Source organism: Haliotis rufescens, unplaced genomic scaffold, assembly GCF_023055435.1.
Source record: "Haliotis rufescens isolate VD_foot unplaced genomic scaffold, xgHalRufe1.0.p SCAF_52, whole genome shotgun sequence".
Taxonomy (NCBI): Eukaryota; Metazoa; Mollusca; class Gastropoda; order Lepetellida; family Haliotidae; genus Haliotis; species Haliotis rufescens.
In genome coordinates this window covers 2,919,656-3,063,834 of record NW_025964246.1, presented here as the reverse complement: position 1 = coordinate 3,063,834, position 144,179 = coordinate 2,919,656, and the positions used below count along the sequence as shown (strand labels likewise).

The window sequence follows — 144,179 nt, the reverse complement described above, 5'->3', positions numbered from 1 at the left end:
ATAAAATATATAGCCCTTATATATAAGCTCGCACGGCCATGCATTCTACGTGAAAATCTGATTTACTAGTACCAACTGTGTACTTTGATAACACTCAAAGAGTTCTTAAATTGGATGCAAAGGCAATTAAGTGGTATGCCGGATGCCTAGATGAGGTGGGTTGGCACCTTCTATCATTTGGAACACCTGCAACTCATTCTTTCACTTGACCATGAATTCGGGAGGTAAGACCATAACAATGAGAGGTGGCGCGTCTCAACTGGAACTGAAACATTAAAAGATTAACTCCTATTTGGACGTAGCTCATATCAACTGGAGATAAAATATTAGAGACCAACTCATCTGTGGCGTGGCTCAACTGGAGCTAAATGACCAACTTGTCAGAATAGGAAATGGTGCGTCTCAACCGACGCTAAAAGACAAACTCATTATGGAAGTTGGCTGGACTCAGTTGGAGCTAAAACATAATACACCAAATAGATCATTATAAAAGGAAGTGGTGCTTCTAAGCTAGAGCTGAAACAAAGGGAGCCATTAATCATGGGACGCGGCGCGTCACAACGAGATCTAAAACATTAACAAACTAACTCCTTATTAGTTGGGTAGGAAGAAGGGGGTATTGTGCACCCCCCGGAAATCAATTTCTAATTGGTGTTTCTAAACTGGAAAAATGTCATAGAAAACGATTTGCTATGTTAAAAAGTTGTCAAAATGTCCCACGTACCATTTTTATGCAAATTAGTCGCCATTACTGGAAAATGTATGTTTCGTCATATCTCAGCCCATAGTGCAGATAGCTCAATACTTAAGGTGTCTAAACCCATGTTTTGAGGGTCCAAGAGCATTATAAAACTATTGTTGAAGTGATCAGATGTGCCTAAGACATGTGAGTATGCTAAGTATTGCCGCCCTTAGCGAAAAATCTATTTTTCGCCATATCTCAGCCCATATTAATGATAACAGCAGACATTAAGTGTCCGGACCTATGTTCAAAGGGTCAAAGAACACAATAAAACTACTCGCGGGGTGATCTAATATGTCCTTTGCATGTTTCTATGCAACATAACAGCATGTGTACTGCATCTTTGGTGTTGTTTCAGCTTTGCTTTGCATTCCACATTAATGTCGGTGGTGGTAGAAATACATGTACTACTACATGTAGAGGTGGTAGTAGAGGTGGTAGAAATTCTAGATTAGCATGTGTGGTGGTATTTTTCAGGTCTTATAATAAACAGTGGTAGTAGAGGTAGTAGACATTACAGATTGCAGATTAACAGTGGTGGTGGCAGTGTAGACATTTAGCAACCATGTCTAAAAGAAAACGTGAAAAGATCGCAGATCCTGGACCTTCCAAACACGCTCCACCTGCATGCATCCTTCATGTGCCATCTTTATCTGATCATGGTCGATTCACACCATTCAGTAATGTTAAAGGAACTGTTGCTGAAAAACTCTGGCAAATTCATACAATCCGGGAGAGACGTCTCCGCCAACCACATGGGTCCCCGTATCGTATGCAAGCAGTGTGCGACCACATCCCTGCATCTCTGCCAGATGACCTGCAAAGTGTTGGATATCATCGACAGTGTTATCAGCGGTTTACTGGCAACCTCCATCTTCTGGGAGATCAAACAGAATCGCAAGCATCAACCTCGCAACAACATCATTCCCCTCGTAGAAGGTCTTCCACTGGACCTATCTTCCCCCCAGAGTGCATATTCTGTGACAAACTAGAGGTCAAAGATGGTGACCGTAAAACTGAACGAGCTGAGCTGTTCTCGTCCTGGAAGAACAAAGAAAATGCATGGCGGCAAATCGAATCACGAGCTGAGAAAATGGGTCTAGATCAACTTCATCGACTGGTGAAAAACAAGGATCTCTTTGCTGGTGAGGCCAAACACCATCCATCGTGCTTGAGATCTTTCCGAACAGCATTTGCTAAATATGAACGTGGGATTCGCAGGGCTGAAGGGCCAAAGGATACGGAGCATGCCCGTGTGTCAGCTGCACATGAAAAGGCACTCGACTTCGTACTGGAGAACATTCAAATGCATGTTGTCCAACAGAATGAGGTCCTACTGCTGTCTTCCTTGCGCCTATTATATGCCGAAGAATTGAAACGCAATGGCTATGAGAACCAGAACTATCGTTCTGAGAAGTTGCTGAAACGGCTTCAAAATAACCCGATCAAAAATCAGGTCAACTTCACGAAGGTCCCGGACAACACAAAGGATGCCTTTTCATTCTGGCTTGTGCATAGTTCGGTTATCACTGTTGCCGATGCTCTTGCTCAAGCTTACGTCCTTGGAAGTGCAGACAAGTACCGGGACGTCGCTCTCCGTCTTCGTCGTAACATTCTGCAGGCTTTCGAAGATTCAAAAGACCAACTGCGGCCGCCAACATCCGACAATATGGAACTCAGTTGCGAAAATGTCCTGCCTCCAGACCTCGTCCGATTCCTTAACATGGTTTTGGCCGGCAAAGAACAAGTGGAAACGCAGGAGAAGTTGAATCGTATAGTGTTCTCCATCGGGCAAGACTTATGCCGTGCTGTATCAGAGGGACAGTGGAAATTACCAAAACACGTGCTTCTCTGTGTGACTGTCAGGCACTTGTTCAGAAGCAAGCAGCTCACCACGATATTGCATCGGCTTGGCCACTCTGAGAGCTATGACTTTGGCTTGGAGTTGGAAACTGCACTGGCCAAGGCGACGGATGCAGCCTCAACCCATCTGACACCCCAGATTGTGACAGGAGAAGGAAACGTTGTATTCCATTCAGAGTGGGACAATTTGAACAAGACCACAACAAATGTGCATGGCAGCAACATTGTAAACAGTGCTGGGGGAATCATGGTGCAGGAGGTCAAGCCTGGATTTGAGAGCACTAGGGTCCGAACTTTGCCTATTATCGGCAAGTCACAGCAGCGAAGCCTGAAGGTAGACACGCCAGAAACTCTCCCACCGCTGCACTTCACTTGCATTGGCCCAAAGTTTCCCGAAGGCTCATCATACACACCCCCTGCAGGGAATGACGCAGTCTATGCTGCTCAGATGAAAGAGTACAAGTTATGGCTGTTCAGCAGGTACATCGGAAGCAGTGGCAAGCAGCCTGTACCAGGACTAGGGGGCTTCACCTCTGCAACCGGTGCCCCACCACCAAGAAAATCAACAGTGGACTACTTCACACCCATCCATCAACCTATAACGGATAACTGCGTCGTCCACGAGCTACTGAAGCGGTCGGAGGCAGCCACGGCTGAAGTGGGTCAGACGTGGGTCCTGAATACATTCGATCTAGGTGTCTGCATGAAAGCCCTACCCATCATCTGGCGATGGCCAGATGAATTCGCTAGTCACGTTGTCACGATTGGGCCATTCCACACGTCTATGAATTACATCGGTATGCTCACCGGCCACAAAATGGCTGGCTCAGGATATACAGAGATTCTATTTGAGGCACAGCTGGTCACAAGTGGATCCCTCAAGGGTGTTCTCAGTGGGAAGGCCTATGCCAAGTCTATTTTTTGTCTCAAAAGTGTGTGTGAAGCAATGGAGAGGCTGTTGATTGAACAATTTGCAGAGGAGGAGAACATCACCTTCAGTGACCCGGTTGCTCTTCTGAACATGACTCAGTCTTGCAATCGACAGAGCCTCAACGAAGCCCTCAATGACCCTCACACTGGAACATTTCTTGACAGGTATCACGCATATGAGGAAAAGGTTCTCAATGGCCACCTGGGGAAGACGGCAGCTTTCTGGATGTCATTTATCAGACACTTCATGCTCCTCCACTCCGTGAAGACTAACAACATCCAGCTGTTTCACAAGTGTAATGGAGAGATGGCGGCACTCTTCTTTGCATTCGATGGGCAAAACTATTCCAGGTTTGTAGAACTTTGATATGAATCTCCATAACCTTATGTTCTTATCTAATGATTGCTGATATCTTGAATACTTTTATCGACAGATATCTAACCTGGCTGGAGGTCTACCTAACAAACATTGAGAAGACGCATCCGGGGGCCAAGGACCTGCTCACGAAAGGCGCTATCGCTGTGGCCCGCTCAATGATACCAGGAGCACTCAGTGCCGTCGATAAGACAATGGAAGAAACATTCATGCGTTTTGCAAAATCCCCAGGTAAACCATTAATGTCATCCAGTAACATCTATGCATCGATCATGAAATGTAGAAAGAACCTGTACATACACTTTATGTTGTCAATGCAACATTTGATGGATGCTTTCAGGTGGCTTCGCAGGACTGTACAGTCAGTTTGGAGCATATCAGAGATGGTGCCGCACAACCTCAGCGCGGGCCCAGTTCTATGAAAGAACCCTCGAGATGGTCAACCTCATCGACGATCCAGAACGCCCAAAGGCAGGAAGACATCGTGAGTTGGAAAAAGCTGAGGTCAAGAAGGGTGAGGAAGCTGTTCAGCGCGTCCTTGCTGCGGTCAGTAACTTCACAAATCCGTTCACCATCGTTGAAAAGGACAGGATCTACTCATTGGCTTCCGGTGCTCCTGTTCCCGCTGATGTTGAAGTAGACGTGCGCCAGGCAGAAGCTGTGGGAAAGGCCGCCAAAGCTGACTTCATCAAACGCCTGCAGAGCGGAGAGCCTACAAGTTTCTTCGACCCTATCAAGAGGAAGAAACTGAAGACAATGGAAGCTGGCAACAAGATGATCACCATCACCTCCTCACACGGAAAGGTAATAAATTCGAAGCCTGTGTCCTATTCAATACTTTATTCATTGTCTTTCAAAGGCTGCGTCAAACTGTTTTACTAGGTAAACCTTTACTTTCAGGTCATCCAGTATCAGGAGCAAAGCAACCTGGCATTCCTACTCCTCGTCAAGTCTCAGAGTCTAGATAAACCACTGCACTTGGCAGAGCTCATGAAGTACTGTCTTATGGCTGTGCCTCCTAGCCTTGGGTCACCAGATGGCTTTTTCTCTAAGACCAACAAAGCCACCCTCTTGCACTACCTTCTGGAAGGCGCCATCCCAGAAGATCTGCCCTACCCCAAGGACGCTCTGTTCATACAGGATGGCATGGCACTGCTCCATACCATTACCAACCTTCCCCCAACCTGTGGTGAGATATGCCTACAAATCCTCGATCAGATGGTAGCCAAGAAGCACTTTTTGTTCTCGACTGACAGTTATCATCCCGGATCTATCAAAGCCCAAGAGAGGCTGAGGCGCGGCAGCTCAGAAAAGATCATTCTAGCTGGACCAGCGACCAGAAAGCCATACGACTTCAAGAGCTTCCTTGCAAACGACGACAACAAGAAGCAACTATGTCAGCTCTTGTTGCGCGTATGGAGTGATAAACAGGCCGCTTCTAGACTGGAGAGAACAAAGATGGCAGTCCTCATTGTGGAAGGTAGAGCCCATCAACTTGTTATAACGGATGGCGAGGTAAGATGGTATTCAATTACTAGTCTACTTCCGTAATATTTTGTAAACGTCAAGTCAATTTAAGTGTTCCTATCAAAATAATTAAATACAGTGCCTCTTTGTTCCAGGTGGAGGTGCGGGACCTCCCCTCAATCTACAGCAACCAGGAAGAGACCGATACAAGGGTGGTATTGTACCTTCATCATGCCGCTGCACTAGGATACAAAGACGCTGTGGTCAGAACCCCAGATACAGACATCTTTGTGATTCTACTGCATCATGCCCATTCAATCAAGTTGACTGTGTACCTGGACACAGGATCGGGGAAGCACAGACAGCTTGTCAACGTATCGGACCTTGCTGAGTCTCTAGGAGAAGACTACTGTGCAACTCTCCTTGCCTACTATGTCTTCAGTGGAGAGGATTGCACAAGTTCCTTTAAAGGCAAGGGAAAGGTTGGGCCACTGAAAAAGCTGGAAAAGAATCCTAGGTTCCACAAGGCCTTCAGGCAACTGGGTGACGACTGGAAAGTCAAGCCTCAGGTGATGAAGCAGCTAGAGCAGTTCACATGTCTGATGTACGGACAGTGTCGTGAGTCTTCTGTGAACGCCGTCCGTGTCAAGCTGCTCCGCAAAATGGTGGGAGAGGACAAGAAACTCACTTCCAAGTCTAAGGTCGACCTAGCTCGCCTTCCCCCATGCCAATCTGCTTTGGAGCCACACATTCAGCGTGTGAACCATTGGGTTGCTTTGTACAAGCGAGCTGACCAACCTTTTGTGGAGAAACCCAAGCCTTACGAGGAGCAGCAGGGGTGGATGAGAACTGACCAAGGAGTCCTGGAACCAATGTGGTCAAATGGTCCTGTCCTACCAACCTCGCTGGTTGATCTCCTGGATGCTGGTGATCGGGAAGGAGATGAACATGTTGTTGATGAAGATGACGATGAAAATGATGAGTTTGACAGTTTAGATGAAAGTGATGATGAGTGATGAGTAAAGAATTTGACTGTAACTTACAGAATTGTATGGCCCAGTCCTAGCTGTTCTGTTGCATACTTAGCATGCTTGGACATGCTAGCATACATTCTACATGTACTAGGACACTTATAGTGTTATTGTGTTATAGTGTTATTGTGTTCTTGAACCATCAGAAAATAAATTTGTTTTAAAATATATATACATGTATTTATGTTTTTATATTCCTTGACCTTCAGAACATAGGTCCATACGCTCTATGTCTGCAGTTATCATTGATATTGGCCAAGATATGGCGAAAAATAGAGTTTTCACTAATGGCTGCAATAATTTGCATAATAACACATGTGATCATTTCAAGAATAGTTTTATAACGCTCTTAGACCCTCAAAACATGGGTTTAGACACCTTAAGTATTGAGCTATCTGCACTATGGGCTGAGATATGACGAAATATGCATTTTCCAGTAATGGCGACTAATTTGCATAAAAATGGTACGTGGGACATTTTGACAACTTTTTAACATAGCAAATCGTTTTCTATGACATTTTTCCAGTTTAGAAACACCAATTAGAAATTGATTTCCGGGGGGTGCACAATACCCCCTTCTTCCTACCCAACTATATGGAAGTGGCGCGTCTCACCTGGAGCTTAAACGTTACACACTAACTGATTCGGTACATCAGGTACTGTGAATAATGTGATAGTTGCAGTCGCAACAGATAGAGTTCTTGACAATTTTGCTAAGTCTCAGAACGCAGAGTATCAATCTAAACCCAGTGTTTCCGCCATGAATGGTCAATCACAAATGGAATCTGTACTTGGAATATTCACAGCTTGAGATCAAAAGCTGAATAATGGCTGATTTTATTTCATTTTGTAAAGCTTTTGATATAATTTGTCTCTTGGAAACTATGGCTGATGAGGCTATATCTATGTTAAACAAAACTTTCTGTAATTACAACATTTTCGAATGTAAAGCTAAGCGATCTGTTTACCGTGGTCGGTTCTCAAGTGGCATTTCCGTTTGTATTAAAAATCATTTGTCACAATATTTGGAACGAGTTGACTCCCTTTGGGACGACGCTCTGGTTTTCAGTATGAAGGATAAATTATCTCCCTTCCCAACGTTCCTGGTGTTTGTTTACATCCACGCTGAGGGTTCTCCTGTATATGCTAATGAGAAGGACAGTGGTGTAGACAAGTTAGAACGCCAGTTAATACATGTTATCCACTGGACAAAATATCATCCATTCCAAAAAATCCAAAACTTGGAAATACCACCATTCCAATTGGAAATATGACCATTCCAATATTTGGAAAGGTCATATTTCCAAGCTTGGATTTGTTTGGATTTGTTTGGATTTGTTTGGAAATGTTTGGAAATGTTTGGATACAACATGTCATAATCATATCTGTTAAAAGTTGTTCAACTTTTGACTTTATGTGAGATTAGTAATGACATGAAAGTAAATAATTAAGAGTATTTTGGCACAATGTACCACGAAAAGACCAAATCATGAGCAAATCTAACTAAAAGAAATTCTGTCATTTAAAGTGGCTACTCTTTATATTTAATTTCTTATCTTCCTTGTCTATAATCATATGACATTGACTTTGAACTTTGAACAATTAAACAAATATTTTGTTTTCCCATACCGCCTTACGGTTGTCGTAGAACAAAGACCGTTTCGAGAATATAGAGGGCCTCATTATTATAATTTGAACTAATATACATATGTACATAATAGTACTAGGTATAAATGAATTTTGATAAGTGTTCGTACAAGAATATGAACTTCGAATTATCTCGGAATTATGCGCAACACATAGGGCTGAAAATTTTATAATTGTTCTGGAACTATCTGACGGTAATTCAAAACAGGGAACAAGATTTCGTCAGATGAATCATCTAGCCAGGAATGCAACGATTTAAATGCTGACAAAATGAATAAACATATCTGGAACAGAGTAGACTGTTCATGTGGACAATTATATGCTACGTCTATTGCCAATGAAGTTTATCACCCCATGTTATAGCATTTGTTTCATATAAAAGATAGAAACCAAATAAATGGGACAATTAGTTGTTATGAATTAGCTTTACCTCTGTGACATATCACACAACTAAATGTGAATATGTTTATCAAATAATCAATTACAGTAATTAACCTAGTGTCCTTATTTATACACAATTTAATTACGTATTGGGGTACAATATATAATACACATATACACAGAATGATTTCTTATTTTGTCAATTTAATCATAACCCAAATCATACAAATCAAAGTGTGAAAGTAGTGACTAACTTTATGATCAAGGGTATAAATACTCAATTGTATCTATTAATCCTAATTGTATTACAATAAACCCTGTGTATATACTGAGCATATTTAGATACATCCGGATCTACGACCGCAGCCATATAATCAATCAAGGAAAGTATATTAGATTGAATTACAAATGTGCTATCACTTAAACAACATTTTCCGTTATCCACGTAAGCCTAAACCTGGGAGAAATAAAGTTCTGTTCTGTTCTGAAGACGACGTCATGATTAGTTGGCGCCAGTCTAGACTGTCCAATCAACGTGAATATACAAACCGTGATGTTACTTGTCCAGTTGATGACACCTGTCAAACTCAAAGTGCCCCTGGTCCTCCACCCACCATGTGTAATACTTTAGCGTACTTGATTGTTTAATTTGAAGTTATATCACTGTTAGGCTGAGTGATGAGAGAATACGTTTTGTTGTTTTTGTTAACGATCGTTTCCATTTTCAACTTGGTAACCTTATAAGTGACTAACTTTTTTATCATGATGAAATGAAACATATTAAAATAATCAGAGGGACTGACGATCGTATTTTTCGCATAAATGTCATGCTCGCATTAATTTCATGATTTACTGAAGATAGATTTGAACATTTCTGAGCAACGATCATGTTTGGGTAAGGGAAGTAATCTTGTCTCCGCTTGCAATTGGATTCAGTTCCGAGATCGCAGCTTGACTGTTCGGTACGGCCGAAAGGCGGCATCCATGTTGTTCACGCTCCGCTGATCACGGGGCCTCATTTGTCTGTATTCTGCTTATGAGCCGGGATGCGCATGAAACACGGGTGTCAAAACGATTATATTTACCAATTATACGTATGGTCAATTAGCCAGTCCAAGAGACAATACCCTGGTTCTACCACCTTTAGATGTAATTACGTCGCATGCCCCTGGTTCACGGTTCGTCTGATCTCCTGTCATAAAACCACGATGTTTATTTGCCTGGAGCCTCCGACAGCGCCGACTTCCTGTCTACATGGACGTACATAGCAATAAATGGTTTGACATTTGTTTGACGGAATCATTCAATAATTATTGACACGGTGATGTAATTAAAATTTGTCACTATTCACAACTCCTATTTTTATTTTTCTATTGTTCAGCTGTATTTTCGACCAGTTCTATATGTATAAAAAATCTTCTCTTGTATTAATAAACCAAACCTAAAAACATTATATAAGAACAATTGTGTTTTTAAACCGTAAGTTTTCTATTAAAACAACTATGCAAGTAAGATTTCAGCCGTAATATTACTTTAGTCACTCCACAGATTACACATCTTATATGCTGCAAACGCAGCGAATGTAATGCTACTACGTCACAGCTGCCTCGGTAATTAAGGGCTGGAATGTTTTTGTGAAGGCAGTTAGAGCAGACGAATTTTCCCCCTCGCTGTATAAAGGCGGTCGCAAACCATATATGTGTATTTTTACTGTTTTTGGCTTGATTTGATTGTCATTTGGTGAAAACAAATGTTCAATTGTGAAAACAAACCCTTTTCCCCTGAAAGTTAAAAGACAGCTGACTTTGTTTTTGTCTGAAATATCAACGTTTGGAGTCGTTTATATATTCGGAAATCCATATTATGGTTAATATTTATAATATAATATGGACAATGGTAAAATTCATTATCACAGTTTAAGTGCTATTCACAAATGTATGTAAATCTACTTCGCGATGAATGAAGCATGGCAATAAATGTATGCATCTGATTCTTCATTTGTTCTGTATTCTTTGACGAGAATGAGTTTCGTTAATGATGATCACTCTCACAGATTTTTTGATAAGAGGATAGGACTTTAACTGGAGAATAGTTATGAAAAATATATATATAAGTATAGGCGGTCTGTGCACATGTGGTGAAACTGATACCTCATTGATTTGCTAATCGGGACTTGGAAATCATAGTCTGTCATTAAATTGATTTTAAAATATATGGTTTTGACTGTAGTACGTCCTGACACCATAATATTATGTTGTAAACAACTTATCTTATCTTATGTTAAGTAAAACAATTATTGATAACTTCCTGAATTCCAACTGTTCAATGAACAGAATTATTCACAGCTCTGGCGTGAGACAACAATAAATTAGATGTTACCAAAGATTGTCTATTTTATGATCTTAGGCACATGTCGGCGCACTTACATGTGAGCCGTCTAGACGACTGTCTGTTTTGTAATTAAATGGCAGCTGCCATCCAGCCGAATACTTAATCTTGAGACCTATTAGTTGTCTCATAATTAACCAAAACATAAGCCCAAGAAACCAAACTCTAGCTTGCAAACACCCCTTACTCACCCCAATATCCCAAAGAATAACTAACTACCTCAATGAACACCAAATTCAAAATCTTAAACAAAACTGCAAAAAATCAAATATCTTCACCCCTAAACTCAAAATACCCAAAATAGACACAACGCTAGCTAACCAAATAAATAAACCAACCGACCCAAACATAGCTAAAGCCACCACACTTGCATACATACGCGAAAATTGGCCAAATGGGTGTCACATATACACTGACGGATCTTCAGACCCGATCTCCAACCACACAGGCTTCGGAGTCCATACCACACAACCAGTTATATCCACACAATCTTACCGACTCCCTAACAACCAATCTATATTCACGGCCGAACTTATGGGCATGGCCTCAGCCCTGCATAACCAACAATCTAAAAACAACAATAAAATCCTAATTCTCACCGACTCCCTTAGTTGACTACAAGCCCTCCAAAACAAAAATACCAAAAAACGACCTAAATTAATAAACCAAATGCTTAAAAGCTCCAACGACCTAACAAAAGCAGGCACGTAGGAATTTACGGCAACGAAAGCGCCGATAAAGCAGCTAAATTATCTCATAAAATACCAGAAATAAGCCTAAACCTACCCATCTCAAAATCAGAAATTAAAAGTGTAAACAAACAAAAAATAACCACAAACTGGATATGAATCATAAAGAAACTCATTATAGTAAGAAGTTGCGCGTCTCAAATGGAACTCAAACATTAAACGACCAACGAATAATAATAAAAGGATTTGGCGCATCTCAACTGGATCTGAAACATTAGGGAGCATCACATTAAACTAGGAGGTGGCGCATTTCAGCTGGAGGCTAAAATATTAGAGAACAACGCATTGCGTATGGAGATATCTAAACTAGAACTAAAACATGAGAGAACATCACATAATAACAGATGTCACAAATGGAGCTGAAACATTCGACCAACTAATTATATGAAGTAGCGCATCACAACAGGAGCTGGAACGTTTGAGACCAAGTCATTATATGAAGTGGAGTGTCTCAACCGTACCTACAACTCTAGAGACCAACTCATTATATGAAGTGGCGCATCACAACTGGACCTGAAACATCAGAGACCAACTCCTTATAGAAGTGACGGGTCTCAACGGGATCTGAAACATTAAGACCAACTCCTTATAGACGTGGCGGGTCTCAATGGGATCTGAAACATTGAAGACCAACTCCTTATGGACGTTGCGGGTCTCAATGGGATCTGAAACATTGAAGACCAACTCCTTATGGACGTGGCGGGTCTCAACGGGATCTGAAACATTGAATACCAACTCCTTATAGACGTGGCGGGTCTCAACGGGATCTGAAACATTGAAGACCAACTCCTTATGGACGTGGCGGGTCTCAACGGGATCTGAAACATTAAAGACTAACTCCTTATAGACGTGGCGGGTCTCAACGGGATCTGAAACATTAAGACCAACTCCTTATGGACGTGGCGGGTCTCAACGGGATCTGAAACCTTAAAGTCCAACTCCTTATAGACGTGGCGGGTCTCAACGGGATCTGAAACATTGAAGACCAACTCCTTATAGACGTGGCTGGTCTCAACGGGATCTGAAACATTGAAGACCAACTCCTTATGGACGTGACGGGTCTCAACGGGATCTGAAACATTAAGACCAACTCCTTATAGACGTGGCGCGTCTCAACGGGATCTGAAACATTAAAGACCAACTCCTTATAGACGTGGCAGGTCTCAACGGGATCTGAAACATTAAAGACCAACCCCTTATAGAAGTTGCGCGTCTCAACAGGATCTGAAACATCACATACTAACTTGTTATAGAAATGGCGCATCTCAACCAGAAGCTTAGAGCTTTTTAATAACTCTTAATATAAGTGTAAAAGGGACCAGACTTCCAGACGACCTCAGCTGACACTACAACTGCCTTTCTACGGTAACTGGGGTATCATTGGGTGTGGACAGCACCCGCAACTCATTCCTACACTTCACCATGAATGCGGAAGGTTATACTTTCCCCACTACTCGGAACATTCTGACCAGCAAAATACACCCCTATATCTACTGACCACATTCTTCACAGGGAAAGTCCAGCATAGCATGGCTTTCTCAGAATGGAGCCCACATGACCACGGACAGTTGCAATGTGTAACCCATGTCCAGGCACCTTGGTCGTCTGAGCATAACTTACAATTGTAGAAGGACATGTTTAAATCCAGTCAAAGTCACCATGACAACAGAAACTATATGGAGTTAAAGTAGCGCCGAATTTAAACCATAATATTGAAAAAATGATTCTGTCAGGAAAAATAATCTGCTTCGTCTAAGTGACGCGTCTCAAACTGGATATGAATCATAAAGAAACTCATTATAGTAAGAAGTTGCGCGTCTCAAATGGAACTCAAACATTAAACGACCAACGAATAATAATAAAAGGATTTGGCGCATCTCAACTGGATCTGAAACATTAGAGAGCATCACATTAAACTAGGAGGTGGCGCATTTCAGCTGGAGGCTAAAATATTAGAGAACAACGCATTGCGTATGGAGATATCTAAACTAGAACTAAAACATGAGAGAACATCACATAATAACAGATGTCACAAATGGAGCTGAAACATTCGACCAACTAATTATATGAAGTAGCGCATCACAACAGGAGCTGGAACGTTTGAGACCAATTCAAGTCATTATATGAAGTAGCGCATCACAACAGGAGCTGAAACATCAGAGACCAACTCAGCATATTAAGTGGCGCGTCACAACTGGTGATGAAAACTTAGAGACCAACTCATTATAATTGAAAATAATGCGTCTTAGCATAGACTCATATGATTATAAGAAGAAATGGGGCGCTTCAAGGGGTACCGACACATTAACAAAACCAACTCATAACTTGTTCATATTCACATATGAACATTTTCCTACTTTTCCCTTGAAAGTTTATTTTTTTTATTTCTGAACTTATTGTTCAACCCAATCACCAGTCAAGAATTTGGATCTGATAGTTGAGGTATTTAAGACAGACAGTACAAAATAATCCATAGTCCTCGCCATCCAGTTATCTTCACCAATTCGCTTACAACAGAAATAATGAATATAATTGTATTCCTTCAAAAATGTCTGTTTATTTCTTTAACAGACAGTTGCCAAGTTTGCCGTCTATTAATGATATGAGTGACGTGTGCATCCTTATTATTTCTAAGAACGTGCGAGAGATAAAACATATTTTAGGTTAGAAATTATCTTGCATACAGTGCTTTGTTTCTAACCTGCACACTTTAAAAAAAACCACACAGCTGTCTAAAGAGGGTACGCAATATAAAATACACGCCATCATAATTTGTGGCGGGTTTTTTCCCAATGCAAAGACATTACCGTGAGCACGTAACACCATACCATGTCAAGAAATCCGTACTGAAGTACGAAAATTATTTATGTAATTACACTGTCTGGTTATAAAATTGTTCATTGTAAATGTCGACATATGTTTGTAACCTTTTTCATTAATTGTATTCAAAATTAAATTCACTTTTGTTTACATTACTTTCGACGAAATCGTTTCTGAAGTGATCGGTAGATCGCAAAGCTGTTTGTTATTGTGTTTGTTTGTTGTTTAACGCCGCACTCATCAAAATTCCAACTATATGAAAGCGGTCTGCAAAAAATCGAGTCTGGAACAGACAATCCAGTGATTGACATCATGAGCATCGATCCACGCAATTGCGATACAATGACATGCATCACCAAAGTCAGCGAGCCTGACCACCCGATCCCGTTAGTCACCTTTTACGACAAGCATAGTCAATTTTAACAAGCATAATCACCTTTTACGACAAGCATAGTCATCTATTACGACAAGCATTGTCGCCTCTTACGCCAAGCATAGTCGCCTTTTACTGCAAGCATGGGTTGCTGAACACCTATTATACCCCGGGTCTTCACGGGTAGATCGCACAAATGACCGTTATTTACAGCAACCATGCTCAGATTACCGCTAATGACCCCTTGAAACGAAGTTTGTTTGACAGAGAATGGATATCTCTATATCATAAATGTCATACTTTGACTCGTTCAAAGTCATAGTTGTTGTAGTTTGACTATTATATGTCAACATAAAGTTTTCTCGATCAGAAGGGCGGGAGCCTCGACGGTGACTGGTCAAATTATTCCATACGTTAAAATAACCGGCAAGAGCCATCAACCTATGAAAGTTCTTCACGTATGATTATTATTTTAAATGTATATAGTAAAGCTGCAACTGAAATGAAACGATATTAGAATATATTATTCCTGATAAAATAAAAGTTTCAGATACAATTCTGCCGATCATTGCATCAAAATTCTTTGAAGTTTTATTATTGGGTATTTTTTAACCGAATCCCCGATAGAAAAAGTGTGCACAGCTGATTGCTGTTTCCGTTTTAGTTTACGAGAAAATACATGTAGTAATCTTAATCTTTGCAAATAAAACAATGACTAGCAGAACTAGAAATACAATTTAAACGGTAAATAATATTGTCTAGTGATGTTTTATCTCAAATTTCAAATTTGTATTGACCATGTTTGTTATTAACCGATCGTTAACCTGCATGAATTCGCTGAGGGGATATGCTGTTATGTTTTTCTGTGCCTAATACTCGAATATCTTTTTCCTTAATACTGAATCACGTAGAGGGGGTACGCATAAAGCTTGCATGTGCACTTCACTCAAGAAATCTTTTATTGAATTTGATTGGAGATGAATTGATATGAATGATACATGTACTCGCCCAGTAGGACGAGCGTTTGTTTACTTCTTTCTCGCCCTGCACATGCTACCACACGTCAATACGAGCGGACGTGTGGTATTTCCGAGCCCTGCCAACTCATTTCAATAATAATAAAACTGAAAACGATAACGTCTGTATCTGCATCGTGTGAGAGATCTAGATGGATCTCAACTCATTTTAACCAGAGATGACGCGTCTCATGGGACTAATACATTTAAAAAACTCGTTATTGTAGGAAGTGGAATGTTATGTCACAACTGAAGCTAAAACATTTGAGATGAACTAATCATGATTTCAAGCATCTGAGCTGGAGCTAAAACATTAAAAGACGCACTCATTATCATTCATTTATTCACATTATGTCATGGTATAATCGGCCGTAGCAAGTACTAACACTGACAGCAACAGCCTGGCGTCCACATTAGCACAAAATCCAAAGACTCACCAACAGCTTTAAACCTCCACCACTAAAGTCTCCGACCCAACCACAATCCAACAGTTCTGCTCCCATTCTTCTTCGAATAAATAAAAGGGAACACCCTTACCATATTCAATAGAAATTTTAGCAGAGTCGATTGTGCTATTCCGACTGCATATGAAAATGTGTTTATGAATCACTCCAGAATAGTAAAGATACCAGGTGTTCGCGAAAAGGTGAGCGTATACTGCACCACCGGTGGCGCCCGTCACAAACTGTTACACAAGTAAAGGCAATTAAGTTAATTGTTGACCTGCAAAACACGAGAACATCCTCCATACAGCCATGCAGTGATTAATATCTTATAGCATCAAATTTCAAAATTTCAAAATTTATATTCCAAATTGTACATCTACATGGACATAAATCCCTTTATACTAAACGTATTATTAAATGGCACAATTTCTTTAACTCGACTCATTTAGCCAAAATATGTTCAAGAATTCACAGAGCCATGTCAGATCTAAACTGCAACTAAACACCATAATGATCAATGTACAAACTGCAAAACAAACGGGTCTTGACAACTGATCTTTGTATCATGATCACAAACAAACGTCTGTTCGAGCTCTACATCAAAATATAAAAACAATCTAGCTTTACTCTTCAGACCATTTAATACATCGGCAGTATTCTCGGCAATTTCAAATTTCATCAAAATATACAGCAAACATTTTATTAATCTTTGACAAAACAAAACTCCAAACAAACCAATTGATAAAACAACATTTCTCCATTTCGGATCGGGATCGAAATTATCTCTACATATTGTAATATTCGTTCATATGGAACAAATAAAGAATATCTTTTATCGTTGAATCGACAGGCCCCCGTGGTCTAGTGGTAGAGCGTTTGCCAGGAGTGCGGAAAGTCGGGGGTTCGATCACCGGCCGCGTAATACCAAACTACGTTAAAAGATGGTACTTAAAATTTACAATGCCTGGCGCTCGGCATTAAGGGCCTTTAACAAGGCTCGGAGTCAGTATACTTTGGCTGACTGGGGGTATTCATGTTAAACTGCGACATGGTATCTCAGTGCGCTAGCACTATAAAATCGGCATTTGTCCGGACAAACACGCAGGTTCGCCATACACACAGACATACACACGTGCGTGAACGTCGCTATATGAGTGTAAATAATATTGAACGCGACGTTTAAACCCCATTTCACCTCACATATCTATGACTCCATCCAACTCGATTATACAACCAACTTATCTAGGTCACCACGCCTACACAACAACAACACTGCCATCATCAGCCTCCTTACCCCGCCTCCCAACCCAACGTTTTTTTCGCAACGGCAGCAATGATTTACCTCCTTTTTGTTTATTTATAGGTCTATTATATTAATACCAGCTTAACTGATACATTTCATTTTATACTGTCTCTATTCTACAAGTCATAGTGTTAATGTAACACATTGTTTTTACAGCTAGTATTAGTCTTTGTTTACTTTGGTTTGCTTCTGAGAGAATGAGACCGAGAGAGAGATCTATTTATTATTTACGTGTCACGATATATTATAAATGCACAAATTCATGGTATAAATTCATGGTGGTGAATAAAATAGTGCCACGGTATTATATAAATAGAACCGTACAATCACTGTATAAAGAAAAAACAAGATTTATGGCTGCGTGTTAAGGTGTTATAATGTTCATACAGACTTATGACATGAAAGAAAGGTTTTTCTTATACATGAATAGCAATGTTCTTGATAATATTTATACTAAACTATCATTCTGTATAATGTATTTTTACTTTTCACACTCGTAAAGTTTGTTAAACTTCGGTACCATATGATTTGCATGTGATAAAAGTTTATATCTTTAGTCAGAACAAAAAGGACATGAAATAGAAAAAAAGTGCTTCAACAGTGCGAACATTACATATACTAAAACGATGTGTAGTGTGCAAATTATATCATGTAAAAGGTTTGGTTGGGTGGTTGGTTGGTTGGTTGTTTTACGCCGCACTCAGCAATGCTCCAGCTATATGACGGCGGTCTCTAAATAACCCTTATCGCATCACCCGTACTACGTATACATTCGTTGCATACTAGCAACTGGTACACTATTATTCTTACTAAAACTCACTCAGAAACACCTTAATCATCAATTCCTCGGTCAAACTAAATTATATGATTCTGTCTAGATAGCGCCACTAAAAGTTCGCAATAACAACTTTATCGTCAGTTTTAATAAGTCAATGAGATTATCTTTAGTTGCTAGAATAGGTATAAATACGGACGACAGACAGTCACAAATCATTATGTGGCTGTCTGATAAACTGACTGTTTATTCACTCAGGTAAGAAACCTTGCTATCTTGTACTATGTTAAATCTTAACTATATGCCATTACCCTTGGCAATACCTGCAAGTTTAATTGGTAACTGAAAATGTCATACTTGTGTGTATGTCTTAGATATTCCCATGCACTACTTCTGTGTATAGATTATGCCAATTATGTTAATTTACCATTTGGAATATGTATTGCGGTTTAACTGAATGTATCTTTTGTGAATGCCCACTCGGGTATTGTTGAGTGTGTCGGTTATACTATATTCAATCATATGTAAACTGTTGTATTACGTGTGTACCTTGGAATATGTATCGTGACTAATGTTGTACATGTATATATCATTTGTAATGATTCCATATCATGTTCATCTAATGTTCTTCACATATATGTACCTCTATAACTGATTGTAAATCTTCTCTAATAATTGATTGTAAACATTCTATTGTTGACTGAGTATATATATGAATTATGTGTCTGTCTAATAAACTGACTGTTTATTCAATCAATCAATCTTTATTTCAAGTACTGAAAAGGCCATAGGCCTATAGTACATATAAACATGCAGGAGCAATGGGTGCAACAGGAATTACATATATCGTAACTAAATATCACATCTATAATGCAGAGGATCTGATGTTCATTGCATGGTATATATACACTGCAAGATATTTTGTGACTGTTTCATTTCCAGATGCTGCATGACAAATACGGAACGACGATGTTGAACTAATAGTGGCTGTAACTCTCTTGTATATCCATAAAACTAACAACTTTTTTCTCAAGATGTACACAGGCCCGTTGGAGTAGTACCACACACACACACACACACACACACACCGAATTATTCTTTTCAACAAATTCTCACAAGGAGACCATTGTCCAACGCCTCCACACATTGGCCAACATCTGCATACATACAGAATATTTGATGCTTAATGGGATTTACAAAAAGTAGTTTCTAAGTACATGCTGTTGCTTACATTTAATAATATGCTTTAACTTCATTGACGACATTGGACATAATTAAGTTCACCAACCGATTGTTTAATTACATATTGCTGCACTTACCGTGTCGTTTCTCCAGAGTGAAAACATACGGCGGGGCAGGAAGGTCTTCATAATGCACATGACATTCCCCCCAAAAAACAGCGTTCACCGTAGCGTGTGAATAATATAGACATGAGAAATTGCCCATTGTAATCTCGATTTTAAATGAATTCTACACGGCTTGTTGAAATTAATTTAACATGCGCCGGTACACACGATAAAGTTAGTGTCGTCTGCTTCGATCCATTGAGTCGCGTGCAACGGAAGTGTTTCCCGATTGGCTAAACTCGTAACCATACCATCACGTGACTATTCTGGTCAACACCTGCATGAAATATACATCACTTCTAACCTGATTTGACATTTGTTTATATAAATAATCTTAACCGACAAAGCCATTGGCGGTGGGGTTTGTCCAGCGAGGTTAAAGCGTTGACTCGTCCCACCAGTTCACCACAAGGATACACCATGTAGAGCCAATTTTGACGCCTTTCTCCGTATGGCTTGGATTTTGTTAGTTCCAAATTTCGAACATGCTTTTTAAAAAAATAAAGGGTAATTGTTAGCGGTATTCATCATAACAATATGGAGATATAATACAGTGGATAGTCGAGCATGAGTTGCCAAGCGCCTTAACAAATTAATGCAGTTTAATCATTGTGACGATTGTGAATAAAAAATATTAGTGAATTATGAACAATATGTATAAAGTGCCACACGAGCAAAAAAGATATTAACTGAGGGTCAAAAGAAAGAATACCGAGTTTGTTTTTTATGTAATGGAAAATTGAAACAACTATTGCTAAATTTGAACTTGCAGCAACATGACTCCTAACAAGTTTGTAATGTTACAAATGTATCCCGAAAAGAGCAAATTTATTGGTTTTCAAAATAAGATTTCTTTGATACCCATCAACAGTTGTGTATCATGTGAATAAATTATTTTAATTTTTTAAAGTTCTAAATCAAATCATATTTTAAAAAATAAAACCATGTTGGGGTATTGTGTGAGTGCTGACAAAGAACCAGAATAATTTTTGGAGGTATGATATCACTAACTTGAGATATTTTTAATTGAAAATCAAAGATATGATAAAATCCACAGGGATGTACAGTTTCCTTTGTTCCTCGGTATATATTTGGAATGCAACACAGCGGTGTAGCAACTACGTGGCACAGCAAGCGCTCACACTTTGAAACCGTAATACTGTACCCGATTCGAAAACATCGAAAAGTACCAGCCCTCTCATCATAATAGAAGGTAAACGCTATTTTTCAGGGCATTATCATTTGCAGAAGCCCGAGGTTTTCTATTAACTGCCCGACGAAGGAGGGCAGTTGAAAAGACCGAGGGCTTCTGCAAATGATAATGCCCTGAAAAAAGAGCGTTACCGTTATTATAGCTAAAATGGATGGAATTTGTTATCAAATAAAAAGAAACAACAACATCGGTTTTGAAACACTTACTGCAATCAACACGAATCTCACTGACCACATTTTACAAATATAGAAACGTCATAGAACAAACCAGATGACGTCACTATAATTCGTGACGTCATTTTCTCTACCCTATGACGTCACCTAACAACGGGCTTGATAATGGCCCATCGTCAAGCAATATATATAGAATACTAAACGAGCTCCCGTGTAATACCAATTTTATGAAACGAGTGAATAGTTGTGGTATCTGACGAGCGAAAGCGAGTCAGATACCACAACTATTCACGAGTTTCATAAAATTGGTTTTACACGGGAGCGAGTTTAGTATTTTATTTATTACTTGCAATTTATAACGTTTTTTTAATTATACTGTTGAGTATGAATTGGCTGACACCTACATGATCCACGACATAGTCAAATTGAGTTTAACAGAATAATACTTCAAACACGTCAAAAGTTGAAACGTATGAATTTCATACCATGCAACGGGTCTACCTTTAGAATTCACAAAGTTATCGTAGGGCTAAGACTTTCGCATCTCACATACTTTAACTTAGACCAACGACTGTCGTTGCGCTACAATACGATCGCCTTGTGGAACGGGCCTTGCACCTCAAAGTTTTCAATAACGTCACAATACCCGATGACGTAATTTGTGGAATTTTGATGCAAGATCCATCGGCGAAACAATGCCATGTGACGTCAGCCTAGCAACAAGGTTGCTGGGGTCATCGAGTGTGCATAAGCTCCTCTCAGTGATCTATCAACTCCACACGCAATGTCGTTGAATAAGCCAAGAGATGTTGAGAGCTTTCAATATTTGTTCGTGAAACGTGTTCCGAGAGTACATAAGCACGCGTTTTGGTATTACACAATGTGTAATAAAGCTATATGTTTATTAAACGGGTGATCTCTTCACGGGCAAGTAATAAGAGGGCATTATCAAGTTACAGTGGCCCGCTCATTTCTGATAACGTGCGGGCGGTTTAATGATAATTCTATCCATTTTAGCTATAATAGCGGGCACGGGTGGCCCAGTCGTCTAAGGCGCCGCGATTCGCTGTGCAGAGTTGCGTCCCTTGGGCCCGCCAGAAACCTATGATTGCGGGTTCGAATCCCGGTTCGCCCCGATTATGTTTCTAGGTTTATCAGCACCATACTCGTGCTCGTGGGTTTCACCGAAGTGGTAAACGTCTGAGACCTGCATCATTAAGCTGACACGCCACGATGTAACTGGAATACTGTTAAAAGCGGCGTTAAACCCAACTCACTCACTCATCATAATGTTCTCGCTATCAGCTGTGTGACCGTTATGCAACACGGCGAGATGCACGAGCATCCCCTTTTCCCCGTAAGCAGATTACGTAAACTTGAAAAGTAGCACATTTTCTTATCAAATGTGGATACATGTCCAAGGATATCGAGCAGTTGCCACATGTAAGGTACATTCTGAATAATTGTTATCGTTATCAAAAGGTAAGGTGAAATGGGGCTTAACGTCGCGTCCAAGATTATTGCACTTATATAGCAACGTGCATGCACGTGTGTGTTTGTGTGGCTGCTTGTACTAGTCCGGGCTGATGTCGATTTATAGTGCCAGCACACTAAGATGCAATGCCGCCGTTTAACATGAATACCCCACTCAGACACAGTATACCGACTCCGAGCCGACCAGTCCTTGTTTTAGCCCCTTAATGACGAGCGCCAGACAGGGTAACAACAAGTACCATCTTTTAACGTCTTTTGGTATGACGCGGCTGGAAGTCGAACCCCGGACCTTCCGCTCTCCGGGCGGACGCTCTACCATTAGACCACGGAGGCGGTATCATTATCAAAACATTGATTAGACACATAATTACCACGTGTTACTGCAGTACTGATACTTTTTAACTCAATTCCTACAAATAATATTAAAAGGCTTCGTATTGCAGAGGGGCGGTCGGGTAGCCTAGTGGTTAAAGCGTTCGCTCGTCACGCCGAAGACCCGGGTTCGAATCCCGACATGGGTACAATGTGTGAAGCCCATTTCTGGTGTCCCCCGCCGTGATATTGCTGGAATATTGCTAAAAGCGGCGCAAAACCACACTCACTCACTCGTATTGCAGAACATACCTGGTCGGGCATCCGATATCATGCATTAAACTCATGAGTGTTAAGTCGTACAGTAACGTAGATTACTTATTAATTATACTTATATATATAACCATGTCTAGGTAAGGAAGGTATGTATGTGAATACGTTGTACTTCATGATTTATAACCCACATAATATAAATAAAATATTAACCTTTACCCATCAAGTTTACGATGAAATCATGTGCAATATGTATGTGAATACGTTGTTCTTATAATGATTTATAACCCACATAATATAAATAAAATATTAACCTTTACCCATCAAGTTTACGATGAAATCATGTGCAATATGTATGTGAATACGTTGTTCTTATAATGATTTATAACCCACATAATATAAATAAAATATTAACCTTTACCCATCAAGTTTACGATGAAATCATGTGCAATATGTATGTGAATACGTTGTTCTTATAATGATTTATAACCCACATAATATAAATAAAATATTAACCTTTACCAATCAAGTTTACGATGAAAATCATGTGCAATGGCGAACTGAGACAGTATTGGTTTATAAAATCTAAACGTGCAGACATGTGTCAACTTATAAATGTTTGATATCAAGATTATTGATAAAATTACAACGTTAACTTAATCCCCATTGTGTAAGATGAATTATTATATTTGTCTTTAGTTCCATGAAACTGACAAAAAATAAACAAATTGAAATCATAATCGCCGACTTAGCGTTTGTGTGACTTTGCACAATTTCTGATAAAAAAAACACATTTTTTTTATACAAAGAACAATTAGAACGATCCGGAAAATGATAACAACCTTGAACTTAGTTATTGGGTAAATGATAACCTTTGTTATCAAGTAAATGAATGAATGAGTGAGTGAATTAAACGCCACCTTAGCAGTATCCATGTTATATCACAGCGTGTGAGCGTAATGTGTGAGGAAACCCACGAGCACGGGTATGGTGCTGACAAACCTGGACGCGAATCTGCAAGGAGAATTGAGGCGACCGCTGTCGCCACCTGTGCCTACTCCATCATGCAGGTAAATGACAATATACACCTTTTTAAACATGAGTGAGTGAGTGAGTTGGGTTTAACGCCGCTTTTAACATTATTCCAGTTATATCACGGCGTGTCAGCTTAATGTGGGAGGAAAGCCCGAAGTGATGCAGGTCTCAGACGTTTACCACTTCGGTGAAACCCACGAGCACGGCTTTGGTGGTGACAAACCTAGAAACATAATCGGGGTGAACCGGGATTCGAACCACGAAATCATAGGTTTCCGGCGTGTCCAGGGGACGCAACTCTGCACGGCGAATCGCGGCGCCTTAGACGACTGGGCCACCCGTGCCCCCCTTTTAAACATGAACATGATACACATTAGTATAGAGAGAATAGCACACACATTTGTTTCAGTGACCATGATGTGTATTTTGTCTTTAAGAAACCATTGTATACTGACTATCTTCGTCACAGGTTTTAGTACCCATCGGTTGGGCGTTGATTTTGAGGGAGTCGATGAGATCGTCCATCTGTGATTGTCGGGTAATCTTCAATATTTGCTCATCGTGTGTTTTGATGAATATGAGTCCATCGCTGGTCCACGTACCTATTTTACTCTCCGTCTCTAGATTTCGAGCTGTGGCGGCGATCCTTGATCTGTAGATGTATATTTTCCCTTTGACACTCCAGTAACACGTGAGCAATGGATTCAGGTTGATTGCAAGATGGACAAACCTTGTCATAGTGCTTTTTGTGACCGAGTCTGAGGCGTGAGATGGAAATTTCAACTTTCCTTTCATTTGAGTATGAGTTTGGCTTTTGTTGGATCTTGGGTCGAATTTTGAATTGCCATCTGCCGATCTTACTTGCGTCCCACTGGGCTTGCCATCTCTCTCGTAATCTTAACAGGTGTCTCACTTATATGTACTGTTATATGTTTCAATGTAAATAGTTTGGTGAGGGGAGACTCAAATATGACAATCTGTCTATTTGAAATTTGGGTCAATGTCGTGGCAATTAACTCAACAACTTTGTTTGTTCTGAGCCTCTTGTTTACCATGAGATGCTGTTTTCTTTGCCCGACTGATTTGTTGGCTGTGTGCCTCAGTTTGAGTATTAGAAGGTATGGGGTTTGAATTGGGGGCTTGGGTCTTTTTCCCTATACGTTTAGCAGTGGCTTTGCGGATCAGTGCTTATAGATTCGATTGTTTGATCAGTAGAGTGATTAGTAGTCGTTTGGATTTTTTTCAACCGCTTTGAGTTGAATACATTTGGATTCAGATTGCTGAGTACCTTATTCGACGTAATAAGCGCCCAGGGCGCTCTCAAAATTAGAAATAGGGGGCTCTTATTAGAATATTATTTTGAGTTGAAAGATCGTAAATTTCGTGGTTTATATACGACAGAAATATTTTTCCAGGATTTAATTGCCCATAATTAAGGGTGCATATAACATACGAATGCGTATTATACGCAAATAAATAAGTCTTATGTACGTAAACCACTTGGAAGGGGTGCTAATTGAGATTGTTTACTTGCCAATATATTGGCAAATATCGCCGTGGGCGCTTATTAAAGCAGGGCGCTTATTACGTCGAATACGGTAGGCGTTTAATTTCCCGGATGTCAAACATAGTAGCTAGATATAGAGAGAAGTTTAATTTACGGCGTCTTTTGACCACCACGACCATCATACTGTGTGGTCAAAGTCAGGACCAGGAGAAGTTTATCCCGAAATCCAAAGTGTCTCACCTCACCTTCTCCAAGTGTTACCCTATAAAAGTGACTAGGTAGCGCTGACGTCCTATTCCCAAGAACACACCTCGTCATTTTAGAAAGTGGTCAAATGTAAAAAATGTTATATTTGGGATAACAATTTCTTAGTAAAGTACTGATGCTAGTACTATTTTGAGTCCCCATCCGGGACTCGAACCCACACTGCCTCACTCACCTAATCGCCATCACACAGTCAGCGATCTAACCCACTCAGCCACCAAGACTTCCACAAAAATGAAAGTCTGAAAACTGGTAGTCTAGATCACGTACTTTGTGTACCCCTCTGACAAGTGTAAATTGGCAAAGCTACGAACACACATTGCCATTTTAGAAAGTGGTCAAATGTAGCAAATGTTATATTTGGGAAAACACTTTCTTTGTAAAGTACAGATTCTAGTACATTTACTATATTGGGTTCAGTCCCATCCGGGATCCGGGAATAGAATCTGTATTTTACTAAGAAAGTGTTATCCAAAATATAACATTGGTTACATCCTATTCCCAATCATAGGATCTGACAAGGACTGCAGTACTTGTTGGCGACTCTTTGGTAAAGTGTCTATGACGTCACACGGAGAAAGGAGGCACAGTGACGAGATCTCTTTCGGGAACCAAGGTGGCTGACGTTCCCGATCTCTTCTGTGACATTGAGAGGTTTAAGGTAGGAGACGTCCTCATATCATATTTTATTAACAGTTAATGGAAGTAACATTTTGCACATAGTGAGGACTGTTTCACGCACGTAGTCATAAATAATAAACCCACCACTGTGAAAATTGAAGCAGGTTTTCATTATCATTGTGGTGGGGTTATAAAATCATAAAACATTTCCAAAAGAGACATCTGAAGTGAGCGTTATTTTTACATTGTTTTCAGTTCGTCATTGTCCTCGTAGGAATCAATGACCTGGCCTAAATACCAAGGCCACCGGACAAGTCTTGGTTGACTTCGTCAAACCGCCCGGCATATTATGCCAAGTAATATTAAGCATCATATCATCTCCTACCATACACAATCCGATATTTGCATGTAAACTAGCGGCTGTTTAGGTGACTTCGCAAAGCACCGTGACACATAGTCCAAAACGTTGTCAGTTAACATCATATTGTAATAGGTTCGTACGATTTGTTTGACTTGACCGCCGAGTCATCGAAAGTACTTATTGGGTGTAAATAACGTCTTAAACATTTATGTTTGTACAGAGCTGTGATAATGCTTTCCGGAATCACCCGAGAGATCGGAACCGATGGCGCCGGGGCCTTCAAACCACGATGCCCTGAACAAGAAAGCCTACGCCCTAAACCTAGAACTAAAACATCTTTCTGCAGCGGATGGACCAACTTACATAGGACATCCTGGCTTCATGTCTTCCGGCACAGTGAGACAGGTCTTCATCGTCCATGATGGGCTACATCTACGACCAGCAGGACAAAACAGCTGGCATCAGACCTGATCTGTGATCTTTCTGTGGTATGTCTTTTAGGATATAAGAATTATTGTTTCATAAATTTGTGTTTTCAAATATTTCAATATTTACTGTATAAATGCACCAGGTCATCTAGCGGCCATAAAAATGTCAAAATGTCCGAGTCCTGTGATGGAATTCGAGCCAGGGACATTCTGATCCGAGGACGGACGCTTTGTCCACATAACCAAAGAGGTTAACCCCACCAAAAGCTGACAAGGCAAGGATGTCTAAATACAGCGATCTGAGACACTGTAAAGTGGTATATAGGTAGATATAACACTAGTCTATAGATGTAAACACATTTGATACATCTGTGAGTGAAATGTTGATCTCGACAGCCCGGCCAAGTCGGGGCAAACACATGTGACAGATTTTCTTGAGAAAATACAATAAAAATACTTGACCTTTACCGACCAGTTTTCTTTAAATGGGATGTACTGTGACATTATAAAGTGGTATATTATATGACATAGGTACAATAATAACTCATTTGATTATACATCTGTGAGGTTTAGGCTGAGTTTGACAGCCCGGGCAAAGTCGGACCGAACACAGACCAAACACTTCTGATGTTGAGAATGTAGAGGGAAAAGGGCTTCACTTTGAGCACCGCTTTTTCTTTAAATACCGCGATCTGAGACACTATAAAGTGGTATTGAGGTACATATAATCCTAGTCTAGAGATGTAAAGTAGTTTTATTATCTTTAGAAGTGCTTTAACAGTTACTTCACTTTATACACTTGTCGTGTCAACCCTTTGACATTCGCCAATATTCACTCCCAGAAAGCATCATGTGTTGGGTTAACATGAATGAGTAAAGGTTTATTAGGGGGCCCAACATATTTATTAATGAAAGAAAAGAGGTCAAAACACTGTCGTTTCCTGACCAGGACATTAGGCTAAGGTCGGTGAGAAACCTTCTCTTCAAAGAAAACACAGTGAAGACACTGACTTTTCTACGAGGACTCTCGGGAGGTAGTCATAATCATCACTTTATTACGTTGTTGGATATACATTTCGGTTTTCATTATGTCAGCCAAAAACCTCGGAGGTATGTTTTATTATTTAGGTATACAAATGGAGCACTGTCACGTCTTGCTTGGAAAGGCCATCACCATTGAAGAGAAGGGACTTTGTGCATAGAATACAGACCACAACTGATGGACGAGAAATAATTGATCAGAAGACACAGAGTAAAGTATTACCCATTGAAAAGAACTTTTGGAGGATTTCAACAGATATTTGTCTTACTTTAGTCAACTTTGTGCATTCTGGATGTGCTACATTGATATGGTCACTGGCATTATGCTCGGCTATGTCGAGAAGGTGACTGGGAAATACATGTCCTCCATTCGCCAAATGATTATTTTGTGTTTCTCCTACAAGATAAATGATGGAAGATAGCTTACAGCATCCTTGGTCGAAATGTCACAACTACCAGCTTTGCATCCAGATGACTATGATCAATTTCAAGAGGGGTGATTTGCTGTGCAGTTAGGAGAAAAGAACCTGGTAGAATCAATGTGGACCAAACACCGGACAAGGCTGTGTCTCAGTGAGAGCTTTTGTAGGCCTGGGAAACAAAGATAGGGCTGGATGATACACCAGCTGTGAGATACTTATCATCATACCTTACTCATGATACGATATGAATGTGCTTTTTCAAAGACGGGATGGCCAAATACCTGCCAAACTGAAGATTTACAGTTGGCAGCGATTCTAAGCACGACCATCTAAGCTGACAAACTAAATCATGTGGCGATTGAATACTGCCAAGCCACTAAGCTAATCAAACTCTATACCAACAAACTCTATACCAACTGAGTTGATAATATTCGATATTCAGTCGAGTGTGTGCCAGTGTCAATTTTGGCACAATGGATGAAGATATTTATGTTTTAACTTATAACTAGTGTTTGTTTGGTGTAACAGTTATAAAGCAAACAATAAAGTTAAGAATCAATATTTCTAACTTAGTGTGTGTGACAGTGATCATTACTTGTATCAGGAAGCAGAAGATTGTAATCCACTGATTCACCAGTGTATCGTCCCACCACTAGAAACCATCTGCATTGAAGTTGCTCAAGACACCTTTTTTTGTTCTTCTTTTATTTTGACATCATTTATTCATGTTAATCGTCCACGATTTTAATCAAGACACCTACCTCCGTTTCAGTCTAACTTGGTTCCTTTGAAAGAGAGAAAAATCACATTTTGAAAATTTCCTAAATAGCAAAAGGCACCACTTCAGCCCTTGGTTAATACATGTACCAGGTTTTGATGAAAAGTCTTTCACAGTTTTCAAGTTTCGCTCCAGAAACGAAATCCACCACCCCTTTTCAGATTACCGTATTCAACCTAATAAGCGCCCAGGGCGCTCTCAAAATTAGAAATAGGGGGCTCTTATTAGAATATTATTTTGGTGGAAAAAACAGAGTTGAAAGATAAATTTCGTGGTTTATGCTGACGGTCTCAACTGTTTATATACGACAGATATATTTTTCCAGAATTTAATTGCCCATAATTAAGGGTGCATATAACACACCAGTGCGTATTAAACACGAATAAATAAGTTTTGTGTACATTGATCAATCGGAAGGGGTGCTGATTGGGATTGTTCACTTGCCAATATATTACCAAATATCTGGCGTGGGCGCTTATTAGAGCGGGCCCCTATTAAGTCGAATACGGTAAGTCCAAATTCCATGGAAATTGAGATGCCAAAAGGAAGGCAAATAGCAAAAGGCACCATTGCAGGATCTGTTTTGTATATCTGCCAATTTTTGTTTTAAAAAAATTGAACAGGTTTCGAGTTGTGCTCTGGAAACGAAATGATTACGGACAGATGGACAAACAGACGGACAGACGAGGCGACAACTCTATGCCTTGCATTATAAAAATGGACAAATAAAACAAAAACAAAAAAACTTGTCAGGATTTTGTCTACTCAATGTCCCTTTTATTACGGTTTTCCAAGGAGACAAAAAAACTTTAATCAACCGCGGTTAATTGTGACCTATGACGAGAAGTCATCCTGAATATCTAACAGATCTGCGAGGGCAATCATCCCACGGACACGGGCAGGGATAGGCAGCTTCTTCACAGCAGATTTAATGTTTCTACCCAACAAAGTCCGACACGAAAATAACACCAAATTAAGCAGAGAATCTGGACAAGAAGCCTTGGACTGAAGCCACTCTAACATGTCAGGATTCTGTTGAAGCGTTCTTGGCAACAGAGCCTTGTCAAACAGATACGGTTTGCGGTATTTCCCATATCCAGCAGAAATAAGAATCTTGGCAGTATCAAAATGTCCTTCCATTATCGCCAACTCGAACGGATCGACCATGTACTCCTTGTCCTCCCGCCGTTTGTAGATCAGACCGGGGATATCGCTGCGTACATTCCATTCCAGGAGAGTCTTCAAAGACAGGATGTCGTTCTTGCTGGTGGATATCAGTAGGCTGGATACCCCCATCACAGCTGAAAAACAGACACAAACTTTACTAGACTATTCCACTATCTAACCGACATATTGCAAACTCTAGCTCTGTGATCATAATTACTTGATAAAGAATCTGATTAGCTATTGGCCGTTTTGAGAAACACCACACTGGTGAAATTGTCCAAAAAAGAGTGAGTATGGTTTTACCATATGAATACGTAAACTTGTAATGTGTGTGAAAAGTCGTACTAAAATACGCTATTTGAAGGGGGCGTGGCCTAAATGCAAATGTCCGATTGGGATTTTAAATTTTCCGGACCCCTGGTTTTACGCCACCTTTAGCAGCAATATCACGGCGGGGGGGGGGCATCAGAAATGGGCTTCACACATTGTACCCACGTCTGAAATGGAATCCGGGCCTTCGGCAAGATGAGCGAACACTTTAACCATTAGGCTACCGTATGCCCATTGTCTAAAAGTCACTTGACAATGTGTGAAGCCCATTTCTGGTGTCCCCCGCCGTGATATTGCTGGAATATTGCTAAAAGCGGCGTAAAACCATACTCACTCACTCACTCACTCACTTAAAGTCACTTCTTAGCAGTAGGTGGATGGCACAAGTAGACACAATTTAAGGATAACAAACTTCTTTACTGTATTTGGTATAGATCGTCATTCTGTTGTCAAGCAAGACTGAATAGCATTGCCAGTCTAATCCTGGTCAGAACAATCTGAGCATGGTACATACTTATAGATGGTTGGTGAAAGAGTAACAGGCACAACAATTGACATTGAGTGAGTGAGTGAGTTTGGTTTTACGCCGCTTTAAGCAATATTCCAGCAATATCACGGCAGGGGACACCAGAAATGGGCTTCACACATTGTACCCATGTCGGGATTCGAACCCGGGTCTTCAGCGTGACGAGCGAGCGCTTTAACCACTAGGCTATCCGACCGCCCCGACATACATGAAAGAGAATGAGTGGGTCCACAATAACATCAGAAGGTACTTTTGTAACTACATGATGGCTGACCGTCCTGTACGGACACTACCGGTATGCTGACGTACTGTTTGATGTGATGTGCTTTCATGTCACTTTTGACCCTGTTCTGACTGTTAGGTACCACACTGGGACCCTGAGATCACACAAATGTCTCTCTGTCTCTCTGTCTCTCTCTCTCTAAATGTAAATTAACTTGCTATGATATGCCCCAATATTTTTAATGATTGATTTTTCAAAAAACATATTGAAACGATAGAATTGATCCGATAGATGAATAACCTATTGCACAATCGGTAGAAAAATGTTGTGAAAACGGTGATGGAATGTTATAATATAACCCTATTCTATACACGGAGGCTAGTTTGGATCTGATAGTGTCACTTTTACGCAAATAGATTAATAACAGGCAAAAACTGTGAGGCAGATAAATTGGAACCACTTCACATTACATCCCCAGTGTCAATCAAATACAGAGAAACTTTGCACAGACTGCTCAAAAGTTAAGGGCAACATACTGCTTTTGAAAATAACAAATATGTATCAGAAATGATTTTCATTGGTCTACTGTAGTGGCACTAGTTGCAAGGTTTGCATGATTGCATCATGTCCCAGAATGCACTCCTTCAGCAACCCATGCTTGCCGTAAAAGGCGACAATGCTTGTCGTAAGAGGTGACTAACAGGATCGGGTGGTCAGGCTCGCTGAATTGGTTGATGCATGTCATCGATCCCAATTGCGTGGATCAATGCTCATGATATCAATCACTGGATTGTCTGGTCCAGACTCGATTATTACAGACCAGTGTCATATAGCTGGAATATTGCTGAGTGCGGCGTTAAACAACAAACAAACAACCAACCAACCAACCAACAACCAACAACCAACCAACCAACAACCAACCACAGAATGCACTCAAACAGTGCTCCAGCCTGTTGGTCTCGCAACCTCAGTGTCTGGTGCCATATCATTGTCAAATCTTATTTAAACAGCATGAGTTGTTTACAGAATCAGTAGTAAAGGCTATTTATATTTCAATAACACCATGACAGACTTACACATCTGCTATGTACTAGGACTGTTACAGTTCACTTGCATATTTGGTGAATTAAACTGTATCCATTCATGAATTGAATTCGTTGCCACTAGAATTGAATATTTATGAACATGCAATCATGTGCATTTACATAAAAATACCCATAAGAACATAGGGTAACGAATAGGAATATTAATTCACAAATACAATAACAAGTCAGCAGTTGATGTAATATTTGTTATGTTCAGTGAAGTAATAACAGCAAAATATTTGACATGGTTTGTTAATTATTAATATATTATACATTTATATACTGCACTTATCCAGGGGCTAGTATCTGCTTAAATGCAACAATGACCAGTGACCACAACACTGTCAAATTAAATAGTATAAGAGTGTTGTTTTTGAAGAAATCTATGCATATTATATATTCGTGATACGTATCGTATTCGCCTCATGGTGTATTCATTGCAGTCCTACTATGTACTCTCACAATGGACCAAGTTCCAAAACTACATGCCGCACTGCTCCAAAAAAAAATCGCAGATTATCTCCCTTCGCATAATATGAATAACATCTAAAATTATATTCAAATAATTGTATGTATAAATAATGTTCTATATTCTGTTTGTTTCAAAAATAACTGAATACCATATATATTGATTATTGTTCAGATTTGTAATTTTCTTATTAAAAAATAAAATCATTTTTCATGAAAAACCGTTTTCACACAAATATTTTGGGATTCCGCTTACTTGCTGCATATGGGTATATGGTTTCAGTCAAAGGAGCCAAAAAGGTGTAAAAGAATCAAATCCCTCGATAACCCTAGTCAACTTAATGTCTATTTAGTGTTTTGTCTGTTCGTTGTTTAACACCACTGTTGTTTATTCTTGCAAAATGACGGCAGTCTGCAAGTAACAGTATCTGGAGCACCTTGTGATTGACACCATGAGCATAGATCTTTACACTTGGATACAATGACATGCAGTCAGCGAGCCAGACCACCCACCCACGGTTACAATATTCAATGCCTCTCTAATTCTTCAAAAAGTGTTATGGTGGACATGGGGAGGACATTTCCACATTTAATGCATTAGTGAGAAAAAAATGTCCGATGCAATTCCATGTGTTGACTTGTACTATATGTTCCGGGTTTTTTACAGCGGAATGATTGACTTGCCTTTGCATGTCTTTTTAATGGGTGCCACCAGTGGGCAGGATACACTCACGTTTTCTCGAACACCTGGTATCATCACTATTTGATAGTATTTCATAAACACATGCTTATAATAGGAATGGAATCATACAGTAGACTTTTAGGAGGGTTTTCTCACGCTTCTATATTCTTATTGCAAGAGGAGGCACGGGTGGCCCAGTCGTCTAAGACACCGCGATTCACTGTGCAGAGTTGCATCCCTTGGGCACGCCAGAAACCTATCATTGTGGGTTCGAATCCCGGTTCACCCTGATTATGTTTTTAGGTTTGTCAGCACCATACCCGTGCTCGTGGGTTTCACTGAAGTGGTAAACGTCTAAGACCTGCATCACTTCGGGCTTTCCTCCCACATTAAGCTGACACGCCGCGATATAACTGGAATAATGTTAAAAGCGGCGCTAAACCAAACTCACTCAGTCTTATTGCAATAAGCAGTGTTTCATTAACCCGGATCTTCACAGGGGTAACTTACATGTAAGATTGGCATCGGCACCATTGGTTAGAAAGAGTCGAAGCAGTGGCTCAGCTCTCAGATTTGCAGCAGTCATCATAGGATTGCAATACTCGCATGTGTTGAGGTTCAGGTCGATTCCAGCTTGTACCATCATCACAACGATCGTCATGACGTCGTCCGGAATGAAAGACACGCCCTGCACATTTTTAACGTGTTCGTACATCATGTTGGTGAGTGCCGTGCGGCCGGCGCCGTCGAGGGAGTTCGTGTCAGCTCCCGCCTCAAGCAGCATCTCTACCACCTTGATGTTCCGCTTCACTGCAGCATTCTGGGAACAAAGGGAAGTTCTTTATATATGAAGGATGTTTGGGATATTTCAAGCCTAGGAATAATTTATTAATAAGGTGGTCATACAATACATCAAGGATGATCTTTAGTATGTTATTTATTTATGCAGGAATGCGGGTCAGAGCTGTGACTGGAGGGATCATTCATTGATGTATGCATGCAATGTTTTCAAAAGGGGCTGAGAATGAAGGGATCATTCGCTGACTTATACATGCATGTGTGGATGTGACATTTTCAAAAGATGTTGGGTTGAAGGGATCGTTCATTGACTTAAATGTATGCCTGCGATGGTTTCAAAAGGGTCGTAGGAATCATTCATTGATTAAACTACAAGAAACTTGACTTATAACAAATATAACAGAGAAAACATGTAGTGAATACGGTGAAAGTTTACAAACCTCAAAAACACACTTCCCTGGACTTCATTAATGCATCAGACATGCACCTCCGCAGTTGAAACAAACACTAGGAGTGTAACCATGACTACACACAGGGTACACACACACTACTTGATGAGTGATAAGGGTTGATAAGCAATGGAGCTTCTATGTATCTGCAAAGCAAAACATGCAATCAATTATCAAACATGCTTTCAAGAATTCATGTAAGTAAGACTCTTGATTCCACAACGGTCTACTTATACATATACATCATACATACAGCAAATGGACGGGATGTTCGTTATATCCATCAGTTCGTTGTAAGCGTGTTCGTCATAAAACACAGTTTACTGTAATAGTTTTCAGAAAGGTTTAGACCTGTGAAGATCCGGGATAGAATAGGTCTTCAGCAACCCATGTAAAAGCATGTAAAAGGCGACTAACGCGATCAGGTGGTCAGGCTCGCTGACTTGGTTGATGCTTATCATCAATCCCAATTGCGATGTCAATCACTGGATTGTTATAAGCCGTGCTGAAACCTTGCATCAAAGATATCTGTGTATTGTTCACTTTCACATAAACAGACACAATACCCCCCCCCCCCAGTTGGGTACCCAGTTAGGGTCGCATAATACAGGTGGTCCAGTTGTCTAAGGCGCCGTGATTCGCTGTGCAGAGTTGCGTCCCTTAGGCACGCCAGACACCTATGAATTGAATCCCTGTTCGCCCCATTTGTTTCTAGGTTTGTCAGCACCATACTCATGCTTGTGGGTTTCACTGGAGTGGTAAACGTCTGAGACCTGCATCACTTCAGGCTTTCCTCCCACATTAAGCTGACACGCCGCAATATAATACGGGTTGGGTACCCAGGTAGGGTCGCATAATACGGGTTGGGTACCCAGGTAGGGTCTCATAATACAGGGTTGGGTACCCAGGTAGGGTCTCATAATACGGGTTGGGTACCCAGGTAGGGTCTCATAATACAGGGTTGGGTACCCAGGTAGGGTCGCATAATACGGGTTGGGTATCCAGGTAGGGTCTCATAATACAGGGTTGGGTACCCAGGTAGGGTCTCATAATACGGGTTGGGTACCCAGGTAGGGTCTCATAATACAGGGTTGGGTACCCAGGTAGGGTCGCATAATACGGGTTGGGTACCCAGGTAGGGTCTCATAATACAGGGTTGGGTACCCAGGGAGGGTCGCATAATACGGGTTGGGTCTCATAATACGGGTTGGGTACCCAGGTAGGGTCGCATAATACGGGTGGCCCAGTTGTCTAAGGCACCGCGATTAGCTGTGCAGAGTTGCGTCCCTTTGGCACGCCTGAAACCTATGAATTCAATCCCGGTTCGCCCCGATTATGTTTCTAGGTTTGTCAGCACCATACCCATGCTCGTTTCACCGAAGTGGTAAAAGTCTGAGACCTGCATCACTTCGGGCTTTCCTCCCACATTAAGCTGACACGCCACAATATAACTGTAATACTGTTAAAAGCGGCATTGAACCAAACTCACTCACTCACTCACTCACTCCAGCCAAGGATAGTTTATTATAAAGATGCCTGCCACAAGTCAAACAACAAAAGAAATATGAAATTCCCAAAAACTACTACTAGGATAGAATAGGTCTTCAGCAACCCATGTAAAAGCATGTAAAAGGTGACTAACGCGATCAGGTGGTCAGGCTCGCTGACTTGGTTGATGCTTATCATCAATCCCAATTGCGATGTCAATCACTGGATTGTTATAAGCCGTGCTGAAACCTTGCATCAAAGATATCTGTAGGGTCTCATAATACAGGGTTGGGTACCCAGGTAGGGTCGCATAATACGGGTTGGGTACCCAGGTAGGGTCTCATAATACAGGTTGGGTACCCAGGTAGGGTCTCATAATATGGGTTGGGTACCCAGGTAGGGTCTCATAATACAGGGTTGGGTACCCAGGTAGGGTCGCATAATACGGGTTGGGTACCCAGGTAGGGTCTCATAATACAGGGTTGGGTACCCAGGGAGGGTCGCATAATACGGGTTGGGTCTCATAATACGGGTTGGGTACCCAGGTAGGGTCGCATAATACGGGTGGCCCAGTTGTCTAAGGCACCGCGATTAGCTGTGCAGAGTTGCGTCCCTTTGGCACGCCTGAAACCTATGAATTCAATCCCGGTTCGCCCCGATTATGTTTCTAGGTTTGTCAGCACCATACCCATGCTCGTTTCACCGAAGTGGTAAAAGTCTGAGACCTGCATCACTTCGGGCTTTCCTCCCACATTAAGCTGACACGCCACAATATAACTGTAATACTGTTAAAAGCGGCATTGAACCAAACTCACTCACTACTTAGCTTAAAAGTTTGCAGAACTGTGTGCAGAATTACCAAAATCTAGTTGCAGAGTTTACAAAAATTAACTGCAGAATTTGGATGTTTTGGATGCAAATACAGCAGGGACCAATAAACAAATGCATGCATACAAGCACACACTTGAAGGGTCATCACGGTCACTGACCTCATACTAAGGTCACTGACCTTACACTAACCACACTATCTAGTTGTCATAGAAGCATGAACTCTCTGTTTAGGCCTAAAGAAATAATGTGGTTCCGATTACATTGTATTTCAGAACAGCGTAGGTTGGAATAACAAAGTAGAATTTCATTAAAAAACTTGGACTTATTGCAGTAATATGTTTGTTTTGTCATGAACAGTGAGCAACACACAAAATATAATGGTTGTCATCCTAAACATGTTAAGTAAGAGAGGATAGGAAACTCCAAACCACAATTTTCTTTTTTTTTAAATTATTGACTTGCTACATTCCAAGACCACAAATACAGCGTGTTTCCTATTTCAAGCCATCCAAAAATAAGACAGCTAGTAAAGGGGTAAAATTTTGGGGTTTATTTAAACCAAATTTGCAGTATGTCAGTAACACTTGCTTTCAAATGAAGATGGGACAGTGGGATAGCCTAGTGGTTAAAGTGTTCGCTCGTCACGCCAAACACCTGGGTTCAATTCCTCACATTGGTACAATGGCCCATTTCTGGTGTCCTCCGTCGTGATATTGCGGGAATATTGCTAATAGCCGCGTAAAACAATACCAGGATGGTAAAGAAAACTATTTTACAACACCTAAAAACAAGAAAATAATTCTAGTTTGAGGGGCTCTCAAATAGCACCAGTTGGGAAACAGGAACACACATATCATTTTTGTTACCCAAAATGGCACCATTTCTCATAGCACTTACAGTAGTAAATTTCAGATTTTAGTTCCTGTTACAACTACCGCTAAACAAAGATCTGAGGACATCCCATCACGGGTCACGTCAGAACAACCTTTTGCTAACTTTGATTGACCAATGAAATGTCTTTATAGAAGTTGACACTAGCCATTCAGAAAGCAGCTTTCTCGAGCTATATGGTACTAGTTTCAAACTAGTGACTCCCATTCCACTATATGCTCAGAAATTTTTTTTGACAAAGTTCCCAATTCAGAATTTGATGAAGAGAATGAAAGAACATTCTAGAATGTCGAACAGATGGCTGAGATTGTATGGCAGTACTTCCAAGGGGCTAAACAAAGTATCTACCATTCAAATGTTTATCCCATTGAAGCAAGAGATAGACAAAATATTTGACGGAATCAGTCGTACAGCCAGTAACTTATTTGGAATACACCAAGTAACCTGTTTGAGGTTTCATGATAAGAAAACACAATCTGACTGTCACTTTCCTGATCATGTTAGCGACGCTCCTAACTGATTGGATGAAAGGTCGTTATGACATGCTCTGTGATGGCCTCAGATCGTTTTTTAGCGATGGCAATAACTAAGATCTAATTTTAATGAGATTGCACTTTGAGTAGTACTTCCTTAACGTATTGATAACCATTGTATTCGCAATCAAGAAAACCACTTATGTTTACATATGCAGGTGTTGTCATGGTTATTGAGTATTTAATACTCATAAACAAAAAATGAATAAGGGCAGGTCATTCATTAGAAGGGGAGGGAGTTGCAGAGGTTTTGATCCAATCATGTAGTTAAAACAAGCAAATAGTGTTATCACTATCCCCGGCCATGGAAACATTAGAACTTTGTTGGTTCATACAGTAGTGAATAATATGAAGTTAATGTTCAAAAGCATGGAGTAAGGGCCATAAGTCTCTGAAAATACATGTAGTAAGGGGCGTAACTCTGAAAAGAATAATATTTTTAGATATAACAAAACATCAAAAGGCACCAGACAAATGGACGAAAGAATCAACAGACAGCACCATTCCTATATCCCCCTCCAACTTCATGGCAGAGGATACTAATGACTAGGGCTGCAACGAATACACTATGAGACGAATGCGATTTGTATCACGAATATAGAGTAACGAATACGAATATTAATTCACGACTACAATAACAAGTCAGCAGTTGATGTATTATTTGTCATATTCAGTGAAACAAAAGCAAAACAAATTATTTGACATGGTTTGTTAATTATTAACATATTATACATTTATATACTGCACTTATCCAGGTACTAGTATCTGCTCAAATGCAACAATGACCAGTGACCACATTACTGTCAAATTAAATGTTATAAGAGTGTTGTCTTTCAAGAAATCTATGCATATAATATGTTCTTATGGATATTTTTAGATACAGGGTATGTAAATGAACGTGGCTGCATATTCATGAATATTCAATTCTATTGGTCACGAATAACGAAGTCAATTCATGAATGGATACAGTTCGAATCGTAACAGCCCTACTAATGACCCTCCCCTTATGGTTGTCCCAGTTTCGGATGATCCTTCCCATGTCCCCTTGTCTGTGTATGTTTTTCAGCACCCTCCCCAAACAGCTTCCGGAGTCAACTGACTATGAAATTACAGTTTCCACACTGGCCAAACTAGACTGAGATTCGAGAGTTATCTTTAGGCTGGACTAACAAGTGTATGCATTGTCCAATCAAAATTGCATAACATTCAGATTTTGGTCAATTTTGATTTGAAAAGCAACTGTACCATCATCAACTGGGCATTGACAAATACTTTCCAACTATTGTCATGTTTTTAACTAAGGTGTTCAAGTGATTTGATGGATATTGCGATGTAAGACACGTTTAATCACAATATCAATTTTGAATATTGATGAGATCATCTTGACTGGGTCCCGCCATTTTGTTTGAAGCAAATGCAAGTGATATGAGAGGTGGAATCTGATTGATCAATAGGGCATAACTCGTAATAGCCCCTGGTTGCACTATGATCGAGCTAAAACATTCCATGTTGTTTACAAACTGGATGCTGACTTCATTACACGATTATGATTGGACTATGCATAGACTCGTTAGCCCAGTCAAAATATAACAGAAATTTCAGCCTAGCTCAGCAAGGGTGGAAACTGGACTTTTACAGTCAGTTACCTCCCTTGCCTTTGAAGGTGTCCCCGAAAGACAAAATGCAAAAGTACTTTAACAGTTATCATAAAATGCCAATTCTTTTAGGCCCCTCCCCAAATATGTATATTATTTCTTATGATCCTCCCCCCCACCCCCCACCCCACCCCAGAGACTGTCATATTTCTGGCTGACCTTCCCCCGATTCCGTCTTGTCAATCCCTGATATCGTGTATTCCAAACTGTAAGTTCATTGCAGCAACGTCAATTGACGTTTCTGTTCATTTAAGGGGCAGTCGGGTAGCCTAGTGGTTAAAGCGTTCGCTCGTCACGCCGAAGACCCGGGTTCAATTTCCTGACATGGGTACAATGTGTGAAGCTCATTTCTGGTGTCCCCCGCCGTGATGTTGCTGGAATATTGCTAAAAGCGGCATAAAACATACTCACTCACTCACTCTGTTCATTTAATCATATATTAAATCTCATTTCCTTCATTTAGATTTGAAATATACCTTACAAATGTAAAATACTCTTAATTTAGCCCATCAGCCATTTTTAACATGACTCCACATACCTGCAAAGCAGTTCTTTTACATCTCCTGTCTCGTATGTTCAAGTCGGCTCCTGCTTCAATCAAAACATGGACAGTTTCGGAGCAGTCTTCCAAGTCTCGCTCACAGATGGCTCTGCTCAAGGCCGTGTTCCCATCCATCATCTGCCGATCCACATTAGCTCCATACTTCACCAACACCCTGATGCCTTCAACATAACCGATCTCAGCTGCCGAGTGCAAGGCCGACTTCCCATAACTGTCTGAATCGTCCACAATTTCGCGATTCTTCATCAACAACAGTTCTGCTACATCAGCATGCCTGGAAGCAACTGAATACATCAGCGGCGACTGTCCCCACTTGTCTCGCACGGACATCGAGGCCTTGTTGTCTATCAGCAGCTTCACACAATCGTATCTTCCCTTCTCACAGGCTACGTGCATGAGGGACTTCGTGCTGATGTTCTGGTCATCAAAATAAAACTCATCTAAATTTCTACCTTCATCAATTAGCCCCTGGAGTTTCACCAGGTCATTCTCCTCCACAACGTAGTACAGTCGAGAATCGGGCGCTTCAAACATCATCATGAAAGAGTTTCAAAACCAAACATCCTTTTCATTTGTGGTCTGCAAAGTAGAACAAACATTTGAAGTAGGGCTGGGATGGGTAACTTGAGTACCCGGGTTGGGTGGGTCCTGAGTAGGACCTGGGTACCCACAGGACTACCCGGACCCGTGGTTAGTCACATGACATATTGTTTAATGACAAAAACTCACTATAGCTCAGTGGTTATAACTATAAGTCGCTAATGTTCACAATTCTTTCTGACGATGTACACAGTACTTTTGACTTGTAAATGTTTGAGTAACGATAAAGCTTCAGTCAACTTCAGTGAACGCATGATCAGATCGTTGTATACATGTATCTAAATAATTTTGGCCAGGTCTGCAGTAAAACAATTTCCAATCAGACATTTTGTTCCCAACTCTGAGGCCTGCAGTGGGTACCTGGGTAGGGTCGGGTGATAGGGGGTTGGGTATCCAGGTAATAAATTTGGACTCGTCCCAGCCCTAATTTAAAGGATTATTATTTGCATAGGGCCCCATTCCATGAAGCAATCTTAGCGCTAAGGTGATCGTAAATCCAATACTTTCACATAACCTTTCGATAGTCATAGTGCAAAGAATGCCATGCTGAACAGTGGCCTAGTGAGCCATGGTACAACATGTACAAAGCGATCTTAGCATTAAGGTGATCGTAACTCCCATACCTTAACATAGACATACAACGGCACCCTGTCCCACAGAGCGATCTTAGTGCTAAGCCACTGTACATGTGTATGTCTGTGTAGCGGCCATAAAATTTCCGAGTCCCGTGATGGGATTCGAACCACGGACCTTCTGATCCGAGATGGGACGCCTTGTCCACATGACCAAAGAGATTAACCCTGTCAGCAGCTGACAAGGTAAGGATGTCATCTGTGGGACGACTCCACGCCCTGCTACATCTAGGTTAAAGTATTGGAGTTACGATCATCTTAGCAGTAAGAACACCAGGTCTATTTTGTGTAAACATGGTAAAAATTATTACAAACGAAGTTTCAAAAGAGAAATCTTACTCAAGTATTGCAAAAGAAGCAAATAATATAAAACAATGGAAGAAATCATTCACAGGGATTTTAAGCAAAAGTTTGATTTGTTCGAACACTTTTATTTTTTTTATTAGATTGACACAATCGTCAAAACTTATGATTTTCTCACAAAGTGAACCAAGCAAAACACAGGCTTATAAGTTCTATTTATTGTATCATTGGACAATTTTCCAAGGAAGTATAATAATGCAAAATCTTGACAAGCATAAAATGACAGAGAAGCACACCAATGGGTGCTAGGGACGTATTTTACCCCGGGTCACCTATGACAAAATTAAGAATTGGAACTGACATTTGCTGCAGGCATGGGGCCGAATATCAGCCAGTGTGCAGGTCTATATCAATCCCTATATGTACTGTAATAGTAATAGTCAACATGTTATGCAGTTACCATGGTAACACTTCAATATTTCATAATGAATACTTAAAAGATTTGGTCTTTCAATGTGCTTTCTAGAGGTGAACTATATGGTGGGGTTGCGATACGATATGTATCCCGATACTATGGGTGCAATACGATTTGTATCCCGATTGAGGGTAATAATTGATGTGTCAGGCTACAGGAGTAAACATATTACACATAGGGAGCTAACTTTCATTGAGAAATATGGTTTATGGTTAAAAATAACAAAAGCATTTACAATGTTGTGGGTTTCAATTGTAAAAACATATCTGGTGGTCTTCATGTGCAAAGCAACTTCAATATAAAATAAAATTACAACATTGTAGCTATTACTTTAAAAAGATTATTTATGAAAAAATAATTATAACTTAACCATTTAATGTATCAATGTCAACAGTATCATGTATACACCACAGTGATTGTGTCAACTTTATACCCCACATCCTTGAAAACAACAACAAATGTTTCAGGAAGTCACTGTTGTGAAAACATATTACGAGTTTTGTTTTCATAATATGTTTGTTTTCTACTTTTATATCACATGAATATTTAAACTGAAATGTACCATATTTCTATTCCGGATTCTGAATGTAGATCTACCACATGCAAATTATAATTTGTTTTATCTTTTGGGTTAAACTGTAAAACATATTCGCTTTATGACAGTATGTGAACTTGCATCAAAAGGTAGGTATCCTACAAAATCTCTTGACCCGCCGTGTATATTGATATTTTCATGGTCCTGTCTGTCCAGGAACCAAAATAATATTCCAAGACGAACATTATCAAGGGTAAGTAGACCCAAGGCTTCGTCTTCCGTGTATTTGCCATTCTGTGAAACGCTTGACAGCTGGATCTAGCTACTTTTGGATCTACCATAACAGTCATTAAGATTTCAACTAGTCACATTTTGACGCGTTCGATACAACCATGAATATTGCAATAAATTAACCCACAACGCAGTATAAATCCTACGAGGAATACCTGTTGTCAGTCCCTGCATTCCTCACAAATATTCCCTAGCAGACAGCCGAAAATAATGGACCAATCAAGTGCAAGCAAGTGCACTACTTCCGCCTGTATGCGCAGGTGCGCGATGACATTCACACACTTTCTTTACAACTAATTAGATTAGTATTATTTATGAAAATACATTTCGTATGAACTCGTGAATGATATCAAATTGCAGTCTTCTTTAATTGTTAAAAACATATGATTAGTTTGGAATCCTCATTTCATTTAGTTTTCATCACTAAAGTAGATATTCAAACATATTACCTATCAGGCATCGGGAGCTTATAACAAGCAACATATTTATTTGAATGAACACCGAATTTATAAATGATTCAAGTTTGTTTGAAAAGAAGTTTTGCACTCAGATTTGTCTCACCGGAAAGTTTAAATGCAATCGAAGTCTGTTTTTTACTCAATAGATGGCCATTACATTACTTAGTGATTGAAGGAGTTGTTAGGTTACATATATCCGGCAGAAACTGAAATCGAGGCTCCGAACGTGGCGACGGGTTTACGGTATATTGGTGTATATCGGTATTTCTTTCACACAGGTGTCTCCCCACCATAAACGATTAATTTTTCTCATCTTTGTCAGACTTGGGGAGGAAAAGATGAGTTCCTCAGGCGAATTTGGTAATCCCCTTCGGAAATTCAAGCTAGTTTTCCTCGGTGAACAGAGTGGTAAGTCTTGGCATCGCCTGAATCACGTCACTGGTTACAACACGTAAAAAAATCATGATCTTGATAATTTATTTCTACCACACAGTCATATAATATTATTGTTTTAGTAACATCTAAATACCAGGTTAAATGTGGCAAGCAAATAACGTTGGTGAAAGACGATTAATCAGTAGACATTGCTCTATAAAATGGCTAACTTCGTTCAATATTTAGCATGTTTGATCCGCCTGTGAATTAGCAATAAATAGCCCCTCCCTTTTTCGTTTATTTCATGTCGATGCATTGTATGTCTATATAAGTTTTGGATCTGTTTGTATACTATTGATACATATGTATATCAGTGTTTCATTGTTTCATTCCTACTGTAAGATTTGTCAAACTAGGTAGGATATGTTAGACACAGCATAACATATTTTGACAGCTTGTTATTGCCGTGTCACCCCGTTTCTCGCTCAGCATGAATCATTGTCAAAATTTAGGTACACACCTCATATGATCTATATTTGTGCAACCATCACATACAATTACCAATGCCAATCTTAACTCAGACATTTTAATGTACCTGAATATTCATGATCAATGAAAGTTTACCATGACTATTGAATCAGGTCAACCAGTACTCAAGTGTCCAGGAATTTTATGCATTTAGTGGCCTCGATAGCCTGCTGGGTCAGATTAACTTTCGCCTGTATACATGTCAAACATTTAATCTAAGACTGCATGTATGACATATTTCTTTTAAACGAATTGTTGCAAAGCTAGCATTGACCTGATCATGATGATTATTAACTATACTCACACACATTGAAAAAGGTTTTGTAATATTTAACAAAATGGCCTTAAAATCAAATCCAGTTGTCAGCGTATTGAGGCATGAGATAATGTTTGTAGTTGTAATGACTTTTATTATAAACTATTCATTATTCATGTTCATTGTGTCCCTACTACATGTACTAACAAGAGGTTGTTATCAGCCTGTTTGTGTTTATCTCACATGACTTTTTACCTGGTATTATACAATCCGATGTGGCTGATATCAAATCAAGATGACTCGCCATATTGACTAAAATACTGTTCTAACTGACTGAAGCCAACCCACTCATAATGCACATATATATACCAGGTAAGCAGTACGGTAATGTGAATTCCAGCAGTGATTACGCCGGGTAAATTGCAAAGTTTGTAAATATTACACATGATTCACAAATATGTTCAAGTTAAACTGGTTCAAGACAGATTGATTTGTGCATGTAATTTGAAAGGTAACTGGCATTAAGATCTTTATAGGTAGCCTTTAGCTAGAGACAAGTAGAGTTTGATAGCCTTCTTGTTCACAGGTATAGTGGACACCTTCATGCTCAAACACACTGGGTTTATGGTATTGTGTCTCTAATACAGAGAAAGTGTGACTTAGGTTACTGAAAAAAGAAGCACAAGCGCAGATCGATCAAGACATGTTTTGATTTGGGTATCCATGAGACAGTGCAAATAATTTTTAACCTGATTTCCTTTCATCCTAGAGTTTTTTCAACATGTTCAAAGCTGTAATGCAACATAAACAAACTTCATACTTATGAAAGGATTGTTGTGGTCTCATACAATTGAAATAAATTAGGATTTTAACTGAAAATATCATACTTTTTACACACAATGAGCCAGAATGAACTAATGCAGCGTTAGAAATTGGCACTAGTCCTAAAGTCCTTGCCAAACTGCCCAATGTTAAAGGTATCATAAGGACTAGTAGTGATTTGCCCGTTTTAGGGGTTTTGCTATATGTTATCATTATAAGGACTAGTGGACGAAAACTGTTAGTTTCTAACCCTGCTAATGGTTATTTAAATTTTCTCAGTTAGAGTGGTAGAATAGCAAAAGATTTGTGAATTTATATTTTTTATAGTAGAACGTATAACTAATCATGGTGCAGTCATGATATTATCAAAGATCAATCTGTGTCCCTAAAAGCCCATGGGCACCTTTATTGTCCATAATCAAGTTTTTAGATGTAAATTGTTTTTATGTAAATAAATGTATATTTCAAATGTTCACATGGTTCAAGCATTTCTTAATTCTGACACAAATACACTTATCACTAATTCGCAGGCAATGAGACAGTTCAGGAATAATATACCGTATTCGACGTAATAAGCGCTCAGTGCGCTCAGGGCGATCTCAAAATTAGAAATAGGGGGCTCTTATTAGAATATAATTTTGGTGAGATTAAAAACGAGGTTGAAAGATTGTAAATTTTGTGGTTAGCCTGGAATGATATAAAAGAAGAATCTGTGTGTATTATACACAATAGATATATTTTCGAGAATTTAATTGCCCATAATTAAGGGTGCATATAACAAACGAATGCGTATAACACACGAATAAATAAGTCTTGTGTTCATTGATCAATCGGAAGGGGTGCTCATTGGGATTGTTCACTAGCCAATATTTTAGCAAATAACGCCGTTGGCGCTTATTAGAGCGGGGCGCTTATTACGTCGAATACGGTATGTATATTGTTATCAGGTTCTGAACTACTGTTTTTGTAAACAATTATGTTTGATCGATTTTGAAAGTGCTCTGGATGCATGTTGATGAAGTTGTAAAAGATTTCTCAACACTAAATGTGCTTTCATTGTACAAAGTATCAAGGAACTATTTGTGGGACATATTTATTGTGTATCAGTTCAGAATGTTTTATCAATATTCTCCATGACCCATGCTTGGGTCAATATTGCCTATGGCAGTGAATCGTCCTACTGTGTGAGCATGGTGAGGCACATGGACTTGTAGCAATATCTTGGAACACTTTGATTTCAGAATGTTCAACAACTGGCTCCTGTCACAGCCAAATCAGGTTTTGACGACTGTTGACCAGTAGAACAATGCCAATTTAAAATGAGATTTGTGGCCAATTATTCGGACCAGATGGGTATCTGTGGTTGGAGGACTGTTTGATTTTCATTAAGATGGGGAAATGATGTTCAACCTTCTTTTTCATGTGCCTGACTAACGGGATCGGGTGGTCAGGCTCGCTGACTTGGTTGATGCATGTCATCGATCCCAATTGCGTTGATCAATGCTCATGTTGTCAATCACTGGATTGTCTGGTCCAGACTCGAGTATTTACAGACTGCCGTGATATAGCTGGAATATTGCTGAGAGCAGCGTTAAACAACAAACAGACAAAAAATCTTCATGTCTAGTTCTTCACTGTGTTTATTTTTTTATCTTTACAAGTCACTTTTTCCTAATCAACAACAGTAAATATATTTGTCTTCTAATAACTTGTTGGAATGTGTCATGTTAGTATATGTTGATACTGCTATCTAAGCGTGTTCGTTTTAAACATAGTTTACTGTATTGTGCTTTGGATTTTATAACAAAGGATCTTTTTGTGTATATATATACCCCGTATGATACACTGACTCGGGAATACGATAGTTCAGCTCACACTGACGGGGGCGGGTAGCCTAGTGGTTAAAGCGTTCGCACGTCACGCCGAAGACCCGGGTTCGAATCCCCACATGGGTACATTGTGTGAAGCCCATTTCTGGTGTCCCTGCTGTGATATTGCTGGAATATTGCTAAAAGCGGCGTAAAACCATACTCACTCACTGACATGAATCTTGTGAGCCTCATAGCAGCCTGAGCCTAAAACTTTTGAGTCTACTAATTTGAACTTGGCTCTTAGATCTCTTTTCTTGTACATTTTACTGTTACCATATGGTATATTATTAGCATCTTATGGCTGTTTTTGTCATCTGTTGTTTATAAACAGTCCTGAAGTCCCTGTCTCAATGAGGCTACCAATGGTCACATGTGAAACTTGTTGTAATGCACTGTAATATACTTGTCTACTGTATGAGCATGATGAGAGGTGAAATGGGGTTTATCATCACCTCCAAGATTTTTGCACTTATATAACGAAGTGCGTGCGTGCGTGCGTGCCTGTACTAGTCAAGACTGATTCCGATTTATAGTGCTAGCTCACTGAGGTACCATGCTGCAGTTTAACATGAATACCCCACTCAGGCACAGTACATTTCTAATTTTAAGATTGCCTGGGCGCTTATTACATTGAATATGGTAATAAATCTTTAATAAATGTATGTTAAATTCTTTCTGGCTGTGAATTATTTATAGAGAATCAATATGCACAAATTTGTATTAATATTAAACATCTATCGATTCATCGATATCCCATATTCTGATAACATCTCTAATACTCAGCTAAATCTTTGCCACAGCACTGACAGCCCATCAGGGGAGAATTGTGCATGTAATACTCTCACTGTTGGGCTTAATGACAAGCTATAAATAATGTGTGGAATTTCTGAAGCCATTTCTGATTCAATGACCATGGGCATGATGGAGAAATGCGAAAGCCCAAATTTGAATAGCGAAGTTGAGACGGAGTCTGGTTGGCCATCAGGGACGTCAACTGCCTTACAGGGCTGTCCCAGGGGCTGCTTGGTGGGGGCCATTATTGATGACATTTACAGGATGCAACAGTAGCCCGTCCGATGAGGGGCACCAGACAGGCAGCCAATTAGCACGCAGTGACTCTTTATCATGGATTTCCTTCCCTGATGTAGATGTGACATGTCATATATTGTGGAAACGAGCCACTTAAGGAGGAAATTGGAGTTAAGAATTCAGTGAAATATGTGAACCTCAGTGGGTCAATCGTAGGCATTGTAAGAAGAGACTAATAGACTCAGTCATATAATTGATACCATGTCAGCATGACCTGGAGGTGTGGGACATTATGCATTATATCGACCACTCGTTTTTCTTGCACATATTTGAGTTAATGACATGCTGCAGTCTCATTAAAATCAGATCTTAGTTGTAAACAAAGAGGGGCGGTCGGGTAGCGTACTGGTTAAAGGGTTCGCTCGTCGTGCAGAAGACCCGGGTTCGATTCCCGACATGGGTACAATGTGTGAAGCCCATTTTCTGGTGTCCCCAGCCATGATATTGCTGGAATATTGCTAAAAGCGGCGTAAAACCATACTCACTCACTGACTCTAAACAAAGATGTGAGGACATGCCATTAGGGGTCATGTCAGAACGACCCTTCAAACGACCAATCAGAACAGCTCTTACCAGATCATGAAAGTGACACTCCGAATGCCATTTTTAAATACGGGGTATTCCGAACAATAGTTACGGGCTTAACAACTGAATCCGTACAAACTAGACCATCTATTAGCCGTTCCAGAATGGTCTTTTGTTCATGTTTCAAATTTTTCATCGCAAATTTGTCAAATTGTTTCAAAGTGTAGTTGCCAATTTGAAAATTAGTGCCGTAAAGCACGAGAAAGCTGCCTTTTAATTGGCTAATGTCCACATCTTGTCAGTCATTCCATTGGTCTGTCAAAGCTCGCACAAGGTCAGTCTGATGTGACCCGTAATAGGATGTCCTCAGATCTTTGTTTAGCGGTAGCGAGAACTAAGATCTGTTTTTAATGAGATTGTGCCATGCTATGGTACCAATGTAATTTTGCTTACTGTAGTGTGAAATGGAAACAAGGATCACTCAGAATAATGGAATACAATGTAGTAGTGTTGGGTATAGGCTGACTTTCCTATTGGATTCGTTCACAATATTGATTCATGTATTGCACTAGTACCACAATGTGTTCTTTCATCTGTAATTTGTTATGAACCTGAATGAAATACAACCCATAGTTCAGACTTCCTTCACATGTTTTTTACATCATTGCCATCCTCCACACGATATAGATGTCTGGTCACACATGATATATAACAGGATATATAACATGATATATAACTTGATATAAGAAGCTGGCAGCGTTAGAAATTGGCACTAGTCCTGTAGTCCTTACCAAACTGCCCAATGGTAAAGGTTTCCTAAGGACGAGTAGAAATTGGCCCATTTTAAGGGTTTTGCTATATGTTATCATTATAAGGACTAGTGGACCAAAACTGTTAGTTTCTAACCCTGAGCTGCCCGTGAATAGTTTTTACATTCTAGCTACTGGTAAGTCTTGGATACGCAGCTATTGGGTCACACCATGACTGATTCTAGTAGAGAACTGGTGCTACAATAGTGGTTGGCTTATCCCATTGTTTTGACCAGTGCATTGGATGGGGGTGAAACGATACAATAAGTTCATTATAGGATACATATCATGATACATAGGTCGTGAGACTGCCTCCGTGGTCTTGTGGTAGAGCATCCGCCCAGAGAGCGAAAGGTCCGGGGTTCGACCCCCGACCGCGTCATACCAAAAGGCGTTAATAGATGGGAGTTGTTGTTACCCTGTCTGGCGCTCAGCATTAAGGGGCTAAAACAAGGACTGGTTGGCTCAGAGTTAGTATACTGTGTCTGAGTGGGGTATTCATTTTAAACTGCGGCATGGTATCTCAGTGAGCTAGCACTATAAATCGGCATCAGTCCAGACTAGTACAAGCAGCCACACAAACACACACACGTACATGCACGTCGCTATATAACTGCAATAATCTTGGACGTGACGTTAAACCCAATTTGACCTCATTTCACCTCACATAGGTCGTGATATGATACATATCGCGATACACATACAGTGATCCCTCGCTACAACACTACCTTCGGGGTCCAAATAATTGGTGAGCGTTATAGATGATCAGTGGTTTAACGAAGGTCGAGTCGTAGGTGGTAGATGACCAACAAAACAGTATACATGCTCTGCCTACCTAACACGATCTACCTTGCACGTTTCAGGGTTTCAAAAAAGATTAGAATAGAAGTTATTTATGATTCATTCATAGTGTAGAAAAAGATTTATCGAGTATTAATATGTGCTTTAAAAAAAAAAACACATCGTGGTGAATCAGCAGGTATTTCTATAACAAACTTGGTCAATATAAGAATTAAATTTGATATAAAACATCACTAGACATGATGATTTACCATTTAAAATGTATTTCCTGCTCTCTAAGGTATTCTTTTATATGCCGAGATTAAGATTACCGTGTGTATTTTCTCGTAAACTAAGCCGGAAATAGCAATCAGCTGTGCACGCGACTCCTCCCAATCTACCGGTGATTCAGTTAAAACGTACCCAGTTATACCACTTTAAAGAAATTTGATGCAATGGTCGGAAGAAATTGTATCCGATATTATGATTTTATCAGGAATAATATATTCCAATATCGTGTTATTTTAGTTGCAGCTTCCACCATATATACTTAAAATTATAAGAACGACAAGCGTAGCACTTTGGTATAGATTGTATGCAGGATATTTTTGGACGTATGAAACGATTTTGACCAGTCACCGTAGGGACTTCCCGCGCTATATGTATTTCGATAGGGAAAACGTTATGTTGACATTTAATAGTCAAATTGCCTCAAATATGACTTTTAGCGAGTCATGGTACGGCATTTATGACATGTGTATCCATTCTCTTGAAACGAACTTTAGTCAGTAGCGGTAATCTGACCGTGGTTGCTGTTAATAACGGTGAGTAGTGCGATCTACCGATCACTTCGCATACGATTTCGCCGAAATTATTGTAAACATTATTATAGTATCTAATAATTGAATGAAATTTTAAATATAATTAAAATATATATATTGCAACATTAGTCCAGATAAACAATGAACTTTTTTTTTTATTACCAGATATTATAATAATAGGATTCAATTGCGTACTTCGGTTAATGTTTTCTGAGATGGGGGAAAACATCGTGTCTTTGGAAAACTTGAGTTTATTGAAAATGTTAGTAAATTTTGGGAGCCATTCTTTACCACGCGCTATAACCGAGTTAGCGCTGTATTGAAGGGCGCAATAACGAGGGAACACTGTATTTACATGCAATCATGTGGAAACTTCCAACTATAAATATTTCAGAGCAGATTCAAAGGGAAAAGCTAGCTGAAGACATGTTCGTTGGGCTATTTTTTAGTGGTGACTTTGAAACGCTAATTACAACACATTTGTGATATTAGACTGACAAAAAACACCGGGGTCATTAAAAAAGTAGTGGGTATTAGTAAGTGTATTGTCTTGTATTGATACAGAAAAAAGCATACTGTATTCGACGTAATAAGTGCATTGGGCGCTCTCAAAATTAGAAATAGGGGGCTCTGATTCGAATTTATTTTGGTGAAAAAAACAGAGTTAAAAGATAAATTTTGTGGTTTATGCTGACAGCCTGAAATGTTTATGTACGACAGATATATTTTTCCAGAATTTAATTCCACGGTGCGTATTATACGCGAATAAATACAAGTCTTGTGTACATTGATCAATCGGAAGGGGTGCTAATTGGGATTGTTCACTTGCCAATATATTAGCAAATATAGCCTATGGTGCTTATTAGAGCGGGGCGCTTATTACGCCGAATACGGTATCATGTATTGTATTGTCACGTGTAATTGTAAACTCGCGGTCCACCAATGTTTTGTTTCACCCTTAGAATTGGATGACACCATAAGGCATGGTGTATACGTTAAGTATGAGATGAGGTGTTTTCTAGCTAAAACATGTTGTTATTGATATTTTTAACATTTCCTTTATTTTTCAGTGGGAAAGACGTCACTTATCACAAGGTTCATGTATGACAGTTTTGACAACACATATCAGGTAAGAGTTGTGATCGATGAATATGAGGAAATATCACCCACTGAATAAATGTAAATATGTGACACATTGAATTGTGATGTTTGAATCCTTAAGTCACAGCTAAGACACATCTGGTAGAATAATAATGTCATTTGTTGCAATAACAGTTGAGTATTTATGTCGTCTCTTGTGAAGTCATAAGTGGAAGTTATTGTTTGTCTTGAAATGCATACAACAAACCACAACCCAAGTCTTATATCTCAGGAGGGGCGGTGGGGTGGCCTTGTGGTTAAAGCGTACGCTCGTCACACCAAAGACCCAGGTTCGATTCCCTCCTTGGGTACAATGTGTGAAGCCCATTCTGGTGTCCCCTGTCGTGATATTGCTGGAATATTGCTAAAACCATACTCACTCACTTATATCTCAGGAGGGGCAGTGGGGATGACCTAGTGGTTAAAGCGTACGCTCATCACGCCAAAGACCCGGGTTCGCTTCCCGACATGGGTACAATGTGTGAAGCCCATTCTGGTGTCCTCTGTCGTGATAATGCTGGAATATTGCTAAAACCATGCTCATATCTCAGGACCCTTGTACTGTCAAAGCGTAGCAGGGCAATTGTGTTCTGTTGGCCGAAGGCACTGCAGAGTTATTTCTCTTACTGAGCGGTGATTTTGTTAATCTTCGATTTCAACCTTTGGTCAGCGTCATGGTCATGGGGTTCCTGAAGTGGGCAGCATCTGTGACTTGCATCCCTTCAGGCTTTCCTCCTACATCAAGTGGGGGATCGGTAGCCCAGTGGTTAAAGCGTTCGCTTGTCACGCCGAAGACCCGGGTTCGATTCCCGACATGGGTACAATGTGTGCAGCCCATTTCTGGTGTCCCCCGCCGTGATATTGCTGGAATATTGCTAAAAGTGGCGTAAAACCATACTCACTCACTCCTACATCAAGCTGACACATTGTCATGTAGCTGAAATACTGTATTCGAAAGCTTTGAATCCAACTTATCCGCTCCCTGCCTTACTAGCTTTTTAAAGAACTATAATTATCGTAGGTGGTCATCATATTCCAATTGGATTGATGCTCATGATGTCAATCACTGGATTGTCTGGTCCAGACTCGATTATTTACAGACTGCTGTCATATAGCTGGAATATTGCTGAGTGTGGCGTTAAACAATAAACAAATACACAAATATTGTGATTTGATACCTCAGATTGACCGGTCAGAATCAAGTTATTTCCAAATCTATGGTAGAATTTACAATCTGTGTAAAGATATCAAGTGTCTGTGTATGTTTACTTGTTACCCGTGCAGTTTGTGGTTAAACATTCTCGGAAAGTACATGTATGTGAAAGCTTTTGGGGCACTGAGTTTCAAAGTGCGAATCATGCCTGCACAAAGACTCCACTTTCTTACATGGGTACATCACGCCGAAGCCCTGCGTTCAATTGCCCACATTGGTAAAATGTATGAAGCCACGATATTGCTGGAATATTGATGAACGTGGAAAGTCCAGTTGTTCTTGTCATTGCAGGGGCACAGGTGCCCAAGTCGTGTAACACACCACTATTCACTGTGCGTAGTTGCGTCCTTTGGGCACGTCAGAAAACCACGATTGTGTTCCGGGTTCACCCTGATTGTGTTTCAAGGTTGTCCTATTATATAACCTGAGTACTGTTTAAAGTGGCGTTAAACCAAACTCAATCACTCAATCCTATTTTTCGATAAGTTATAGCTTCAATCATGGATTTGGCATATGTAAATAAATTATTGTGCTTATCACTTAGTACAAGGACAACAAACAGTAAGATCCTTTCCTTCAAAACCTGGGTGGTGTGAATCGTCCGTTTGCCTACAGCAAGATTCCAAATGAATGTGCAGAGTTGTATCCCTTAGATGTAACAGGATCTGCTGAGCACAGGTTCAGTTCAGTTATGATTCTTGGTCTGTCAGCTCAAGGGTTAAATATGAAGGGGGAAATATCAATGACTTTAATCACTTCTGGTTTCTGCAGACTGGCATGCCGTGTTAACTTAAATACTGTCCATAGCTGATGAAATATGGTTCACAGTGGACAAATGGCATAACACCAGCGTTAGAAATTGGCACTAGTCCATGCCAAACTGCCCAATAGTTAAGGTCTCCTAAGGACTAGTAGAAATTTGCCTTTTTCAGGTGTTTTGCTATATGTTATCATTATAAGGACTAGTGGGCTAAAACTGTTAGTTTCTATTGCTGATAACACCCCATTCCCTGAAAGAAAGTGGCAATATTTGTATAGTAAATATAGCAGCCTGTTAGAGACTAACCAATTGATCCGAAACCCTTCTTCAAAAACCTCAGGCATTGCTTGAAAATGACTTGTCTTCATCACCGCTCATCTTTCCATTGATTGATTTTCCTGTGTTGGATCGTAGCCCTGCGCACTGGTTGGGCGTATCGGCATTGACCCAAGGTGCCATTTTGAAACTGCACTGCTAGTGTTATTGAGCAATTGGTCTACAAACTACGTCTGTAACAGTAACACTTGTGTCACGCCTTACGCTATTTGAAATAGACACGTGTCAAAGGCCTCTGGAAAGACTATTTTGGGCTTGCATTAGATAAAGTGTTTTTTGAACATAATGATTTCGGGAAGTTTCATTTTCGTGCAAAAAGAGCAAGTTGGTCGATATTTTTTTGTCAGCTTGAAAAATGTGTTTGGCTTCGAGCATCCTGTGCACTTCAGTCTGGGTAAGGTTTTATAGATTTGTTTTATTAGATCTGGCGTAGCTATTGATGAATTCTTTTGAAAGTGTCAGTGAGGAATAGCTTATGTAAAAAATGATGGAATTAAAAGTTTTAGTATATCTTTAACATACACTGGGATACTTTGCTGGGATGGAAGTCAGGTAATCAACAAAGGCCCATCTGAATAATTCATTGTAAGGGATCAGATCGAAGCATTAAAACTTGCCTGAGCCACTCTGCCCTCAGACATTCTGTTGGAAAATCTCTGCCATTGGATTTCAACCTGTTTGCCCTGATCCTGATTCCGTATCACAAGATGGATGCACCTTCGAGGAGGAATAGGGTTTGGAAGTTGGGAAGGGGGTGGGGGATGAAATTAACTGCTATACTATTTGAATCTGGGACCCCTAAAGTTTCATCTTTTGATATTTTAGCATTAGCGTTACAGGGTTTCAGATGAGTTCACTTTCAAGGACATTGACTGATTGTCATCCAACGTGTCCAAAAGATATGGTTTCTATTTTGGGTAATGATACAGGATATTATCCAGTCAAAAGTACATGAAATCACGACCGTGTAGGAGTGACATACGCATGAGGAGTCTCAGGGCTTATGATCCGGGGTAGAATAGGACTTCAGCAACCCATGCTTGCCGTAAAAGGCGACTATGCTTGTCGTAAAAGGCGACGAACGGGATCGGATGGTCAGGCTTGCTGACTTGGTTGATACATGTCATCGATCCCAATTGCGTGGATCAATGCTCGTGATATTAATCACTGGATTGTCTGGTCCAGACTCAATAATTTACAGACCGCCGTTATATAGCTGGAATATTGCTGAGTGTGGCGTTAAAGACAACAACAACAACAACAACAAAATATTGTGGACATTTGAGATATAACAAAAACAGTTGCTTTCTGTTATTGATAATGACTAGTCAGTTTCGGTAAATCTAAACTTTATTTCATCACAATAGTTTATGTGAGTTATTATCGATGACAACTGTTTCATATCAATAATCGTTAATATTTCTTCCCATCAGCGATAATTCTGATTATTGATCTTTTTAGCCACCCCTAGCCCTTAACATACTTAAACCAATTTCTGTTTCCTTGTGACCGTTTGTGGTGTATTCCAATCAATTATACAAATTTATGCAACTGGCAGTAATCTCATGTGTGTTCCAGAAGAATGACAGTTGAACTTCTCATTATAACTGATCTGGTTTTACCTTTCTCTGTCTGGTGTTGAATAACTGCACAGGTATAATAGGACATCTACCACATCACTCATTCTTATATTACAGCACGGCTAATGACATTTGTGCGTGTGACAGCTGATCTGATTAGACATAGGGTGGACATCAACCTCATGCTCGTCACAGAAATATATACAGTAGAATGCCAGGAGGCACGGGTGGCCCAGTCGTCTAAGGCGATTCGCTGTGCAGAGTTGCGTCTCTTGGGCACGCCAGATACCTATGATTGTGGGTTCGAATCCCGGTTCGCCCCGATTATGTTTCTAGGTTTGTCAGCACCATACCCGTGCTCGTGGGTTTCACCGAAGTGGTAAACGTCTGAGACCTGCATCACTTCGGGCTTTCCTCCCACATTAAGCTGACACGCCGCGATATAACTGGAATATTGTTAAAAGCGGCGTTAAACCCAACTCACTCACTCACTCACTCACTCACTCACTCACTCAGTAGAATGCCATAGGCTGGGTTTCACCCAGCAATCACTGACCACAGAAGGCCTGGGTCATTCTTGTATTTCAGGTGAAAATATAGTGTCAGGTATTTATCACATCTATAAGACTATCAGGAATATCTTGTACTGTTGTTCTGTCCTTGATCTATGAATAGAGTGACGAAAGAGCCTGACAAGATAGATTTTGTGATGAACATTTGTGCACCCCATAATAAAATTGGGGTGAACACATTGTATAATGTTGAAAGGCCCTCTCGTTCGCTTGTTACTCCCAAGACTCAGGTTTGATGCTCCATTTGGGTTCTGTGTAAGTCCCATTTCTGGTGTCTCCTTGTCTCGATATTGCTGTAATAAAAGCTGTGTAAAATCAGATTCACTCACTCACTCACCTTAGGTGATGTTATAGCATGGCCAAAATTCCACAAATACTGGTAACGTTCACAAGGACTTATGTGTGGAAGAGGTCAGCCCATCTATCAGACAATATGCACCACCATCCGTATGTTCTTATTACAACATAAAAATGACAGAAATTGCACAAAACTTTTGTCTGCTAGCCCGAACACAACATTATCTTCAGTGTAGTACAAGATTCGTTTTATATGTACTCTGCTTACAAGACCAAACAGAATTTTGCTGGACTTTGGCTTCGGACCAGTGGTTTTAGTCGCAGACTGAAATTATGGGAACCTTTTTTATGTTAAACTGAGGAAATAATTGAAATTCATAATCAGTGTTAGAAATTGGCACTAGTCCTGTAGTCCTTGCCAAACTGACCAATAGTTAGGTATCATAAGGACTAGTAGAAATTTTCAATTTTTAAGGGTTTTGCTAAATGTTATCATTATAAGGACTAGTGAACTAAAACTCTTAGTTTCTCCCGCTGATAATTGGTACGTATGATTTTGGTTTCCCCAAACACATCCTCAATGACAGACAATTAGTTTTACCTATGGAAAGAGTCCTATTAACTTCCTCAAAGACAATGTCATTTGTCCAGACCTAACGATGCAGATCAGTACAGTCAAGATCGTGTGACCAAGTGACTCAGTCACTTCAGGACACATCTGGTGAAGCAAAAGATCTACCGAGTGCGCTACACATCTTAAAGCTTTTGAATTTTTTTTCAAAATGCAATGTTTCTTGTGCTTTTTATATTTTCACCCATAATTCTAATATTTTTGCCTTCATTTTCAACCATGCTACAATTGTTGGACTTGCAGGCGGTTAGTGTCCATTACTCATGAGCTGTTTTGTAGTCCTTATGCTATGCTGCAGTGGCAGTGTTGTTAGCACTCAGTATTTGTTTATTTTCGCATGGATTAGTGAAAGCTAGCAATGTTATAAATGTGACTTCTTTGCATGTGCATGCTTATTTTTCCAAATTGCTTCAACAGAAGCAGTGTGGACTTGGCTTGATCACTTAACCGCATTTATACGGAGCTTTTCCCAGTCAGTGAAAACAGGTCTGAATGGGAATCTCAATGGAGTTGTTTTTTTGGCCAAATCTTGAAAATACTTTATTGCAAGGGCTGCTTTTTGTCTTGACATTTTTGTGAGTTTTGTACAAAGTCGTTTCTTTAAATCATGTCTTCTGCAATTGTGATTTTTGATTCCTTTGAAATCATCTGGTCAGTGTTGTCTTGATGTTGCTTGATGAGATGTGTTGCGCTCGTTATATTTTTAGTTTTCGTTGAAATCAACCCCGTCTAAAAAACATGGCCTAGCTTTGCTAAGAGTTGAGAAACACGGCTAGCACAGGTAGTTTATAAGCCCTCTTATATAAAGTCGTCTTAGGTTGATTTGAATTCCTTGTAAGAACATTACTTATCCATTATTAGGGCTCTTTGTGTTCTTAATGGCATCATTACCATGGATACTTAGCTGATTACAGCTCTTGTTGGCCACTGAGTATTGATGTTATAATTTGTCTGATCAAAGCGGTCATTTCTCTTGTTAGCTGTGAGAGAAGATAGGAACGGGACAAGACTTGCTGGGTCTTGTGCAGATTAATGAACTGTTTGGCTCAGGGACATGCTGAAATATAGATTAGGTCTGGAATTGGTCTTGTTTGTTTAGATTAGTAAGGCGATATTGTATCTTGATATATGGTCTCTGATGTGAAACTTTGATGTACACTGCAAATCAGACCCGTGAAGATCTGGGGTAATACAGGTCTTCGGCAAACCAGGCTTGCTGTCAAAGGTGACTATGCTTGTCATAAGAGGGGACTAACGGGATGGGGTGGTCATGCTCCCTGACTTGGTTGATGCATGTCATCGTATTCCAATTGCGGAAATCGTTGCTCATGATATCAGTCACTGGATTGTCTGGTCCAGACTCGATAGTTTGCAGACTGCTGTCATATAGCTGGAATATTGCTGAGTGCGGCGTTAAACAACAAACAAACCAATTGCAAAGATTGATACTCATGATGTCAATCACTGGATTATCTTGTCCAGGCTCAGTTATTTACAGACAGCCGTCATATGGCTGGAATAAGGAGTTCAGCATTGAACAACAAAATATTTTTTTTATAAATGAAAAGATGATTAATTAAGATACCACTGTGACTAGTACAGTTACTTTTGTTTAAGATGGAAGACAGTCATAAGTTACACTGTGATCAGTCTAGGCAGTATTTACATAATCATGATGATACTGTTCTGTTACAGTATAATTTCACTCAGCGTCCGTGTGCTGTTTGCCACTGTTTGGTAAATAAAGCCGGGTCAGCTTCTGAATAATGGAACAAATATAAAAGTAGAAAAATAATGATATTTCTGTTCTTATGGTTGTCTGTCATCCATCAATCATGACTATTGTCCACATGATCACTGATCCTTTCCAGGCAATGCATTAGTGAAAGAGCAGCAATAGATCTACTGGTCCTTATGATACCTTAACTATTGGGCAGTTTGGCAAGGACTATATGACTAGTGCCAATTTCTAACACTGGATCATGATAGATTAGTCTAGACAGTGGACGCACATATATACGACGAGTTATTGAGTTAATTAACACGTGAGATGACAGTGATAAATTGTGAGGACCATACATTTCACAACAATAATGACAATAAATTCTTGACCTGAAATATATCTAGATCCTGGACGGTAATTAAAGTAATTACAAAACGTACACTACTCCACCATTTTATTTCTCTACAGAACCCTCATGAATATTTGCTGTTAAACACTTGATATTTGTTCTTAATTTTAATACGTCACTGTAACCCTGATTGCTATTCTTGTGAAACGAAACCCTATTCTACATGTCCTAATAATGTTTTCAAGCCCAAGTCTGACCGTTTCCTTGTGAGTCATAGCAACCTGAAGATGATGTCTCACCATTGGCGCCATCAGGGCAAGCTCCACTCTGTATTTGAATTGCATTTATTCAGTATTTGTTATGTCAATAGCGATTGTCTTATTGGATCACGGTTATGGTTGCTTGTGCTTCCTATGAAATATTCATTCCGTGAGCTATTGCGTGTTCCTGCTAACAGTGCGTCTTGACCCAATAAAGTGTGGAGTTTCCTTATTGAAGAGATTCGTGAATGAATCATTTAATTTCAGCTTGACCGAATTCCTTCCTTCTGTTATGCCTCAGGGAAAGTTGGGCAGCCCTGTGGTTGGTGTGGTTGTCAGTGTCATAGACAAAGTCTTATGGTTGATTCCCAACTTGGTACAATATGAATTATGTTTTGTTCCCACCCATATTTTTAATGGCATTCATAGGGTTGAAAACCTGTGTCACTTACTCTGTTTTTTTTGCTGTGTTAGAAAATGGCATTGGTCAGGGATTTGTTAGGGGTAAAGTGATACAGCAAGGTCATGATACGATATGTATCATGATACATAGGTCACGATACAATATGTATCATGATACATGGGTCACGATACATATCATGATACATGGGTCACGCTACGATATGTATCATGATACATGGGTCACGATACGATATGTATCATGGTCATGATGATACATGGGTCACGATACGATATGTATCATGATACATGGGTCAAGATATGATATGTATCATGATACATAGGTCACGATACGTATCGTGATACACATGTTACGTGAAATCGTGTGGAAACTTCTTACTATTAATATTTCAGAGCAGGTTCAAAATGAAAAGCTAGTTGTAGACACATGTTCATTGCGGGTATTATAAGTAGTAAACTTGAAAGGCTAATTACAACACATTTTGCGATATTAGACTGACAAAACTCTGAGATCATTAAACAAGTAGTAAGCATTCCATTTCAGAAAGTGTATCGTCTTGTATCGAAAGAGAAAAAACGTACCATGTATCGTATCGTCGCAAGAAAACTCACAATGCTCCGGTCCACTGATGTATCGTTTCACCCTTAGGATTTGTCAGGAATTTGTTATACTGAGTTCCCCGAAAAGGCAAATTGGGAAAAAATACTCCACTCAATCAGTCATCAAAAGTAACTCCAGTGACCCTGTGAACAGCTTTTATTTCCACAAGAGCATTCAATGCAGTCCTAGTTTTCATGACCCGTGAAGATCCGGGGTGGAATAGGTCTTCAGCAACCCATGCTTGCTGCAAAAGGCGACTATGCTTGTTGTAAGAGGCGACTAATGGTATCGGGTGGTCAGACTCGCTGACTTGGTTGATGCATGTCATCGATCCCAATTGCGTGGATCGATGCTCATGATATCAATCACTGGATTGTCTGGTCCAGACTCGATTATTTACAGACCGCCTTCATATAGCTGGAATATTGCTGAGTGCGGCGTGAAACAACAAACCAACCAACCAACCAACCAACAACCTAGTTTTCACTGTCAGTGTGGACTGTTTGTTGGAGTAGTCGTAAAGCTGCCATGTCAGCAGAAAAGGAGCTGGTATAATGCCATTGATTAGGATCTGATGCATCTCCGCAACATTAAGTATCCCTAATGTTGTAGAGTGTGTTTGACTCGGAAATAGGTTCAGCCGATGTTGGTTGTAGATCTGGAGAGGTGTGAGAGTTCATCACCTTTGTATCGACATCCTGTGTCTGTCTGGTGACATGGATGGGAGACTTGTAGGGAATTTGATTGTCTGATCAAGACCGATTTGCAGGACCTGTGATTGATGAGGTTGGTGAGTTGTACTGGGATGAGTCCCTACCAAGAACCTCCTCCATGTTTTACATGATTATTATCATATGCCAGCAATATGGATAGTTTCTCACTGTATCAACCACTTGAGTTCGAAAGTATACGGGGCGGTCGGGTAGCCTAGTGGTTTGAGCGGTCAATCATCACCCAAAGACCTGGGTTCGATTCCCGACATGGGTACATTGTGTGAAGCCCATTTCTGGTGTCCCCCGCCGTGATATTGCTGGAGTATTGCTAAAAGCGGCTAAAACCATACTCACTCACTCAAAAGTATAGGCTTCCTATGTCAACACTACACAAGGATATTGCTGTAATATTGCTGTAATATTGCTGATAGTGCTGAAGAAACCAGCAGTAGAAGATAATATGATGTTTGACCCATGAAGATCCGGGGTAGAATAGGTATTCAGCAACCCATGCATGTGAAAGGTGGCTATGATTGTTGTAGTTGGTTGGTTTGTTGTTTAACGCCGCACTCAGCAATATTCCAGCTATATGACGTTTGTCTGTAAATAATCGAGTCTGGACCGGACAATCCAGTGATTGACATCATGAGCATTGATCCACGCAATTGGGATCGATGTCATGCATCAACCAAGTCAGCGAGTCTGACCACCCGATACCATTAGTCGCCTCTTACAACAAGCATAGTCGCCTTTTGCAGCAAGCACGAGTTGCTGATGACCTATTCTACCCCGGATCTTCACAGATTCGATGCTTCTTGGCCGGTTTACCGGCCTACGGTGTTGAAAGAGTTAGTGGACAAATCGGTAAATGCTGAGACCTGAGAAATCCAGCATTTTCTTCTCCATTTTCAAGACATCCATTGCCGCAGAGTTCCTCTTTTATAAAACCAATAAGCTGACGACGATGAGACAAACATTTGGATATTTGGGGAATGCAAGTCCAGCTTTTACAACAAGATCAAGTGTGTGAGCCACACAGGGTACTCCATCCCAATCCAACAAAGTAATGGCTCTTTTTTTAGTTGGCAGCATTAGCCGAAACGATAACAGGATTTCTTTTAATATCCCATATTTTCACACACTCAGAAAGTGCTTCACTGAGATTTTCTCCAGTATGTCGTCCCAGGAGCTCCCGAAGAACGAAATTCCAATCATCAGTAATGCAGTGAGCTATTACTGTCATGTAGGCCTCGGATGAATCTGTCTCAGATTTTGTATGGCTTGTAGGGTGGATCTTTCTGAATGATTTTTCAAGTTAGTAATGTTGGTCCCTGCATTGCAAATTCGACATTTTGCCTTAGTCATCTCAAGAACAGCCGGCCCATCTCCACCTGGGTTTTGATTTTTTTCAATAGCTCACTCTCTGCCTGACAAGGGAAATAAATTCAGTTCAGTCATCTCACTAACGGTAGGCAAGTTTTTAAAGCATGTCATGTCACTGTTAGATTTGTCAATGTTTGTAGTCACGCTCTCATGGAAAACACCCTCCTATATTTAGGCCTGTTCAGCGATTGGCTGCAGCTTAGATGACATGTGCATTACTGCACTTCTACGTTTTACCGTTATTGGGGCACGCAAGTATGTCTGTTGTTTACATTGAAATTAAGGAACCAGGAAACTTTATCAAATGATGTTGACTTGATGGTAAAAACATAACAACAAACATACTGTTTAAACTCTATTTTGATGTTTAGCATTGTCATTTTTATAATATCATTCGTCTCCCGAGCCCATCAATATACCCTGACGCCATCCAGATCGATTTTTCTGTTGATTATCCAATCAATCGCTCAACCACATGGCATAACAGATTAACTATAATCTTAGCAAAAACAAGTTTTCTGTAGTTCTTTTAAATAGTATATTACTGATTTAAAACAAGGCATACCGTATTCGACGCAATAAGCGCCCAGGGCGCTCTCAAAATTAGAAATAGGGGGTTCTTGTTAGATTATTATTTTGGTTGAAAAACAGAGTTGAAAGACAAATTTCGTGGTTTATGCTGACAGCCTGACTGTTAATATACGACAGATATATTTTTCCAGAATTTAATTGCCCATAATTAAGGGTGTATATAACACACGAGTGCGTATTATACCCGAATAAATAAGTCTTGTGTACATTGATCAATCTGAAGGGGTGCTAATTCGAATTGTTCACTTGCCAATATATTAGCAAATATCGCCGTGGGCGCTTATTAGAGCGGGATGCTTATTACGTCGAATACGGTATATTAAAAATGCCACTAAAAGGACCCGCAGCTGTATGGTCTTGGGGAACCAGTGATTCTTGCTGTCTTGAAAAGGTTTGGAACACTGAGACCATAATCAGGACACGGTCACCTTGTCTGTTAGACCTAGATTACTTCCCTGCCATTAATCCGGCCCTCTGCCACCTGATGCCCTGTCTGAAGCATTAGCATGTCTTCACTAAGCTCTGTCAGGTGACAGGTCACTCTGGAATGGACAGGTCACGCTCTCCATGAAGCACTCAGAGTTGTCCTGCTCATACAATATGGCAAGGTCGATGCATGAAACTTTGATGTTTTCCGCTTGTGTGGCATGGTTCTGGTTGTCTAGACACAGAGTAGCAGAAATCAATACGACCAACAGGTTAGGCCTGTTTAGAGAGCACAAACAGGGTTGTGTGGCAAGCTTGGGCCTGGGTTATTAGCAGCAGCACCACCGATACAGTGTCCAGCTATCCTACTCAAGATACATACCATCATGCGTAAAGAGCATTTAGACACGACTGCCTTATCAGCTGACAGCTGTAGAAATTTACCTGAAATGATTACGAACCGGAAAAACTGGCTACACATGCCCCATCCTGGATTATCCAGTGTATTATTATCGTAAATGCTCTTTAACCATTCACTGACATAGCTTCGTATCAGAAGTGACATCAACGGCTCCAACTTGCCCCTTATTGAGCTCATTCTTTCTGTGATGGTACCCCATATAGAATAATGTCACGAACTCCACAATAGATTGTTAGTTTCCATTATTCCATGTAATATTCTAACCCATTTTGTAAGGTGCCATGATGGCTTGTAGGTTGTTGCAATGATGGATTGTTAGGTGCCATGACTGATTGTAAGATGCCATGCCCTATTGTAAGATGCCATGCCCTATTGTAAGTTGCCATGTCCTATTGTAATTTGCCATGTCCAATTGTTAGGTGCAATGCCCTATTATAAGATGCCATTCCCTATTGTAAGTTGCTATGCCCTATTGTAAGTTGCTATGTTCTATTGTAAGTTGCCATGGCCTATTGTAAGTTGCCATGGCCTATTGTAAGATGCCAGGCCCTATTGTAAGTTGCTATGCCCTATTGTAAGTTGCCATGTCCTATTGTAAGTTGCCATGTCCTATTGTAAGTTGCTATGCCCTATTGTAAGTTGCTATGCCCTATTGTAAGTTGCCATGTCCTATTGTAAGTTGCTATGCCCTATTGTAAGATGCCTTGCCCTATTGTAAGTTGCCATGTCCTATTGTAAGTTGCCATGTCCTATTGTTAGATGCCTTGCCCTATTGTAAGTTGCCATGACCTATTGTTAGATGCCTTGCCCTATTGTAAGTTGCCATGGCCTATTGTATGTTGCCATGTCCTATTGTAAGATGCCATTCCCTATTGTAAGATGCCATGCCCTATTCTAAGTTGCCATGTCCTATTGTTAGGTGCAATGTCCTATTGTTAGATGCCTTGCCCTATTGTAAGTTGCCATGTCCTATTGTAAGTTGCCATGTCCTATTGTAAGTTGCCATGTCCTATTGTTAGGTGCAATGTCCTATTGTTAGATGCCTTGCCCTATTGTAAGATGCCATGCCCTATTCTAAGTTGCCATGTCCTATTGTAAGTTGCCATGTCCTATTGTTAGATGCCTTGCCCTATTGTTAGATGCCTTGCCCTATTGTAAGTTGCCATGTCCTATTGTAAGTTGCCATGTCCTATTGTAAGTTGCTTTGCCCTATTGTAAGTTGCCATGTCCTATTGTAAGTTGCCATGTCCTATTGTAAGTTGCCATGTCCTATTGTAAGTTGCTTTGCCCTATTGTAAGTTGCCATGTCCTATTGTAAGTTGCCATGTCCTATTGTAAGTTGCCATGCCCCATTGTAAGTTGCCATGTCCTATTGTAAGGTGTCATGTCCTATTGTAAGGTGCCATGATGGTAACTTACAATTTATCATGGCAACTTACAATTCATGATCATTTATGTCATGAATGATGAAAAAGATACATACCATGACATTTTATTTTTCTTAAAACTACAGAACGTTATATGTCTAAATATGACCAGATTTCCAACATCAGTTCAACATTCTGAAAGACATTAATTTTGTTTCATATCTAGCCTCAACCATGTCAACATTTTCAGCAAGATGATTCAAGTGGACGTAATTCTTATTTATGACAAACTTGATTGTATTAACGCAGTCATTAGAAGAAAGAAACATCTATACAAATCGGTGAATTTATTATAAAAAAACAACAACAGATCGATATTACCTGTATTACACTGTGATAGGAACTAACAGATTTAGTCCACTGGTCCTTTTCATGGATCGATGCTCATGATATTAATCACTGGATTGTCTGGTCCAAACTCGATTATTTACAGACCGCCGTTATATAGCTGGAATATTGCTGAAGGCAGCGTTGAACAACAAACCAACCAACCAACCAAATCATCATAGCATACCGCAAAACCCTTAAAATGTCCAATTTCTACTAGTGTTTATGATACCTTAACTATTGGCCAGTTTGGCTGGGACTATAAAGAATAACCACCAAAGTTAATATAGGGAGCTCAATTGTAGGCAGAATTTTGTATTGGCTTGTATTTATTAGGTCACGATCTGAAAATGTATGATTCCATATATTCTTATGAATAATGATTAAGTCATTGTTTCTTGTCGAGATGGATTTTGAATATTGAATAATTCAAGAGTTTTGCCACGAACATGATCAAGCTGTTTTGTTGCTTCTCAAGGTTGAAGTCAATAAATTATTGATCTTGTTGCTTCAGTGAGGTTTCAACATGTGTGAGACTCGTCGCTTTTGTTTACTTACATCATTGTCAGGATTCAAATGATTTCTTTGCTATATGTTTCAGAAACCATGACAACCACAGTTGTATTGCTAATAATAGTGTAGACTGTAACAAGTCTCTAATTGCTGGTTCCATGTATTTTATATAATTTATGATCACACCATAATGTTTGTTGTAGGGATGAAAATTAACTATTTACATTACTAGCCTGATTAGTGATAACATATAGCAATACCCAGCGGCAGAAACTAACATTTTTGGACCGCTAGTCCTTATAATGATAATATATAGCAAAACCCTTAAAAATGGCAAATTTCTACTAGTCCTTATGATACCTTAACTATTGGGCAGTTTGGCAAGGACTACAGGACTAGTGCCAATTTCTAGCCCTGAATACCCACAAAATGTTGGAAATTCTGCTGTCTCTTCGGATACCCTTACCATTAACACAAAACTGGTCCGATTGACGATTATGTTTCTAGGTTTTGTCAGCACCATACCCGTGCTCGTGGGTTTCACCGAAGTGGTAAACGTCTGAGACCTGCATCACTTCGGGCTTTCCTCCCACATTAAACTGACACGCTGCGATATAACTGGAATACTGTTGAAAGTGGCGTTAAACCCAACTCACTCACTCACTCACTAGTTACCATCCCTGGTGTTTATGTCAGGGAAACTTTCAGCAAAACTTTGCATTGGTGTAGTAAACCATCCGGTAACATTTGTGCTGTCCAGTTGGATATGATTAATGATGTGATGGATATATTGTTTTTCCTTATAAGTCAATGTAAGATAATTAATGACTAAACAAGGACTTAGGTTATGATGTCATGTGTAAGAGAAGGGGATACCTGAATTAGAAACAAATACCGTATTCGACGTATGAAGCGCCCCGCTCTAATTAGCGCCCATGGTGACATTTGCTCATATATTGGCTAGTGAACAATCCCAATTAGCACCCCTTCCGATTCCGACTCTTGTGTTATAGGCACCCTTAATTATGGGCAATTAAATTCTGGAAAATATATCTGTCGTGACTTTTTTGTATCATTTCAGGCTGTCAGCATAAACCACGAAATTTACGATCTCTCAACTCTGTTTTTTTTCTCACCAAAATTATATTCTATTAAGAGCCCCCTATTTCTAATTTTGAGAGCGCCCTGGGCGCTTATTACGTCAAATATGGTACTCATTGTTTGGGAGACTGTCTTCTGGGAGAACAGAACATCCTAGTTTCAACCCGCGGCCACGTCATACCCTGCCTGTCACTCAGCATTAAGGGGCTAAAACAAGGACCGGTCAGCTCAGTATCAGTATGATGTGTATGACGTTAAAAGATGGTACTTGTTGTTACCCTGCCTGTCACTCAGTATTAAGGGGCTAAAACAAGGACTGGTCAGCTCAGTATCAGTATGATGTGTATGACGTTAAAAGATGGTACTTGTTGTTACCCTGCCTGTCACTCAGCATTAAGGGGCTAAAACAAGGACCGGTCAGCTCAGTATCAGTATGATGTGTATGACGTTAAAAGATGATACTTATTGTTACCCTGCCTGTCACTCAGCATTAAGGGGCTAAAACAAGGACTGGTCAGCTCAGTATCAGTATGTTGTGTATGATGTTAAAAGATGATACTTATTGTTACCCTGCCTGTCACTCAGTATTAACATGATTAAGGGGCTAAAACAAGGACTGGTCAGCTCAGTATCAGTATGTTGTGTATGACGTTAAAAGATGGTACTTGTTGTTACCCTGCCTGTCACTCAGTATTAAGGGGCTAAAACTAGGACTGGTCAGCTCAGTATCAGTATGTTGTGTATGACGTTAAAAGATGGTACTTGTTGTTACCCTGCCTGTCACTCAGTATTAAGGGGCTAAAACAAGGACTGGTCAGCTCAGTATCAGTATGATGTGAATGACGTTAAAAGATGGTACCTATTGTTACCCTGCCTGGCTCTTGGCATTAAGGGGCTAAAACAAGGACTGGTCAGCTCAGTATCGGTATGATTTGTCTGACGTTAAAAGATGGTACTTGTTGTTACCCTGCCTGTCACTCAGCATTAAGGGGCTAAAACAAGGACTGGCCAGCTCAGTATGATGTGTATGACGTTAAAAGATGATACTTATTGTTACCCTGCCTGTCACTCAGCATTAAGGGGCTAAAACAAGGACTGGTCAGCTCAGTATCAGTATGATGTGTATGACGTTAAAAAATGGTACTTATTGTTACCCTGCCTGTCACTCAGTATTAACATGATTAAGGGGCTAAAACAAGGACTGGTCAGCTCAGTATCAGTATGTTGTGTATGACGTTAAAAGATGGTACTTGTTGTTACCCTGCCTGTCACTCAGTATTAAGGGGCTAAAACTAGGACTGGTCAGCTCAGTATCAGTATGTTGTGTATGACGTTAAAAGATGGTACTTGTTGTTACCCTGCCTGTCACTCAGTATTAAGGGGCTAAAACAAGGACTGGTCAGCTCAGTATCAGTATGATGTGAATGACGTTAAAAGATGGTACCTATTGTTACCCTGCCTGGCTCTTGGCATTAAGGGGCTAAAACAAGGACTGGTCAGCTCAGTATCGGTATGATTTGTCTGACGTTAAAAGATGGTACTTGCTGTTACCCTGCCTGTCACTCAGTATTAATGGGCTAAAACAAGGACTGGCCAGCTCAGTATGATGTGTATGACGTTAAAAGATGGTACTTGTTGTTACCCTGCCTGTCACTCAGTATTAATGGGCTAAAACAAGGACTGGTCAGCTCAGTATCAGTATGTTGTGAATGACGTTAAAAGATGGTACTTGTTGTTACCCTGCCTGTCACTCAGTATTAATGGGCTAAAACAAGGACTGGTCAGCTCAGTATCAGTATGATGTGAATGACGTTAAAAGATGATACTTATTGTTACCCTGCCTGGCTCTTGGCATTAAGGGGCTAAAACAAGGACTGGTCAGCTCAGTATCAGTATGATGTGTATGACGTTAAAAGATTGTACTTGTTGTTACCCTGCCTGTCACTCAGTATTAAGGGGCTAAAACAAGGACTGGTCAGCTCAATATCAGTATGTTGTGTCTGACGTTAAAAGATGGTACTTGTTGTTACCCTGCCTGTCACTCAGCATTAAGGGGCTAAAACAAGGACTGGCCAGCTCAGTATGATGTGTATGACGTTAAAAGATGATACTTATTGTTACCCTGCCTGTCACTCAGCATTAAGGGGCTAAAACAAGGACTGGTCAGCTCAGTATCAGTATGATGTGTATGACGTTAAAAAATGGTACTTATTGTTACCCTGCCTGTCACTCAGTATTAACATGATTAAGGGGCTAAAACAAGGACTGGTCAGCTCAGTATCAGTATGTTGTGTATGACGTTAAAAGATGGTACTTGTTGTTACCCTGCCTGTCACTCAGTATTAAGGGGCTAAAACTAGGACTGGTCAGCTCAGTATCAGTATGTTGTGTATGACGTTAAAAGATGGTACTTGTTGTTACCCTGCCTGTCACTCAGTATTAAGGGGCTAAAACAAGGACTGGTCAGCTCAGTATCAGTATGATGTGAATGACGTTAAAAGATGGTACCTATTGTTACCCTGCCTGGCTCTTGGCATTAAGGGGCTAAAACAAGGACTGGTCAGCTCAGTATCGGTATGATTTGTCTGACGTTAAAAGATGGTACTTGCTGTTACCCTGCCTGTCACTCAGTATTAATGGGCTAAAACAAGGACTGGCCAGCTCAGTATGATTTGTCTGACGTTAAAAGATGGTACTTGCTGTTACCCTGCCTGTCACTCAGTATTAAGGGGCTAAAACAAGGACTGGTCAGCTCAATATCAGTATGTTGTGTCTGAGTGGGGTATCCATGTTAAACTGCGGAATGATATTTCACTTGAATAGCACCAGCATTAGTCCGGACTAGTATACATGGTATACGCAGCTACTCACGATGCTATATTTGTGCAATAATCTTGAACGAAACATTCAAACCAGTTTCACCTCGCCTTGATTGTTGCTCCAACTTTACATGCAATAGCTTGAGTAGATCTCTCTTGGGCGGTCGGGTAGCCTAGTGGTTAAAGGGTTCGCTCATCACGCTGAAGACCCGTTCGATTCCAGACATGGGAACAATGTGTGAAGCCCATTTTTAGTGTCCCTCGCCTTGATATTGCTGGAATATTGCTAAAAAAAAGCGGCGTAAAACCAAACTCACTCACTCTGCATTTGCGTACAGACTACATTCTCTAATTTACAGAGTAACCTCTTGACAACTCCATAGGAAATCGGGGCGGTCGGGTAGCCTAGTGGTTAAAGCGTTCGCTCGTCACGCTGAAGACCCCGGTTCGATTCCCGACATGGGTACAATGTGTGAAGCCCATTTGTGGTGTCCCCCGCCGTGATATTGCTGGAATATTGCTAAAAGCGGCGTAAAACCATACTCACTCACTCACTTACTCCATAGGAAATCTGAATTATTTGTCTTTTTGTCCATTTTGACAGATTATCTGTCATTCTTGATTCAAATGGTGGATTCAAATGTTTTTAGATAGGACGTTCTCCTATATCAACACATTTTACACCCCTGGAGATCTGGGATAAAATAGGTCTTGAGCAATCCATGCTTGCAATAACAGGCGACTAAAGGGATCAGGTGGTCAGGCTCACTGACTTGGTTGATGCATGTCATCGTATCCCGATTGCATAGACAGATGCTCATGATGTCAATCACTGGAATGTCTGGACCGGATTCCATTCTTTACAGACCACCATCATATAGCTGGAATATAGAGTGCTGCGTTAATTAAACAACAAACAAACAAAACAAGCAAACACATTTTAAGAAATCTTCAGGACAGTTCGGATGATAGTCACTGTTCTGGAAACTTAACAGATCTGAAACCCTATAGCTCATATGTTATTCTGTAATTACTTTCTTTTCAATGTGGGGGGGCACGGGTGGCCCAGTCGTCTAAGGCGCCGCGATTCGCTGTGCAGAGTTGCGTCCCCTGGACACGCCAGAAACCTATGATTGTGGGTTCAAATCCCGGTTCACCCCGATTATGTTTCTAGGTTTGTCAGCACCATACCCGTCCTCGTGGGTTTCACCGAAGTGGTTAACGTCTGAGACCTGCATCACTTCGGGCTTTCCTCCCACATTAAGCTGACACGCCGTGATATAACTGGAATCATGTTAAAAGCGGCGTTAAACCCAACTCACTCACTCACTCACTCTTTTCAATGTTTGAAAATATTATCATTATGTAAAAAGCCAGAAATGTTTTGCAAGTTGCCAGCCAGTCTTCCTGGCTGCCAGTTTGTGTGTATCAATGATAGTAAAATGCATGAAGTATTGATTTCTCTCTCTCTGTTTCCACAGGCGACCATAGGTATAGACTTCCTGTCAAAGACAATGTACTTGGAAGACAGAACAGTGAGTATGCTTGCCTACAGTCATGTTGCTCAATGGGTGTTGTTGTCACCCATATGCAGTGCTGATGACATCTTCCTGAGGCAAGGGAATTAACTGTCTATAAAATCCGGTTTCCATCCTTGCCAAACTAACCTGGAATTGTGAAGTTATATTTTGGCTGGACTAACGAGTCTGTGCATAGTCCAATCAAAAGTGGTGGAAAAGTCTCCATGCTGGTCGTGTGCGGCTGCTATATTAGACCAGGGCCCACTTGCACAAAGCAATCTTAGTGCTAATCAAAATCACGGAACAAAACCGACATCCGATTCGTAAAGGCCTTGCGGATGTCGATCAATTGCAGGATTTTTAAAGCATGTATACCGTCAAATTAGCATCAACAGATATTTTCCAAGTCTTTTTCATGTTTTAATCAAGGTGCTCACGTAATTTGATGGACATCGCGACATAAGAACCATTTTGTTACAATATAGATCTTGATTATCAATCAGATTGTCTTCACTGGGAGCGGCCATGTTTTTTTAACCAAGTGCAAGTGATATGAAAGAAGGAATGATTTGTCAATAGGGGGGACATAGAAGGGACATACGTCTTTACAGTCACTGGTGGCGCTACGATCGAACCCAGAAATTCCAACCTAGTTCAGCAAAGGTCACAACTGGACTTTTACAGTCAGTTAAATAAATGCCTTGCCTCAGGGAGATGTGCTGATGAGAAAATGATCAAACTTATGGGGACAAACTGTCTCCAATACAAGAGCCCTGTTGGAACGACAGTGGTGGAAAAGTCTCCATGCTGGTCGTGTGCGGCTGCTGTATTAGACCAGGGCCCACTTGCACAAAGCAATCTTAGTGCTAAGATGATCGTAACTCCCATACTTTAACATAGGCTTACAATAGTCGTAGCACTAAAATCGCTTTGTGCAAGTGGGCCCTGGTGGACATGCTCAGTGACTGGTTTGTCTGTCAAACACTTGATTAAGAACAGACGAAGGGCTGTAGTATATAATTTAATGAACACAGCAGAAAATGGCATAGATTCTCCAAGCCACTCACTCACTCAGTCACTGTGGAGGAGGAGGAGATATTAAATTGACAAACCATACATAATGCAAAACATAATCAGGAAGGTAACCATGGTAACATCTTTACTAAAGGTAACATGACATAGAAGATACAAAATTAAACATTCAAGTGCGAAGTTTGAATTAGGTTCAAGGATGTAACAGCTTCCAGGTTCAGGAAGTGGGCACTGTAGTGGTATAGTTGATGCAGCATGACAATGCTATTGTCATCCTCAATGCTATTGTCATCCTCAATGCTTGACAGGTTTGTAGTCAATGTTCCTCCATTACCTGTAAGACTTTCACCCACTGTGCAGTGAACATGGTGAAGTCTCTATTGTCATCAGACTGCCTCCGTGGTCTAGTGGTAGAGCGTTTGCCTGGAGAGCGGAAGGTCCAGGGTTCAATCCCCGGCCACATCATACCAAAAGACGTTAAAAGATGGTGCTTGTTGAAACCCTGTCTGGCGCTCGGCATTAAGGGGCTAAAACAAGGACTGGTTGGCTTGGAGTCAGTATACTGTCTGAGTGGGGTATTCATGTTAAACTTCGGCATGATATCTCAGTGTGCATATTTAAGCACAATAAATCGGCATCAGTCCGGACTAGCACAAGCAGACACACACACACACACACACACACACACACACACACACACACGTGCATGCACGTCGCTATATAAGTGCAATAATCTTGGACGCGACGTTTAACCCCATTTCACCTCACCTCACCTATTGTCATCAAATCGGGTGACCTGCTTCCAGTGAGAAGCCAAAGCACTGGGAGCTCATGTTGCATTACAAACATCAGTGTTTCCCACCTGACATTGTGTTCAACCCGTGCCATACATTGTGGTATCTGTTCTACACATTACTTCTGTCAGGCCATGGTAGAGTTCACACTAAGTTTATCCACAGACAGGCTCATGTGACCTCCATAACGGATACACATTTTTTTAATTTCAAAAGAAATGATTGTCAGCCCAATTTGTTCTTTGGTGATGGAGGAACATAATTTATCATCCCAAACTGTTATCCTCAGGAGATATGTGTGGGTGTTATCAAGCAATATCACCTAGGAGATATCGCTACATCACTATGCTTTGCAGACCAGTGTGACCTCATCGGTTACCAATCAAATGACATCACTAATCTCTCTGCTATTGAAGCTGGTTAGGTGTACTATTTTACACTCTAGAAACAGGTTATTAAATTGGAAGAATGATCAGCAAGCCTCAGAGTTTAAAACTTTTACCGTCTTGTTTAAGAATTTACTTACACATTTACACAGTATGTACACTTGTTTTTATGTTTAAACCTCCATGAATGTTAAAACATATTGTATTGTACTAATTTGAAGTCAGTTCTTATTAATAAATACGGGGAAAAATAACTTCACAGACAGGCACACAAAAAACTGTAGGCGACAATACAAAATCATTGACATTGTTCAAGGTTCCATACACTGCCATAAGCATCATTGATCAGCCAATCAGGATACAGCAGCAGTAGTAGCAGTAGTGACAGGCCTCAAAGTTTAAATTTTTACCAAGTAGCCATATGGCTACAAGTATTTTTTTCCAGGCAGCAGGGGTGGTAGGCCTCAAAGTTTAAATTTTTACCAAGTAGCCATATGGCTACAAGTATTTTTTTCCAGGTAGCCAGTGGTAAAATCAAGAAGTCAAGCCAATATTGTAGGTAGCCAAAAGCATTTGAAATTATCTTTCTCAAATAACTATTATAATCATGTGATAATATGTACAAGTTATAGCACTGGTCTTGAAATTGTATCTTAATGGAAACTGTACTTGATTTTTGTTATTTGTGACTCAAACAATGATGCAATAAATGTTACTAGATTATATAGGTATAACTTTGCTTATCCAATGAGCATTGTTAACTAAAATAAACTACTAATTACATTAATATTTATGTATTTTGGTTCATTATCGACTTAAGAAGGAATTATTTGCAAGTACAATAATTGGCAGACATGTTTTCCAATATCAGCTGTTATTTGTGGGTGTGTCTACAGATGTGTAGCAATAGAATCAAGTAGCCACAAGATATTTTTCTAGTCAGTCATTTGGCTACCTCTGAATTTTAGACAGTAGACAATTCCGAAAGTTAGGTAACCGTTATAGTCGCAACTTTGAGGCCTGTGGCCAAATGTGTTTGCAACATAATGAAACGGAATCACTTGCAATTGTTTTATGTTGATATAATTCATATCGAAAGAGTCTCGGGTGACATTTTCTAGGCCTACAAACCTTTGAAGTATTGATGATGTGCTGGTGTAATAGGAATACACTTACCCATGAAGATCTGGGTTAGAATTGGTCTTCAGCAACCAATGCTTGTAGTGATAGGCGACTATGCTTGTCTTAAGAGGCGACTCAGAGGATCGGGTGATCTGGCTCGCTGACTTGGTTGATGCATGTCACCGTCTCCCCATTATCATGATTTTGTAGATGGAGGTTCATGTCAAAAGCTGGATTGTCTGGTCCAGACTTGAATATAACTAGAGTACCGCTGAGTGCAGTGTTACACAACCAACACAAAATACAGTTTGGTCATGTTGTCATGTTGTCATGTTGTCATGATGTCATGTTGTCATGTTGTCATGTTGTCATGTTGTGTATGTTGTCATGTTGTGTATGTTGTCATGTTGTCATGTTGTCATGTTGTGTATGTTTTCTGTTGTTCAGATCCGGTTACAGCTGTGGGACACAGCAGGGCAGGAGAGGTTTAGAAGTCTCATCCCTAGTTACATTCGAGATTCCTCAGTAGCTGTAGTTGTGTATGATATAACAAGTGAGTACAAGCATGTTGACCATGCATAGTTGTGATGCTCTCTATCCATGCCTTAGGCCATAGTAATGGTGCTGTGTGACCTGTCTGATTGTGTGTCACCATGCCCTGATGGTGTGTGACCTGGCTGATTGTGTCACCATGCCCTGATGGTGTGTGACCTGTCTGATTGTGTGTGACCTGGCTGATTGTGTGTCACCATGCCCTGATGGTGTGTGACCTGGCTGATTGTGTGTGACCTGGCTGATTGTGTGTCACCATGACCTGATGGTGTGTGACCTGGCTGATTGTGTGTCACCATGCCCTGATGGTGTGTGACCTGGCTGATTCTGTGTCACCATGCCCTGATGGTGTGTGACCTTTCTGATTGTGTGTGACCAGTCTGATTGTATTTCACCATGCCCTGATGGTGTGTGACCTGGCTGATTGTGTGTGACCTGTCTGATTCTGTGTCACCATGCCCTGATGGTGTGTGACCTTTCTGATTGTGTGTGACCAGTCTGATTGTATTTCACCATGCCCTGATGGTGTGTGACCTGGCTGATTGTGTGTGACCTGTCTGATTGTGTGTCACCATGCCTTGATGGTGTGTGACCTGTCTGATTGTGTGTCACCATGCCCTGATGGTGTGTGACCTGTCTGAATGTGTGTCACCATGACCTGATGGTGTGTGACCTTTCTGATTGTGTGTGACCTGTCTGATTGTATTTCGCCATGCCCTGATGGTGTGTGACCTGTCTGATTGTGTGTGACCTGTCTGATTGTATTTCGCCATGCCCTGATGGTGTGTGACCTGTCTGATTGTGTGTCACCATGCCCTGATGGTGTGTGACCTGTCTGAATGTGTGTCATCATGCCCTGTTTGTGTGTGACCTGTCTGATTGTGTGTCAACCATGCCCTGATGGTGTGTGACCTGTCTGATTGTGTGTGACCTGTCTGATTGTGTGTCATCATGCCCTAATGGTGTATGACCTGTCTGATTGTGTGTCACCATGCCCTGGTGGTGTGTGACCTGTCTGATTGTGTGTCATCATGCCCTGATAGTGTGTGACCTCTCTGATTGTGTGTCACCATGCCCTGGTGGTGTGTGACCTGTCTGATTGTGTGTCATCATGCCCTGATGGTGTGTGACCTGGCTGATTGTATGTCATCATGCCCTGATGGTGTGTAACCTGTCTGTGTGTCACCAAGCCCTGATGGTGTGTGACCTGGCTGATTGTGTGTCACCATGCTCTGATGGTGTGTGACCTGTCTGAATGTGTGTCACCATGCCCTGATGGTGTGTGACCTGTCTGAATGTGTGTCACCATGCTCTGATGGTGTGTGTTCTGGTAGAGAATAGGTCTTCAGCAACCCATGCTTGCCAGAAAAGGCGACTATGCTTGTCGCAAGAGGTGACAAAGGGGATCGGGTGGTCAGGCTCGCTGACTTGGTTGATGCATGGCATTCAATCCCAATTGTGTAGATCGATGCTCATGACATCAATCACTGGATTGTCTGGTCCAGCACTTGATTATTTACAGACCGCTATCATATAGCTTTAAACAACAAACAAACAAACAAACATCAATCACATATTTTTCTGGTCCAGACTTTGTCTTCCACTCTGTTATAGATGGAATATTGTTGACTCTGGAATTAAATAACAGTGTGTCATCAAGCTAACTTTTCCTCACTGTTTCAGATGCAAATTCCTTCCACCAAACATCCAAATGGATCGATGATGTGCGTACAGAACGAGGGAGTGATGTCATTATAATGCTTGTAGGAAATAAAACAGATCTGTCAGATAAGAGGTTTGTTTATTGAGAGTACTGTATTCAACATAATAAGCGCCCTGGGTGAAATAAGGGGCTCTTATTAGAATAAGAGTTGAAAGATAAATTTCACGGTTTATGTTGACAGCCTGCAATGTTTATGTACGACAGATATATTTTTCCAGAATTTAATTGCCCCTAATTAAGGGTGCATATAACACACGAGTGCGTATTATACACGAATAAATAAGTCTTGTGTACATTGATCAATCGGAAGGGGTGCTAATTGGGAATGTTCACTTGCCAATATCTTTGCAAATGTCGCCATGGGCGACATTATGGATTATGGATGTATGTATTATGGATGTAGGATGTTCATGAACATTTGTGGGGATGGAATAAAATGTAAAAGAAAAGATAGCTCGTTCATCTACAAAGCAATAACATAAGGTGTCATACCTCCATATCAGAATGATGAGATCTGATTGGTCCACGTGATCTTGATAAAATACTGCGTATCCAGCCTTGAAGGGAATAAATTTTTCAACAAGAGAATAAATCTCTTATACCCCACCACAAGCTGCATGTGGATTTCTGAGAGGCTGAATAAGTCCCTTATACCCCGCTTCCAAACAAAATGACGCACGCTTTTTCCAAGTCAATGGAAGTCAAGTGACATACTGCAAGCTAACCTCAGCTCAAACGAACAGGTGTTTTCTATCGATTTTGAATTTGTTTGAATTCTTTTACAATGTCATATTAAAACTTGTCGGTAAGATGAATTTGTTGCAGCAGGATCACAGGGGAGGGGTATATGGGGTTTTATGCCTCCCACAACAGGTTTTATACCACACGCTCCTGCTCGTATAAAACCTAACGCAGGACGCATAAACCGCATGTAACCCTCACGATCCTGCTACAACTTATATTATGAGTATATAACATGAATTTGGGGATTTGTAATTCAGTTTGGAAATTTGGAATATCTTTCTGACATTTGCTGCCGACTTGGGCTGAGTATTGGGCTCTGAATAGGTCTAAATATGTCCCTGAATATGGATTGGAAGTATTCTCATGATGACAATACTGTATCAGCCACATGTTGCTAGTGATCCAACTTAGGTTGAGAGTTATCCCCCTTGTTTAAGACTTGTCCTCTTTGTGAAAGACGTGACTGACCCTTGCTGTTTCGTTTCAGACAAGTGACAACAGAGGAGGGAGAGAGGAAAGCAAAAGAGTTGAATGTAATGTTTATAGAAACCAGCGCCAAGGCCGGGTATAATGTCAAACAAGTAAGTTGGAGTCTCAACCATAGCAGAAGGGGCGGTGGGGTAGCACAATGGTAAAGTGTTTGCTTGTCATCCCTGGTTCAATTCGCTATGGGGGCATGGGTGGCCCAGTCATCTGAGGCGCCGCGATTCGCTGTGCAGAGTTGCATCCCTTGGGCACACCAGAAACCTATGATTGTGGGTTTCGAATCCCGGTTCGCCCTGATTATGTTTCTAGGTTTGTCGGCACCATACCCGTGCTCGTGGGTTTCACCGAAGTGGTAAACATCTGAGACCTGCATCACTTCGGGCTTTCCTCCCACTTTAAGCTGACATTCAGCGATATAACTGGAATACTGTTAAAGCAGCGTTAAACCCATCTCACTCACTCACTCCATTCCCTACGTGGGCATGGGTACAATGTGTGAAGCCAATTTCTGGTGTCCCCTGCCAGGATATTGCTGGAATATTGCTAAAAGCGACGTACAACCATACTCACTCACTCACTCAACCATTGCTGTGAAGTGAGTGAGTGTTATTTTATGCCACAGTTGCCAGTACCCATTTCAAGTGCCGATCAGTTGAGGATTGTCCACAATGGCTACTTAGAAAGACTTGCACTTGAATAGAAATGTGTATCATGGTTACAGTATGGAAGATGTTATTATGGTTGTAGTGCTGAGATCGTTTTCTGGTTTACTGTAAGATGAGACTTATTGGAACGGGTGGTCACTCATTGATAGTGTCACATCATACCTCGACGCAGTGGATCGGTCACAGTATCAATCCCTGGATTGTCTGACCCATGAAAATCCAGGGTAGAATAGGTCTTAAGCAACCCATGCTTGCCGTAAAAGGCGACTATGCTTGTTGTAAAAGGCGACTAACGGGATCTGGTGGTCAGGCTCGCTGACTTGGTTGATGCATGTCATCTATCCGAATTGCGTGGATCGATGCTCATGATGTCAATCACTGGATTGTCTGGTCCAGACTCGATTATTTACAGACCGCCGTCATATAGCTGGAATATTGCTAAAACAAACCAACAAACCAACAAACCAACCAACCCTGGATTGTCTGCCCAGACTCTTATCTACAGGCTGCTGTCCTATAGCTTAAATATCATATAGTTTCCTCCCTTGCCGAACTAGACTGGTATTATGGAGTTACATTTTGGCTGGACTAACGAGTCCATGCTTAGTCCAATCACAATCCCGCAACGAAATCGGGATGCAAGTGATACGAGAGGTGGAATCTAATTGGTCCATAGGAGAGGCTTAGAAGGGACATAACTTGTGATAGCCACTGGTGGCGCTACGATCGAGCCCAGGAATTCCAGCCTTGTTCGGCAAGGGTGAAAACTGGACTTTTAAAGTCAGTTAACTCCCTTGCCTCGGGAAGATGATGGTAGACTGCCTTTACTGAAGAAGTAGCCCTCTAACGATTGCTGGTTCCATTTTCAGTTATTCCGTCGTGTTGCAGCAGCGCTACCCGGGATGGAACAAACAGAACCCAAGAAAGGCGAGAGTATCCTTGAAACGATAACGATGACCATAATCATAATACTTGCTTTGATACAGGTCGTGTGTAGCCACTCTGTTGACAGGGCTGATAGTAGTTGCAAAATTAGGCCTAGAATTAGAAGTTTCAGCTTTTGCCACTAACAGAAAAAATTACACTGATGGCGATGATTGTTCTTGGATAATATAATTGATGCATTTGGAATGAGTGATTACAGTGACACTCATACTGTTCACGAATCAAGTTTGTCCAATATTTCTCTGGAGCTGGTGTATTCTGATGAGATCTGAGATGATTGTTACTAAAACAGGACCTTGGTACACAAACGTGCAAGGTGGTCAGTGTAAAACAAGATGGAACTAGCTAACATTGCTTGCCTTTGCTTCTTTGTTGGGTGATGGTGTTGTTGGAGGAGGTGGGCCGTGTGGGTTCTGTGTTTCACTGTCAGGTTGTGGCCTGGGTTTGACTCTGGGAGGTCGGAAACCCCCACTGGGTCTTCTGCTGGGATTCTGTGTGGAGGCCAGGTGGCCTTGTTGGTTCTGTGTTTCACTGTCAGGATGTAGACTTGGTTTGACTCTGTATGGCAGCATCTCCTGCTGGGATTCTGTAAGTAGATAAATTCCATGTGGTTCCATGCGGAAGCCTAAATGCAAAAATAATCGCTCGGTTTGACAATCAAATGACATGGAATCACTTGCAGTATATTTAGTTATTCAGTTGAATCACAAACCAATGTTTGATTATTAAGAGCAGCTTGTACAATGTTTTGACACATTGTACAGGTACAAATTTGCATACATAACCTTTTGAGAGCAGAAGTCCTATGGCCTGGTCAGATTCAGGTAAGACTTGTACAGCTTGATTTTTATTTTGTGTGTGACATGTCAAAGAAAAGACCTTCTTGGGAAAATTTGTTATATAATTGTCATTCGACTGACATTTTCAAGCTTTTCCATGAGTTGTAGTAAATCTTTTATTGCAACTTCAAACACACTGACTACTTGGCTGTCTGGCTGTAATAATTCTCTGTATGTCACATACCCTGTGTGATAATTAATTTCAAGTATTTGTGGTTGGCTGTGATTAAAATGTTTTTATTTTTCCATATTTACTTAATGAAGCTCCTATTTCCAGTCCCAGGCTTATCATTGAGAGTTTGTGATGTCCTGTGGTGTTACATGTGTAGTGTACAAGTGTCTTGTAAAGCATTTTACTCCCAAATCCATCTCATGGTTCAGTATAAATATTATATAGGGCGCTCTGTGTCGGAGGAGGTGTGGTTCTGGCATTAGATTTTCATCTGGAAAAACTGGGCTTTCTTCAAAAGACACATTAGCTACTCAGTTGAAAGTTTCATGCCCTAACATTGAGCTACAAAATCACAAATTTCATTCCCTAACATAGAGCTACGACGTTGTAAATCAGATGCCCTAACATTTAGCTACGAAGTCGTAAATCTGATGCCCTAACATTTAGCTACGAAGTCGTAAATCTGATGCCCTAACATTTAGCTACGAAGGCGTAAATCTGATGCCCTAACATTTAGCTACTAAGGCGTAAATCTGATGCCCTAACATTTAGCTACGAAGGCGTAAATCTGATGCCCTAACATTTAGCTACGAAGTAGTAAATCTGATGCCCTAACATTTAGCTACGAAGGCGTAAATCTGATGCCCTAACATTTAGCTACGAAGGCGTAAATCTGATGCCCTAACATTTAGCTACGAAGGCGTAAATCTGATGCCCTAACATTTAGCTACGAAGTAGTAAATCTGATGCCCTAACATTTAGCTACTAAGGCGTAAATCTGATGCCCTAACATTTAGCTACGAAGTAGTAAATCTGATGCCCTAACATTTAGCTACTAAGGCGTAAATCTGATGCCCTAACATTTAGCTACGAAGGCGTAAATCTGATGCCCTAACATTTAGCTACGAAGTAGTAAATCTGATGCCCTAACATTTAGCTACGAAGGCGTAAATCTGATGCCCTAACATTTAGCTACGAAGGCGTAAATCTGATGCCCTAACATTTAGCTACTAAGGCGTAAATCTGATGCCCTAACATTTAGCTACGAAGTAGTAAATCTGATGCCCTAACATTTAGCTACGAAGGCGTAAATCTGATGCCCTAACATTTAGCTACTAAGGCGTAAATCTGATGCCCTAACATTTAGCTACTAAGGCGTAAATCTGATGCCCTAACATTTAGCTACGAAGTAGTAAATCTGATGCCCTAACATTTAGCTACTAAGGCGTAAATCTGATGCCCTAACATTTAGCTACGAAGTAGTAAATCTGATGCCCTAACATTTAGCTACGACGTCGTAAATCTGATGCCCTAACATTTAGCTACGAAGTCATTAATCTGATACCCTAACATAGAGCTACGACGTCGTAAATCTCAAGCCCTAACATTTAGCAGCTAAGTTGTAAATCTCGAGCCCTAACATTAAGCTACAAAGTCCTAAATCTCAAGCCCTAACATGGAGTTTTGATGTTCATCAACTTTTTACACTAGTCCACGGTCAGTTAGACCATCGTGGTAAAGTGGAAATGCCTTAGTGCAGACAGCAACAGATCTATGGTTCAATCCCCTCACAGCGTCATACCAAACAGCATTAAAATATGGTATTTGTTGTTACTCTGTCTGGCGCTCAGCAATAAGGGAATCAAACAAAGACTGGTCGGCTAGGAATCAGTATACTGCATTTGATTGTGGTGTTCATGTTAAACTGCAGCATGCTTTCTCAGTGGGCCTAGGGGCGGTCGGGTAGCCTTGTGGTTAAAGCGTTAGCTCGTCACGCTGAAGACCCGGGTTCGATTCCCGACATGGGTACAATGTGTAAAGCCCATTTCTGGTGTCCCCCGCCGTGATATTGCTGGAATATTGCTAAAAGCGGCATAAAATCATACTCACTCACTCACTTAGTGGGCCTAGCACTATACAACCGGCATTTGACCGGACTATTACAAGCAGCCACACACACACACACACGTGCGTTCAACCCTATTCCTTTGGGTCTGTTGATATATTGCTGCAACAGCGTTGAATATAAACAGGACCCTACTGACGTATGCTGGCAATAGTTTCAAAAAGCAAGTTCAATGTAGAAGGCTGCTTGCCCTTTTCTGAAACCATATGGTCTCTGCCCTTTTGAACTAATTTCAGTTCTGGGTGAGTATTCATTGTCGAAGGGAGGTAACTCTGGGTTGTCTCAGCTGAGAATGACAATTGATTTCATATGAAATGTGGAGATGTGGATGGACATGTATGTCTGATAGATGGTACATGAATATAGGAACACACTGAATTGTAGTTGCTATGGTTACTTACCTACTTCGTCTCGGCTTGACAAAACCCTCCCTTTACACCCGTGACCTCTCACTGAAAGAGCCACCAGCCAACACCAGTCTTTCAAAGTCATGAACTGAAAAGCAATTACACGGAGCTTTTCAAAGGGAATGTAGGGAATCACAGACCAATAATTCACACAGAATTTCCAGGGAATATTGGGAGCCACAGACTATAAATTCACGGAGCATTTCCCAGGGAGGGTAGGTAGTCACAGACCATAAATTCACAGAGCATTTCCCAGGGAATGTAGGTAGTCACAGACCAGTAATTCATGGAGCATTTCCCAGGGAGGGTAGGTAGTCACAGACCAATAATTCACGGAGCATTTCCCAGGGAATGTAGGTAGTCACAGACCAATAATTCACGGAGCATTTCCCAGGGAATGTAGGTAGTCACAGACCAATAATTCACGGAGCATTTCCCAGGGAGGGTAGGTAGTCACAGACCAATAATTCACGGAGCATTTCCCAGGGAATGTAGGTAGTCACAGACCAATAATTCACGGAGCATTTCCCAGGGAATGTAGGTAGTCACAGACCAATAATTCACGGAGCATTTCCCAGGGAATGTAGGTAGTCACAGACCAATAATTCACGGAGCATTTCCCAGGGAGGGTAGGTAGTCACAGACCAATAATTCACAGAGCATTTCCCAGGGAGGGTAGGTAGTCACAGACCAATAATTCACAGACCATAAATTCACAGAGCATTTCCCAGGGAGGGTAGGTAGTCACAGACCAATAATTCACAGAGCATTTCCCAGGGAGGGTAGGTAGTCACAGACCAATAATTCACGGAGCATTTCCCAGGGAGGGTAGGTAGTCACAGACCAATAATTCACAGAGCATTTCCCAGGGAATGTAGGTAGTCACAGACCATAAATTCACAGACCATAAATTCACAGAGCATTTCCCAGGGAGGGTAGGTAGTCACAGACCAATAATTCACGGAGCATATCCCAGGGAATGTAGGTAGTCACAGACCAATAATTCACGGAGCATTTCCCAGGGAGGGTAGGTAGTCACAGACCATAAATTCACAGAGCATTTCCCAGGGAATGTAGGTAGTCACAGACCAGTAATTCATGGAGCATTTCCCAGGGAGGGTAGGTAGTCACAGACCAATAATTCACGGAGCATTTCCCAGGGAATGTAGGTAGTCACAGACCAATAATTCACGGAGCATTTCCCAGGGAATGTAGGTAGTCACAGACCAATAATTCACGGAGCATTTCCCAGGGAGGGTAGGTAGTCACAGACCAATACTTCACAGAGCATTTCCCAGGGAATGTAGGTAGTCACAGACCAATAATTCACAGACCATAAATTCACAGAGCATTTCCCAGGGAGGGTAGGTAGTCACAGACCAATAATTCACAGAGCATTTCCCAGGGAGGGTAGGTAGTCACAGAGCAATAATTCACGGAGCATTTCCCAGGGAGGGTAGGTAGTCACAGACCAATAATTCACAGAGCATTTCCCAGGGAATGTAGGTAGTCACAGACCATAAATTCACAGACCATAAATTCACAGAGCATTTCCCAGGGAGGGTAGGTAGTCACAGACCAATAATTCACAGACCATTTCCCAGGGAATGTAGGTAGTCACAGACCATAAATTCACAGAGCATTTCCCAGGGAGGGTAGGTAGTCACAGACCAATAATTCACAGACCATTTCCCAGGGAATGTAGGTAGTCACAGACCATAAATTCACAGAGCATTTCCCAGGGAGGGTAGGTAGTCACAGACCATAAATTCACAGAGCATTTCCCAGGGAATGTAGGTAGTCACAGACCAATAATTCACAGACCATTTCCCAGGGAATGTAGGTAGTCACAGACCATAAATTCACAGAGCATTTCCCAGGCAGGGTAGGTAGTCACAGACCAGTTATTCTCAGGGCATGTCTCTGGAGGTTATCACAGCTAAGGAACAGTATCATTCTTTATTTCCAGAAACCATTATTTGATATCACATGCCTTTAGTTAATTTGAAAGTGCAATTATGTGCCAACCAGTCCATGGTATTGATCATCCACGACATCTTCATAGACTCTTTCTGCACCTGTTGTCCTGCATGCTAACATCACTGCTTGAATGTCCTTGTGCTGTCTTCTCTCTGTGTCTGAGGTGCTGGTTGTATTCATTAACTGGTATGTATACCGTATATTCTTGAGTATAGTGCACACTTTTTACCCCCCAAAACAGCTGTGTAGAAGAGGGTGTGCATTATACATGCCATAATGAGTTTTGATGTTTTTTCCCCCGAACGCAAAGACATTGCCGTGAGCATGTAACGCTGGAAATACCATGTCAACAATTCCGTACTGGAGTACACAATATAATCTTGTAATTACACTGTCTGGTTATAAAAAATGTTCATTGTATATCTGGACTTACGTTTGTACTCAAATTTGTACTGACCAAGTTTCTAATCACCCGTTCGTTTATTGGAATTCAGTAATTTTTTCTGCAAATAATATTCGATTTATTTTTTTCAAAAATACTGAATCTAGGTGGTCATTTTACTTGGGTACGCACTCAACTCAAGAAAATACGGTTATATAACAATGGTTATAGGTTGAAAATTCACCTCTCAGACAGTACAAAGGAAAATATATAGCTGCTTGATATAAAAGAACAATATGGTCTATGATGTTTTTAATGAAATCGAATAATTCAGAAAATAGTGATAATATAAATTATCGCGCAACTATTTTTATGAGTAGAAATACATTTAAAACTTGTAGATATTTAATGATTAGACATGTTCTGAGGCACCTGTAGTTTTCTTTTTATGCTTGGACAGTGAACTGTGAACAAGTAATTAACACTGCGAGTAGTTAACAAGGCTTTTCAACTGCTGCTTGGGTTATTATAGTCTTCTTTTCAAATTTGTACTTAGCATTGCTTTGTGGCAAAGTTTGTATGTCACCCAAGTAAAAAATAGTCCATCGTCTCCAGGTTATTTGTAGTATTAATTTCTGAAAGAATTAAAAAAAAAGCTGTCAAATTAACTTCACTTTTGTAAGTTACATAAGTCTTTTTGATACTTTGTTTGAGTTTTGATCCTGAGACTGGAAATAGAGGCTTTTAGATGCTTGATTAAATTAATGTAATTCTTTTCTACTTTTAGTTAATTTATTTGATTAATTGCTATGATTTGATTGAGTTTGACACCTTAACCCTCCCCAGTGACTGAGGTCAAACTGAAGGAGACGCCGGCCGAGCCTCAGACACAAGAAGGAGGCTGTGCATGCTAGATGTGTCGCTGTTTCTCATTGGCTACTCTATTTGTATGAGCTGTAACCATTGGATGTATTTTTGTACATAGTATCACTGATTTCATTGGCCACTCAGTTTTGTATAAACTGTTATCATTGGTTGTATTTTTGTACATAGCTCAAAATGAAGGAAAGCAAGAAATAATGAGATCATTCTTTTCCGTACTTCAAGACTGTCAAACGATTCTTTTTGAAGATGATCATAAGTATGTGGTTAGAATCTTAAATAGTTCAAGAATATTATTATTAGTTTAATATTGTCTGCAAGATCTATTCAAATGTTTAAGAAAATCTGAAATGCTCACAATTTTCAGATATGAGCTCTCTAGTTTCTCATAACAATATGAAGTCGACCATTGAAACTGTATTTTCTCTGCTGTTCTCCTGACAAAGCAATATCTAAATTAGCTTCAACCTGTCCTCAAATTCTTGTTGAAAATCTAAACTTTTGTACTATTATATTTAAAAAAGGATTTTGATGTTTGTCTAATTTTCGTTTCACTGAAAGATATATTTATGTGATTATTAATCTTACCTGATAGTGACTTTCACAATGATAATACTAAACCCATGTACATCACCGTCACTACGCTGGGTAGTACACTGGGTAGTGCAGTGGGTAGTGTGTTCACCTAGCAGCACACAGACCTGGGTTTGTGCCCAACACACTCACTCACTTTGCAGGTATTCGAACTAAAACTGAATGACCCATTTCTTGCTCTTCTTTACTGTCTAACAAGTTTGCCAGTGATGTGTTTTGAATGTGTGTATTTTAACATCAAAATTTGCCTCTAACTGTTGTACAATTGTATGCTTTGATTGGAACCGATGACCATGTCCATTTTCTGTAACACTCTTACTTTAACATAGACTTTCCAGGGTGCCAATGTACAAAAGAACCTTAGGACTACGACTGGTGTAAGTCTACATAAGGTTATGGGAGCTACGATTACCTTAGCGCTAAGATCGCTTTGTACAATGGCACCCAGGATCTTAGCACTAAGATGACTTTATGGTACAGGGTGCCAATGTACAAAACAACCCTAGGGCTACGACTGTTGTAAGTCTACATAAGGTTATGGGAGCTACAATTACCTTAGCGCTAAGATCGCTTTGTACAATGGCACCCAGGATCTTAGCACTAAGATGACTTTATGGTACAGGGTGCCAATGTACAAAACAACCCTAGGGCTACGACTGTCGTAAATCTATGTTATAGTGTGGGAGTTACGTCACCTTAGCGCTGAGGTTGCTTTGTACAGCTGCACCCAAGGCTGAGTAGTTCTGATAAGGCACTGGACTGTAGAGAACCATGGACATGCACAGATGAGTGAACCTCTAATCCTGTCAAGATTCCATTGCAATTCTAGGCGAAGATGCTTGTTGTAAGAGGCGACTAACGTGATCGGGTGGTCAGGCTCGCTGATTTGGTTGATGCATGTCATCGATCCCAATTGCGTGGATCGATTCTCATGTTATCCATCACTGGAGTCGATTATTTACAGACCGCCGTCATATAGCTGGAATATTGCTGAGTGCGGCGTTTAACAACAAACCAACCAACCAACCACTGCAGTTCCACTTGTGTAAGCAGCTGATTGGTGAAAAATCTGCCTATTGGTTTATGTCAACCTATGAAAGTCCTACTCCATGGCTATAATTGGAGGATAGAGGAGTGGGGAAATGGACAAATGGTTATGTATTCACGTAGTGATGATTATTGATGTTTTGAAATTTCTTAAATCTTTGGATATTGAGTAGATAATTAATCAGAGTGGAAAGAGGAAGGACTCTGATTTAATAAAAAAGAGTTGTCTGTTGGTCCGTTACACAGAAGGTAGTAGCCAGTTCACAACAAGCTTGGCTGCCTGTGAGGCAGTGAAGTAGCTCAGTTGGTACTGGGTTCGCTCTCCCTGCTTGAAGGGCTGGGTTCAATTCCCATGCTTTTTTTAAGCCTGTGATAGTGTGGAAACTCAGCAAGGCTGTAAGCTATGACAAATGTTTGACGAGTGGCTCACCACGATATAGGATGTCTTTGTGGAAACAAAACAATACAGATTCACTGACATACTGGCACACAGACTAGAAATGTACAATCAATGGCTCCGATCCGCAAAGCGTTCAATAACGCTACGACAGTTGTAGTTGTATGTTAAACAGTACAGTTAGGATTATCGCACCGTCAACAGTGCCGATCACAATGATTGTCGCGCTACAACTTACGTATCCTATACTTTAACACAGACTTACGACAGTCGTGTTACATTCGCTTTCTGAAATAGGGCCCTTGTTTAGTCAAGTATCTCTATAGAGGATTGATAATACCTCAAAACTGAGGTTACAATTATCGTATTGTCAACACTGCCGATCACACAATGATCGTAGCACTACAACTAACATATCCTATACTTTAACACAGATTTACGACAGTCGTTGTGTTACATTCGCTTTCTGAAATAGGGCCCTTGTTTAGTCATGCATCTCTATAGAGGATCGATAATACCTCGAAACTTGAGGTTACAATTATCATATTGTCAACACTGCCGATCACACAATGATCGTAGCACTACAAATAACATATCCTATACTTTAACACAGACGTACGACAGTCGTTGTGTTACATTCGCTTTCTGAAATAGGGCCATTGTTTAGTCATGCATCTATATAGAGGATTGATAATACCTCAAAACTGAGGGGACCAAGAGGAACAAGATGAGGGAGCAAGCTGTGTAATGATGTAGTGGGGCACATGCAAATACAAGTCCAGTCACACTTTTCCAGTCATTTGCAATGGACGTTGTAGTACAGGAGAGGTTGTAACTCTGCATGTTAATTGTATTGGTAGTGTTGCATTTATTCATATATATTAAGTTATTTTCCAATTATTATTTGTGTAAGGGTGTAGATATGGGATATGATTTAATTGTGTATATAGTATGTTTTGTAACCACACAAGGAATTGTTATTCAACATTGCAATCTCATTAAAATCATATCCAAGTTCTCGCTGCCGCTAAACAAAGATCTGACGACATCCTATTACATGTCCCATCAGAATGACCTGTCGCAAACTTTGACCATCCACTGAAATGACTAACAAGAAGTCGACATCAGCCAATTAGAAAGCAGCTCTCTCGAGCTTTACGGCACTCAATTCAACCTGGCGACTTCCATTTCAGACGCCGCTTGAAAAATATGTTGACACAGTTCTCGATTAAATTTTTTAAAACTGAACAAACGAACATTCCTGAATGTCTAATATATGGTTCAGATTGTATAGCAGTGCTTCTAACATACTGTGCAACGCCTCCTCCATTCAAATGTTTCTCCCATGGAAGTCAGAGATAGACGATAATTTTGACGGAATCAGTCGTACGGGCCGTAACTGTCGTTCGGGATACCCCATGTTAACATTTTTGAGGTTGCATGTTTAGAAAACGCATTCAGGCTAGCTGACTTAGTTGATACATGTCATCGATCCCAGTTGCATGGACCGATGCTCATGATATCAATCACTGGATTGGCTGGCCCAGACTCGAATATTTACAGACCGCCGTCATATAGCTGGAATATTGCTGAGTGCTGCGTAAAACAGCAAACAAACAAACCAACCAAAGAAAACACATTCCGCTTTGATGAAAGGTCGTTCCAACGTGACCCGTAAAGGGATGTCCTCAGATCTTTGTTTAGCGATAGCGTGAACTAAGATCTGATTTTAATGAGATTGTTCAACAATGATCATTATGTACTACTTAGTAAAGGATTTATGAGCGGCAAGAGAAAAGTTGGTTTGTATTAAAGTACAGTTTTTTGGCAACTGATTTTTTAAGCATTAGTAATTTGTCTTAAAGTTGCTTGCTGAAATTCTGTAAGTGTGGAAACTTTATGATAATTTGGAGCTGTTGATATACATTGGAAGGATATTAAGGAACTTTTTGTTAATGCCATGAGCATTACGGTATTGTTTGGCAGTGGATTCAACGCTCTAGGTAATGTTAATTAACAGAGTGATATGTTTTGTTGATATGAATAATTTTCATTGAACGCAGCTGGAGACATTATTCTGGGGCATGGGATAGCCTTGTGGTTAAAGCCTTGTGGTTAAAGCCTTGTGGTTAAAGCATTCATTCGTCATGCTAAGGTCCAGGTTCGAATCCCATCATTCCAGAAGTCGAATCCTTGGTGTCCCCTGCCATGATATTGCTGGAATATTTCTAAAAGCTGTGTAAAACCACTTGAATGCTGTCAGAACATGACAGAACCACACAGAATATCCAGTTGCCCTTGTTTCTTGGCTGTTAGCATTGGGCGTGGCTTCCACCAAACACAAAAATATTAAGGGATTCTTTGACACAGTACTTAGTCATATACACATTCTGATTAGTTTGTCATGTTTTTGCACATGAAATTAATCAAATGAGGGACAAGACTCACTTGCAGGTAACAGAATCGGTCAAGGGTTGTGTGATGTAGGGTTGAGTGACAGTGGGACAGATAGCTCACTCAAATATATTCGCAACGGTGTTGTTTTGTTTTTTTCCTATGCATGTGTGTTTTTACAAGAGGATGTGCCAGAACTGACTGGTTTGAATAGTGATACATTGATATCTGTACCTTGGAAACAACTAATTACGAAGCAATACTTGAGAAAAATGTTATGATTGAGTAATTTGAGTATGGATGGTAAATGGCTAGTTTTTGTTTATCACATTTCCACTTTTGGCATCACATACTTTTTCTTTCGTCATTTTCCCATCTTGAAGCATTTTTTTAATTAAAACTAAGACATGTAACTTAAATGTCTTATTTATTTATTATTTCAGTAATTATTGTAGGTGCATAATCGGCATTCTTATCCTCAGTGAGAGCAGAGCGAACAAAGTCAATGATTTGCTAAATTACACAATATTACCAATAAATGAAGACAGGAAATGACATAGAAGTACAACTAATTTGTATACCTAGTACATGTTCAAATAAATTGCTTGCTTAATTAAAGACAACAAATTTGACTAATAAATACAATTGTTTGAGAAGGCGTACTATGTACATGTTCAACAAATCACTTAGAAGTACAACTCAACTGTTTGGTTTATGTTGGATATGTTGAGAGGACCCATGCTACTTCTTAACTTCTTAGTTTCTTGGGGGGGGGGGGGGGGGGGGCACGGGCGGCCCAGCCATCTAAGGCGTCACGATTAGCGGTGCAGAGTTGCGTCCAGAGACGCCAGAAACCTATGATTGTGGGTTCGAATCCCGGTTCGCCCTCATTATGTTTCTAAGTTTGTCAGCACCATACCCGAGCTCATGGGTTTCACCGAAGTGGTAAACGTCTGAGACCTGCATCACTTCGGGCTTTCCTCCCACATTAAACTGACACGCCGCGATATAACTGTAATACTATTAAAAGAAGCGTCAAACCAAACTCACTCACTCTTAGACTCTTGAGTTTTACCTTTTAAAGTCAGTTTTCTAGTTCAGTGTTGATAGTGCGGTAGTAATTTGTGAATTGTTGCATAGTAATATATATCAAATTATCACATGGGAACTGTATTATCTCAATAAAAAGTGTCACGTCTTTACGTGCAATAACTTCGAATCATTTCATGGGAAAAATTGTGTACATGAGGGTCCGAACGATTTAGGATATGCCTGATCACTCCTACGTTATCTTTGCTCATTCGGTATCACTGATGTTGTTTGTTTGTTGATTAACGCCTCAGTCAGCAATATTCCAAGTATATGACGACGGTCTGTAAATAACAGAAAACAAAACCATGGGGTCTGAAGAATTTTTAGTATGATAATTCCTAGGTTATCTCCTTATTTGGAAGCTTCATTTTGGGTGTGCACGCGTAGTTGAACATCTCGGTCAGACCTTTACGCTTAGATGGTTTGACTTAATAATTAGATGCCAATATACTCTCTCCTGCCAGAAGACGTTATTCATTATATTTCTGTCTGATGGATAGTGTTTTTCTATTGCTTGTTGCTGTAAGTGTAAACTGCACTTCCCACTTGGGTTACAAATCAACACAGATGAAGCTCTGTTAGGAAACCACGGATTGCATCAGTAGGTTGTATGTCGGGTATGTTCTGGTAGTACAACTTGCACATTTTCACTTTTAACAAACCATTATGAAGGAAGTTGTATGTCATTTTGTTACGTTCACGAAGTTTTCGGTAATATTGCATGTAGGGTGAGCCTGTAGCAGTGATGTATATAACTAAGGATGCTTTAAGCAAGTGTCTGCAGCAGATTGCCTCTTCCCAGTTGTGTAAAGATGCTTCTACATCGAAATTTGGTTAAAAGGTTTTCAGAAAAAAGTTCCAAAAATGTTCCTACTTGGCCGAGTCTTAATTAAGTTTTGTTTTTTTTACAATTGATTTGTTGGTTATCCAGTACAAATTGTTAATTTATTTCATCATTATGTTATGCAAATATGCGGGCGGTCGGGTAGCCTAGTGGTTAAAGCGTTCGCTCGTCATGCCGAAGACCCGGGTTCGATTCCCGACATGGGTACAGTGTGTGAAGCCCATTTCTGTTGTCCCCCGCCGTGATATTGCTGGAATATTGCTAAAGGCGGCGTAAAACCATACTCACTATGCAAATATGCTGTAGCAGTGAGTACATCATGGGGAAAGGTGTTAATTTAAACTGATTGTGAAAGGAGAAAGAAACGATGTGTAGTTTTAAGTATTCTATGTTAAGCTTTATATCTCCCCATGGTTATAACCGTTATATCATCCCAGGTGGGAGGGATGCAGTGTGTTGAGATTATCTGAAATATGTTTTTATATATTCTAGTATTAAACCTGTTAATCAATATTTGCGACGAGGAACTTTGTGCGACAGACACTTGTCATTATGAGGTCTAACTGTGGTATGATGGTTATTATACACTGGCATGCTGTCCAATGGCATGTAGCATTGTATGTTGCCATGCTTTTATATCAAATAAAATGGAACCTGACTTGTGTTTTTGTTGTTATTATTGTATAGGATCTCCCTTTGTGTCTACATTCTGTTGTAGATATTTTATCAATGAGGTTTAAAGTCATTACTGTTGATTGGATATGTAACGTCAACGCCTAAGAATCATCAGTCTTGATTATCTGCTAAGACAAGTTCCATAGGGCGTATTGGTGATTAATATTAGCGTATTGGTGATTAATATTATATGAATTAATCAATGAATATCAGTGACCAGGTGTTTGTGAAAAGTGTTGTATGACCTGTTCTGCCAGTAGTACCTGTCACTTGCACAATTTAATTTACACAGTAAGTGCCAATGGGTGTGTAGGTGTGAATTCCTTGTAGAGGTCATTAACTAGTTCCATTGAGAACTATTTTTTGAATTGACAGTAAGAGATCTGATCCCATCGTTGAGTATTTATAAAGCGTTGATTTACTCAACAGGACATGAGGCATGTTATCCATTGTCCATCCCACCTTTGACAGATATCAATGGATTTTAACCTAATCTGGCTTTATAAAAGTCAAGATAGGTGAGACAACAAATTAAGTCAATATTAAAGGTCAATGGTCACATGAGGTCTAGAATTGGCCTGGCACAGGTTGTCATTGATTGTAACCATATTAGGTGGTGCCTCAAACAAGAGAAATTTAAGAACCAGATAATGGCTAAACATATGCCAATCAATTTTGACTACATGAAAGACCATTTGATATCCAGCCAGAGAGGTCAGTGTTAACAAGGTCATCATAGCAAGGTCACTGATAAGGTCATCGTAGCAAGGTCAGTGATAAGGTCATCATAGCAAGGTCAGTGGTAACAAGGTCATAGCAAGGTCAACGATAGCAAGGCCAAAGTGGACATGACAAACATTTAAAATAACCTATGTTGTTTTCTGGATGATAAATTTACTTATAATTTTTAGATATTTTTTAGGTCACAGATATTTGATATTGACAGAAAATGGCTTGACTCTCATTTCTTAAAAGCATCATGATCATGTTGATGAAAATAGATCAAATTGAACTTGTAAACATAAATCAGATTACTTCTATATGAACTGATCAATATAAACACCATTATAGGTCACATGACTGTTTAAATGGTTTGGATTGGTTCAGAATGATATACAAATTGCTTTAGGACAACCTCAACTTGTAACCAAAGTGAAATATTGATGGACAGAACAGGTATATATATATATATAGCCAGATTTGGTCAGGTATTAAGATGGTGTGAGGTGAGACACATACCAGTTGAGCACAAATCCAAAATAATATCTGCTTGCCGTAAAAGGCGACTATGCTTGTTGTAAGAGGCGACTAACGGGATCAGGTGGTCAGGCTCGCTGACTTGGTTGATGTATGTCTCATATCCCCATTGCGTGGATCGATGCTCATGATATCAATCATTGGACTGTCTGGTCCAGACTCAATTATTTACAGACTGCCGTCATATAGCTGGAATATTGCTGAGAGCATCGTTAAACAACAATTAAAATAAGACCCTGACATGCATTGACAAATTCTTGTTTTCAGTGATGCCCTTAGGAGTAAATGAATCTTATCTACCTGCTTTTATTCCTTGACCTGTACAAGATATTGAACTGGAGCCACTGAAGCCCCCAATAGACCATGCAGAGGCAGAGGGGGGTTGCTCTTGCTAGCCTACTCTCGCCTTGTGATGTCATCACCAAATCAACCAATCGCCATTTGCGTTTCATCTCCACCATCGGTCCATGATGCCCTGGTGAGGGTGGGCCGTTATGTCCGCTATATTTGACAGCATCAGCAGTATCCATAACCATGTGACAAGTCATGTGATGATGTTGTGCTTGCTGTGATGTTTGTCCTGACAATATAAGTTCCGTCTTGCACACAGGTCAGCACAGCTTACATAGGTTTTGTTTCCGATTGGTCAGATGTTGGTGGATACGGTCTTGTGCAGACAGTTGTGCTGTATTCTGTGTATGGTCTTGGAGATAGTTGACATGGTTTAATAAAATAAGTATATTTTGATATTTACATGGTCATTGTGATGTCACAGTGACGTTTGTTGATGTTTTTTACTTCATGCTATGCTGTTTTAAATAATATTACCGTATTCGACTTAATAAGCGCCCAGGGCGGTCTCAAAATTAGAAATAGGGGGCTCTTATTAGAATGTAATTTTGGTGAAAAAAACAGAGTTGAAAGATAAATTTTGTGGTTTACGCTGACAGCCTGAAATGTTAATGTACGACAGATATATTTTTCCAGAATTAAATGCCCATAATTAAGGGTGCATATAACACACGAGTGCGTATTATACGTGAATAAATAAGTCTTATGTACATTGATCAATAGGAAGGGGTGCTAATTGGGATTGTTCACTAGCCAATATCTTAGCAAATGTCACTGTGGGCGCATATACGAGTTGGGCGCTTATTACGTCGAATACGGTAATCTGAAACAATGTGATAATTATTTCCTTTCGACATCATCGCAGAGTATATGATGTTTAGGACGAATTGGAACTTTTTCTGTTTTAAGTATGTACTCAACAATGACAAGTTTGTTTTATCGGGGTCACAGGTGGTTCAGTCGTCTAAGGCACCACAATTTTCTGTGCAGAGTTGCGTCCCTTTGGTGTGCCAGGAACTGATCTTCATCGGTTCAAATCCCCGTTTGCCCTGATTATGTTTCTAGGTTTGTCTGCACCAAGCGCCTGCTTGTGGGGTACCCTCGTTAAACGTCTAGGAGAGAAATAGGTATTGATAGACAGTGATGATGGCGACACGTTTAGCAGTCAACTTTCATGTCTGACATAACGGGTTGTAACTTCAGTCTGATTGTATCTAGTGATAGTAACATTATGTAATTTGTATTTAATGAACATATTGTCGCTGCCTATTCACATTGGTTGGAAATTATGCTGCATGACTTCTGATTCTTTTGGCATGAAATCGTTTGTGTTGACATCAATATCAAATTACTTTGACTATTAGTCACAGGATCAAGCTCTTTGTTCTTATCTGATGATGACATCACAATCATTTTGGAAGCATTGTTCCCTCACAGTCTGATGACATCATTAGACTAGGACAGCAATGTTATGGAATCCTTGTTTTGTCGGTCAGTTAGAAATTACAGATAAATAGCACCAACTGACCAGGACCCACTTGCACCAAGAGATCTTAGCTCTAAGACTATTGTAAGCCTATGTTAAAGTATGGGAGTTACGATCATCTTAGTGCTAAGATCGCTTTGTGGAATGGGCTCCAGGACATTTCAAGAGGATGGCAGTAACTGACTGAATAGGACAACTATTCCACACAATATATCTTAGGACACCAACATCATCAACAGCAACAGCAACAGCAGCAGCAGCTTCTGAATGTGTAGGCAGATCGGCAAGGTTGGTTCACCCAGTGAAAGACTATGCAAGTTATATAGTGTCATGGTTTCACTATTTATGTGACTGTAATGTATTATGTAGCTAGGTTAACCTCAGTAGAAACTACTGTTAGACAACTGAGTATGTACTGATTTAGCTGTAGATGAAATATCAAGCACCTGGCCACACTGATGAAGCACCAGATATCTGCATTTCAGCAGACTCTTTCTTAGAGGGTTGGTGAGCAAACAAATATTGCAGTATTTGAGTATAAGTTTCAGAAAGACATAAGCTTTTAAAATTTACTTTCCAATTTCAATAAAGATGTTATTTCTTGTTAATGAGACATGGGAATCCAAGGGGTGGGGGGCGAGGAATATTTTCACCAATGCTCTATGTTGAAATTGTAATTGTTTATCATTATATACTAAATTCTATCATTTTCAAGTTTTGATATTTTTGTCCCAAGAGATGCTCTATGTTGAAATTGTAATTGAGCCATTTTTTAAATATTTTGGTGAAGTACATTTGTGTATTGTTTTGAAGAAAGAATCTAATAGATAGTCATGTTACAGTGATTGACATAGTTTAAATTCAATGTCCTTGATCAAGACTCCAATTTTAAGCTTCCAACTGCCATTACACCAAATATGATTTGTAAAGATGTGTACATTAGTCAGATATACTTTTGTATGTGATGCATTGTTTATATGGGGGGCACGGGTGGCGCAGTCGCCTTAAGGTGCCGCGATTTGCTGTGCAGAGTTGCGTCCCTTGGGCATGCCAGAAACCTATGACTATGGGTTCGAATCCTGGTTGCCCCAATTATGTTTCTAGGTTTGTCTGCACCATACCCGTGCTCGTGGGTTTCACCAAAGCGGTAAACGTCTGAGACCTGCATCACTTCAGGCTTTCCTCCCACATTAAGCTGACACGCCGCGATATAACTGGAATACTGTTAAAAGTGGCGTTAAACCCAACTCACTCACTCACTCATTGTTTATATGTCCTGGGTCATGGAGGATTGTGTAATTCATTCTCTTGACTGACGGAGATCCCACATCTTCACGGAACACTGTTTGTTGATTTTAACTTGTTGGATCTATCATGTGTATGTTGATTTCACCGGTTATGCTTCACACTGCATGCATGCTTGTTAGAATGACCATGGACTTTACCACCTGTGCCCATCCCACAAAGCAATCTTAGCGCTAAGACGACCGTAAGTCCTGTACTTTAACATTCACTTACAACACTTGTGTTCGGGGGCGGTCGGGTAGCCTAGTGGTAAAAGCGTTAGCTCGTCACGCCGAAGACCCAGGTTCGATTCCCGACATGGGTACAATGTGTGAAGCCCATTTCTGGTGTCCCCCGCCGTGATATTGCTGGAATATTGCTAAAAACGGCGTAAAACCATACTCACTCACTACAACACTTGTGGCGCTAAGATCACTTTGTGAATTGGGGCCCTGTCTTTTTAAAAATTAGGTCTTTGTAGTTAAAGTAAAGTCGGATATCTTGATTAGGGACTGACCATTTGATATTTGGGGATCTGGGATTTTATCCCCCAAAAAATTGACTTTTCAAAAAAAAGAAATTGCCTGCCACAAAAATTACATTATTGCAAGGTGTTTTTCTAAAAATAAAGACCGCCTCTGTGTGGTCTAGTGGTAGAGCGTCCACACCGAGAGAGGAAGGTTGGGAGTTTACTTGTTGTTACCCTGGCTGGCGCTCGGCATTAAGGGGCTAAAACAAGGACTGGTCGGCTCAGAGTCAGTATACTGTGTCTGAGTGGGGAATTCGTGTTAAACTGTGCCATGATATCTCAGTGGGCTAGCACTATAAATCGGCATCAATCCGGACTAGTACAAGCAGCCACACACACACGCACATACACGTCGCTATTTAAGTACAATAGTCTTGAATGCAATGTTAAACCCCATTTCACCTCACATCTAAGTTCTCGCTTTGTCACCTACAAATAAATTCAGGCTCATAGTTTCAAAATAATATTAATAAAAGATATCTGCTTTGGTAGCTGTAGCCGAAAATAAATTTATCATCCGAAACTGGCTCCCACAGGAGATATCGCTTGGGTGAGATCAAGCGATATCTATACTGTAGATATCACTGCAATGAAATTGCATCACAATGCTTTGCAGACCATTGTGACGTCACTGGTTACCCTGACGTCACAATCAAATGACATCACTAATGGCTCTGCTACTGAAGCTGTTATTAGTACTTTTTACACTTAAGACACTGCTTATTACTTTCTACAAACTGAAAAAGTTGGAAGAATGATGTTGGATGATAAATAAAATCTCACCCTCGTGTCTTTTGATATCAAATATATCAACACTCGTTGATAAAAGTGGAAAAAAATCCTCGGCAAGCCTCGGAGTTTTCCCACTTTTATCAACTCGTGTTGATATATTTGATATCAAAAGACACTCGGGTGAGATTCTCTATATCTAATCCTGATACAAAAGAATCAGGCACCCACCACCAAGAATGTCACATGGTCACTTCCTAAGATTGCAATATTTGTTTAGTGGACCTGTATATTTATTCTGCCACTCTTGTTACCAAGATGTGTTGTTTCTTGACATCTGGAATATTGCTGTGGCGAACACGTCAACACCAACATAACCAGATGACAGTTTGTCACAAATGTTTTGTTTAATTTTATCAAAAAACTGGTCATTAGTAGTGTGATGTGTTACTGTATGTGTTTCAAATAATGCTTTCACTATTAGCATTCTTCCTATGTCAATAGTGTGTGGCAAGAGTTAAGTCCCTTCTCACTATTGGGTGCAAGCTCCTCACAGCAATAGCCCGTTCGCGGAGCTCTCAGTACTATAGCTGCCACCAGTGAAAGCTCCCCACTGTGATAGGTGACCACAACCATGCTTGGAGTTGAACTCCAGCCGCCTGATCGTTATGTTTACAAACAAGTGATGACTGCAGTGCCGCCGAATACTCGTACCCCTGCTAAATTATTTCCTTTGTCAATTTGAATTTCTGTTTCATGTAATGTATTTTTTAGTAAGAATGTAAGCAAGAAGTTGGTTGATTTTCCGTTATCTGCAATCTCGAACCCTGATTATACAGATACAAACAACAAAGTAAATTCATCTGGAAAACATGGTCAATCGTGAACCATTTCAAAATGAAATAGGGCGGTCGGGTAGCCTAGTGGTTAAAGCGTTCGCTCGTCACGCCGAAGACCCGGGTTCGATTCCCGACATGAGTACAATGTGTGAAGCCCATTTCTGGTGTCCCCCGCCGTGATATTGCTGGAATATTGCTAAAAGCGGCGTAAAACCAAACTCACTCACTCACTCACTCAAAATGAAATATGATCGCATTCCCAAAGACAAACAAAAGTATGAATGTTGCTACATTTGGTGTTAGAGGGCAAATTTCAAGATTCTTGTAATGGCTGCACCCACACTGGTGGCAGCGATGTTGAAAAGTGTAACGAAGGTGTCACCCGCTGTGAAGGAGCTTGTATTGGGTGGCAAGAGTTAATTCCCTTGTCACTAGTGGCAAGAGTTTATTCCCTTGTCACTAGGCAAGAGTTAATTCCCTTGTCACTTGTAGAACGAGTTAATTCCCTTGTGTCTGATGGTAATCAGGTCATGAATGCACAGCTTTTATAAGTAACCATTGTACATGCTACATTCTACCCTTTGTACATGTTTGTTAATATATTCCATGAACTGTGGGTTTGAAGCTCAGGAATTTCTGCATTTTAATTTGTTTGATTTGTCACAAGTTAGTGTGGCATTTATTAGTAACATGTTTATGTGAACACACATTTCAGTATAAAAATGTCCCTCTTCAACCCATTCTTCTGCAGCGATGACTTAATTGACTCTTCTAACTGTTAAGGGGCAGTGGGGTAGCCTAGTGGTTAAAGCGTCCGCTTGTCATGCCAAAGACCCGGGTTCGTTTCCCGACATGGGTACAATGTGTGGTGTCCCCCGCAGTGATATTGGTGGAATATTGCTAAAAGCTGCCTAAAATCAAACTCACTCACTCACTCACTCACTTTTAACTGTTATATTGAACTGATCCTAAGCAATTATTTCCGAAAATCTTTTTTCTCTACAGCCATGTTCTGTATCATGTAATGGTGAGATTGCTGATGTGTGTGGTGAGTTGCTCCCCTTGGCCATGACAGGATCTGCTATTTGTGCTCAGACCTGATTTACTATGGCTTATGGTGCATCAGCATGTTTGTAGTTAGTGTGAATGAGACTGTTGAATTGATACGCTTGGTATTGCCCACGCTTTCCTAAAGCAAATGTGCCAAGAAAAATGTCTCGGGGTAATTCTTAACAACTTCGCATGCCACATTGTCAATCGACTTATACAGCTGTTGATACTAGATTTTGATATATCGTCACAGAGACAGTTAAAGGACAAAACCCTTTGTCAAATATCTCATGGTGACATCAAGTATTTGAAGGCTGCATCTCCTGATTACCAGCTGGTTACAAATAGAATAGGAGCCAAGAGGTGTGGAGACAGGTTGTGATGTCTCTAGCCGGCTCTGCTGCAAAACGGAGGCCATTTTGTAAGGACAGTGTGACCTGTGTCATGTGATTAGCAACAGAGATTTCGCAACCGGAAAATGGACAAGCATCTTCCCTTTTTAGCCTTGTGTTCAATACACTGTCACACGACTGAATGGATGCCTTTGATTATCAACCTCAAGTTTAAATGTTTTAGGTTCAAGGTCATAACTTTGTATGTCAGTAATATAGTAAATGTTTATAAATGTGGAGAAAACAAAATTTATCAGCGAACATGGAGGCAGTAAATATATTACAGGTTGAATGAAATCAAAATGTTTTCCCTCTTTTTTTTTTGTTTATGATGGTAGTTTTGGTGAGCTGGTGATGTCATGCCCGTCATCACAGTGGGTATGGTAGTACTAGCACTATATCCTTACACATTGGATAGGACATCTTCCCGAGGCAAGAGCGTCCACGAGACTTTTTATCAAAGTCTTGTTTCCACCCTTGCCACATCAAGCTCACTTTCCTGTGCTAAATATGATTGGACTATCGCACATATCGCACATAGTCCAATCAGAGAAGGGTTCACAAAATCCACATCCACGATTGGTACACCTTTGTATGAAAGTGATTTACCGATGCCTGTCTATGTTGACCCGAATATGTCTATTGTCACCAGGGTCGAGTCAAGAAAAGTTTCCTTGATGTGGCTAGGGTAGAAACTAGACTTTTATATGGGCTAGTGGACATGCTTGCCTCAGGAAGAGGATAGGAGTAACTTAGATTTAAGTATGTTTTGCTGTACAGGTTTTTCATTTTCCAAACAGGAAGATTGTTCATAGGAGCTCAAAGGAACCCTTGGCGTCGCCTCGTGGTTTAGATGTTCGCTCGTCACACCAAAGACCCAGGTTCAATTCCCCACATGGGTGCAATGTGTGAAGCCAATTTCTGGTGTCCCCCACCATGATATTGCTGGAATATTGCGAAAGGGGCCTATACTCACTCACTCAATGATATATGCACTTTCCACTTTCTTTTGACTTCCTATGTGATGTCTAAAGGGTCCTATCAATGAAGCCCATTTCTGGTGTCCCCTGCCGTGATGTTGCTGAAATATTGCGAAAAGCTGCGTAAAACCATAATCAATATTTATGTTCCTCCTGAGATGAACACATTTGGCACCAATGTATTTATTTATCGGTTTAAGATCTTTTAGAATATTGAAAAGGTAAGATTGACAATTTATGCAATATGTTGAAAATGAGCTGAATGATTTTAAAAAATTGCACAACAGTTTGTGTATTGTAATACATGTGAGGCTTGATGTACATGCTTGTGGTTAAGGAATGTTCATTAATGGAAGTGTTTATGCATTCAGGTCATGTTTTATTAATAAATTTAAGTTTGTTTCGTATTCAGCTGTTACTGTAAATATGATCTTAACATATAGATTGTTGTATAAATGTTCTCTATGTATACAGAAGGGGAAAGCACCCTTGAATGTACCTGGTAACCATGGAAACACTAAAAACTAGATGTGAACACTCTGGAAAACGTTACTTTTGTTTTCTGGTGGACAAATTGTGTGATAACCTCATGAGGCCAAACAGATATTTATTTGTTTCTCGTTTTCACAAATTTTCATCATTATCAAACCCCGTGTTGGGTTTTGTTGGGCTTTCATTTGCAACTAAGGGGGGTAACTCTTAACACATTGCAATGGCATTTATTTCATGGACAGTGTACTCTAATTTTCATTCTCGGTTTTATTTTGACAAACAACTAAAAAACATGAAAGTACGTTTTCCATGATCAAGAAATGAGAAACAAATGATTTTATGTGGCCGAAGTGATACAATGTAGATATACTGAGGGACACATGTAATAAGTATGAAATGGATACTCCCAACCTTGTATAGAGCTTCAAGCATTAGTGTGATGTGATGCTTTTGTCAAATGAATAAGGTGGTTGCTTGTAACTTGACCATTGATTTCATACCCGTGTGTCGCTCTGAGACGTTGCTCAGCACACCCTTCACACTATATACTGCTTAAGATATTCCTCAAGTTGTAAGTCAGTTGTCAAGACAACAAATAGCTGATTGAGAGACTGTCTGCTCTTTGTTGGCGAAACAATAAACATCATTCACTTAAACTAAAGTTGGTTGTCTCTTTTTATAAGGGTGTTCATCTACCTCCCTCGTTGGGGCGATGGGTGGCACAGTCATCTTAGGCATCACAATTCGCTGTGCAGAGTTGAGTCCCCTGAGCACGCCAGAATCCTATGGTTGTGGGTTTGAGTCCCGGTTCACCCCGATTATGTTTCTAGGTTTGTCATCATCATTCCATGCTTGTGGATTTCACCTAAGTGATAAACGTCTGAGACCAGCATTGCTTCGGGCTTTCCTCCCACATTAAGCTGACATAAGCAATATAACTAGAATACTGTTAAAAGCAGTACATACATGTGGTTAATACATACATACATACACACGCGCGCGCACGCACGCACGCACGCACACACACACACACATGTTGGAATATTGCTAAAAGTTGAGTAAAACCACACTCACTCACACACACACTCACTCACTCTCTCTCTCACACACACACAGCCTTTAGATTCCGTTTATGATCATTAGGGTTAGTTACATCTGATCGTTTCCACTGCAGGCACCCGACCAGGTCAATCTGTGTTCATGGTACACTTAGAAATACTTTCTCATACATTCCCAGAAATAGTTTGCTGAATAATCAAGATATGTCGATAATTAATATATGAAGCTTGCCTTTAATAAATTGTGCAAGCCACCCATAGTAGGCCATCTAATGCTCCCAAACAACCTTCCACAGGTTTAGGGAATTCTCGCAAACCTCCTCAAACAGATAAGAACCGATTTCTCTTTGCATGGTAAATGTCATAGGTCCTTTGTCCTATTAATGGGAATCTTGATAAAATCAGACGCAGGGAGGCTACCCTGATTTAGAAATGTATGAGCTTCTTGCCGTAGTAGGGTAGTCGATATGGACAAGCCAACACGTCAATTGATTTCCAATTTGTTCTGTCCAAAGGAAGCAAATAGGAGAATGTTGCTTTACAAATATGAAGGGCCCCTTTGCCAGTGCTAAAGGCAAGCTCTTCGAGGTCCTTTTTACAATATGCTCCTGGTCGAGGTGAAGCATAAGCAAGAGATATTCTTGGTGGGTTGCAATCGGCTCCAAAGGAAACGAATATTTTCTTCAAAAACCAACCCCTTGCAGCAGCCCCTTAAAAGCAAGCCCAGTGGAAGGATTCAAAGTCAAGGACAACTTCAATCCCAAGAGAGGAGGGAAAGATATGGAATACTGTAAGGGACATTCTCGCGATCTCGCATTCTCGCGATCTCGACCTTTGGAAACAAGGTAAATATGCCCAAAACACGAGAATGCGAGATCGCGAGAACGCGAGATTTGGCCAAAATCTCGCGTTCTCGCGATCTCGCATTCTCGTGTTTTTGGTACATAGCACTTTTTGTCAAAAGTCGACAACGCGAGAATGCGACATTTGGACATGATGCAAAATCTCGACTTGTCAAATTAGGCCACAAAAACACGAAATCGCGAGAACGCGAGAATGCGACATTTCATTTTCTCGCGATCTCGCGTTCTCGTGTTCTCGCGTTTTAGACGCTGTCCGTGCGCATGCGTAATATCATAAGGTCAAGCGCATGCGCACGTTAGTAGTCCTTTGGTCATGCTTCTTTCATGCTCTTCATTCTCCAAGTAGTATTTAGCAAACTTATGACTTGAGCTTGAAAATGCTATGTAATTTACATACACAAAGTCTGAGTCATCTCCCGTTGTTACAGTTTCCTATGTACTTTATAATAAAACCCTAAACATGCTCAATATAATTTAACAAAAGAAATTGTGTCTATGAATGTCCAATGATGGTGAAAACATAAATGTGTCCGAAAGCTGGAAACAAAACTATTACCGTCAGTGAGTGAGTGAGTAATATTGCTTAAAGCCGCATCAGCAGTATTGCTGTTATTCGCGGCTACACTGTCAGTTACAGAAATAATCACAAGCCAGTGAGTTTCTCAATGAGGCAATTTTATACACGGCTAGAATATTCATTAAAATAAAATTCTCACAGACCAATTTGTAGCATTCGGATAAAATGATATTGTCCGATGTTGTTTTTTGTTGTTTTTTTATACGATACCATATTCGCTACTTTAATTAATAGATTTTCATCCGCTCCCGCCTGACAACAAAACATCCTGCCTTACATTATTCTAATGCCCTCAAATTCCTAGAAATAGAAGTATCGTTAATATGAGTGTTCCTACTTTCTTTACCTGATAAAATACTCCGCACACGTAGCCCTACTGAGCACACATGATGCATGCGAATCGCATCCGCCGACAGCAATTGTACACATATGCCTAAAGTAGGTCGATAAGAACAAATTAAAAACGTTAAAAATAAAATGCCTCCTGTCTCCCATGTTTTTAAAAAATCAATCAAACTGTAACTATTAATTTTATTGCGGCCTTAACATTCAAATGACAGGCATGCTTATACTGGAAAAATACCCCCAATATCCAGCCTGGGGGACCAGCATGACTCTGAATAAGTGAGTGAGTTTGGCTTAACACTGCTTTGAACAGTGTGTATATTTTAGTTATATCCCGGCTTGTCGGTTTAAAGGGGCACTAATCTTCTTCTCGGCTGTCTAACACTGCCAGGTGGGGCTCACCATCTGCCGATTTGCTCACTGACGCAACTGAGCGTGACAAGAGACTGGACTACCGTGTTCAAGAACACTGATTGGTTACCTGTAATCTCTGAATCTCAGACAAAGGGCGCATGTTAATTAATTTCTTTAGCCTAAACAAACGGACAAAAAGAACGATGGAAGCTCATCGGATGTCGTTATTTGAAATTACCCCAGATGGTTATAAACTGAGGGCCAAAAGAAACGTTACCAACATTAACTGATTTGCCACTTTGAAACAAAGATGCCAACCTGTTCAAAAACAGTAAAGAACACATTTCACGAATACAGCCTTCATGTTCTCTGTCGTTCTTTGCACGTGCTTTGCGGATTTTGGGAATTATTGGTGTTTTTCAGCAATTTTTTAAAACAATCTTCCCCAAATTATCGTGCAATTTCCGGGTATAAATTACGCAGGGATCTGTTCCCTATCAATGGTTGCGATGATTAACACCAACGAACATGCCAAGACTGACCGCTGTCCAGAAGGAGAGAGCCATAGGTATGCTGCAGATGGGAGCGACACAGAGAGCGGTTGCCATTAACATGAACTGCTCCAAGATGACCATTACCAGACTGGTCTCACGTCTCCGACAGACTGGCAGAACCGCAGACAGACCACGGAGTGGCAGACCAAAGGTCACGACCCCGCAGGATGACCGCTTTTTACGGGTACGTCATCTGAGGAACAGATTTCTTACTGTGACGTCATCAGATGCCAACAGCTAAGGACATCCGGCCAGCAGACAAACAGTGACCAGACGACTACGACATTATGGTCTCCGGGCTTATCGCCCTTTTAAAGGCATGACCTTGACCCGTCAACATCGACGTGCCAGATTGACGTGGTGCAGACAACAAAGGGAATGGCGGCGAGTGCTGTTTAGTGACGAGAGCAGGTTCCAACTCTTCAAACCTGATGGGCGGACGCGAGTGTATCGACGACGTGGTGAACGTACGGCTCCTTGTTGTGTCCAGGAGGTGGAACCTTTAAGGGGCGGAAGTGTGATGGTCTGGGGCGACATTTGCGGAGACGAGAAGACGGAACTTGTCATCATCGAAGGCAATCTGACAGCACAACGCTACATTGACAATATCTTACGGCCAGTGGTTCTTCCTTTCACCCAGCGTCAACAACGGACGGTGTTCCAACAAGATAACGCCACACCCCATAAAGCCCGTATTACTAGAGACTTCCTCAACGCCAACAACGTGACTGTCCTGCCGTGGCCAGCTCGAACACCAGATCTGTCACCCACAGAACATCTCTGGGACCAGCTGGGGCGTCGTCTTCGGAAACGTCAACATCCTCCCTTCACGAGACAAGCGTTGATCGTTGCCCTCCGTGAGGAATGGAATCGTAAACCTGCAGTCGATGTGAGGACGCTTGTCTACTCAGTGCGACGCCGCATTCGAAGATGCATTGCCGCTCATTAAGGTCATATCCCGTATTGAACGGTCTAGGCCGTCGTCACCTTAAAGTTGTAACCAATGTTGTTGATCGAATACTGGACGAATGACCCCTTGTCAAGAAATGTCCCTGTTGGAGGTCAAGGACTTTGTTGTTGAATTAGTAAATTCGCATTTTACTGTTCTGAATTATATATTTCTACAATACAATTGTTATTGCTGCTTCAATTTGTTTTGGTCATATTTTATCCTAGAAATATCGTTGGTAACGTTTCTTTTGGCCGTCAGTTTATTTTTATAGTATCCGAGCAGTGAAAGCATTTTCGGATTTTGGATTGCGCGGATAATACGATTGCTATCTCTTGTTGTAATCCACGTTTTGGGGCATAACCCTACACCTGTGTCTTTGTTGCCATTCACTAGAAGCTCAGTTAATGAACCTATTACAGGTATAGTTAGTAGTAGCACTACTCAGATTACCTGACAACGGTTCCCATTTGGCATGTCTTGTGTCTGGGGCAATTATTTCATCTGAATCCAGGTTTGAATTGAGGTGAAATGTATGTTATGTAATATTCACGTGGCAGCCAAGCAAGAGGAGTGATCAGTTCATTTACTTTTTTGTACACGGATCATTCCTCGCCATCAAAAGTTCCAAAGAAAATACGTTCATTGATTAATCACTGTTATCTTGCACAGTGGATTTGTAAGTGTTTACATGTGTAGGTTTACTAAAGCAGACAGAATACACTCATATCATGGCGTGAAGTGCCGATGTAAAAACAACATACTTGGTTCAAAGGATTAGCCGATAATACGTTTATTGATTGTTCATTGCTTTCTAACTCCATGGATATTTTTAAAGCACCATGGACATCATGAACATAATTGTCACACGTGCTATCTTAGCTGACCGATGAGACTTGCCACCTTTGTAAAAACATCTGAAAGAAACTTAGTGATCAGTTGCAAAACGAACACGGGTTATAATATCCAGAAACGCTCTATGTATATATTTTAACATTTGAATGTAACAGAGCCATGTGACGTCGAATAAGTTTATTTGTACAGCTGCAGACGTATGGGATATTGTTCCTGTATGTGAATATTCACGGATACATTCCTCGAACAAGGAAGCTGCCCAAATGTATACATAAAACTGCGGTGGGTCGTAATTATGATATTTGCATTTTGTTTTCATTCATTTGCTGTTGCATTGGATAGAATCAGTTTTGTTTCTCTTGTACCTGTAGGCGTGTATACATGTATATTACACTCAATGTGTAAAAAGTGATTCACTCAGGCAATTTATAAAATGTCTAAATATTTCAGTAATATAAAAAATTGACTGAATCCAAGTCCAGATTGACTAACAAAGAGGTTCAAAAGGGCTTAATAATAGACTATTTATCCTAGTATTAGAGTGAGTGAGTGTGTTTGTTTTTACCCTCCTTTTAGCACTATTTCAGCAATAACCACTAGGCTACCCGACCGCCCCGCTAGTATTAGAAGCCAAAACTATAGAAACGTACTTTGAATTTTGTTTTCTTTTAATCCTATCATTATCAGTCACTGGGTGATGAAATTGACCGATTTTCAGTCAATTTGTAAAATAACTGAATATTTAGGCGTTGCAAAAATTGCCTTCGTGAAACTTTATACATTTTGGCTAAACAATATACCCACAATGAAATACTATCAATAAAAGCGATACATGCGCTTACGAATGGCGCAGCACAGGTCGCGAACTAGTCTTGATATCTGCTATATCATCCGGATACTCACGGGGGAGGTTGGGTGGGGGCGGGGAGGGGGGGACAATAACTAACGCAACAACCAGTCTCGGGGCATTTCTGTAGATCAGTGTCCTTTTAAAATGAGAGGAAACCTTCCATTGTAGGTTTCTGGCACATCCAAGGGACGCAACTCTACACAACGAATTGCGACAACTCAGACGACTGAGCCCCACGATGACTGTATAGGAAATCAGCACAAAAACACGAGAACGCGAGAACGCGAGATTGCGACATTGGTCAATTCTCGCGATCTCGCGTTCTCGTGTTTTTGTGCTAATTGCCTATTCAGTTATATGTAACTATTTTCAAAAACACGAGAACGCGAGAACGCGAGATTGGTCAAGTGTCGCGATCTCGCGATCTCGCGTTCTCGCGTTTTTGTGCTAATTGCCTATACAGTTGTATGTAACTATTTTCAAAAACACGAGAACGCGAGAACGCGAGATTGGTCAAGTGTCGCGATCTCGCGATCTCGCGTTCTCGTGTTTTTGTGCTAATAGCCTATACAGTTGTATGTAACTATTTTCAAAAACACGAGAACGCGAGAACGCGAGATTGCGAGATTGGTCAATTCTCGCGATCTCGCGTTCTCGTGTTTTTGTGCTAATTGCCTATACAGTTGTATGTAACTATTTTGTAAGGTAATTCGTCACGGTAAACTCGCGTGCAACGGCGTGAACTGAGGTGCGCACAAACCATTGTATCCAACATCTTTAAGACACTGCTTATTACTGTCTACAAACTCAAAAAGTTGGAAGAATGATGTTGGATGATGAATAAAATCTCACGCTCGTGTCTTTTGACATCAAAACGACGAAATAAACCACAAGGTTCATAGAAATTTCTGCTTTGCAAATTAATGCAGTTTATTTCAAAATGGCTGCTCAAAATCACGTGACTTTCGACAATGTCAGAATGCACATTTTCCAAGTCTTTTGATTATACAGAAATATATATGTAGACTGGTAACATAATAAAGTCAAGAACACGCTCCCTTTCTTGCCTGTGAACTGACTGAATTTGACAAATATTTTCTGACAACTAACAGTCAAATAACCAACATGGATGCCAAATGGTATTTTTCAGAAAGAGTTTGTTTGTTTGTTTGTTTGTTGTTAACGCCGCACTCAGCAATATTCCAGCTATATGACGGCGGTCTGACATCAAATATATAAACACTCATTTGGGTGGCCCAGTCGTCTAAGGCGCCGCGATTCTCTGTGCAGAGTTGCGTCAGTTGGGCACGCCCGAAACCTATGATTGTGGGTTCGAATCCCGGTTCGCCCTGATTATGTTTCTTGTTTCACCATACCCGTTCTCGTGGGCTTCATCGAAGAGGTAAACGTCTGAGACCTGCATCACTTTGGGCTTTCCTCTCATATTAAGCTGACACGATGTGATATAACTGGAATACTGATAAAAGCAGTGTTAAACCCAACTCTCGCACTTACTCTATAGATGACTACGCGTTTAATCGCTAAGAACATCGAAGAACGAAGCGGGATGTATTATACGATTAATCATGACTTCATTTCTGATGATTCGATTGTGATCTTGTAACATTATAACGCAGTGAGTGACGACGTTAATTGTGAGAGGGAAGTGACCGTCAGTTTGCTCTCCATGGATGTTGTGGCACTTCTATCGTAATGGCGGCTGCATGAAGACGATAAACATCCCAGTGTCACCCACAGGGTACGGGTAATTTACATGTTTGTCGTGTCTCGAAATATGAATTGTAAATAGTGTATCGTGCCAAATATATGGTGAGTTACTGAATAAATACAGCAGTTTCAAGAAAGTGGTAATTGTATTTATAATGTTAAGTGTATTTTACAACATGGACCAGGTTTATATTGTATCTTATGAGTGATGTCGGGATCGAGTTATCGCCCTTGATGAATTGTTTGTTTATTATAGGGTTAAGATAATGATTTTGTATATCATTGATTATTAAGTTCATGTTCATGTACAGAATATAGACGTATGCTTATATGAACTGAATGATTGTATGAATATGTATGTGTATGAAACCTATGCAGTATTGTTTTTTATAATGTTATTGTTTTGTACATTAAAGGATGTCATTATCTACTCTGGCAATAAACACTCACACCCGTAGCCTATGTTTGAAATTGTATTTTCCTTCACAATCCCCGGTTACAATATGACAATCGGTTTTGGGAGAAAAGGTACGTGTAATCGACCTGAGGATTGTGGGAGCATTTGCGGGAAATACCCGCCTTAAATAGGGGTAAATATTTTTAAACCTTGTACATTTTATCAACATCCTTAGAGGCTGTACATAATGTTGATATCTCATATAATCATTAAACGACTCGTGGTTGTTGTTTATTGTACAATAAAACACTAGCCCCTCATGGTTTATTCTCCCTGCAGTGTTTTATTGTACTCCCACTCGTCGTTTATTTCTTTAACAGTGGCCCGCTCATTTATGATAACATGCGGGCGGTTTAATGATAGTTTTATCCATTTTAACTATAAAATAATGTAAAGCGGGATGTTTTGTAGTCAGGTTGGAGCGGATGAAAATATGATAATTAATTTTGTATTTCAAACTGGTCTATGAGAATTTTGCCTTTCATGAATATGCTAGCCGTGTATAACATTGCCTCATTGAGAAACTCACTGGCCTGTGATTATTTCTGTAACTGTAGTACTGCTGGTGCGGCTTTAAGCAATATTACTCACTCACTCACTGACGGTAATAGTTTTGTTTCCAGCTTTCGGACACATTTATGTTTTCACTATCATTGGACATTCATGTACACAATTTCTTTTGTTAAAGTATATTGAGCATGTTGAGGGTTTTATCATAAAGAACATAGGAAACTGTAACAACGGGAGATGACTCAGACTTTGTGTATGTAAATTACATAGCATTTTCAAGCTCAAGTCATAAGTTTGCTAAATGCTACTTGGAGAATGAAGAGCATGAAAGAAGCATGACCAAAGGACTACTAACGTGCGCATGGGCCTTGACCTTGTGATATTACGCATGCGCACGGACAGCGTCTAAAACGCGAGAACACGAGAACGCGAGATCGCGAGAAAATGAAATGTCGCATTCTCGCGTTCTCGCGATTTCGTGTTTTTGTGGCCTAATTTGACAAGTCGAGATTGCGAGATTGCGAGATTTTGCATCATGTCCAAATGTCGCATTCTCGCGTTGTCGACTTTTGACAAAAAGTGCTATGTACCAAAAACACAAGAATGCGAGATCGCGAGAACGCGAGATTTTGGCCAAATCTCGCGTTCTCGCGATCTCGCATTCTCGTGTTTTGGGCATATTTACCTCGTTTCCAAAGGTCGAGATCGCGAGAATGCGAGATCGCGAGAATGCGAGATCGCGAGAATGTCCCTTACAGTATTCCATAGAAAGACCCTGGTAGCAAAATGCCAATGTCATGAAGTTCAAGGCCCATGAATCTGAATCGAGAAAACAACTTTCTCAGAAACTATACACATGCACAAAAGTTAAGCGCCACCATATTCATAGTCTCTTGATTTCACGTGTGTGAATCAGAAATACGAAATATGATGATGTATGACTGAATTAGGCTTCCATAGATTCATGAACCCAAATTTGTCCAGATACCACAAGGAAACCGTGCTTTACGTGTTGCTGCAGTTCCCCTACCCTATAAATAGTGAAATTCAAGTTTCAGACGTGGTTGCAGTTTGCTCCTGTGTGAAATTCCCCTTCCAATAGAGGTTGAAAATCAGCCATGTTGAGGAGAAAGTTAATGAACGCTGAAAGATGGCAAGTGATAGGCATGAAAAATGCTGGCATGTCATGCAGGGCCATTGCAAGACAAACGGGTCGTCATCACAGTGTTATCACTCGTTTGATTGTCATACATGGTCAAACCAATGACAGGCATAGGTTTGGTAGGCCAAGAAAGACCTCTAACAGAGAGGATAGACGTCTTTTCAGGGTAGTCAGACGAAATCCATTTGCCACTTCAACAGATTTAAGACTGCAGTGGATTACCCATCAGAGACTCTCGACGATGACCATAAGGCGTCGCCTCCGAGCGGCTGGTTATAACGCCAGAAGACCGGTAAAACGTCCTCAACTGACTGAGATGCACATGCGGAATCGTCTGATATGGTTTCGTGCCCGTGGTCGTTGGAACTTGGCCAACTGGAGAAGGATCCATTGGTATGACGAGTGTCGAATGTTGCTACGAACTGTTGATGGTCGAATACGTGTTTGGAGGCAACGTAACACTCGTTTTGCACCAAGGAACATCCAGAAGACCTTAGCATGTGGCGGGGGTTCTGTCATGATATGGGGTTGTGTTTCCTTCGGCTGCAAACTTCCGCTGGTGACAATTCGTCGAAACCTGAATGGCCAACAATACCATGATGCCGTTCTTCGTCCAGTGGTAGTCCCTCATTTTGACAACCATCCTCTTCAGACAAGACCTGCTTACATGGACGACAATGCTAGACCACACAGATCTCGGGCAGTTTTGGCTTATTTGCGTCAAGAAGCTATTGCCACTCTTCCTTGGCCGGCCTGTAGTCTGGATCTTAATCCGATTGAGCATATCTGGGACATTCTTGGCCGGAAAATCAGACATCATGATCCCCCAGTTCAAAATCTCGATGGACTTGAAGCCGCACTTCATGAAGAATGGATCCGTTTGCCTCAGAGAAGCATTCAACGACTTGTAATAAGTGTGAGGCGTAGGGTTGTAACTGTGGTCAATGTCCGTGGATCATACACACGTTACTGACGTTTCTGTCTTGCAATAGACTCTGCGCTTCCTAGGGTGTCTTGTGACGCCCGATATGGTCTGCTGATATCATGACAGTTACATGACAAAAAAGTTTTTCAATGTTTTCTAATCCTTCAATTTCTGGTCTTCGGTAAAATTCCATTCTGCTCATATTCTTTTGGAACACAAGATAGCTTGCTTTGGGACAACTTTTGCAACACATGAGGTTTACATACACGGCTTATAACAATCGTACATTTCGTTATAATAGTCATCATTAAGTGCCAAAAGTAACAGCTCAGAAATATGGTGGGTGGCGCTTAACGTTTGTGCATGTGTATATTTTGGTGACAGAGTTGCACATCTCTACACCATTTGGACCAAGATTACTCTAGACCACTGGATTCTTCAGTCTCTCACTTCTGAACGATGTCAATCTGGATAATGATTATATGTGCAAACATGCACCTGAAGGAGTATACTTCATCTTCCCAAGAGAGTCAACTGACTATAAAAGTCCAGTTTCCACCCTTGCCGAACTAGGCTGGTATTATTGAGTTACATTTTGGCGGGGACACGGGTGGCCCAGTCGTCTACCCGTGTTCGTGGGTTTCACCGAAGTGGTAAACATCTGAGACCTGCATTATTTCGGGCTTTCCTCCCACATTAAGCTGACACCCCGCCGTATAACTGGAATACTGCTAAAAGTGGCGTTAATCCCAACTCACTCACACTACATTTTGGCTGGACTAACGAGTCTATGCATAGTCCAATCAGAATCGCACAACGAAATGGAAATCCGGTTCGTAAACTGTCATGCTGATTTCAGGCGATTGCAGGATTTGCAAAGCATGTGCACCTCCAACTCGTTGTCAACAGATATATTCCTAATCTTTTCATGATTTTAATCAAGGTGCAAACGTGATTTTATGCACTTTGCGATGTAAGACTCATTTTATCACAATATAGATATTGATTATAGATCAGATCGTCTTGACTGTGCGCCGCCATTTTGTTTGAATCAAATGCAAGTGATACGAAAGGTGGAATCTGATTGGTCCATAGGAGAGGTTAAGAAGGGACATACCTCGTAATAACCACTTGTGGCGCTATGATCGAGCCCAGGAATTCAAGCCTTGTTCGGCATAGGTGGAAACTGGACTTTTACTGTCAGTTAACTCTCTTGCCCAGGGAAGATGGTATACTTCATTTACAATGGAAAGAGATTGTTTCAGTTTCTTTGCCTTCAATTTGGACCAGCGCCGGCTCCACAGGGTTTACCAAATTGCACACAGATCAGTGATCCTATATAAGTGCAATAATCTTGGACGCGACGTTAAACACAATTTCACCTCACCACCTCACAGATCAGTATTTACTGATGTACCCTTGCCTGCAGTCCAGAGTGTGTAGTCCATTGTCGAGAGAGTATCTTGTATCTTGAACCTAGGTTTCATTATCAACAAAGAGAAATCAGTTTTTGCTCCAAGGAAGAATCCCAGCTTTCTGAGTTGGAGATCAGTGTCTCACTCTAACATTTCCGACGAAGAAAGTGGCGGCCATCCTTTAAAGATGTCACAGGATACTGAAGCAACTGGTGGTAAAGATTCAAACACTAGCCACTCGGTGCCAATGAGAGCGATTGTTCCAGCCCAGTCACATTGCAATTACTACAGAAACTATTGGAACTTCAGATTTACGAACATAGGATCAAACTTTCCAGCAAAGAGTTTTAGAAATTCGCTGGAAGGTATACAATATGTTGGATTTAAACCCATTTCAGTAACCTATCCCGATCTAATATTTCAAACAGGTGAGATGCAGTATGCATTCAGGACTGTACTGGGGGTCAGTGGGGAATGGAGGAGAGCACGGTTCATACTCTTCAAAAAGAAAAGAAAAGCAAAGCTAGATTTGTGTGAGGTAGGAAAATACATTTATATGAGGAACCCTACAAGGTATTGAACCAAAATTTTGTGGAAGAAAATTTGGTGATTGTAGTCATCTCAGTTATCGGTACATAAGAAACAGTCCAAGGCGAAGGTCAGTTACCATCAATAACGCGTATGTGCCCCCATTAGCTGCCTGACACTCCTGCCCATGGAAGAGACGAGTATGCGACACACATCCTGGAGAATGGTAGCCCAACTCGGCCTGCAACGCAAATGCCAGCTGCTGCAACGTCTGGGGTTGTGGTTGACGTCGGCGTAGCCCTCTATCCAATTCATCCCACAGGTGCTCTTTGGGTTCAAATCCGGGGATCTGGATGGCCAGGGGAGAAGATCAATGTTGTTGTTGTGTAGACAGGCTCTTGTGATCCGTGCTGTAGGCAGGCGAGCGTTTACCTGCTGGCATACACCGTTGCCGTTGGCTGCAATTGGGAGGACGTGTGGTAGGAGAATTTCGTTGTATCGTCCCGACGGTGGCGAAAGCTTGATTCGTCGCTGAACCAGACATCTCTCGATCACAGTTGAGTCCATACCCTGTGTTGACGACACTAATGCAGTCTTTGTTGACGATGTTGTCGACTCAATAAGACGCGTACAACAGGACGTCTTGTTCGTAGACCTGCTGGTCTTAAACTGTTCGTACGGTCTGGTCGGGGATGCTGCAGTTCGGGATTGTAGGATGCGGTTGAGGAAGCTGTGGTCGTCCTTTCACGTTGGTTGCGCAGTCGGATGTAGCGATCTTGGGCGGGGGTGGTTAGCCTTGGTCGTCCCGACTTTGGCTGATCACGCGTTGACCCATGCTGTTGAAACCGAACCCATAGCCTTGTGATGGTGCTGGGCGCTACATTAAAAGCCCTGACTACATCGTATCGGGATTCCCCTGCCTGCAAGCGGCCTATGACGTTGTTTCTTTGCACTTCTGTTAATATTGGCATGTTGTTGAACTGTCAAGGTTCGAATTGACGCAGATGCCATGCAATCAAAAACCCTTTACTTAATACCGTTTATTGTGCCGCTGCACGTGCAGTTAGTGCAGTACGTGCAGTACGTGCAGCTCCATGGCCCTTTTGTTAATGCACTGGGTGCGTTTTTCCGAATCGTACGTGTTTCCCGACTAATGGTTTGCATGTCCTTGTTGTGATCAGTTTGATCCGGGAAATGTGTCACTGACACTATAACACATTCAACCTCTTCATTTTGCACCTCTTGGTCCTCTAATTTTGATTTTATGGCCAAAAATATCCGTATTGCGTTTCCTTTTTTGAAGTGTATATCAATGCTCTCGAACTTAAAACAGTCCTTCTGGCTCTTCAGTGCTTCTACAGAGCTCGGACGAACATGTCCCTTCTAGTCCAGGGTGCCGTTGTACGAAGCGATCTGAACGCTAAGGTGATTGTAACTCCCATACCTCAACATAGGACAATCATAGCGCTAAGGTTGTTTTGTGCAACGGCACCCAGGTAGCCAACCGCACTGCAGTCTCTCGTGTGCAGGGATGTGAAATCTCCGCGGAAACGCGCAAATCTATCTTGTTAATTTAAAAAAAATTATAAATGAATTTCGAAGATGATATAAAAAATGAAATGTACTAGGTATACTTTTGTTGGCTGTACTTGTTTGTAGGGCCTACTTCATATGACTACATTTAATGCAGTTTTTATTTGGATAAGTAAATATGGTATGGTGGTAGTTGATATATATCTTACACATTTATTGTTATGACAGTTTCATATATCTGCACTTTGTAACGTATTAATCCAACACTGTAGATATAGTTATAGTTACACCTAGCTATAATAAAAAAAGATATACTAAACATTTCTATTCTTTGCTGGCGGTGTTCTTGCCCAATATGCATTACTGCCCTTGCTAAAATTATATACACATCATCTACTCTAACATCATTATTCATAGTCTTAGGGGACGGTCGGGTAGCCTAGTGGTTAAAGCGTTCGCTCGCCACACCGAAGACCCGGGTTCGATTCCCGACATGGGTACAATGTGTGAAGCCCATTTCTGGTGTCCCCCGCCGTGATATTGCTGGAACATGCTAAAAGCGGCGTACAACCATACTCACTCACTCACTCACTCATTCACTCATATTCTTAGAATTTTCATATTTTCTTCTGTATCAATTTTATTTACTGATTTAGTAATTAGCTTTAATATAATATGCTTGATCTACTTTTTCCTATGCTTTTTATATTTTTCTCTCTGTTTATTTCTTGTCTTAGAAAGTTATTCCATTTACTGCAACTTTCGTAAATAACATTTTTTCATATGATTTCATCAAGTATTTCCCTAATGATCACAATACTGTGTCAATTGAATATACTGAGTCAAATTAAAAACTTCACATTTTAAAAAGTAATCCCATATATGATATACAACGGACAAATGTATCAGAGAAGGTAATTTTTAATCATTAATGTCCAAAGAAGGATTTTAATTAACGGTGGTAACCATAATTTGTTCCAAGCACCTACGGTATTCGGTAATAACATCAACAGTTTAAATCATAAGTCCCAAGCACGAGAATCTGATGGCACACAAGTTCAGTAGCGTGTATGGCCACCATGTGCGTTAAGAACTGCCACACAACGCCTCCACATGGACCTTGTGATGCTTGTGAACACATGATTGGGAAGACGACGCCATTGTTTGCAAAATGGTTCCAAGATCTTGCAAATTCTGTGATTGGTTCTGGAGAGTGCGCAGACTTCTGCCAAGAGCATCCCAGACGTGTTCGATGGGATTGAGGTCGGGAGACCTTGACGGCAAGTCCATGACGTTGCCTCCCGCATTCTGAAGGAAATTCCTTGTCAAAATTGCTGTGTGGGATCTGGCATTGTCGTGTTGGAAGATCAAACCGGGTCCATGTGCCGCCATAAAAGGCAGAAGTTCTGGTGCCAGTACCTGATCGCTGTAAACAGCAGCGTTGAGGTTGCCACGGATGACAAGAAGCCTGGAACGTGCATTGCCACAGAAAGCACCCCACACCATGACACTTCCGCCTCGAAATCTGTCAACTTCCTGTACACAACACTAGGCGTAACGTTCATGACGGCGCCTCCACACCCTCGCCCTACCATTAGCAAATCGAAGATTAAATCGGGATTCATCACTGAAGACGACTTGATTCCAATTCCTCTGAGTCCATCTTAAGTGTCGCTGTGCCCACAATTGACGTTGACGTCTGTGTAATGGAGTCAGAATCTGCCCGCAGTATGGCCGTCGTGCTTGAAGGTGAGCAGTTCTCAGACAGTTTCGAACAGTTTGCGCACTCAGTCTACCCCCAAACAGTACATTTCTGGTTGATGTAGCCGTCAAAAATCGGTTACGGAGGTGACGTAAGACAATCTGACGATCCTCTGCATGTGACATCACACGTGGTTGACCTGGCCGAGGGCGATCAGCGGTGGTACCCGTTTGCTGTAGACGCGTCTGTAAATCATAAACAGTCCGTCGACTACAACCCATCGTCCTTGCGACTTCAGCTACGGACGTTCCCGTCTGCAACATGCCGATGGCACGTTCACGTTGCACATTTGAAAGGCGTGGCATGACAAATGGCCGTAAAGACTTTTGTTTTCTTGTGTTTTTCTTTTTTTGTTAATGACTGCTTGCAAGTTTGGCTGAAAACACGTGCGGTATTATGGCCACGTGACCAGTTGCACGTGAAAAAACACTTTTGCCACTATAGTGCTGTGCACATGATTTTGATCGATTCACCTGCACAAAAACGGGTGTTAACTGAAGACAATACGTGGCCATGACTGTTTAAATATACAATAAGGGCCCACAATGATAACTGGTCAAAATGTTAAAATTTTAGGATTGTGAAGTTTTTCATTTGGTTCAGTATATTATTTCACTACGATCTAAGAGAGTGTTCCTTATTCGCCTGTGTAAACAAATAACCCAAGATATTAAATAAGATATTGTATTCATACAGAAACTTGTTAAATAAAGTTTCATGAATAGATTATATACATTGCATTAGGTGATATAGGAATTGTTCATAAAAATGTTATATAATAAATATTATAACGTATAATATATATTGTCCAATCTTTCAAAATTACAGGTCAGCAGAAACTGTTCAGTCTCTTCCGGAAGGTCCGGGGTTCGATCCCCGGCCGCGTCACACCAAAAGACGTTAAAAGATGGTACTTGTCTGGCGCTCGGCATTAAGGCTGGTCAGTATACTTTGTCTGAGTGGGGTATTCATGTTAAACTGCAGCATGGTATCTCAGTGAGCTAGCACTATAAATCGGCATCAGTCCGGACCAGTACAAGCAGACACACAGGTGCATGCTATATAGGTGTAATAATCTTGGACGCGACGTTAAACCCAATTTCACCTCACCTCACCTTAAGAGATCGTATCCATAATGCTGAAGCAATGGTATTTTCATTTGCAGCTGAAAATTCGCTTTCTTTTTCACAAGTACCCAAGTTGATATCGCTCGCAAAGGCTTTATCTCCCGACAAGTGCACGCTTGACCAGCTTTCAATGGACAGAACTTCAGCCTCTTATAAAATGACCCATGGCCTGGCCAGAACTTAAAGGATGACCTTTTGATTACTCTTAGGGAAAACAAGTTCTCGTTAAACATTGATGAGGCTACAAGATCAAACAATTATCGAGTTTTGGCTGTGATGGTAAGTTACCGTTGCCTATTACAACAAAAAGTTGTCATCCATCCATCGTTTATAAGCCTTGGACAATTTGTTGGTAATGCATAAAATTCCATGGACATCAATATTGATGGACTCTTGTGCAGTCATGCCGGGTTCAAAGAGAGACTTGGAACAAATGATAAGGGTGAAGAGGGCACCCCACTTGCTTGATATCGATGGCGATACCTGCCACCACGCTCACAATGCTGCACAAAGGTTCTGCCAACCATTTGACTACCCTCTGGAAGGCCTAATGTCGGATATCTACTCTGACTTCAAGTGGTCGGCAGATCATAGGGAAGCTCTACAGATGATATGTGCCATTCTTGGTGTGAAATACACAGTACCACAGAGATACATTTCACATAGATGGCTATCTGTCTATGATGTATGTGTGGACATGATTAGCCTGTTTGATGCCTATACTATCTTCTTTCATCCATTTCTGTCTAAACGTGATGGTGAAATTTACAAAGAAGTACTGGAATGCCTACAGGTCAAGTATGATGTCGCAGAGGAAAACCAGAAAGCTCTTCTGAGTGAGTGAGTGAGTTGGGTTTAACGCCGCTTTTAACAGTATTCCAGTTATATCGCGGCGTGTCAGCTTAATGTGGGAGGAAAGCCCGAAGTGATGCAGGTCTCAGACGTTTACCACTTCGGTGAAACCCACAAGGACGGATATGGTGCTGACAAACCTAGAAACATAATCGGGACGAACCGGGATTCGAACCCACAGTCATAGGTTTCTGGCGTGCCCAAGGGACGCAACTCTGCACAGCGCCTTAGACGACTGGGCCACCCGTGCCCCTTCACATTAAGTGATGGGTGACATAATGAAGTACATCATATGTGTACTGTGATATGTTTTATAATAAACTAGAATATGTGAAATATTTCAATATTTACCGAACAAATTTGATCAATGAATATTGAAATAGTCCACTTACTAAACAAATTTGAATAGACAATGAATGACAGTATTCATATTAAATGATGTGTGACATAATGTGAATGTCTTTAAGTAGTTCTGTGACATGTTTCAACACAAGCTAGGAAATTGAATATTTCAATATTTGATAAAATGTTTGATGACCTTTTTGTTATTGTTCATGATTCATTGGTTTTCCTAATGCTAAAAAAAGCTAGGTATTTATTGAACATTGAGATTGTGTGAATGTTCAAATCTAACTTTTGTCTCCTGAGAGGACAGCACCCGTGGCCTAGTGGTAGAGCGCTGCCTGGAGAGCGGAAGATCGGGGATTCGTTTCCCGTCCGCGTCATACCCAAAAGACGTTAAACGATGGTACTTGTTGTTACCCTGCCTGGTGCTCCGCATTAAGGGGCTAAAACAGGGAAATAGTAAAACCTCATTTCACTTCACCTTGTCTCCTGAGAAAGTTAACTCGGGAACCACAGTGCCTTCGGGGACGGGGAATATCATTGCAGACTGGGAGAGTCGCCATTTTGCAAACTCGAGCAAAGCGGTCTAGAATCGCAAGGTATTCAGGCAGTGCAAAAATAATAGGTACTAGGTTTATTTATATTGAGCTTAACCCCACGCCTTATCACACTCAAACACAAAGGTCTTCAGCAACCCATGACTGTCGTAAGAGGCGACTAACGTGGATCGGGTGGTCAGGCTAGCTGACTTGGTTGATACATTTCATTGTATCCCAAATACGTGGATAGATGCTCATGATATCAATCACTGGATTGTCTGGTCCAGACTCGATTTTTGTGAACGGCGTTAAACAACAAACAAACAAAACAAACTCAAAGGCTTATAAACACAATTACAAAAATCGAAGATGCTTTTAAAAAGGATACTATTATGCAATAAGGCAAGACGCGTATAGCAACATGCAATAGGTGATTCCGCCTATTCCGTTTCACAAGAACCTGCCTACAGAACTGGGTTGCGTCGTACAAAGCGGGGCGGTCGGGTAGCCTAGTGGTTAAAGCGTTCGCTCGTCACGCCGAAGACCCGGGTTCTATTCCCGACATGGGTACAATGTGTGAAGCCCATTTCTGGTGTCCCCCGCCGTGATATTGCTGGAATATTGCTAAAAGCGGCGTAAAACCATAATCACTCACTCACTCGTACAAAGCGATCTTAGCGTAACGCCTATACCTTAACATAGACTTACGACAGTCGTTGGGCTCTTTAACGGTACACTGATCTGTACACTTGGTCCGATAAAGACATGATCCTCGTGTTGGATGATTTCATTATTGGAGTGTACCGTCTCATGCTAATGTACACATCACCTATTCCAATAATCTCGGCATTTCTGGCATCAACGTACAATATTCCGGATATCCTAAAGGCGAATGTAACAGAATTATATCCCTTAAGGCCCATACATGTATCTGAATGCCAAAACCTTCGTTCAGCGCACGAATATATCATTCTGGCTTTTCAAATGTTCCCAGGAGAAGCTAAATATTTCTCTGAATCATTATGTGATGCGGCAGAAGGCAGGAAATATGGCTACCTGTCATAGACACCAGTGGCCCTTAGTGAGTGAGTGAGTGAGTTGGGTTTAACGCCGCTTTTAACAGTATTCCAGTTATATCGCGGCGTGTCAGCTTATTGTGGGAGGAAAGCCCGAAGTGATGCAGGTCTCAGACGTTTACCACTTCGGTGAAACCCACAAGAACGGGTATGGTGCTGACAAACCTAGAAACATAATCGGGGTGAACCGGGATTCGAACCCACAATCATGGGTTTCTGGCGTGTCCCATGATGAGAGAGGCACAGCCTTACCCCTTTATATAGCCTATGCGTTTCTATACAGTGTTGGATTAATAGAGCCGTTCTAGAAAATTCTAGATTACACTTGACCCCAAAAGCATCTAAACATAGTAACTTTCACGCCTCTGCTTACATTAAATAGTACTAATTCCTGACAACTAACCATTGTCAAGACACAACGCCATAAGCTGGATGTCAGCAGAAAAAATGTAATGCACTTTAAACACGTAGAACACCACGGGTGTTCACATAATACAAAACAGTATGATGAATATATATATTTTATATTTTATTTTATCTATTGCACCTGGCGTTGACACATGGCTAAAGTGACGCAAACACGACTGTAAAACCACACCGCCAAAACCTGGAACATCCAGGTCTATTTAATTGCCACACCTTCTGTGAGGGAGTTTGAGTGTACAGCTATCTTATATCAATAATGTGTGTATCTATATTATATATCACATTTATGTCACCAGATTCATTACATTTCCCAAAGTATAGAATGTATTCTATAGTCAGTACTGCTAATGATGAGCCACCTTTTCGTATGGGTCTGATAAACATTTCCCTAACATATAAAATGCACATTTTGGCTGAAAATGCATGTATTGTATTTAAGTTACAAATACTTTACAATTGAAAATAATTGCAGGTTGTAGGTGCAGGTTGTAGGTGTAGGTTGTAGGTGCAGGTTGTAGGTGCAGGTTGTAGGTGCAGGTTGTAGGTACAGGTTGTAGGTGTAGGTTGTAGGTGCAGGTTGTAGGTGCAGGTTGTAGGTGTAGGTTGTAGGTGCAGGTTGTAGGTGCAGGTTGTAGGTGCAGGTTGTAGGTGCAGGTTGTAGGTACAGGTTGTAGGTGTAGGTTGTAGGTGCAGGTTGTAGGTACAGGTTGTAGGTGTAGGTTGTAGGTGCAGGTTGTAGGTGCAGGTTGTAGGTGCAGGTTGTAGGTGCAGGTTGTAGGTGCAGGTTGTAGGTGTAGGTTGTAGGTACAGGTTGTAGGTGTAGGTTGTAGGTGTAGGTTGTAGGTGCAGGTTGTAGGTACAGGTTGTAGGTGCAGGTTGTAGGTGCAGGTTGTAGGTGCAGGTTGTAGGTGTAGGTTGTAGGTGTAGGTTGTAGGTACAGGTTGTAGGTGTAGGTTGTAGGTGTAGGTTGTAGGTGCAGGTTGTAGGTACAGGTTGTAGGTGTAGGTTGTAGGTGTAGGTTGTAGGTGCAGGTTGTAGGTGTAGGTTGTAGGTGTAGGTTGTAGGTGCAGGTTGTAGGTACAGGTTGTAGGTGTAGGTTGTAGGTGTAGGTTGTAGGTACAGGTTGTAGGTACAGGTTGTAGGTGCAGGTTGTAGGTGCAGGTTGCAGGTTGTAGGTGTAGGTTGTAGGTGTAGGTTGTAGGTGTAGGTTGTAGGTGTAGGTTGTAGGTGTAGGTTGTAGGTGGAGGTTGTAGGTGTAGGTTGTAGGTGTAGGTTGTAGGTGGAGGTTGTAGGTGTAGGTTGTAGGTGTAGGTTGTAGGTGGAGGTTGTAGGTGTAGGTTGTAGGTGTAGGTTGTAGGTACAGGTTGTAGGTGTAGGTTGTAGGTACAGGTTGTAGGTTGTAGGTACAGGTTGTAGGTGCAGGTTGTAGGTGTAGGTTGTAGGTGTAGGTTGTAGGTGGAGGTTCTAGGTGTAGGTTGTAGGTGGAGGTTGTAGGTGTAGGTTGTAGGTGTAGGTTGTAGGTGGAGGTTGTAGGTGTAGGTTGTAGGTGTAGGTTGTAGGTACAGGTTGTAGGTTGTAGGTACAGGTTGTAGGTGCAGGTTGTAGGTGTAGGTTGTAGTTGTAGGTTGTAGGTGTAGGTTGTAGGTGGAGGTTGTAGGTGTAGGTTGTAGGTGTAGGTTGTAGGTGTAGGTTGTAGGTGTAGGTTGTAGGTGCAGGTTGTAGGTGGAGGTTGTAGGTGTAGGTTGTAGGTGGAGGTTGTAGGTGTAGGTTGTAGGTGTAGGTTGTAGGTGTAGGTTGAAGGTGTAGGTTGTAGGTGTAGGTTGTAGGTGTAGGTTGTAGGTGCAGGTTGTAGGTGTAGGTTGTAGGTGCAGGGTGTAGGTGTAGGTTGTAGGTGTAGGTTGTAGGTGTAGGTTGTAGGTGCAGGTTGTAGTTGCAGGTTGTAGGTTTCGGTTGTAGGTGTGGGTTCTAGGTGCAGGTTGTAGGTACAGGTTGTAGGTGTAGGTTGTAGGTGTAGGTTGTAGGTGCAGGTTGTAGGTGTAGGTTGTAGGTGCAGGTTGTAGGTGCAGGTTCTAGGTACAGGTTGTAGGTGTAGGTTGTAGGTACAGGTTGTAGGTGTAGGTTGTAGGTGTAGGTTGTAGGTGCAGGTTGTAGGTACAGGTTGTAGGTGCAGGTTGTAGGTGTAGGTTGTAGGTGCAGGTTGTAGGTGTAGGTTGTAGGTGCAGGGTGTAGGTGTAGGTTGTAGGTGTAGGTTGTAGGTGCAGGTTGTAGGTGTAGGTTTTAGGTGCAGGGTGTAGGTGTAGGTTGTAGGTGTAGGTTGTAGGTGCAGGGTGTAGGTGTAGGTTGTAGGTGCAGGTTGTAGGTGGAGGTTGTAGGTGTAGGTTGTAGGTGTAGGTTGTAGGTGGAGGTTGTAGGTGTAGGTTGTAGGTGCAGGTTGTAGGTGTAGGTTGTAGGTGTAGGTTGTAGGTGTAGGTTGTAGGTGGAGGTTGTAGGTGTAGGTTGTAGGTGTAGGTTGTAGGTGTAGGTTGTAGGTGCAGGTTGTAGGTGCAGGTTGTAGGTACAGGTTGTAGGTGTAGGTTGTAGGTGCAGGTTGTAGGTGTAGGTTGTAGGTGCAGGTTGTAGGTGCAGGTTGTAGGTGCAGGTTGTAGGTGTAGGTTGTAGGTGCAGGTTGTAGGTGCAGGTTGTAGGTGCAGGTTGTAGGTGTAGGTTGTAGGTGTAGGTTGTAGGTACAGGTTGTAGGTGTAGGTTGTAGGTGCAGGTTGTAGGTGCAGGTTGTAGGTACAGGTTGTAGGTGTAGGTTGTAGGTGTAGGTTGTAGGTGCAGGTTGTAGGTGTAGGTTGTAGGTGTAGGTTGTAGGTGCAGGTTGTAGGTGCAGGTTGTAGGTACAGGTTGTAGGTGCAGGTTGTAGGTGCAGGTTGTAGGTACAGGATGTAGGTACAGGTTGTAGGTGCAGGGTGTAGGTGCAGGATGTAGGTACAGGTTGTAGGTGCAGGTTGTAGGTACAGGTTGTAGGTACAGGTTGTAGGTGCAGGTTGTAGGTACAGGTTGTAGGTGCAGGATGTAGGTGCAGGTTGTAGGTGTAGGTTGTAGTTGCAGGATGTAGGTACAGGTTGTAGTTGCAGGATGTAGGTGCAGGATGTAGGTGCAGGTTGTAGGTGCAGGATGTAGGTGTAGGTTGTAGGTGCAGGTTGTAGGTGTAGGTTGTAGGTGCAGGTTGTAGGTGTAGGTTGTAGGTGCAGGTTGTAGGTACAGGATGTAGGTGCAGGTTGTAGGTACAGGTTGTAGGTGCAGGATGTAGGTGCAGGATGTAGGTACAGGTTCTAGGTGCAGGTTGTAGGTACAGGATGTAGGTACAGGTTGTAGGTGCAGGTTGTAGGTACAGGATGTAGGTGCAGGTTGTAGGTGCAGGTTGTAGGTACAGGTTGTAGGTGCAGGTTCTAGGTACAGGATGTAGGTACAGGATGTAGGTACAGGTTGTAGGTGCAGGATGTAGGTGCAGGTTGTAGGTGTAGGTTGTAGTTGTAGGTTGTAGGTGCAGGTTGTAGTTGCAGGATGTAGGTGCAGGATGTAGGTGTAGGTTGTAGGTACAGGTTGTAGGTGCAGGTTGTAGTTGCAGGTTGTAGGTGTAGGTTGTAGGTGCAGGTTGTAGTTGCAGGATGTAGGTGCAGGTTGTAGTTGCAGGTTGTAGGTACAGGTTGTAGGTGCAGGTTGTAGGTACAGGATGTAGGTACAGGTTGTAGGTGCAGGATGTAGGTGCAGGTTGTAGGTGTAGGTTGTAGTTGCAGGATGTAGGTGCAGGTTGTAGTTGCAGGATGTAGGTGCAGGATGTAGGTGCAGGATGTAGTTGCAGGATGTAGGTGCAGGTTGTAGGTGCAGGATGTAGGTGCAGGTTGTAGGTGTAGGTTGTAGTTGCAGGATGTAGGTGCAGGTTGTAGTTGCAGGATGTAGGTGCAGGATGTAGGTGCAGGATGTAGGTACAGGTTGTAGGTGCAGGTTGTAGGTGCAGGTTGTAGGTGTAGGTTGTAGTTGCAGGATGTAGTTGCAGGTTGTAGTTGCAGGATGTAGTTGCAGGTTGTAGTTGCAGGATGTAGTTGCAGGTTGTAGTTGCAGGATGTAGGTGCAGGATGTAGGTGCAGGATGTAGGTACAGGTTGTAGATGTAGGTTGTAGTTGCAGGTTGTAGTTGCAGGATGTAGGTGCAGGATGTAGGTGCAGGATGTAGGTACAGGTTGTAGGTGCAGGTTGTAGGTGCAGGATGTAGGTGCAGGTTGTAGGTGCAGGATGTAGGTGCAGGATGTAGGTGCAGGTTGTAGGTGCAGGATGTAGGTGCAGGTTGTAGGTGCAGGATGTAGGTGCAGGTTGTAGGTGTAGGTTGAAGGTGCAGGTTGTAGGTGCAGGTTGTAGGTGTAGGTTGTAGGTGTAGGTTGTAGGTACAGGTTGTAGGTGTAGGTTGTAGGTGTAGGTTGTAGGTGCAGGTTGTAGGTACAGGTTGTAGGTGTAGGTTGTAGGTGTAGGTTGTAGGTGCAGGTTGTAGGTGTAGGTTGTAGGTGTAGGTTGTAGGTGCAGGTTGTAGGTACAGGTTGTAGGTGTAGGTTGTAGGTGTAGGTTGTAGGTACAGGTTGTAGGTACAGGTTGTAGGTGCAGGTTGTAGGTGCAGGTTGCAGGTTGTAGGTGTAGGTTGTAGGTGTAGGTTGTAGGTGTAGGTTGTAGGTGTAGGTTGTAGGTGTAGGTTGTAGGTGGAGGTTGTAGGTGTAGGTTGTAGGTGTAGGTTGTAGGTGGAGGTTGTAGGTGTAGGTTGTAGGTGTAGGTTGTAGGTGGATGTTGTAGGTGTAGGTTGTAGGTGTAGGTTGTAGGTACAGGTTGTAGGTGTAGGTTGTAGGTACAGGTTGTAGGTTGTAGGTACAGGTTGTAGGTGCAGGTTGTAGGTGGAGGTTGTAGGTGTAGGTTGTAGGTGTAGGTTGTAGGTGGAGGTTGTAGGTGTAGGTTGTAGGTGGAGGTTGTAGGTGTAGGTTGTAGGTGTAGGTTGTAGGTGGAGGTTGTAGGTGTAGGTTGTAGGTGTAGGTTGTAGGTACAGGTTGTAGGTTGTAGGTACAGGTTGTAGGTGCAGGTTGTAGGTGTAGGTTGTAGTTGTAGGTTGTAGGTGTAGGTTGTAGGTGGAGGTTGTAGGTGTAGGTTGTAGGTGTAGGTTGTAGGTGTAGGTTGTAGGTGTAGGTTGTAGGTGCAGGTTGTAGGTGGAGGTTGTAGGTGTAGGTTGTAGGTGGAGGTTGTAGGTGTAGGTTGTAGGTGTAGGTTGTAGGTGTAGGTTGAAGGTGTAGGTTGTAGGTGTAGGTTGTAGGTGTAGGTTGTAGGTGCAGGTTGTAGGTGTAGGTTGTAGGTGCAGGGTGTAGGTGTAGGTTGTAGGTGTAGGTTGTAGGTGTAGGTTGTAGGTGCAGGTTGTAGTTGCAGGTTGTAGGTTTCGGTTGTAGGTGTGGGTTCTAGGTGCAGGTTGTAGGTACAGGTTGTAGGTGTAGGTTGTAGGTGTAGGTTGTAGGTGCAGGTTGTAGGTGTAGGTTGTAGGTGCAGGTTGTAGGTGCAGGTTCTAGGTACAGGTTGTAGGTGCAGGTTGTAGGTACAGGTTGTAGGTGTAGGTTGTAGGTGCAGGGTGTAGGTGTAGGTTGTAGGTGCAGGTTGTAGGTGGAGGTTGTAGGTGTAGGTTGTAGGTGTAGGTTGTAGGTGGAGGTTGTAGGTGTAGGTTGTAGGTGGAGGTTATAGGTGCAGGTTGTAGGTGTAGGTTTTAGGTGCAGGGTGTAGGTGTAGGTTGTAGGTGTAGGTTGTAGGTGCAGGGTGTAGGTGTAGGTTGTAGGTGCAGGTTGTAGGTGGAGGTTGTAGGTGTAGGTTGTAGGTGTAGGTTGTAGGTGGAGGTTGTAGGTGTAGGTTGTAGGTGCAGGTTGTAGGTGTAGGTTGTAGGTGTAGGTTGTAGGTGGAGGTTGTAGGTGGAGGTTGTAGGTGTAGGTTGTAGGTGTAGGTTGTAGGTGTAGGTTGTAGGTGCAGGTTGTAGGTGCAGGTTGTAGGTACAGGTTGTAGGTGTAGGTTGTAGGTGCAGGTTGTAGGTGTAGGTTGTAGGTGCAGGTTGTAGGTGCAGGTTGTAGGTGCAGGTTGTAGGTGTAGGTTGTAGGTGCAGGTTGTAGGTGCAGGTTGTAGGTGCAGGTTGTAGGTGTAGGTTGTAGGTGTAGGTTGTAGGTACAGGTTGTAGGTGTAGGTTGTAGGTGCAGGTTGTAGGTGCAGGTTGTAGGTACAGGTTGTAGGTGTAGGTTGTAGGTGTAGGTTGTAGGTGCAGGTTGTAGGTGTAGGTTGTAGGTGTAGGTTGTAGGTGCAGGTTGTAGGTGCAGGTTGTAGGTACAGGTTGTAGGTGCAGGTTGTAGGTGCAGGTTGTAGGTACAGGATGTAGGTACAGGTTGTAGGTGCAGGATGTAGGTGCAGGATGTAGGTACAGGTTGTAGGTGCAGGTTGTAGGTACAGGTTGTAGGTACAGGTTGTAGGTGCAGGTTGTAGGTACAGGTTGTAGGTGCAGGATGTAGGTGCAGGTTGTAGGTGTAGGTTGTAGTTGCAGGATGTAGGTACAGGTTGTAGTTGCAGGATGTAGGTGCAGGATGTAGGTGCAGGTTGTAGGTGCAGGATGTAGGTGTAGGTTGTAGGTGCAGGTTGTAGGTGTAGGTTGTAGGTGCAGGTTGTAGGTGTAGGTTGTAGGTGCAGGTTGTAGGTACAGGTTGTAGGTGCAGGTTGTAGGTACAGGTTGTAGGTGCAGGATGTAGGTGCAGGATGTAGGTACAGGTTGTAGGTGCAGGTTGTAGGTACAGGATGTAGGTACAGGTTGTAGGTGCAGGTTGTAGGTACAGGATGTAGGTGCAGGTTGTAGGTGCAGGTTGTAGGTACAGGTTGTAGGTGCAGGTTCTAGGTACAGGATGTAGGTACAGGATGTAGGTACAGGTTGTAGGTGCAGGATGTAGGTGCAGGTTGTAGGTGTAGGTTGTAGTTGTAGGTTGTAGGTGCAGGTTGTAGTTGCAGGATGTAGGTGCAGGATGTAGGTGTAGGTTGTAGGTACAGGTTGTAGGTGCAGGTTGTAGTTGCAGGTTGTAGGTGTAGGTTGTAGGTGCAGGTTGTAGTTGCAGGATGTAGGTGCAGGTTGTAGTTGCAGGTTGTAGGTACAGGTTGTAGGTGCAGGTTGTAGGTACAGGATGTAGGTACAGGTTGTAGGTGCAGGATGTAGGTGCAGGTTGTAGGTGTAGGTTGTAGTTGCAGGATGTAGGTGCAGGTTGTAGTTGCAGGATGTAGGTGCAGGATGTAGGTGCAGGATGTAGTTGCAGGATGTAGGTGCAGGTTGTAGGTGCAGGATGTAGGTGCAGGTTGTAGGTGTAGGTTGTAGTTGCAGGATGTAGGTGCAGGTTGTAGTTGCAGGATGTAGGTGCAGGATGTAGGTGCAGGATGTAGGTACAGGTTGTAGGTGCAGGTTGTAGGTGCAGGTTGTAGGTGTAGGTTGTAGTTGCAGGATGTAGTTGCAGGTTGTAGTTGCAGGATGTAGTTGCAGGTTGTAGTTGCAGGATGTAGTTGCAGGTTGTAGTTGCAGGATGTAGGTGCAGGATGTAGGTGCAGGATGTAGGTACAGGTTGTAGATGTAGGTTGTAGTTGCAGGTTGTAGTTGCAGGATGTAGGTGCAGGATGTAGGTGCAGGATGTAGGTACAGGTTGTAGGTGCAGGTTGTAGGTGCAGGATGTAGGTGCAGGTTGTAGGTGCAGGATGTAGGTGCAGGATGTAGGTGCAGGTTGTAGGTGCAGGATGTAGGTGCAGGTTGTAGGTGCAGGATGTAGGTGCAGGTTGTAGGTACAGGTTGTAGGTGCAGGTTGTAGGTGCAGGATGTAGGTGCAGGATGTAGGTGCAGGATGTAGGTGCAGCTTGTAGGTGCAGGTTGTAGGTACAGGTTGTAGGTGTAGGTTGTAGGTGCAGGTTGTAGGTGCAGGATGTAGGTGCAGGTTGTAGGTGCAGGTTGTAGGTGCAGGATGTAGGTGCAGGTTGTAGGTACAGGTTGTAGGTGCAGGTTGTAGGTGCATGTTGTAGGTGCAGGTTGTAGGTACAGGTTGTAGGTACAGGTTGTAGGTACAGGTTGTAGGTACAGGATGTAGGTACAGGTTGTAGGTGCAGGATGTAGGTGCAGGATGTAGGTACAGGTTGTAGGTGCAGGTTGTAGGTACAGGTTGTAGGTACAGGTTGTAGGTGCAGGATGTAGGTACAGGTTGTAGGTGCAGGTTGTAGGTACAGGTTGTAGGTACAGGTTGTAGGTGCAGGTTGTAGGTACAGGTTGTAGGTGCAGGATGTAGGTGCAGGTTGTAGGTGTAGGTTGTAGTTGCAGGATGTAGGTACAGGTTGTAGTTGCAGGATGTAGGTGCAGGATGTAGGTGCAGGTTGTAGGTGCAGGATGTAGGTGTAGGTTGTAGGTGCAGGTTGTAGGTGTAGGTTGTAGGTGCAGGTTGTAGGTGTAGGTTGTAGGTGCAGGTTGTAGGTACAGGTTGTAGGTGCAGGTTGTAGGTACAGGTTGTAGGTGCAGGATGTAGGTGCAGGATGTAGGTACAGGTTGTAGGTGCAGGTTGTAGGTACAGGATGTAGGTACAGGTTGTAGGTGCAGGTTGTAGGTACAGGATGTAGGTGCAGGTTGTAGGTGCAGGTTGTAGGTACAGGTTGTAGGTGCAGGTTCTAGGTACAGGATGTAGGTACAGGATGTAGGTACAGGTTGTAGGTGCAGGATGTAGGTGCAGGTTGTAGGTGTAGGTTGTAGTTGTAGGTTGTAGGTGCAGGTTGTAGTTGCAGGATGTAGGTGTAGGTTGTAGGTACAGGTTGTAGGTGCAGGTTGTAGTTGCAGGTTGTAGGTGTAGGTTGTAGGTGCAGGTTGTAGTTGCAGGATGTAGGTGCAGGTTGTAGTTGCAGGTTGTAGGTACAGGTTGTAGGTGCAGGTTGTAGGTACAGGATGTAGGTACAGGTTGTAGGTGCAGGATGTAGGTGCAGGTTGTAGGTGTAGGTTGTAGTTGCAGGATGTAGGTGCAGGTTGTAGTTGCAGGATGTAGGTGCAGGATGTAGGTGCAGGATGTAGTTGCAGGATGTAGGTGCAGGTTGTAGGTGCAGGATGTAGGTGCAGGTTGTAGGTGTAGGTTGTAGTTGCAGGATGTAGGTGCAGGTTGTAGTTGCAGGATGTAGGTGCAGGATGTAGGTGCAGGATGTAGGTACAGGTTGTAGGTGCAGGTTGTAGGTGCAGGTTGTAGGTGTAGGTTGTAGTTGCAGGATGTAGTTGCAGGTTGTAGTTGCAGGATGTAGTTGCAGGTTGTAGTTGCAGGATGTAGTTGCAGGTTGTAGTTGCAGGATGTAGGTGCAGGATGTAGGTGCAGGATGTAGGTACAGGTTGTAGATGTAGGTTGTAGTTGCAGGTTGTAGTTGCAGGATGTAGGTGCAGGATGTAGGTGCAGGATGTAGGTACAGGTTGTAGGTGCAGGTTGTAGGTGCAGGATGTAGGTGCAGGTTGTAGGTGCAGGATGTAGGTGCAGGATGTAGGTGCAGGTTGTAGGTGCAGGATGTAGGTGCAGGTTGTAGGTGCAGGATGTAGGTGCAGGTTGTAGGTACAGGTTGTAGGTGCAGGTTGTAGGTGCAGGATGTAGGTGCAGGATGTAGGTGCAGGATGTAGGTGCAGCTTGTAGGTGCAGGTTGTAGGTACAGGTTGTAGGTGTAGGTTGTAGGTGCAGGTTGTAGGTGCAGGATGTAGGTGCAGGTTGTAGGTGCAGGTTGTAGGTGCAGGATGTAGGTGCAGGTTGTAGGTACAGGTTGTAGGTGCAGGTTGTAGGTGCATGTTGTAGGTGCAGGTTGTAGGTACAGGTTGTAGGTACAGGTTGTAGGTACAGGTTGTAGGTGCAGGTTGTAGGTGCAGGTTGTTGGTGGAGGTTGTAGGTGCAGGATGTAGGTACAGGTTGTAGTTGCAGGATGTAGGTGCAGGATGTAGGTGCAGGTTGTAGGTGCAGGATGTAGGTACAGGTTGTAGGTGCAGGTTGTAGGTGCAGGTTGTTGGTGGAGGTTGTAGGTGCAGGTTGTAGGTGCAGGTTGTAGGTGCAGGATGTAGGTGCAGGTTGTAGGTACAGGTTGTAGGTGCAGGTTGTAGGTGCAGGTTGTAGGTGCAGGTTGTAGGTACAGGTTGTAGGTACAGGTTGTAGGTACAGGTTGTAGGTGCAGGTTGTAGGTGCAGGTTGTTGGTGGAGGTTGTAGGTGCAGGTTGTAGGTGTAGGTTGTAGGTGTAGGTTGTAGGTGTAGGTTGTAGGTGTAGGTTGTAGGTGCAGGTTGTAGTTGCAGGTTGTAGGTTTCGGTTGTAGGTGTAGGTTCTAGGTGCAGGTTGTAGGTACAGGTTGTAGGTGTAGGTTGTAGGTGTAGGTTGTAGGTGTAGGTTGTAGGTGTAGGTTGTAGGTGCAGGTTGTAGTTGCAGGTTGTAGGTGTAGGTTGTAGGTGTAGGTTCTAGGTGCAGGATGTAGGTGCAGGTTGTAGGTGCAGGATGTAGGTGTAGGTTGTAGGTGCAGGTTGTAGGTGTAGGTTGTAGGTGCAGGTTGTAGGTGTAGGTTGTAGGTGCAGGTTGTAGGTACAGGTTGTAGGTGCAGGTTGTAGGTGCAGGTTGTAGGTGCAGGATGTAGGTGCAGGATGTAGGTACAGGTTGTAGGTGCAGGTTGTAGGTACAGGATGTAGGTACAGGTTGTAGGTGCAGGTTGTAGGTACAGGATGTAGGTGCAGGTTGTAGGTGCAGGTTGTAGGTACAGGTTGTAGGTGCAGGTTCTAGGTACAGGATGTAGGTACAGGATGTAGGTACAGGTTGTAGGTGCAGGATGTAGGTGCAGGTTGTAGGTGTAGGTTGTAGTTGTAGGTTGTAGGTGCAGGTTGTAGTTGCAGGATGTAGGTGCAGGATGTAGGTGTAGGTTGTAGGTACAGGTTGTAGTTGCAGGTTGTAGGTGTAGGTTGTAGGTGCAGGTTGTAGTTGCAGGATGTAGGTGCAGGTTGTAGTTGCAGGTTGTAGGTACAGGTTGTAGGTGCAGGTTGTAGGTACAGGATGTAGGTACAGGTTGTAGGTGCAGGATGTAGGTGCAGGTTGTAGGTGTAGGTTGTAGTTGCAGGATGTAGGTGCAGGTTGTAGTTGCAGGATGTAGGTGCAGGATGTAGGTGCAGGATGTAGTTGCAGGATGTAGGTGCAGGTTGTAGGTGCAGGATGTAGGTGCAGGTTGTAGGTGTAGGTTGTAGTTGCAGGATGTAGGTGCAGGTTGTAGTTGCAGGATGTAGGTGCAGGATGTAGGTGCAGGATGTAGGTACAGGTTGTAGGTGCAGGTTGTAGGTGCAGGTTGTAGGTGTAGGTTGTAGTTGCAGGATGTAGTTGCAGGTTGTAGTTGCAGGATGTAGTTGCAGGTTGTAGTTGCAGGATGTAGTTGCAGGTTGTAGTTGCAGGATGTAGGTGCAGGTTGTAGATATAGGTTGTAGTTGCAGGTTGTAGTTGCAGGATGTAGTTGCAGGTTGTAGTTGCAGGATGTAGGTGCAGGATGTAGGTGCAGGATGTAGGTACAGGTTGTAGGTGCAGGTTGTAGGTGCAGGATGTAGGTGCAGGTTGTAGGTGCAGGATGTAGGTGCAGGATGTAGGTGCAGGTTGTAGGTGCAGGATGTAGGTGCAGGTTGTAGGTGCAGGATGTAGGTGCAGGTTGTAGGTACAGGTTGTAGGTGCAGGTTGTAGGTGCAGGATGTAGGTGCAGGATGTAGGTGCAGGATGTAGGTGCAGGTTGTAGGTGCAGGTTGTAGGTACAGGTTGTAGGTGCAGGTTGTAGGTGCAGGTTGTAGGTGCAGGATGTAGGTGCAGGTTGTAGGTGCAGGTTGTAGGTGCAGGATGTAGGTGCAGGTTGTAGGTACAGGTTGTAGGTGCAGGTTGTAGGTGCAGGTTGTAGGTGCAGGTTGTAGGTACAGGTTGTAGGTACAGGTTGTAGGTACAGGTTGTAGGTGCAGGTTGTAGGTGCAGGTTGTTGGTGGAGGTTGTAGGTGTAGGTTGTAGGTGCAGGATGTAGTTGCAGGATGTAGGTACAGGTTGTAGTTGCAGGATGTAGGTGCAGGATGTAGGTGCAGGTTGTAGGTGCAGGATGTAGGTACAGGTTGTAGGTGTAGGTTGTAGGTGCAGGTTGTTGGTGGAGGTTGTAGGTGCAGGTTGTAGGTGCAGGTTGTAGGTGCAGGATGTAGGTGCAGGTTGTAGGTACAGGTTGTAGGTGCAGGTTGTAGGTGCAGGTTGTAGGTGCAGGTTGTAGGTACAGGTTGTAGGTACAGGTTGTAGGTACAGGTTGTAGGTGCAGGTTGTAGGTGCAGGTTGTTGGTGGAGGTTGTAGGTGCAGGTTGTAGGTGTAGGTTGTAGTTGCAGGATGTAGTTGCAGGATGTAGGTGCAGGATGTAGGTGCAGGTTGTAGGTACAGGTTGTAGGTGTAGGTTGTAGGTGTAGGTTGTAGGTGTAGGTTGTAGGTGCAGGTTGTAGGTACAGGATGTAGGTGTAGGTTCTAGGTGTAGGTTGTAGGTGTAGGTTCTAGGTGTAGGTTGTAGGTGTAGGTTCTAGGTGTAGGTTGTAGGTGTAGGTTGTAGGTGTAGGTTCTAGGTGTAGGTTGTAGGTGCAGGTTGTAGTTGCAGGTTGTAGGTGTAGGTTGTAGGTGCAGGTTGTAGGTGCAGGTTGTAGGTGCAGGTTGTAGTTGCAGGTTGTAGGTGCAGGTTGTAGGTGCAGGTTGTAGGTGCAGGTTGTAGGTGCAGGTTGTAGGTGCAGGTTGTAGGTGCAGGTTGTAGGTGCAGGATGTAGGTGCAGGATGTAGGTGCAGGTTGTAGGTGCAGGATGTAGGTGCAGGTTGTAGGTGCAGGTTGTAGGTGTAGGTTGTAGGTGCAGGTTGTAGGTGTAGGTTGTAGGTGTAGGTTGTAGGTGCAGGTTGTAGGTGTAGGTTGTAGGTGTAGGTTGTAGGTGCAGGTTGTAGGTGCAGGTTGTAGGTACAGGTTGTAGGTGCAGGTTGTAGGTGCAGGTTGTAGGTGTAGGTTGTAGGTGTAGGTTGTAGGTGCAGGTTGTAGGTACAGGTTGTAGGTACAGGTTGTAGGTGCAGGTTGTAGGTGCAGGTTGTAGGTACAGGATGTAGGTACAGGTTGTAGGTGCAGGATGTAGGTGCAGGATGTAGGTACAGGTTGTAGGTGCAGGTTGTAGGTACAGGTTGTAGGTACAGGTTGTAGGTGCAGGTTGTAGGTACAGGTTGTAGGTGCAGGATGTAGGTGCAGGTTGTAGGTGTAGGTTGTAGTTGCAGGATGTAGGTACAGGTTGTAGTTGCAGGATGTAGGTGCAGGATGTAGGTGCAGGTTGTAGGTGCAGGATGTAGGTGTAGGTTGTAGGTGCAGGTTGTAGGTGTAGGTTGTAGGTGCAGGTTGTAGGTGTAGGTTGTAGGTGCAGGTTGTAGGTACAGGTTGTAGGTGCAGGTTGTAGGTACAGGTTGTAGGTGCAGGATGTAGGTGCAGGATGTAGGTACAGGTTGTAGGTGCAGGTTGTAGGTACAGGATGTAGGTACAGGTTGTAGGTGCAGGTTGTAGGTACAGGATGTAGGTGCAGGTTGTAGGTGCAGGTTGTAGGTACAGGTTGTAGGTGCAGGTTCTAGGTACAGGATGTAGGTACAGGATGTAGGTACAGGTTGTAGGTGCAGGATGTAGGTGCAGGTTGTAGGTGTAGGTTGTAGTTGTAGGTTGTAGGTGCAGGTTGTAGTTGCAGGATGTAGGTGCAGGATGTAGGTGTAGGTTGTAGGTACAGGTTGTAGGTGCAGGTTGTAGTTGCAGGTTGTAGGTGTAGGTTGTAGGTGCAGGTTGTAGTTACAGGATGTAGGTGCAGGTTGTAGTTGCAGGTTGTAGGTACAGGTTGTAGGTGCAGGTTGTAGGTACAGGATGTAGGTACAGGTTGTAGGTGCAGGATGTAGGTGCAGGTTGTAGGTGTAGGTTGTAGTTGCAGGATGTAGGTGCAGGTTGTAGTTGCAGGATGTAGGTGCAGGATGTAGGTGCAGGATGTAGTTGCAGGATGTAGGTGCAGGTTGTAGGTGCAGGATGTAGGTGCAGGTTGTAGGTGTAGGTTGTAGTTGCAGGATGTAGGTGCAGGTTGTAGTTGCAGGATGTAGGTGCAGGATGTAGGTGCAGGATGTAGGTACAGGTTGTAGGTGCAGGTTGTAGGTGCAGGTTGTAGGTGTAGGTTGTAGTTGCAGGATGTAGTTGCAGGTTGTAGTTGCAGGATGTAGTTGCAGGTTGTAGTTGCAGGATGTAGTTGCAGGTTGTAGTTGCAGGATGTAGGTGCAGGTTGTAGATGTAGGTTGTAGTTGCAGGTTGTAGTTGCAGGATGTAGTTGCAGGTTGTAGTTGCAGGATGTAGGTGCAGGATGTAGGTGCAGGATGTAGGTACAGGTTGTAGGTGCAGGTTGTAGGTGCAGGATGTAGGTGCAGGTTGTAGGTGCAGGATGTAGGTGCAGGATGTAGGTGCAGGTTGTAGGTGCAGGATGTAGGTGCAGGTTGTAGGTGCAGGATGTAGGTGCAGGTTGTAGGTACAGGTTGTAGGTGCAGGTTGTAGGTGCAGGATGTAGGTGCAGGATGTAGGTGCAGGATGTAGGTGCAGGTTGTAGGTACAGGTTGTAGGTACAGGTTGTAGGTACAGGTTGTAGGTACAGGTTGTAGGTACAGGTTGTAGGTGCAGGTTGTAGGTGCAGGTTGTTGGTGGAGGTTGTAGGTGCAGGTTGTAGGTGTAGGTTGTAGTTGCAGGATGTAGTTGCAGGATGTAGGTGCAGGATGTAGGTGCAGGTTGTAGGTACAGGTTGTAGGTGTAGGTTGTAGGTGTAGGTTGTAGGTGTAGGTTGTAGGTGCAGGTTGTAGGTACAGGATGTAGGTGTAGGTTCTAGGTGTAGGTTGTAGGTGTAGGTTCTAGGTGTAGGTTGTAGGTGTAGGTTCTAGGTGTAGGTTGTAGGTACAGGTTGTAGGTACAGGTTGTAGGTACAGGTTGTAGGTACAGGTTGTAGGTACAGGTTGTAGGTGCAGGTTGTAGGTGCAGGTTGTTGGTGGAGGTTGTAGGTGCAGGTTGTAGGTGTAGGTTGTAGTTGCAGGATGTAGTTGCAGGATGTAGGTGCAGGATGTAGGTGCAGGTTGTAGGTACAGGTTGTAGGTGTAGGTTGTAGGTGTAGGTTGTAGGTGTAGGTTGTAGGTGCAGGTTGTAGGTACAGGATGTAGGTGTAGGTTCTAGGTGTAGGTTGTAGGTGTAGGTTCTAGGTGTAGGTTGTAGGTGTAGGTTCTAGGTGTAGGTTGTAGGTGTAGGTTGTAGGTGTAGGTTCTAGGTGTAGGTTGTAGGTGCAGGTTGTAGTTGCAGGTTGTAGGTGTAGGTTGTAGGTGCAGGTTGTAGGTGCAGGTTGTAGGTGCAGGTTGTAGTTGCAGGTTGTAGGTGCAGGTTGTAGGTGCAGGTTGTAGGTGCAGGTTGTAGGTGCAGGTTGTAGGTGCAGGTTGTAGGTGCAGGTTGTAGGTGCAGGATGTAGGTGCAGGATGTAGGTGCAGGTTGTAGGTGCAGGTTGTAGGTGCAGGTTGTAGGTGCAGGTTGTAGGTGCAGGATGTAGGTGCAGGATGTAGGTGCAGGTTGTAGGTGCAGGATGTAGGTGCAGGTTGTAGGTGCAGGTTGTAGGTGTAGGTTGTAGGTGCAGGATGTAGGTGCAGGATGTAGGTGCAGGATGTAGGTGCAGGTTGTAGGTGCAGGATGTAGGTGCAGGATGTAGGTGCAGGATGTAGGTGCAGGATGTAGGTACAGGTTGTAGGTGCAGGATGTAGGTGCAGGTTGTAGTTGCAGGTTGTAGGTGTAGGTTGTAGGTACAGGATGTAGGTGCAGGTTGTAGGTGCAGGATGTAGGTACAGGTTGTAGGTGCAGGATGTAGGTACAGGTTGTAGTTGCAGGATGTAGGTACAGGTTGTAGGTGCAGGTTGTAGGTGCAGGTTGTAGGTGCAGGATGTAGGTGCAGGATGTAGGTGCAGGATGTAGGTGTAGGTTGTAGGTGCAGGATGTAGTTGCAGGATGTAGGTGCAGGATGTAGGTGCAGGATGTAGGTGCAGGATGTAGGTGCAGGTTGTAGGTGCAGGAGGTAGGTGCAGGATGTAGGTGCAGGATGTAGTTGCAGGATGTAGGTGCAGGATGTAGGTGCAGGATGTAGGTGCAGGTTGTAGTTGCAGGTTGTAGGTGTAGGTTGTAGGTACAGGATGTAGGTGCAGGTTGTAGGTGCAGGATGTAGGTACAGGTTGTAGGTGCAGGATGTAGGTACAGGTTGTAGGTGCAGGATGTAGGTGCAGGATGTAGGTGCAGGATGTAGTTGCAGGATGTAGTTGCAGGATGTAGGTGCAGGTTGTAGGTGCAGGTTGTAGGTGCAGGATGTAGGTGCAGGATGTAGGTGCAGGATGTAGGTGCAGGATGTAGGTACAGGATGTAGTTGCAGGATGTAGGTACAGGTTGTAGGTGCAGGTTGTAGGTGCAGGTTGTAGGTGCAGGATGTAGGTGCAGGATGTAGGTGCAGGATGTAGTTGCAGGATGTAGTTGCAGGATGTAGGTGCAGGATGTAGGTGCAGGTTGTAGGTGCAGGATGTAGGTGCAGGTTGTAGGTGCAGGTTGTAGGTACAGGATGTAGGTGCAGGATGTAGGTGCAGGATGTAGGTGTAGGATGTAGGTGCAGGATGTAGGTGCAGGTTGTAGTTGTAGGATGTAGGTGTAGGTTGTAGGTACAGGATGTAGGTGCAGGATGTAGGTGCAGGATGTAGGTGTAGGATGTAGGTGTAGGATGTAGGTGTAGGTTGTAGGTGCAGGATGTAGGTGCAGGATGTAGGTGCAGGATGTAGGTGTAGGATGTAGGTGTAGGATGTAGGTACAGGATGTAGGTGCAGGATGTAGGTGTAGGATGTAGGTGTAGGATGTAGGTACAGGATGTAGGTGCAGGATGTAGGTGTAGGATGTAGGTGTAGGATGTAGGTACAGGATGTAGGTACAGGATGTAGGTGCAGGATGTAGGTGTAGGATGTAGGTGTAGGATGTAGGTACAGGATGTAGGTGCAGGATGTAGGTGTAGGATGTAGGTGCAGGATGTAGGTGCAGGATGTAGGTGTAGGATGTAGGTGTAGGATGTAGGTGTAGGTTGTAGGTGCAGGATGTAGGTGCAGGATGTAGGTGCAGGATGTAGGTGTAGGATGTAGGTGTAGGTTGTAGGTACAGGATGTAGGTGCAGGATGTAGGTGCAGGATGTAGGTGTAGGATGTAGGTGTAGGATGTAGTTGCAGGATGTAGGTGCAGGATGTAGTTGCAGGATGTAGGTGCAGGTTGTAGGTGTAGGTTGTAGGTGCAGGTTGTAGGTACAGGATGTAGGTGCAGGTTGTAGGTGCAGGTTGTAGGTGCAGGTTGTAGGTACAGGTTGTAGGTGCAGGATGTAGGTGCAGGTTGTAGGTGTAGGTTGTAGGTGGAGGTTGTAGGTGCAGGATGTAGTTGCAGGATGTAGGTGCAGGTTGTAGGTACAGGTTGTAGGTGTAGGTTGTAGGTGTAGGTTGTAGGTGCAGGTTGTAGTTGCAGGTTGTAGGTGCAGGTTGTAGGTGCAGGTTGTAGTTGCAGGTTGTAGGTGTAGGTTGTAGGTGCAGGTTGTAGGTGTAGGTTGTAGGTGTAGGTTGTAGGTGTAGGTTGTAGGTGCAGGTTGTAGTTGCAGGTTGTAGGTTTCGGTTGTAGGTGTAGGTTCTAGGTGCAGGTTGTAGGTACAGGTTGTAGGTTTAGGTTGTAGGTGTAGGTTGTAGGTGCAGGTTGTAGGTGTAGGTTGTAGGTGCAGGTTGTAGGTGCAGGTTGTAGGTACAGGTTGTAGGTACAGGTTGTAGGTGCAGGTTGTAGGTGCAGGTTGTTGGTGGAGGTTGTAGGTGTAGGTTGTAGGTGTAGGTTGTAGGTGCAGGTTGTAGGTACAGGTTGTAGGTGCAGGTTGTAGGTGTAGGTTGTAGGTGTAGGTTGTAGGTGTAGGTTGTAGGTGCAGGTTGCAGGTGTAGGTTGTAGGTGTAGGTTGTAGGTGCAGGTTGTAGGTACAGGTTGTAGGTACAGGTTGTAGGTACAGGTTGTAGGTGCAGGTTGTAGGTGGAGGTTGTAGGTGCAGGTTGTAGGTGTAGGTTGTAGGTGCAGGTTGTAGGTGGAGGTTGTAGGTACAGGTTGTAGGTGGAGGTTGTAGGTGTAGGTTGTAGGTACAGGTTGTAGGTGGAGGTTGTAGGTGGAGGTTGTAGGTGTAGGTTGTAGGTGTAGGTTGTAGGTACAGGTTGTAGTTGTAGGTGCAGGT

General features: G+C 41.8%; 2 protein-coding genes and 1 long non-coding RNA gene across 4 annotated transcripts; 2 read left to right on the top strand and 1 right to left on the bottom strand.

The window, feature by feature from the left end:
- Positions 1–25,984: 25,984 nt before the first annotated feature.
- LOC124129448 lies at positions 25,985–29,567 on the top strand. Its single transcript, XR_006860391.2, has 3 exons — positions 25,985–26,585; positions 27,127–27,394; positions 28,463–29,567. It is a non-coding gene; the product is annotated as an uncharacterized LOC124129448 (long non-coding RNA).
- A 757-nt stretch (positions 29,568–30,324) lies between these two features.
- Positions 30,325–44,348, bottom strand: LOC124152125 (serine/threonine-protein phosphatase 6 regulatory ankyrin repeat subunit C-like). Its single transcript, XM_046524895.2, has 4 exons — positions 44,255–44,348; positions 41,240–41,842; positions 34,567–34,876; positions 30,325–30,876 (listed from the first exon to the last, which is right to left on the bottom strand). Exons 2-4 carry the CDS (start codon positions 41,801–41,803, stop codon positions 30,410–30,412), a joined length of 1,341 nt encoding a protein of 446 aa, XP_046380851.2. The 5' UTR covers positions 41,804–41,842; positions 44,255–44,348; the 3' UTR covers positions 30,325–30,409.
- Positions 44,349–44,765: 417 nt separating this feature from the next.
- On the top strand, positions 44,766–97,737 carry LOC124152126 (ras-related protein Rab6). 2 transcript variants are annotated; one of them, XM_046524897.2, is made up of 8 exons: positions 44,766–44,965; positions 53,504–53,562; positions 73,518–73,571; positions 77,338–77,443; positions 79,126–79,237; positions 80,397–80,490; positions 81,930–81,993; positions 97,201–97,737. In XM_046524897.2, the coding sequence occupies exons 1-8, from the start codon at positions 44,896–44,898 to the stop codon at positions 97,266–97,268; spliced, it is 627 nt and encodes a 208-aa protein (XP_046380853.1). In that variant the 5' UTR covers positions 44,766–44,895; the 3' UTR covers positions 97,269–97,737. The 2 variants fall into 2 exon arrangements, with proteins under 2 accessions (XP_046380853.1, XP_046380852.1); XM_046524896.2 differs by lacking the exon at positions 97,201–97,737 and adding an exon at positions 88,538–90,647.
- Positions 97,738–144,179: the final 46,442 nt, after the last annotated feature.

Excerpts from the sequence above, each read along its gene's own strand:
- LOC124152126 (XM_046524897.2), top strand. The coding sequence starts at position 44,896 with ATGAGTTCCTCAGGCGAATTTGGTAATCCCCTTCGGAAATTCAAGCTA. Across the intron at positions 53,563-73,517 it reads GTTTTGACAACACATATCAG|GCGACCATAGGTATAGACTT; the intron begins GTAAGAGTTGTG and ends CTGTTTCCACAG. Across the intron at positions 81,994-97,200 it reads AGAACCCAAGAAAGGCGAGA|ATATTGAACTGGAGCCACTG; the intron begins GTATCCTTGAAA and ends GACCTGTACAAG.
- LOC124152125 (XM_046524895.2), bottom strand. The coding sequence starts at position 41,803 with ATGATGATGTTTGAAGCGCCCGATTCTCGACTGTACTACGTTGTGGAG. Across the intron at positions 34,877-41,239 it reads GTAAAAGAACTGCTTTGCAG|AATGCTGCAGTGAAGCGGAA; the intron begins GTATGTGGAGTC and ends CTTTGTTCCCAG. Across the intron at positions 30,877-34,566 it reads TGCCGATGCCAATCTTACAT|CTGTGATGGGGGTATCCAGC; the intron begins GTAAGTTACCCC and ends TCTGTTTTTCAG.